Source organism: Pholcus phalangioides, unplaced genomic scaffold (assembly GCF_987345545.1).
Source record: "Pholcus phalangioides strain wild (caught in Gottingen) unplaced genomic scaffold, Ppha-v1.0 ptg000004l_1, whole genome shotgun sequence".
Classification (NCBI taxonomy): domain Eukaryota; kingdom Metazoa; phylum Arthropoda; class Arachnida; order Araneae; family Pholcidae; genus Pholcus; species Pholcus phalangioides.
Genome location: NW_028301597.1, coordinates 25192974 through 25334049, shown reverse-complemented (window position 1 = coordinate 25334049; position 141076 = coordinate 25192974). Strand labels below are relative to the sequence as shown.

The window sequence follows — 141076 nt, the reverse complement described above, 5'->3', positions numbered from 1 at the left end:
TTGTCTTTAGATAAGAGCTAGAAGTCAAATCTTCAGATTGTTTTGAGTGACGAAAAATAATAAAAATTAATTAAGGATAATTCAAAAAATAATTTGTTGTATCCAGGATTTTTGTTCGTTAAATAGAGGTTTAAGCTTTATTTTCGTCAGGATTTCAGAACAAAATTCGTCAAATCGAGGAATTTTATTGAGTCGGTGTTCGTTATATCGGGGTCCGACTGTATCATAATTTGAGTCTTGCTTTGGCGAGAATATCTTCCACTAAAAGTTTCAAAACATGCTATGAAAAAAGGGTATTGAAATTCATTAAATATACAGTATCATTACCAGTAACACAAGCTATATTCTCCAATATTCAAACCATCAGCACAAGTTTGTCGAAGAGATAACCATTTGTCAAGAACTGCCATAAGCAATGTTAGCTGAAAGTTTCGTTCTCGCAGAAGCTATTGATTGTACGATGCAATTAAGATGGTTTCGTAAACGAAGATGGCCTTTCATTAGATAGTGATTTTTTCGCTTGGTTTTAATTTGTGAATATACATTCTTAAGATATAGTGGACAATGTACCCCTATTATATGTTACGATAAATGTGATAAATCCAGTTATTATGCATAATTGGGCTGACCATTTCGGTAAGTTCGATAAATTTTTATAAATTTATCTGTTAATCCCCTGAATACTTTCAAAATTAATGAGAAAAATAGTTCCAGAAGCAATGAGAAAAGAATAGTTTCAGAACAATCAGAAAAATACATAGCTTCCGAATTAATGAGGAAAAATAGTTTCAGAGCGTTATGAATAACGCTTGGGAACATGTTCGTTGGTGAACATGATAAATTCATCACAACACATCCCCGAAATTACTCCTATTTGACGAATTCTGAAATTGGACCTCGCTATAGTGAACTTTCATTAAAAAAATTTTACGGTCGTACCCGATATAAAGGATTTGGATTCAACGAATTTTTACAAGTTTCTGTGCTCGTACAGTCAAACCTCAAACAAACTCCTATTTGCCGAATCCTACAATCGGATTTCGATATAATTAACTCATATTTGGCTAATTCTGGAATCAGACCGACCTCGACATAACGAAATCCTGTACAACAAATTTTACGATTGCGCCCCGGTTTTTAACAAACTCATATATAAAATTCTACAAATTTTTTAATCTCACGAATTTTGTTTCATTTAAGAAATTCGACACCGACAGAATTTTATTAAATCGTGAAATTGATCAAATAAGAGTTCGTTACATCGGGATCGACTGTATTTCTCAAACATACTACCGAGTCACATTTCAGATTTTTTTTTTCCTGTATTTATCGAATCCACCCACACCCATTACACTATGATATTACGCATAATCATCGGTAAAAGCGATAAATTTCAAGTGTTTATTAAATTTTCCTGGTACACATGGATATCACCGACAATTTTTTACATGTGTCCAGGACTTCTCGTCTCCACCCTGTACATTTGAATTCCAATAAAGGTCATCAGATCTTCCAGATCTGATTTATTGTCCAATACTTATTTCGATTTCAATCATGAAATAATTTCGGAATATAATCGCATTCCCGTTATTTTCCCAAGATAATATATGGAAGTATTTATACAGTACTTTGAGGGAGATCGCATCGCCATGCGTTGAGTTTCACGATCAGGAGGAGGATGAGAAAAATTCGGATTATAGAATATATTAAAATGATTTTTCCAATTAAAGGAGGCGCAATTTGACGTATCCCAAGGAAATATTAGATTCGTCGGATTCGTCTCTCTCTCGTGATGAAACTCATTTCAGTCCAGAGTGTATTCAACCTAAGCTTCTCGGCTGATGAAACGTAATGAGCTTTTCGATACTCTCGGTGCAGAACCCCGAACGAACCATCTAGTTAGTGTCAATAACCAAATTATTCGGAGCTTTAATTTCGGGGGATTTAAAGAAATTTTCCTGTGATTATAGGCAGGAATATTATCAGATGGATGATTGCTAGCGCATGCTCTAGATTCTTGGTTCAAATCCTAGTTGTGATGGGAATGTATTGTCAATTTACACAGGGTGTATTGAAAATGAGTGGGTGAAAATTAATTCTTCAGTGCTCGATCCGAGTACTGAGTGTGTACTCAGTGTTTCGAAAAAATTAACTCTAGTTATACTCATTAAAATATGCGAAAAAATATAAAAATATCCGGCGGAATTATTATGGGTCACTCAAAAAAAAATTGCAAATATTGATATTTTGAATGTCAATAGAGGCGAAAAACGAATTTTAAAATCCTGCAACCCTACAGCCTTAGAGTGACGTCATTCAAACAACACATGTTTAGGTAAAACACAGACAGTGAAAGAAAAAAAAGAAATAACTAGAGAGAGAGAGAGAGAGAGTTTTCCGGGGGGGGGGGGGGGGAACAAGAGAACTCTCCAAAGGTTTTTAACAGCTGACTGATGCGACGATATATTTTGGAAAGAGAAAATTCAACTGTTCCTGCGGGGAATCGAACCAACGCCCTAGACTACTAGACTACAGAGGCAATGAATATCTCAATCTTTCCTTGGAGAGCATTTTTATTTTTCCCCCAACGTTTCAAACTTCCTACGACGGTGAGTTGGAACGGAAAAATTTGTTTACAAGGGCTCACAATGACAGCATAAAGCGCTGTTTTCTTAGGAGAGGGTTGTTATGCGCCGCGTACAACATGAATCGCCCAGTGCGACACGCCGTCCACTCACCAATGAAAAATGCAGTGACTGTGTTCCTACAGAGCGCAACACGCCTAAACACCAGCGCTTTACGTCATCGACTGGGGGAACCACACTATTCAACATGTACATAGCAAAAGGACCACAGGAACCACCTTTTATCTGTCGCAAGGTGTATATATAGCAGAAGGGGCATGAAGACGGTTATCTATCGATAGATGAACATAGCAGAAGGACCACGGGAACCATACGCTATAAACTGCGAGATGTACATAACAGAAGGACCCCGGGTACCGTACTGTATCTACCGCGAGATGTACATAACAGAAGGACCCCGGGTACCGTACTGTATCTACCGCGAGATGTACATAGCAAAAAGAGCACGAGAACCACACACACTATCACGAGATGTACATAGCAGAAGGACCACGAAAACCACCTTCAATCTAATCTATCACAATGTAAATATAGCAGAAGGGGTATGAAGGAAAAGGTAGACAAGAGAGAGAGAGAGAGAGAGAGAGAGTGTACATAGCAAAAAGACCACGCGGACCATACACACACTTCCGCGAGGATGTACATAGCAAAAGGACCACGAGAAGGAGTCTCCGCGGGAGGATCTCTATCACGAGATGTATATAGCAGAAGAACCACGCGAACTTCTATCTAATCGTAATCTGTCGCGAGATGAACATAAAACAAACAACCACGGGAACCTTACTCTATCAAACGCAAGATATCCATAGCAGAAAGACCAAGATAACCGCACGCTATCACAAGGATGTGTATAGCAAAAGGACCACGGGAACCACCTTCTATCTATCGCAAGATTTAAATATAGCAGAACGGGCACGAAGACGGTAATCTATCGTGATATGGACACATAGCAAATGGACCACGAGAACCGTAGTCTATCGTGAGATTTGCACAGCAGCACTACGCGAACCATTCTCGATATCCATCACGAGATGTATATAGCAGAAAGACCACGTTAAGGGCGTAGCAGCCCAGGGCGATATACCTGCCTTAGTACCAAATGATGTTTAGAGGTGTGAGTTCGGCCTGATTCGTTCTTTTCAGAAACTTTCCTGGCGCTTAGATGCAACAGAAATGGTGACAACATGAACAGAAAAAGATTGCTACCGCAGGGAACACTGAACCACACCGAAGTTTTATCACAGTCCTCCTGGGGAGTATAAAAAAAGCAAAATGTTGAATTCTTCTACTGTTCGGAATCGGCAATAAATTTTGTTCCGGTCTAATTAGTCATCGTGTGTTAGTGACCGTGGTGCCACAAAAATAGTCAAATAATCGACCATGAGAACCATACTCTATCACGAGATGTACGTAGCAGAAGGACCACGGGAATCATATTCTATGTCGCGAAATTTTCACGCGATTAATTGGTATACAAATGATCATGACCTGAAAAACCTCGTAAAGTGAGATCGCGTAAAACGGAGGATACCCATAACACAAAAACTGGGCATGGGAAACAAAATTTTACTTAAGTGAAGGATCAGAATCCGTATCAAAATGAAGATCGATCGAAGTGTTTCTCGATAACTAAACAGAGGGGTGGTGGAGGAGAGACAGAGAATTCAAATAGATGATGATACGAACTTCGAAAGGAGTTATGGGGCGGTGGGGCATTAGAGAGGAGTGTAAGAACGCATGAAATAGCGCTAAGCGACTAAGTTGTTGAGAGGTTAGACGTGCACTAACAAAGTGCGTACTGAAGTAGAAGTCCACTTCTAAGGGTCGGGTAGTGTCTGCCACCTCCGCAATCTGGAATGGAAGTGGCACTCCTGTCCCCCAAATAAGAACGAAAGTAGTTGGTAGACAGGCATGAGAATGTGACTTAGCCATGTAAGTGTCCGTTTAGACCCGACACTAGAACGAAATTGCGCATAAACTGCTGTCCAAGCCCATCAGACCTGAATAAATGGGCAAACGGCTATCTAAGCCTTTCGAATGAAATCGGTAGTCGAAGACTTTCCAAGCACGTTAGGATTGGAAGCGGCTGTCCGATCCTTTTAAACAAAGGAAACGACGATTGTTCCGCTTTTAACTCATTGCCGTAGGGCTCTGTTACTTTGAAAAATTAATTCAAGAAAGTTTTGTTCTAATAGTTTCGAGAAACCCTAGATTATTAGAAAATTAGAACGTTTTGAACTTTAGCGACATTTTTTTTTCAAAGCAAAAAATGCATTGAAAAAATAAAAACTTAGACATGAATGTTTTCAGTGTTTTTTCAATGCATGTAAATATAAACAACTGAATAGTTGTTTTGGTGTCTCTGAGAGGTGCTAAAACCTTTCATAGTGGCCCCTAACACATGTACGAGGTTTTACTTTCAGCCTTTAAGTGGGGTTGGTGTGCACGCAATATTTTCCAAAAAAAACACATTTTTCTATTTTTAAATACTGTGCTATAAAATTTTCTGCGTCTTCATTCAAGATTTTTGTTCTACCTGTAATAAAAATATTTTTAAAATATTTTAATATAAAAACTGCTGGCAGGCATTGTGTGCACTTGCTAATGTTACTAAAAGTTTTTTGTTAGATAAGCAACATTTTTTCGAACACCTACTCATATAAATGTCTTGAAACTGTTTCTCAACACTGGTACTATATATACTTTAACGCGTGCTTTTAGGATTTCAATTGTTGGTTGTTTTTTCATCAACAAAATTCAACTTTTTCAAAAATCGTCAAAAAACACCCATAGATTGGAACGTGACTAAGCTCCCATAAAAAATTTTCAAATAATTTTAATAAAAAATCCTCGTGTTAAAGTAACACCATATAGTGTTGAGAGACAGTTTCAAGACATTTGAATGAGTGGTGTTCGAAAATATGTTCATCTAACAAAAAACTTAGTTTTGAGAAAAAAGCATTTTAAGTGAAAAACATTAGCATGTGTAATTAATGCCCGCCATCACAATTGTTATCGAAATATAGTAAAAGTATTTTTAGTACAAATAGAAAAAAGAAAAACTTTAACATAGTTAAACAGAAAATTTCATAGTATTCAAAATTGAGAAATTGGAAAATGTGTTTTTTGGAAAATTTGCATGCACCAACCAATCCTCTTAAATATAGCAAATCGCCAGTTAAAATTCAATTGTTTCAACTTTTCAGTGATATTTGAGAGAAATACAAAAATTAAATAATTTTACCCATACATAAATTGCAATATAAATTAGTAAAAATTTACATTTTTTCGATCGAAATTTTTGTTGAAATTGTCAGTAGGTGGAACTTTGTTCACTGCTTCCATTTGAAAATAACGACACGTACTATCAGTAAGTCTTTGGTTTTTAAGTAACCGGTAATTTTTGCACATGAAAAGTGGTAAAAGTCGAAAGTTTTAATCATCGATATCTGAATAAAATTTGCTTCAAATGTTTCGTTATAAATTTCTTTCTCGATGTTTCAAATTTAACTTTTTCATATTTTGTTTTTGAACCGTGTAAAAATTTTACTTTAAATTTTCCCAATCATTGTTAAAAAAATATAACTGAATTCAAGCTGACAATTTTCCATATGAACTTCAACTTATACGAACCTCAGAATTTTTTCACTATCTGACGTTTTTCGAGGAGCACCTTGTATATTACGGTAAAAATGTGATAACTCGTCGATTATGCATAATCACCAGGCTCGTAACATTTACCGGGACATACACACTGCAATGGCACCACCGGATAAGCGTTGTTGAAATTAGTTCTCAGAGATAACGTTTTCTTCTGAAAAGTGCTCGGTGACGTAAAAAATTTGAGAACTACTGCTATATAGGCTATTATTCTATCACTTTGATCTCCTCCAATAAATAAATTTCTGGCAACGACCCTGTACATACGCATCTTGGAAATATTCCCATCTCCCTTGCTCATAAATCGGGGAAAGTGAGGGAGAGAGAGTGAGAGTTCCGATGCTCATTACGGCTTTTGAAATTGCAGAGCTGCTGCCAATCATCTACTGGATTCCTTAATTATGGCATCTGTGGATTCCCAGCTCTTTTCACTAGCAAAATGGAATCGACGGTCGATGCTCAGTTTATTATGAATCTCTCTCTCTCACCAGTGGATTGGCTCGGAACATCATTTTCCATCACTTCTGGAGACGAGTTGTCGGATTCGGAAATGATGATCTGCTCCAGATAGAGAAAGCACCGGCCTTTCAACTGAAAGATGGAGAGAGATTTCTCTAATTATCCATCCGCCGGGTTTGGTTCGGTGTATTGGTACGACAACGCTTTTCAATTTCCAGGTATTTTCGATCGATTTACGGCTTGTCAATCAGAGAAACCTCACCCATAAGTATAGTAGAACCTCACTATAACGGACAGCTTAAAAAAATGTAAAATTTTTATCTGATGAATTTATAAAACTCGTATTAAGGACAGTCCGGTCCATGCCGCTTTATTTGATCACATCAGAATTCAGGGTTTCTGATAACAATAACCGAATGACAACTATGTCCGATAGAAATCCCGTTAGCAAGTGCGATGGCCATACATCCCGTCTGATTGAATGAGACGTATGGTTAACGGGTGTTTTTTAAAACGGGACAATTTCCTTCCCACATAATTGGTTGCAAAACGTTCAATTTTCTTTTTATTCTAAATCGGGAATTTTGTTTTTCCTTTTTCAAGCTAAAATTCTTCATTTTTGTTATTCAGCCATTGCGAGGCGTTAGAATGAACTGCATATCACAAATTACGATATCTTTTTTAATGTACCAAATACCATAGATAATGTACCATAGAATCACTTGAGAAAGTGTCTCTGAAAAAGAAATTTAATCTTGTCAACTGAAAGAAAAACTGATCAATAACTGAAAGAAAGGGGTTTTCTTTGTCATCCATTTTCCTTCACTATAGCAAGGCTATTTCAAAAGTAGCTCCACGCGTATAAGTATCACAGCGAATGCTATATACTCATTACGACATTAAGTACGGAAATGCTTGCCAGCGAAAGAGGTGGGGGTGGGGGGGGAGAGAGAAAACCCTTCTAGCCTACTACATAGTCTTGTAACCTGTTAACGATAACTTACTGGAAAAAAAATTATGGTTAAACACTAGCTTCAGAATACACAAAAAAAAAACTTTCGACCCGAATTATAGCATTATCCGTGATTCTAAATTAAAATTAAGATTAATACAGTGTATACCTACACACCCTTCTCAATTCAACCTATGTTGAAGGCTGATTTTTAGTTGATATATATAATAAACACTTTTTACACAAATAACTACTGTACTTGCGCAACAGTAGCGCATTACACCCCAAAAAATAAATTACTCGTTATATAGCGGACTTTCATTATAACGGACAACCTTCAGCCCCCCCCCCCATTAGTCCGTTATAACGAGGTTCTACTGCAAATCAAAAGGGGACCACGTAAAATTGAACCTTTAAATTTTCAAATACAGACTTTATACGAGGGAAAAAAAAGCTATTGTTCACATGAATCGAGTGTGCTGCCATCTGTGTTTTTTTTTTCAAAATAATAGTGGGTAAATCGCAATGTTAATGACTACTGAACCATATACCTCTATGAAATTTCAAGTTGCAATGTGCGTGGATGTGTTTTGGCTTCTGTGTAATGTTTGTTATAGTGCTTCCATCTGCCAACTATTTTTCGAACTATGAACGAAGTGCAATGATTTCATATTTGTACTGTTGTAGGCCTGTCGCTCTCTATAAAAGAATTTTTAACAGGGGGAGCCGGCTCGTATTCGCACCTAGATGTTGGGAACAGGGACGGACTTAAGTGTTTTGCGGCCCAGTGCGAAAACGGCTCTGCGGCCAGACGAATTAAATTTTCTTGATCTTTGTGGCGGGGGGGGGGGGGGCTGAAAGGGCCTCAGGCTTCAGGTTTCGGTGCTTATGCTAGGGACTCTGCTGTAAGATGTGTAAGTGCCATGTCTGCAATAGCTGTCAACAGTGCACCACAATGGAATTGCTGTCAGGGCTAGACGACGGGTTGTTTGCCCAGAGTTACAACTAAATATTTTTTCAGGCTGTGCTTTGACAGAGCCTGTTTCCCCACATGGGTAAATTGGACGTGCGCCCACAAATTTTCAGGCCGCCGAAATTTGCTGCCTTTTGCATTGTAGAAGGTATGGATCCCTCCCCACTGCTCTGCCTCAAAGAACACTGTGTATAAGAACCCCCCCCCCAAAAAAAAATTACTCAGGACCCGAACATATGAGAAACAGGCCCTGGGTTTGGGAGGGGGTTGTCAAAATTCTAGACCTCGAGGGTCCCCTTTCTTTGACAGAACTTTAAGCTGTTGCTTTGTTAAGAAATCAAAATATAAGTATTTTTAATCTATTTTGCGGCCCCTAACACTTAGCGGCCCGGTGCGGCTGTGCCCTTCGCACCTGCGTAAGTCCTGGCCCTGGTTGGGAACCACAGAAAACCAACTTCAGCCGACCACCGCTGTGTCGTACTGCTAACGACTGATATTTTTAATTTGTTTTTATATGTTTTATTACATGACTGACTGATATGACTTCGGTTTGCAACGTCCATATTTTAAAATAAAACAAAAAAGAAACAGAATTCAGTTTTCCCATCAATTCTGAAACTATTCCTAGCATTCATTGTTTATGAATCCATTCGCCGAAGCAGTTATTGACCATCTGAGACGGAAAGACATTCAGACGCAATAATGGATCTGGTCTGGCGGTCGGAAACGACAGTTTATATAACACGTCCTTCCTTATCGATATTTCGTCGGAAAAAGTTGTCGAAAACAGTTTCCTCGAAAACACATCCGTTTGACAGTCGGGTCCGCTATTCTCTCATGCGACTGACTGGCTATCCTTCCAGCAACGACAAACGCCGTCTAATCTCGAGCCTATGTTTCGGACAAAAAGAAAGATTCAGACTGTTTCAAGGGAAGTAGATTCAGAGGAGTGCCCGGGAACTGTTTTTGGGAAAGTTATATTTTCTGGTCATCTCGAGCTTTTTTCCCATTTTAAAAGAAATTTCCCGTTTGTCAACAACGAGCGTTACCTGAATTTAATTTTATACTGGAATCGGTATAATGAAGATTTTTATAACTTCCTAAATCATACAGGTTGTTTCATAAATTCGAAAGTAGTTTGAAGTTCTTAAAAATTGAAGGAATTCGTATATGTGAATGCGCTTTGTGGAAAAGTCATTTCACGAGTTGATTTGATACAGGGTTTGTATACATTGTTGATACATTGTTTTGGTGGAGGGGGGGGGATTTGGCACTTTTCTGTCGAGAGAGGGCGCGGCGTGAAAATAAATCACTGGAAATATGTAAATCATGAAAATCAGAATCTTGATACCGCTCCTCCGTATGTTGAGTCACTTTCTACTTTTGCGAAACAGCCCATTCTGGAGAAAAATGGTTTTTTACTTCTACTATAAATTGTAGAAATGTACCATTTTGAAAATAAACTCCTTAAAAATCTGGATTGTTTGCAACATTTTAAACCACAGCATCATATTTCTTTTCTTCTTATTTTGGCGTAGAACCTTCCTGATTGACTCACAAACACCGTATGATGATTGGATGTGGGGCATAGAAATCGCCAATTCTGAGCCCGATCATTTTTTTTCCCGCACATCGATGATACTACTACTAAACCCAGACATGCACCTGTGCGTGTACGTGTAGTGAAACCTGATGTGAAGTTTGTTTCTGTGTAATGCTTGTTATGTGTAGTGCTGCCATCTTCCACCAGTTTTTCGAACTATGAGTGAAGTGTAATGATTGAATAATTAATCGTTGTAGGCCTGTTGCTCTCTGTGGCGAGACTTTTTAATGGGGAGATCGGCTCGCATTTGCGACTCGAAGTTGGGAACCACAGGAAACACAACGATGATACTGGCAGCGGAATTTGTTTCCTTGAATATTCTGAGGGAAAATGGACTACTTGATGACGTCACGAGCAGCTTGCGGAGGCCTTCTATCTCTAAGAGGTGTGATTCAACTCCTCCCTTATTTTTCCCATATAAGCCTCTAACGCAGTACACAGTGTTAAAAGCAAGGAAGAAAAGCAGAAGAAAAAAAGAGTGCATTTCTTGCGCAATAGAGCCAGGGTTTGACCACCTAGTGAACTATATGGGTGCAATCAAGGTACTGGCGTACGCAAGGGGGGAAGAATTTGATTCCCCTCCCCCCTCCTTTTTTTATTTTCCCGAAAGAAGGTGGGGGCTTGTTTTTTACTGCTAAAGAAAACCCCAAAATCTGAGATTTTGCGTACGCCAGTGACAGTAATGTACACATTGACATTTAAACCCTACCATAAACCAGGATCACTATATACACATTGCTCAATGTGATTTAATATTTGAACTCCCGAAGCATCGGGAATTTACATCGTAAAAACATTGTATATAACAGATCAAAAATCTTTCCCATAACTTTAGCCTAGATTCACACACACAAATCTTTTTATTTCCAACGCAATGAATTTTTCAGCAAAGAGGGCAATAACGCGTGTAATCTCGTTGGCCGAGATTTCCCGAATGTAATTGATCGCGAGGAGAAATAATCTGTTCATCTCAGCAGATTACTGTCAAGGGAACAAATATCCAGATTCAAGGGAACGAAAAAATAGAGAGAGAAAAACACTTTCATATATATATTGTAGTATTTTCTTTTCTTTTCACTTTCTCCACAAAAGAAACACGTTCATATAATAAATATGTTTTGAGAAGAAATACTTCGAATCGCAGCCGATATTTTCTACCATAAAAATCTCCTTTTAACAAACGGAAAACTCGAAAAATTTTCTGTCATAATAATTAAGTGAAAGAGAAACTCTGCAATTCTTATTTTTTTTCAAGGAAAAATTCCATTCTTTGTTTGAGAAACATCGAAATGTCTGTTAACAACAGTTTCTTTCAATTTTTTGTGGTCATTTTCGTTAATGTTTCCTTGGAATTGTGGAAATGGCTTTTTTTTTATTCCCTCTAAAATTTGAATCAAATCAGTAAAAATTATTTTAACAAAAAAAAGTATAAGGTCTTGAATAATTTGGTGTGTGTGGTTGTGTATTACATCATCTAACCCCATTACAATCACGGACGAAATATTCCGTTCAAACGCCAGTGAATAAAATAAATGAGATCAATCCAGTTCTCTGTGTTTTCTTTCCTCTCTCCTCACCATCGCGAAGCTTTATTGTAATCCTATGAACCGAAGTTTTTTTTTTAACTCCTGCTCCTTCTCCACTTATAATGTATCTTTCCAGAAAATATGTTGCTGCCAAAGCCCGAATCGTTGCGACTTGAGTTAAAAAAGTTCGGCTAACCAGTGAATATATTGTTTAAATTTTGGAGCCGTAAAAATTATGGAGCCCACGGTAAATGGAAAAAAGAGCTAGTAATTTCGTATTTTTCTGTGTATTTGGCTTTTTCGTTGTTCTCCTTTAGTGACCCTCGGTATATGACCAACTTGCCTGGGCAAAAATCAGATCCTGATGACAAAAATTCACTAAAATATAGGATTTTTATAATTAGATTCAAAACTTATCAGCTATGATTTTCATCGCATTTTGACCAAGATCCAAAGATTTTTTTTCCTCCAAAATGCGATCCAAAACAGTTTTTTCTCCTTCCAGTGTGGCCCGGATCATCCAAAATTTTAGGGCACAAGGGTTAGTTATTAAAATAAAAAATTAACTTTTCATTTGTTCACCCTCTCCTTAAAATCCCAACAGCAAAGTTGTTGCCATGTTTCTTCGTAGCTCAAAAAAAACCATGTTTTTAAGTGCAATATTCGCTGAGTTATTTTTGAACTCAAAAATCGCTGAAAGTGAGGGAAAGAACAGCACATGAAGCTTGTCCGTTAGTTTAAACGATTATTTTCTTCATTTTCAGCCATCTTTGAATTCAAATAGTATCTAAATCAATGAACTTAAAAACATGTTGGGTCTTTTTTTTCTCAGAAGAAACCAGGCAACAACTTTTTCTTTATGTTTTTTAGAACAGGGTGAACAAATGAAAAGTTAGTTTTTTTATTTCGTTAACTATACAACCTCTTGCAATATGAACGATGTATCTGAGGTCTACACGTTATTTTGATACTTTTCCCAGTTAGAAGTGTTTCTAGGATCAACGTTTCGCAAGTTATTCCAGGGTAAACGACCTCCGTATGCACCGAATGTAGCGAAATGTATTGAGGCCCTGTTTCATAGCCTTCAGAAGTATTCGTTAACGGAAGGTGGCCGCTAACGGGGAGCGCCTGTTATGGAGTTTCCACTGTGAGATTATTTACCGGTGTGTAAAAATTATACTGCACTACATACAATGATTTTCCAGTGATTACGATTCTAAATTGAACGCACCGTGTAGTGAAAACTGTAATTTTGTTAATGCGGAATGTATATTGGAATATCATGTGGAAGAGATAAAGGATGCGTTTCCTATTCAAAATAACTCTAGTGACATCTTCTTGAAAACATGCATTGTCTACGATGAATAAACAATCAGCTGGAAAATCTCGACTAAGATTAATCCCAGCGTAACCATTACTTAAATCACGTGACGTCACACGGCGGTGATGATAAATACTTGTTTGATTTAGAGATGAATGGAAAACAAAACAAAATTCAAAACAATAATACAGTAATGAGAACGGAAATTTTGTCTGCAGCAATCACAGAGCAAGAATAACATTTATATCTTTAGTCTATGGCAGCAATACACACGGAGTATTTTGTAACAGAAAGAACGTTTTAATCATCCTCCCTCTTTCCGAACAGATAATTAATTTTCCTTCCCCCCCCCCTTCCCCGTTCTTGCCGGAATTTCGCGTAAATAAACATTCCTAAAAGTCAAAAGGAAAGATACATATTCGCATATCACTGAAGATTTATAAAATATTTGCTTAAGAAATCTGAGCAATCCCGTCATCTCTTCGCCTGGACCCATCCAAACAAAATACTGTACTAGAGGAATTCCATTCCGCAAAATCGTATTACTATGTGTGTGTTTCCTCTTCCCAACCTTCAAAAATCAAAGATATAACAAACAAAAATCGATTAAATTATTGAATTTTTTTTTGTTTTAGAACTTAAATATTTGAACAGGGAACGAAAATATTTCAGTGTTTAGCCATAAGACCCGCTTAATAATGCACATAGCGGAATATTAAGTTCATGTAAACTAACATAAGAGGAATAGAATTTTTTTTTTTTTCTGGACATGGTTTCCGAGAAAACTTTCAGCGCAAGTTAATTGAGTTACTGAGAAATCCTTGCTTGCACTTTAAGCTAATATTTCATGGGAATCTAAGAGAAGAGGCCGCATGAAAATTTCCCGGAATTCTTAGCTAGCGTGTGTCTTATGTATGTATAAATTCCGTGTTAAAATGACATTATTGCTTCCTAGAGATTCTTACGCTGCCGTGGATACTACATCTAAGTAAAACCACTTACATGTATAAAAATCACGTTTCCGTGTAATATTCTACATCAATATTTAAATTTTCATATTAGATTAGGGCTTGAAAAATCGCAGGCGTTAGGTCACCGTGGAGACTAAAAAAATTATATTGGCGGCTAAAATTTTCTGTGCGTGATTAATATGTAGTTCAGGCAAACGAAATACGCTTGGCTCCTAAAATATTTGGTTAGCACCTATATTTTTTCTAGCTATGTCAAGCCCTGTATTTTAGCCCCAGTGGTCATCCATACGCATCGAAATTCAATTTCACTCCCATAAATTTCGTTGAGGAGTGAAAATATACTCCAACTTTTAGGTAACTTCATTATTCAGCCATTTCATTAAAAAAAAAAAAAAAAAAAAAAAACTTTTATCAAATTAAACTTTAAAATTTTGGAGAGGAGTGAAATTGTTCTTCCAAAAAATTTTTTTACACAGCACTGATTACCCCTGTGTATATACACAGTATATATACACTGTGTATATGACACTCATCAATTAATACATTAATAATCAACTGATCGTATATTATCACGTTTTAATATCAATTCTCTGTATGTTCTTTAAGACATTCACTTACACATAATTTGCAAGTACTATTAGCACTGAGCTGAAAGGGAAACTGAACTTTTCCCTATAGCTCAGTGATTACTAGTCGGAGGGGTTTGAGGTAGGGTTACGAGATTCAAAAACTGGAAAAGGAGGACACCTCCGCCACTAGAATAAGGGAATAAGAACTAGAATATAAGCCGCCACCCCCCCCCCCCACCTTATCAAGTCGCCTTACCTCCAAGCACCCTTGATGGCGTGTTTTCGCAACAGATGGCGCCACATAGTTACCAACAATTTTTGCAAGTTTATATACTAAAAAGTAATAAATTTTGATTTTTTTCACATTTACCCGGTGATTATGTGTAGACAGAGCGGCGGGCCATGTTCTGGTTAGTAGGAGTTGATAATGCCTAATCTCCAGGTAGTAGTGGCAAATATAGTCGTCAATAAATTATTCAAATTTACTGGAAATTTTACTCAAATTTCAGCCTAGGATGATGGATTCGATCAGTGATGTTGCTTATGTTTAAAAATGTGAAGAAAATATGCACTTATTCTGAAATTCTTCAATTTTATGCGTTTGAGTGCATTAATACTGAAGGTGGTCAGAATTTGCAAATGAATTGTACAGTGTACAAACCTTGTGGTCAAATTTATTACTTGCCTGGAGCAAGGAGAGGTTTCCTTTCGATACCCTCAAAAGTTTTTTTTTTTATATTTTTTGAGTGTTGTGTTTTTGCCAGAGGAATCAGCGCATCGTGTGTTGTTTGCATCCTATTTTCTTTATTTCTGAATGGAATAGTTACCCCTCTTTTAGTACACGGTATCTGCTCATTTGATCGTTTTTGTCGCACCACGGTCATTTTCTGCACACGAGGGCTAATTAGACCGGGACCTACAATTTATTGCCGATTCCAAACGGCAGGCTTGTTTTTATACTCATCGAGAGGTTGGTGCGCTAACTCCTCGATGGGGGATTCCCTGCGGTAGCAATTTTTACTGCGTTCATGTCGCCGTTTCTGTTGTACCCGTGTCAGGAAAATTTTCTGACAAGGACGAACCGGGTATCGAACTCGCGACACCTCTAAACATCCTTTGATACTTTAGGCGAGTATACGGCATCTGCTGTTGGTGAGCAAACAATGGTAGTCTCAAAATGTATAATGCGGTTTTCTACTTCCAGAGCTGTTGTTTGGACTGTCATTTTTTATATTATCTAGGACAGCGGTTCTTAACCTTTTCTAACTCGCGGAGCCCTTTTCAGTGTATAATTTCTATGGCGGGGCCCTTTTTAGTATATTATTTATATGGCGCTACCATTTAGGCCACTTTTTTTTCTTTGTTTATCAAATTTATTGATTTATTTTATCATCCTCGAGTGGCCGCGGTGCCCCCCTGGGAAGTGCACACGGAGCCCCAAGGGCTCCGCGGAGCACCGGTTGAGAACCGCTGATCTAGGAGAAAGCTAGACCGTGGTTAGAATAGCCTTGCTGAAAGGCAACTTGGATTCGTCTGGGAATTTCAAGGGCTTTATCAAAGCATGTAAAAATGCGTGGGGAGAAAAACACACAAGCAAACACTCATGCCAATGAAGAGATATAGTATATACATATTTCAGAGTGAAAAAAAATAAATCCCCTGGGGAAAAAAAATAATTCCGGAAACGTGAACAAAAAAGGGCGAATTTTCTAAAATTTTAAAAGTACATTTTTTTTAATTATTCTAAAATTACGGTGGAGGACGCTTGAAATGGCACCAAAAAGGAGGGAGAGTGGTAACCCTAGTTTAAGGGGTCTTTTCTTTCTTTCAAACCGAGCGCAACTCCGATCTATCACCATGGGCAATTTACACTGGTGTAAGAAATTAAGAGAATTTGCAGACTTGGTCGATTATCTATAGAACTACTGTACCGATTTTAATGAAATTTGATATGTACATACATTGATACAATACAAAACAAATAACCATTCAATAATTGTAATACACACGCATAATCGTGCGTAACACTCGTTGGAGTCGGAAGGAATGAAACAGCGGTTGCAGAATAAACAAAAAAATGGATTAATAGGGGGTATGGTCCCCTCTTACAGATATACAGGTCTCGCAGCGTGATTTCATACTTGAAATAAGGCAGTTTATCATTTCCTGTGGCAATTGGTCCCACTCGTTCAGCAACGCTGTTTTCATTCCCTGGATGGTTCCCGGAGGGGGGTTGCGAGTTGCAATTGCCCTCCCCAGAGCGTCCCAGACATGCTCTATAGGGTTACGGTCTGGAGATCTGGCTGGCCAAACCATCCGGCGAATATCCTCACTCTCTAGAAAATCGTCGAGCAGAAGAGCTCTATGTGGCCTCGCGTTATCGTCCATTAAAATGAACTCGGGGCCAACTGCACCCCTGAAAAGGCGAACATAGGGCTCCAAGACCTCATCCCTATACCTCACACCAGTCACAGTGCCTCTTTCAAAGACATGGAGAGATGTGCGGTTATCCAACATGATGCCTGCCCAGACCATTAAACCTCCTCCGCCATAATGGTCGATTTCGCGGACATTGGAGGGTAGGTAGCGGGTCCCTGGTTCTCTCCATATGAACGTACGGCGAGAAGCGGTGCTTAGGCTGAACCGGGACTCATCAGTGAAGATAACGGTCGCCCATTGATCCATACTCCAATCTCTATGCTCTCTGCACCATGATAAACAGATTCTCCTGTCCGTAGCAGTGAGCGGGGCGCAAACAGCAGGTCTTCTTGCAAACAACCCTCTCTCATGAAGTCTTTTGGAAACAGTCACCCTTGATAAGGCTCCTTGATACACGGGTTCCTGTGGCTGCATATAAGTCACGAGAGAGCTGAGAAGCTGTAGCACTCCTGTTACGCCTCGCTATAATCGACAAATGGCTAACTTCTCTGGCCGTCGTGGCTCTTGGACGACCTTGCCCAGGCTTTCTCTCGATGGATCCGGTATCCTGGAACTGTTTCCATAAGTAACACACGACGCTGGGCGTTAAATTGAACTCTCTACAAATCTGGACTTGAGATTGGCCTGCTTCTAGCCTCCCCACAATTCGCCACCTCATTCTATCATCTAAACGTTGGTGGTTACTCATTTTTACTGTTACAATTTGAAATTAACCGATTGCTGCAAAATAACACCAAGAAATTCGCCGAGATGTGCTAGCAAACGAAATGCGTCTTAACTTACGAGCGCTTATAAAGCCTGTTTCTCTCCTGGCTCTGCCTACACACACGTATACGCTTACGTATTTGACGTACAAGATTTGCATTTTTGTCTAGAAGCAGTGGTTTTACATTCAGTTCAGTTCTTTTCATGAAATTCGATAAAATATGCAAATTCTCTTAATTTATTTCACCAGTGTACTAGAGAGCTATGCCGAAAGTGAGTGTATTTAACTCTCAGTGTGTGTGCAGTGCGATTTTCAGTGCTGCCTTCTATATTTCAGAAGTGAAGTGTAATGATTGAAATCTGTACCATTGTAGGTCTATTGCTCTGTGGCGAGACTTTTAACGGGGAGATCGGCTCGCATTCGCGACTCGAAGTTGGAAATTAAAGGGTTCGTCCCTAAACTGCGAACGTGCGAGTACGCGGGGGCAAATTTTCACCGGCCGCACATTTTTTATTTCCCCCCTTTATTTAGTTTTTACCGGTCCGCAGTTTATAGAAAGATTGAAGAACAACTAATATAAAGTATTGACGGTAAAGTCACTTTCGCGTATGAAAAATTTTGGGTTTCAGGTATTTTGTGTTTCGCAACAAAAGCAATAAAATTTGTATTAGAAAAATCAAAAAAAAAAATCTCCGTTAGAATCTCGCGCGATAGAAGTGAAACTTTTAGGTTTGACATGACTAGATTCATCTCAATTGAATTTAATTAAAATTGAATTTTGAAATTTTAAATTTAATTAAATGCCATAATAATCCCATATGTGGCAGATCTGTTAACAAAATTTCTGCGGAAAATCGTGCTTGGCTCTAATTCAAGTAGGGGGGCTTTTTATCGGGACTGGGATCTAGTACAGGAGTGAAGAAAAAGTAAATTGAGCTCTGGATGTACAGCGTTGACAGAGCAGTCAATTAGGAGCTAGCACTGACATCACAAAACTTGCATTCACGTGCGAAATATATTCTCGTGCGGTCACGGGAATGGTAGGTAAAGGTAATAAGCTGTCTCTGTCCGACACAAACCAACCCTCCCCCATCACTAACTTTGTTTTCTTACAGTGCCAAATGTCAATTGACAACCCCCCCCCCCCCAATTTTCATCACACAATTATTCAGTTATTCAACCGAATGGGTTTTGAGGGGAAAAGAAAGCGTTTCACTTTTTATGATAAAAATTTTCTCTTCCTCACAAACTTTTATTCTTGTGTCCCTTTCACTCTTACGTCCCTATAGAAGTTTCACTTCAAAAATTCTAGTGAGGAAAAAGCAATCCACACATTTGTGGCACCAGAAACGCGGGAAAGTCATTTTTACTCACTACTTAATTAACTGTACATGTAACTCAAACATTCCTCTGGGAAATTTCTACCAAATTGGAAACATGCAAGAACAGGTTGCATGTGTGGCTTTAATATATGTCATCAGAATTATGCTTGTTTTGTTTCATACTGATGCTACCATCTGTTAGGCACTTATTTTTAATGTACCTTACAGACCAAAAAAAGTTCAGATTCTGTTCTGCGGTTTCCAATTTTGCAGAGCAAATGTGTCCCAGTCTTCCATCTGACAGACCTTCAATATGCTGGTTACACTTCATGAAAACTCAGGCATCTGCAGTTTCCACTTCAAAATATAAAAGATAGATGGCACTACCAGGGTACATGAAACATGCATAACTCAACAGAAGTTAGTTAGTTAGCGCCACAATACACTAAGAACAGATGTTCTGGCATATACTAATTCATTAGAAATTTCCCAAAGAAATGTTTACGAGGTGCATGGACAATTGAGTAGTAGATTTTATTCCCTGATTGGTCGAAACGAAGGTTGCTGAAGCTGGCAGCTTCCCCTTTTTGCTTGCCATAAGATTTTTTTCTCACATGTATCACAGCTCCTTGCAGATTTTCACAGTTTCAAAGTTTAATCTAGCATTTCCTTTTTATTAAAAAGCCCAAACAAAGCTAATTGCATACATTGATCATACATATTATTTTGCCCATGGCCTGAGATAAATTGTTGAAAATTTCCCATATTCGTGGTAAAAGGCTGAAATCAGTTCCCATAAGAAATTTTCAAAAGAGTAAATTCTTAAACAGAATATAATTGGGAAAAATACATATTCATACTAATTTGTAATGCAATGCTTTCCTTAGAGTTAAATACTTGACTACATATTTCCACAATAGTTGGAAAAATTTACTCAAAAACAGAAAATTTTGCTGGACGAGGTTACGATCACTGGTTGTGGCAATATGCATCAGTTGTGAAGTGGATCAGAAGTTTCTGTTGTCACCATGATGTCAAAGATTTGCCTGAAGAATTGTTGATGCAGATCTCTCGCCACTGACACCATTTTTTTCCTTGTAGTGCATATATTCAAGGCTACTAAACAGTGAGATGGGAATCGCAAAGGGAAATGGGACCAAACCCACCTGGACAAAAAAAGAAACTAAGCATACTTACAGTATCTTTTATATCTACTATCTTTGGTTACATACTATTCAACAATAACAGTTTTCACAAATGCTTAAGTAAAAAGTTTAGATGTTTTAGATGTTTAATGTTCTAGACCGGGGCTTGACAAGCTTCAGGTCACCAAGGGAATTAGAAAATCAGTATTGGCACCTACAATTTTCTATACATGATTGTCAAAGTCTAAGGATGACACAAAATTTTCTAATTTCATTATAAAAAGTCTTTTAACATCGGAAGAAGTTTTGAAGTTCCAAAAAGTTTTACAAAAAATTATTAAGGACTGCTTTTCTAGGGCCAAAACCCCTAATTGACTCGTAAAGAATTTGGCTAATATTTGGTGCCTAAATATTTTTTCAATATGTCAAGCCCTGTTTTAGACTTTGTGCAAGGAATCTTTTATATATGTTTCTTTAAAAATTAATAAAACTATCTCAAATACAACAAAAAATTAATAGGGCATAGATGCGTATTCATGATTCCCATCCATTTCAATATTTTGTCTCATTCATTCAAGCATCTAAATCCATGTATTAAGTGGTGTTTTTGGAATTTTTATTCTCTCATTAATTTTACAAATGAAGGTTAACATAATCTAATGCTAGATTTTTGTTTTTCCTTGTTTCCAATACCGAGTCCAACAGTTAAATGAATCAAAAATCAACTTTAATGAAAAAATGGAAAAAAATTCCTCATATCATTAATAAAGAGCATTGTTATTTTAATAGAGAAAAAGGGTCCCATAGAATAGCTTAGACGTAAGATCACAGAAATAAAAAAAAAATGGAACTCTCTTGGCCATCTACATAGGTGAAGGTTTTTCTCTTGCTTCAGTCCAGGCCTTTGCAATCGTCCTCTTCATCTCATCATCTCCATCATCATACATCTGTTTCATCAAATTTATCAGGCTAGCACTTGGATCTTCATCCTTGTCATATTTGGGAGTCCTTTGAGGGAAAAATAAAACTTTTCAGAATAAAATAAAGCGTGAAAATGTATTGATTCTATTAGCAATCAACAACTCAAATCTTCTAAAAACATTTGTAGATCAGTTATGGCAGTACACCTGATATGAAAAGAAACAAATTAAAGCTCCACAGAGCAAATTCAGGCAACATGGTCATTAGAAACCAAGTTTGTATCTTTTTTTTTTTTGGCGTGATAAGAAATAATTTTCCATGCAGTGAAATGGCTCAAAAGTTATATACATGACTGATAGGAAAAATCACTTTTTCGTACACTGATGATTTCAAGCATAAAAACATGTATTGAATACATAGGTACAGGGTAAAAACTTATACAGCAGCTATATCATACTTACACAAAATGTTCTCAACTAGGTTTTTGCAAGCAGAATGACTTTTAAATAATAAGTGACAGTGTTTTTATAGAGAAAAATTTTAAAAAGAATCCAACTTCACAGCACACCTAAACTCTTTATGAAGCTTAATTAAATCATTAAATGAAAGAAAATTCCCTATTTCTATTAGATCAGTGATAATTTTTTTATGACAATGTCAAAAATAATTTACTGCTTTTAAACTATTATGGAAGTAATTAAATAGCGTGTCCATCTTAAAGATGGCTCATTTATTTTACTAAGGGTTGCATATATACAGAGATACAAAATATTACTTTTTATACTGTGCCCGTTTTTTAACTTCTAATTAGAAAGTTGTTTGCCCCTGTCTCTCGAGCCCAACAAAAAAAACTCAATGTTTCCAAGAGCAATATTCACTGAGATACTTGAATTCCAAAATCGATGAAAAATGAAAGAAAGACATAATATGAGGCAGCATATGATGCATAGAATGAGCCCATTCATTAGTTTATGCAGTTCTTTCCCTCATTCTCAGCAATTTTTTAAATTTAAATATCTCAGCAGTATTGCATTAAGTAATGTGGATTTTTTTTTCTTTGGCTTGGGGAGACAAGGCAACTTACTAATTAGAAGTTAGAGGACAGGGGCACCACATGAAAAAATAAAATTCTGCTTCTCAGCATATATATATACTGCCCTTAGTAAAATGAATGACACATCTCTAAGATGAGCACGTTATTGAAATACTTTTCTAATTGAAAGTATGTTTTTACAGCCAACAGTTCAAAGAGATATTTGAGATGAAACAGACTTAAGTCTTCGCCCTGTATATATCTATACAGGTATCCCTTGCTTTACACAATTAATTGGTTCCGCAAAATAATCACGTAAGACAAAATCGTGTAAAGTGAGTTGACTAAGATAGGAATGGGAGGATTCGCTAGATATATTTCAATGTTATGCACAATATGAGTACCGTTTTAAGTATCTCAGTGATTAGCTAGAGAATTTAATAATAACAGAAATCACCATTACATATATGATGTAATAAACTTTTTAAACACTTATCTGTTGTAAAAAATAGTGAAGCAGATGGTTTATATCAATGCACATATATAAGCAGTTGAAAAAACCTTGGAATGTCAAGAATCATCTTGCATCAGAGAATATCAGAGCATTCCATAGTTTTCCCTTCAGTGTTTATGCTATGCTTTATTCAAATTGTATATTTTATAAGAAAAAAAAACCATATATAATCCAAAACAATTCTGTAGAGAGTAGACAATTATTTTACATCATATTAAATATTTATTCTTTGTATAGCATAGTCACTTTAAACATTACATGCAATTAACATGTGTATTTCCAGTGGGAATTTCTATATTGAAAAGCAATATTTGATGTTTTTGACGAAGAATTTAAACCACGGATTAAACTGTCAAAAACTGTCATGTGTCAAAACCCTGCCAACCCTGATGACACAATAATTATACCCACAAGTTTTAACTTTATGAATAACCAGCAATAAATGTAAACACTGGACTTGAATATAGATCATCAAATTCGTAGCAAAAATAAAATCAAACTTACTTTCTTTCCTTTGTTTTCTTTTCAGATTCAGTAACACAATCCCACTGCTGGCTTTTTTCTTTCTTCAGGAAAAGAACGACCATATCAGTCTTCACCTGAAACCACAAAAGTTACATGGTTACAAAGACTATGAAAATATAATTTGTTATTTATTTTTTTAGTAACATCTTTAGACTTTATCCATGAAGTAAAAAAAATGCATGAGACATTAATGCATTAGTGATTATTTGAGATAGACATAAAGAAGAGTTGCTAAGATATTTATTTCAAAAATGAAGGAAAAAAATAAAAATAAAAAATAAAATGAAGGAAAAGTCTAACTATACCCGAGTAATATAAAATATGTAGGATAAGGCTGACTAAAAAAAAATATACTTGATACTGTACTGGGATTACCAGATTTATAAGAGGTAATGATCTCATAAAAACAGTCCTGTAATACAAATCATGTAACAAACATTAGGCAATTGAAATAAAAATAAAAACACTATACCCTGTGGTAAGATTCCTCTGGCTTTATTTCATGAAGCAGGTTCTTGATGACTAAAGAATGATTTTTGTTGTCCAATTCAGAAACTGAAAGGTCAACTCCCCTAGAATAAAATAGTAATAAAATTGTTTTAATTTAAGTCAATTCAAAAATTTATTTCAATAAATATCCAGTTGAAATTTTAAAGCCTTAACTTGCAATAAGAATTAAAAATGAATGCACCATATCAGAAAATTTCACCTTTATTACATTCAGACAATGACTTTTGATCAGAAGCAATACAGTGCAACCTCAGTAACTCCACTACCATGGTAAATAGACATTTATTATCTCCATAGTAAGCATAATACTAAATTAAATGGGGGAAAATCTGTCTCTGACTCGACAGATAATGACCACATCCTGTTCAAGTCAACTACAATAAATACTGGGTTATCACAACTCATTTTCAGAAATTACCCATTTGTGGATCAGTTCAAAAATTTTTACCACATTAGTTTTGTGCATTTTAAAAATTATGTTTCATTGCTTCTGCCATTTGTTTGTTGATTGATATGTGTCTAAGATTCTCCCGCCCCCCCCCCCCTTTGGATACAGTTACTTTCAGTTATTCCCCTGTTCGTTACCTCAACCAGTGGACTATGAAAGCCACAAGATGGATGTGAGTGATTTCTGAAATTTTTTTTCACAATTTGTACTGTTCATTCACAAATAACAGGTCTTCTCACAATGAAAAAATGGGTTTTCCATGTGATTGGGGATTATTGTCAAAAAACTTTTCATAGAACACTACAGATGAAAACATTTTATGAATTTGTAGATGATGGAATCTAAAATTGTTCAACAATATATAGGTGCATATACATACATAACCAAGATTTCTAAAAGCTATTAAAGGTGAAATTGAATAAAACCTTGAATAAATAAAAAAAATTGAATAAAAAGGTGCAAGTACACACCATGTGCCAGTCCTAGGTGTGGCGGGTTGTGTTCAAAGTGAACAATTATAGTTATTGGTGTGAGTTCGTACTCACCAATAACTATAACCGCACATATATTTACGCTATGAAGGCCAAGGAATGCTCTCAGAAACATTCTGTGTTAAGCCAATGTCAGTGTGTTCTCCCCTGATGAGAGCCCTAGACATTGGCTATAACTTTTTTCATTTTTGAATTCCTATTTAATTTTTCATTTCTTTTTGAATTTTCATATTTCTGCTATATCTTTCCAGTTCACATAATTTATTAATTTGCTTGCAGTATTTCATTTAAAATATAGAACTTTTACAATATATATATATACACAGTCAAACCTCGTTAATGAGTCACTCTTGGGAGAGCAAAAATATGACTTAGTAAGCGGAGTGACTCGTTAAGCAGAGTAAGCCATAGCTGTGCCAATTCCTGCCTGAGGACAATTGGCACTTACAAAAAAGTGACCCGGAAAGCGGAGTGACGTATTAACCGGGTGACGCACTAACGAGGTTTGACTGTGTGTGTGTGTGTGTGTGTATATATATATATATATATACACACATACACATGATAAAATGTTATACAATACAGGCTTATTTGTAGCTTAGCTCTGATTCCCTATATATAATGCTCGTTACCTTTTTATTTCTAAAAAGGGGTGCTGACACCAAATCCTCTTGCCTTTTTTAGAGGCAGTATCCGAGTTTAACTTTGTTGCAAGCATTTGTCTTTTAAAAGATGTTTTGAACTTGGTCGACAAACTATCTGTTGCTTTCCAAGCAGACAATCTCAGTTTTCCAAATGTTATTGGGAGGTTGAAATTTACGAAATTCTGAATAGAAAAATTTCATAACAATCCTAGAATATAATTGAAAGACTTGAAAAACAAAGAGTACTAGACAAATAAAAATTAAAAATGTTCAATTTTGAGCAAAATTCCATGAAAGCAAATAACAGTTTTAGACCATCTGGTTGAAAACTTGGGTAACAGGTTTGAAGAAAGTACAATGAAAATTTTTACTGACGTTGAACTTGGACGCAGTTTTGAGTCCAAAGATAAAAAAAAATGTACTCTATAACAGCTCAAAAACGAATTATAGTCCAAGTTCTGATGATGCAATGGACAGTTTAATTTGTCTCTATTGTAAAGGAAATTAGAATACCTTGTATAAAGATGAAAATATATTTCCTAAAGAAGCACCACTTAGGGGAGAATGGTTATTTGTAAAAGAACTATTGAATAAATAGTAAGGAATGAAAATGACAGAATTTTACAAATATATCAGTGAGTCCAGAGGTGGTGGTGATAACATGTCTTTTATGTATCCAGAATATAGAAAGTTGGGCGTAATTGTCTTAACTTCGCCTCTTTCAACAGCATCATGTGAACATGGTTTTATGACATAAAATCATATAAACTCAAAAAAGAGGGATCAACTTAAGGATGACCATCTGGAGACACCCCAATAAGATTATCATGCGAAGGCAAGGCCCTCCTTTCACTGTCACTGATGGAGTTCACTGTGATATGGATTTTGAACGGGCTGTTAAGATGTGGAACCATAAGAAAAATAGTTGAAAAAAATGCAATGAGTATATAAATATATACTGTATATACGTATGATTAAGTTTGTTCTTGTTATCTCATATTTTTTATATATTTGTATGAAATCAATATATAAGTGTTTTGATTAAATATTTTTCAAAGTTTGAAAGTTTGACGTATATTTTCATTTACTTATCATGAATCTCATATAAACTGAAGAGCCAAAAAAACTGGTACAGGCATACGTATGCAAATAAAGAGATATGGAACCAATCAGAGTACGGCGCTGCGGTCAGCAACGCCTATATAACACAACAAGTGTCTGGCATAGTTGTTAGATCGGTTACTGCTGCTACAATGGCAGGTTATCAAGATTTAAGTGAGTTTGAATGTGGTGTTATAGTCGGCGCATGAGAGATGGGACAAGAGATCTCCAAGGTAGCGATGATATTTGGATTTTCACGTACGACCATTTCACGAGTGTACCGTGAATATCGGGAATCCGGTAAAAAATTAAATCTACGACATCGCTGCGGCCGGAAAAAGATCATGCAAGAACGGGACTGACGAGAATCATTAAACATGACAGACGTGCAACCCTTCCGCAAATTGCTGCAGATTTCAATGCTGGGCCATCAACAAGTGTCAGCGTGCGAACCATTCAACAAAACATCATGGATATGGGCTTTCGGATCCAAAAGCCCACTCGTGTATCCTTGATGACTGCACGACACAAAGCTTTACGCCTCGCCTGGGCCAGACAACACCGACATTGGACTGTTGAGGACTGGAAACACGTTGCCTGGTCTGATGAGTCTCGGTTCCAATTGCTTCGAGCTGATGGACGTGTACGGGTATGGAGACAACCTCATGAATCCATGGACCCTACATGTCAACAGGGGACTGTTCAAGCTGGTGGAGGTTCTGTCATGGTATGGGGCGTATGCAGTTGGCGTGATATGGGACTCCTGATACGTCTAGATACGACTCTGACAGGTACGTAAGCATCCTGTCTGATCACCCGCACACATTCATGTCCATTGTGCATTCCGACGGACTTGGACAATTTCAGCAGGACAATGTGACACCCCACATGTCCAGAATTGCTACAAAGTGGCTCCAGGAACACTCTTCTTACTTTAGACACTTCCGCTGGCCACCAAAATCCCCAGACATGAACATTATTGAACATATCTGGGATGCCTTGCAATGTGCTGTTCAGAAGAGATCTCCACCCTCTCTTACTCCTACGCATTTATGAACAGCCCGGCAGGATTCATGGTGTCAATTACCTCCAGCACTACTTCAGACATTAGTCGAGTCCATGCCACGTCGTGTTGTGGCACTTCTGCGGGCTCGCGGGGGCCCTACACGATATTGGGCAGGTGTACCAGTTTTTTGGCTCTTCAGTGTATTATATCAGACTACGAATGTCGTAATGTTTCATATGGGTTTCACGGTGTCCTGATTTCAATTTAAAATTTGTTTTCACCACTAAAAAATTACCCCCTGATTTTTGAGAAATATCCCCCTCAAAATTTGAGACAGGAGTGAAATTACTTGTCATTAATTTTTTTTTTTTTTTTTGGATAATACTGGTTGCCACAGAGCAATTTACACTCGATCCGAGTTATTTCTCTCTACATAAAGTACTTATATGGTATAGAACTCTAGTATTAGACCTTTAATGTGGATCAACGCATTAAAATGTTTCAATGAGAATCAAGAGTAAAAAAATTTTAAAAACTTCACGGTAAATAAAGAAGAGTCAAGCACAAAATTATTTCATTATTCAGTATATTAGCCACTTATTCCATTTTATACACAAATAGCAAATGTTAAACAAAAGATATTATTTAGAAGCCCAGACCTCACTTTGCCCAGAGTCCAATGATGTTTTCACAGCAGGTGATGATCAATAGTCGATTTTCTGACTGGGCAAGTGTCACAAGTGGTGGAGTCCCTTGGGAAAGTGTCCTTGGCCCCAGACCTCTTTTTATTCATAAACTCAATCAGGGTATCAATGGGATTGTTAGCAGATGATGCAATGCTAATGTGGGTAGTCGGGAATCCAATTGACAGGGAGTTGCTCCTGATGAACTTGAATATAATTGCAGCATGGGCAAATGAATGAAGCATAGGTTTCAGCATTGACAAGTACATGGTCACTCACTCTGATCTGAACAACCCACATTTCACTTATGAGTTAAATGGTAATAATATTTCAGATGCTAAGAGGATCACCAATTTGAGAATTCTTAATGACACGCGACTTAGGTTTTTCTGAACACTGTGGAACAATGTTCTACGTTGGTCAAAAAAACAAATAGAATACTCAGTTTTATTCTTAAAAAGATATCTTCACGTTTTCCTAAAGTGATCCTTCCGCTTTTTGGCACAGGCTTTGTTTGCCCTGGACTGGGGTATGCTATAACGTTTTGAAGACCATACCTGCAAAGGAATATAAACTTGGATGAGGTGGGTGCAAAGAGCAATGCATGCTCTTGTTCTGGTACATAGGGTTTGAAACTTTACTTAATATATTCACATTGCAAGAATACAGGTGTCTGGGATATGATTGAAGTTTTTGAATTTTTCAATGGAATGAATAGAATGGACCACAACTTATTAATACACTGTCAAGGAAACACCAGTATCGATTAATAAGAGAGAAGCCCAGGTTGTGCTGTTGCAAGGAATTTTTCACCAACATGTTGTGAATAAATAGAATAGCTTGTGCCCGGGATTCCTGAATTCTACTTCACTTGAAACATTTGAAAATAAATATGATGTTTATAATGTGGGGGAGGGAGAGAGAGAGAGAGATGAATCGAGAAGTTATCCATACTTACATGTGACCATATATTTTGACGAGCATCACAATCATTAGTTTTATTTTGGTGTACATTCGTTTATTTTGGATTGCTCTATTTCAGTTATATTTGGCATCCATATACTTTTTTTTCTGGCATCTTTTTTTCAGCCACCTCAGACATTTTGCTTGATGTGGACTTTGTATTTGCATTACGTATAAGGATTATGTATTACAGATAAAACAAGAAGTAAAGCAAAAGGCATTTACTGTATATGGTTTTAAAAAACATTGTAATGAATAAAATTCATTCAATATTACCTATTATGGAATGAAGTGATGACACTATTTTGTGAAAGTGCTCCAACACCGTTCAAAGTAACATATAGTTTGACGTACTTATCAGACTGATCCCAAGCTGCATGAAAAAAAAATTTTGATAATTTGAAGGAAAAAAAATATTAAGAAAATATTATCAAAAGTCTGTAAATAATTCAAGAAAAAAGAATAGTGAGCTCTTGTTTAAGCCTGGTTGTTTCACAAAAAGATTGCTAAAACAAATTTGATCAACTACTATACACATTAAAACCCTTCTAACAGACACCCCCTCAGATGCGGTCAACCCCTCTTTTAAGTCAAATAATAATTTCCATGTATAATAAAAAGGATATTTAAAACATTGACCATGTTCAAATATAGTCGAATTCTGTATATATAGTGTGCCATGGGTGGTACATCAGGTGGCATTGTTCATTCCTGTACTATATACAGGGTGTTCTTAAACTGTTTAGAAAGAATTGGAGGGGTGATAAAACCCAAGACGAAGAATATTTACAAAGAACCGTTTTATTTTATAACAAGGGAAAAAGAAATGTTCCAGTTACCATAATTGACTATCTTCACAGACACAACATTAGACTGCCTCGTAACAGTGATTCCCGACTCAGATTTATTTTCTTCCTCTGCAGCCAGTTTCAGAAACTTCTGATATTCATTAAACAGCAACTGACGAATATTTTCCCTATCTGTCAACTGGGCCAGGCGAAAACATTCATTTGCATCAGCTTTGAACTAAAAAAAAAAAATTTGAATTAAGAAATAACATTTATAAATAATAAGAATGGCAACATAATGATCGATGAAATAGCCCATGCTAAAACCTAAAAAGTGCTTGTCAGAAATCTGCATATGTATAACACATATAAGACTATAAAAACCTGTGACTGGATAAATTGCTCAATTTTCGTTCTGCTTCCATACACTAATCAAAGAAAAATCGAATGATAGTGTGGACATAACAGCTCTAACTAAACGTCATTTCTTAGTTTAAAATCTTTAAACATGATACAAGCAATCTTCCCAGGACAAAAAAAAATTAGACAATTCTATTCCATTCGTAAAACATAAATAAAAAAGTCTTTAGGTTTAAATAATATACATCAAGTCTTTCTTGCTCAACATCTTCACATCCTATAGTGGTAGCTTCCACTACTAAGGCATAATGATGCGGTGGAAATGACTTGGAAAAATAAATTTACACCAAAACGGCACACTACTTTACCACACACTAACTCCGGTCATATTGCCGTACAGCAATTCACTACCAATTGAGTCAAAAATCTTTCTCTCTAGAGGAGTGGTTCCCAACCGGGGGTGCACGCATCCCTAGGGTTGTAGGAGAGCATTTTTAAGGGTGCAAGATGAAAAAAAAATTACATGTTGACTGATTATTCAGGAAAATTAAAATCATAAAAATTTAATTTTTCAATTCCTAAAACAATGTGAATCATACCAACAGTTTGATGCATCATCTTCTGACTTCTGCTCACAGAAATGTGTCATACAAATTTTGCGTTGTAAAAGTTTTTTTTATCGATTAGTGATCATACTTGTTTTCCATTTCAGTTAAGAAAAAATACCATTATTTACTTAAACTATTTCATAGTTTGTTTACATTGGTACCTTGTGTTAGGGCTGTACCTAAGAGTTTTGCCACCAGGGGCAAACATGATTCAGCTGCCCGAGGTGAACATTATTTTGCTGCCCCCACAACCTTAAAATTCAATAGTTTTGTAACAGTGTTCTTTGTTACCACCTAAAACTGCTGTCCGGAGCAACTGCCCCCCCCCCTCTCTAGGTCCGGCCCTGCCTCGTGCTATCAGCATGTTGTGCTTAGATTTGATATTGCCGTGAATACGTGTTTTTTTTCTGCAGGCTATTACTGTTTCCTATGGCTTCTGGTTTAACATATTTTTTTTACTGTTGGTTATTGTCTGAAGGTGATATCGTTTTCAGAAATAGTAATAGGCTTTTGTAAAAAAAACACCGCATTTGAAACTGAATCTAGTCCGTTAGCATTTTAGAGCTTATTTTTTTGTGCTTTTATACATTGTATCATATATACCATTTTCCCAGCATGCTACATTGTTTTTCTTGTTGGAACATCTCATTTCAGATTTGTTTTAACATGTTGTACATTTCATATCCATTTTCATCAATTTTTCACATATTAGCAGTCATTTTTTTTTTTTTTTTTTGTTTAGTTTTAAAAGCCATAGTATTTAGTAAGCCCTTTTTGGCAATGTGTTAGCAATTTTTCCTTTGGCATGAAAGACATCCAAAAACATGTGTGACACTGTTTTCACTATTGACATCTCATCATGCTTTCAGGCATCTTCCTCATCAAAGAAAAAAATTGCAACACATCACTAAAAAAAATTATACTATGTATAGCGCTCTTCCATTTTTTATAAGTTAGTGGTCACAAATGTTTTGACCATCACAGATAACACTAAACTTATAATATTGAATCCTGCAGAGCAGGTCTTTAAAACAATCAGGAGCATGAGAGAGAATCAAGTTGCCAGCCAAAGCAGTAACCAAACATTTCTTTCCCAAAAAACCAAGTTATACACGCAATTAATTTTTTACCAAACTAAAGACTTATTTAAACAAGTGGTTTCAATGTTAAGTTTCCAAGTACTTTAGGATTGGTGCCAACATACAGTGATGGAACCAAAGACCCTACCAACTAACCAGTGCCATTTCAACACATGGACCCAACTAGACGCCTCAAGTGCAGATGGGCCTCATTAAAATACATAGCTAAAATTTTCAAAAGTAAACATGTAAACTGGTAGGCAAAATATATATCCAGAGGGGTGGGGAACAAGTGCGGATCCAGGGAGGCGATTGCTCCTCCCAAGAGTGGAATATGGGGTAAATTTGTCAGTCCTGTAAAATACGAAATGATCCAATACACGAACACAATAAATGGCTTCTGTGACACATCTTCCTGGATCTTTTCCCTTTGCAGTTGAATATGTCTGCCTTCGTTGAATTCGAAGCTGAGGATATCTGCCTTGGCTTCATTCGCAGCTGAAGATGTCCTCCTTTGTTCAGGCATGAATCCAGCAGGGAGATGGGTACAAGCACTCCTCCCTAGAGCTGGACAATATACAGTGGAACTTTGATTAACGAGCTCAATTCTTTCCACCAACATGCTCGATATCCGAATAGCTCGTTATTCAAATCAAACTTTCCCATAGGAAATGGAAATTCGGATAATTCGTTCCACAATTTATTCATTCACATAAAAATTACTAATAAAAACGGCATTCAATCAATAATTAAACATGATAATATAATAATATATAATACAATAAAATATACATAATATAAATTACGCCATGAATAAACATACAATAACATAATGTGTTTACGAACATGATTGACTATTAACTTACTCTAAATGACGAGAGACAAAAAAGAACCTTATCTAATGACACTGCTTTTGCCTCCTTTTAGGATTTCTGGGAAATTGCTGTGTTCCTTGGACATATTCATTGCTCGCACACTGCTACAGCGTTATTTGGGTGGTTCTTTTCTAGTTTTGCACAGATTCCCACATTCTACACTTCTCTAATCTCATTTTATGTGAGAGGGGCATCTTACTTCTCTATACCTCAGATGAGATATCGTTCATAAACTCTTGTTGGTACGTGCATAAGAGATCCATCACCTCCTCTATCGTCAACTTCTAGACATTTTCCACCACTAGTTCTTGTGTGTGTGAATGCTATCCTCACACACCTACAGCCCATGGTCTTCCCCAAGCACACAATCTCTTTGACAAGTAGTGGCTCCTGTTCACGAGCTAGCCCCCTCAAAGTCGCGTCCAGTAATGCTATCAGCCCAGTTTTCTCTAAGAATTTTTTTTAAAAAAAACTTTACGCGTACAGACGCATGGCTGCAATGCTACATCTAGTTTCGTATCACAAATATTCACCCTCGCACACGTATTAATTTTCAGAGTAAGGCACGCTTACCGAAGACTGTAGGGGGAATATTATCCATAATTCTATAACACCTGTGTCAGCGAAAGCAAAAACAATCAAATCATGATAACATGAAGATAAATAAAGTGAAAATTTTTTGCTCGTAATGCGAATAATTGCTTGTTAACCGAGTTAAAATTTGTTCAAAATTGAGAAAGTTGCTCATTATGCGAATTGCTCATTAACCAAAGTTCGTATATGAAAATCTGTCCCGTAAAATATGGGATGTTTCAAGGATCTTACACAATTCGCCCCTCCATACATGTCATCCTTGATCCACACCTGGATAGGGAGTTCAGGAAAACGTAAAACTTATTTGCTCGGGGATGGGGGGGGGGGGGGGGCCTTGATGTACCTAAGACGGCCCTGCCCCCCAACTGTCTGATAATCAAAGGAATAATTTCGAAACACACACGTTTTAAGAACCCCCTCGAAAGCCCGGGGGGATGGGAGAATAGTCTGTGGATTGCTTTTTCTACTCCAGTCTACTCCGACTGTTGATTAAACGTTAATTGCCCCCACGTTCAAATTACTAAAATATAAAGGCACATATTACTAGCGGCAACTTCGAACAAAGGATTTATTAAAGAAGAAAGTGAATTTAGTGAAATAAATTAACTCACAGACGCTACGTTAGACATCTTGATCAAGAAATGCTAGAAGGAATACAGATGTTAGACGAAAGCACAGCAAGGGAAAACAACTGTAACAAACAACTGCACAGGACGTTATTAGCGGCTATAACAGTCTTTCCCAGAAAACCGAAATTTCTAGATGTTTCCAGAGCAAGGCCGATGCTACGACTTTGTCGTTATCTTCTGGTAAAAATCCTAAAAGATTTTGAAATATCTATTTTTTTTTTAAATTTCACTCTTTATTTCATATTTAAACATCATTTTTTAAAAAATAAAACCTTTTTATATGTGAAGTTACGCATTTTTATCCTTAATTATTGAGATTTTCGGTTTTCAACGCTAACTCAGCATTTGTTAGAGGCGGAAAGGCCAAGCTTGCTTATGCTGACAAAATTGCAAAAGTAAATGATTGTATGACCTCTTTGCACTTCCCCCTACTTCAAACGGAGATTGTTTTTGTGGATCATATTTTCGTTAAACGCCCTCAATCACAACAAACTTGAAGCGTTTATATTAGTATCATCGCTGCGATGGCCAGTCAAACGCAAGGTATTCAACAGCTTCTAGCCGCGGAGAAGCGGGCTGATGAGAAAGTTAAACAAGCTAGAACACGTAAGAATTTGTTTTTTTCCACAGTTAAATGGTTTTTGAGAGTTGTAGTGATGAAAAGCAAGGTCGTCCAGTGGCGTATTTACAGGGGGGGGGGGAAATGTCTTAACGTGGCTATAGCCCAGGGTGGCAAGTTGGAGGAATGAGTGGCCATGAAATTCAGTAGAAGGGGGGGGGGCGGCAAATTTCTATAGCCCACCATAAATCAACCTCTGCCCAAAAGATAAGGGCGTGCAAGCACGTAAGTGAGCGAGCATGCGAATGTTCAAATGAATGACCTACAAATCGAGGGACGTAGTCAGTGAGTGACCTAGAGATTGAGTGGCCAAGTCAGTAGGTGCAAAAAAAACAATATTCAGGCATGTGAATGACTGAAAGAGCATGGAGTGATTTGAGAGTGAGGGACGTAAGCTCACAAAAGAGTGACCTAGAGCGTGTGCAAGCATCTGAGTTGCCAAAAGAATGGCCTAAAGCATGTGCAAGCATGTAAATGAGCAAAAAGAGTGGCCTATGAAGTGAGGGACTATGTGAGTGAGTAACCGAAACAATGTGCAAGCGTCTTAATGACTGTGCGATCTAAAGAGTGTGTGCGCATGAGAGTGACCTAAAAGCGTATGTAAGCCAGGGGTGGCTTGTGAAGACGCTTGCTTCCCTGAAAATTTCAACTAATTAATTTAATTCTTTAAATATATTTGATACTAACTTATTTACCATTGAGTTTCTTTATTTTTCAAATAAATTTAATAAATTAGGAAATAAATTCATTCTTAAACAATAATTGATTAGAAGCAAAACAAAATAGAACCTCATCTAGATTGAATAACTTATATCAAGTGCCAACAACAAAACGTTATTGCAAAAGAGTTTGACACACTGCTGTAAAAATAATGAATCTACACCGTGCAATTAATCATACAAATAACATAAGATCCAATAACAATATATTCATGTATTCTACGAATATCGGTCTAGAATTTATATTACAACAATGCTTAGCAACAACAGCAATCCATCTGTATGTAAAATTTCTTAGTTTCAGAAATACAAAAATAAAATATATATATACTTTATATTAGACAATTATCAACCTACACAAACCATAATAGGCTGTTGCTAAAAAAATATCAAAAGGCAGTCCTTATAGACCTGCTGGAAGGACATTCGTGTTCCTTGAGGTCAAAAGTATGTTATATATGTTTGTATATTGTGTAGATGTTAAAATTTGTTGATGTTGATAAAAATTTTCATGGGAAGGTCTGTTTACACAGGTTAAGTAATGTGTAGCCAAACCCCTCTTTAATAGTTGTTCCTCAGATGCTGTCAGTTCCCCCCCCCCCAAAGCAGAATATGTCAAAATCTGTGACGTATGTCGCAGAGCAATCAATGCTACAATCAAGAATAGAAGAATTTTAAGAAAACTGTACTGAAGAAACACTATTATACAGAAATCGTTACTGCAGAACATTTCCAGTCAGCCGAGGGCTTGTTGGAAAACCTTCTGCTTTGAGAGGTGGCCGCCCGTTTCACTGTCAAATAAAAATTTCCCATCAAAAAACCTATTTAATGTATTCAAAACCCCTGCTTAATGGTCACCCTCAGGTACAGGCACCATTTTCATTATTCATTCCATTTTGACTGAAACCCCTGTACGACACCAATAGTTGAAATTTTGGTTCAAATTATGCTCACTAGATTGCAGTAGAAGTTCTAATACTTGATCTACTTTTTGGATACTTTTGAATGAAATTTCGGTTTGAAGTTAATGTTTGGCAACTCTGATGTCAGATTGTTACTTAAAATCATTGTGTTGCTGGTTCTGCTTGTATAGTTTAAACATAATTCCGTGGCACTTGATATTGCCAGCTCTAGTAATTGTTGCTGTTCACTCTGCCACTGGGAGAAAAAATTGTCATCCAATACAGGGATTTATGGCTGTGCCAGATTACTGTGATATGTGTTGTGTCTTTTGGTCGTCTATATTCGAAGAAAACCTTCCTAAAAAGATGCAGGATTACTGGACTGCGCACACAGCCAGATTATTAAGTATTCTGTATTTTTTTCAACCCTAGAACACTAACTCTACGTCTCGGAAACGTAGATGTATAGGCAGTTAACATTCAGTTTTTATCAATTTTTAGTTTAGTTAATATTCTAATGTTAAAGCTGAAAATATGTTTACCGTTTTTTTTTTCTTCAAAAATTTTAACTTTTCTTTGTGGAAGACTGGAGAAATCTTTCCAATTTTCACTTAATTTCATTTATTGAATCTTATCATAGTGAGGATTGCTATCAATATACGTGGAAGGCAAGAGAAAAGATGCATTAAACTCTTTATTTGATTGCTCTGCTGTTCCAGTGTTTAATGTTATTTTCCCTCCAATAGGTAAGGCAATGCGTTTGAAGAAGGCAAAAGAAGATGCCCAGATGGAAATCCATAAATTCAAAGAAGAAAGAGAGGGACAGTTCAGAGCTTATGAAACTAGGGTGAGCTTAAATTTAGTTGTGTTCAAAATTTCAAATAACAGTGCTGGTCGGTTATCAAATGACCATTGAACATGGTTTTTTTTTCAAATTTGTGTGGTTTTACACCAGCAGTTCTTTCTTCCTTTACTTCTTACTTCCTCTCACCTAGAGCCATATGTCCCCCCTTGTGCTCCTAGTGTATTCTAAGGGACCCCACGGGTGAAAATCAGGTTAAAGGGTAGCCACAGAAGTAGTTAAGGAGGTCTCAGAAAGCTGGGGGAGACATCTGCTGTGAAAAAATAAGTTTTCAAAAGAAGTGTCTAGCGGGAAAAGAATACTTTCAGAATCCAACAGAACTGCCCGTAGAACCTGGACTATCTAAACCAGAGATGTGCAATTTCTTAACCGCCAAGAGGTTCTATCCAGCCTGTGAAAGGTCCAGTAGAAAAGTATTAATAAACACGGTAAATACTTAAGCTTATTATATTTCAAGGAAACATTTTATTTTCTGGATATTATGCTGACGTGAACTCGGAAAGAAAAGTCATCTTGTCTCCGCCAGGACTCTCTCTCGAACCCAGGCCCTGTTGCAGTCCCGGCGAAGACAAGGTGACTTTTCTTTCAGAGTTCTCCTCGGCATAATATCCAGAAAATAAAATGTTTCCTTGATATCTTGGGCTGAGAAAAAGCCATCTATCTCTTATCATATTTCCTTTAATAAATTTCAAATGCAAGTAGAGTTGTCCCATTACAGCCAAGAAATTTTTCAAAAGGCATGTAAAGTTAGCAAATACAGCCTAAAAAATTGTCAAAAACAAGTGTTGCCACCAATTGCATCTATAAAAATTGTCAAAGGCAAGTGAAATTGTCAATTACAGTCAATAAATTTTTAAAAACATGTAAAATTGTCAAACCCAAATGAAGTTGCCAATTACAACAAGAAATTGTCAAAGGCATGTAAAGTTGCTAATCACAGCCAAAAAAGTATTGTCAAAAGCAAGTAAAGTTGTCAACTACAGTAAAAAAAAATTCAAATGTCACCTGCAGAATTACCACGTATCTGGCTCATGGACTGAAAAGGTTGTGTAACCCCCTGACTATATACATAGACCCATCTGGGCAGGACCCAGGGTCATGATGTCCATAATAGACTTCCATGATGAGATCTGGTGCTGTAGGATTTTCGCAAGTGAATAGGAAAATTTACTAACTGTTACTTCTTGCTAAGTGTGCCCCATCCCCAGAACACCTTTGCCCAGAGACTTTTGATGTTGAGGTGATCCTGCATAGACCCCCTCCCCATAAGGAGGTGGCTCACTGAACTGTAACTCAGGGTAGGAACGGGTCCAGGTCAACAGGGGTGATTTATTGTGTAGGATAATTGAATCATCCGGTATTTCACAGGGCAAATTTTTCTCATTTAATGCTACTCTTGGGGAGGATGATCCTGCCCTCTTTATCCTGTCCTTTTTCTTACCCAGGGATCTAGATCCACCTTATTCAAAAAAATTTTATTCATTATGACTAGTTTCAACTAAATTCAATTCAATAAGTAAAAAAAATCTTGCTCCTGGATGAGAGGGGGGGCTGGATAACGCAGAGGTAACTATAAATCGCAAAAAAATTGAGAAATTCAAAAGGGAAAAAAATCGCCCATGGCGGGTATAATCAGCATGCACTTATTATTAAGATATATTAGATCATTTGACCCCCATCATTAATGCAGGGGTATTGTCCCTCTACGACCCGCATCTTACAATTTGCTCTCGAGTTCTCTGAATATTTATTATGCAAGCTCTTTAGCTCTCATTTGATTAATCAGCACTTGAATAATAGCTGAAAGTAACCAGGCTGTTTGGACATGTTCTCTTTCTTTTATTCCCCCCAGTGTTTCATCTGCTCTTGTATGGCAATGAGTAATTCTCAAAAAGTTTATAAAGAGACGTATAAAAGAGTATAATTTCACCTCTGAAAATTATTGCCGTAGCAGTGAGTGAAACATTTGGTATAAAGAAGGAAAATCACGACCAAACAGCATGGTAAGTTCCAGCCATTGTTCAGGAAACTTTTTCTTCGATACACTTGCATTTTTTTTTATCTTGAAGTAATTATTATTATTTTACTAGTACATGGGCTCAAAAGAAGACGATACCGCAAAAATCGAAAGGGATACTCATCAGAAGATAGAGGAAATGAATTACAACGTCTCGAAGAACAAGGATAAGATCATTCAGTATCTTATATCGCAGGTCTTTAACGTAAAGCCCCAACTTCACCAGAATTTCAGAGAAAGTACAAATTAGATTCTCGTCTTGCAAATGTTTCTGCAAATGAACTTGAGTGTGTTTATATATATATTGATTTCTCTCATTGGTAATATTTCAGAGAATTATAGGATGAGGTTATTTAATCATATATAGTGTCTGGATGTTGTGATAAACATATAAACAAACATTCCCTTTTATTGTTATTCTGTTTTTTGATTAATATATGTACGGTGTATGTGGATATAATGTATTAATCATTTCAGTTCGTGGTTGGCACTTGGTTATTTATAATTTCTCTCAATAATATTTGCAACAAAAATGAGGTTTTTGTGGCTCTTGTTTTAACATCGCATATGTGTAGTAGATATTTCTCTGCTCTTATCGCTTGATTGATAACACTTCATTATCCATTTAGCATACTGAAAGCAAACAATTACTAATCATCGTAGATAACTTCTCATTTTTCGTGTTATAACTCTGGTTTAAATTCAAATACAAAGGGAAATACTCACGAATACCTATAAATACTATGGTGTTTTTTTTTCATATTTCAACTGGTTAATGATGGCAGTAGGGAACATATATTTTAAAAATGGTGAAATTCTTTATATCTGATACATTATGTGCTGAGAGATAGTTGTGAATGTTTCATCTCAGGTCAAAAAGATAGTTTGAAGGAACTTGTGTAACAATTCGGGTTAATTTTTTGTTTATTTAAAAGACTGTTTTTACTCAGATCTATGTCTTTTTTTTTTTCTTCTCAACATCATAGAGTACACATGCATAGGTGTCAATGTTTCAGATTCGTCCACGAGCCTTCCAATTTTTTTAGCCTTATTAAAATCTTCCAGTCAAAAACCAGATTCTTCTGATTTCCCTTTATATCGAAATTTGTTAAAACCCTAAATTGCGGTTTTCTTGATTAAAAAATCCTAAAGAAAATACTGTTTCAGCCCTTGCAATTCCAAACGGAATTCAGGGTGCATAAGGGAGGGCAGGGGGTGTCTGGTGTCCTGGGCGCTGGTCCAGGAAATTCACAGAGTTCACGCTTTCCTTTAAAAATTACAGGAAGGGAATGGGGCTCGTATTAAAATGATTAATTACCTTGGCAACTGAGTAAATTACTGTTTTTAGTTCCTGCCCTGCATGTTTTCTCAAAAAAATATAGAAAATTATGATTTTAAGTATGTGGGAAATCAGCAGTTGTCGCCAAATATGATGCTGAAAGTTAATAAAGTTTCTAATTATTGCCAAAATGACGAATGGCAGGGAATTAAGCACTACTGCAAATCACTAGGGATTGAAATGAATTATACAAAAAAATATTAATCATGTATGATAGTGTAGCAAGGTGCAATATTCATATTTAGTCATAATTTTCTTTTATAAGTTGGCAAAACAATTTTAATCTTTTATTTTGGAGTAGAATAAAAAAAATTTCAAGGGGGTTCATTGAAAATATGAAAAAAATGGTGCAATTTTATTTTTAGGAAATCATTACAGAGCAAAAAATATGGGAACATCCTGGGAAAATTTTGCCATGTGGTAACCCTGTGCGGTCCTAAAAAATCCCAAGTTTTCTCTTTTATTTGTATTACATGTTTTTTCGTTACAAAACATTTCGTCACATTGATGAACTACAGATTTTTCGAGTCTGGAAATTGACACCTATGTACATGTGTGAATTTGTGACACTATTAAGAAGCGACAAGCATTTTCACAAGGTGTATATAAGGTGTGCTGCCTATGCATGTACATAACTTTGAAGAGCTCTTGTTTCATATTTCTTGTGCATTCTTTCGAGATACACGTTTTTATTTTAAATGAATTCGCAATCATATTTGTAGGTCTTGGGTAGTATATGATCCATGTTACTCTCGCAAGAAATATTGTATCGTTTCTTATATGCAGGGCTTGATAAATCGAAAAAATATTTAGGACTCGGTTAAATTTCTCAGCCAAGCATGGTTTAAAAGCAAAATGGTTCTGAATAAGGTTTCGACTTTTCTTTTCCAAGTTTAAAGATGTATTTTAATGAGAAATAAAAAAAAATTGTCTCATTAGACTCCAATTTAGTAATCACATGTAAAAAAATTTATATAGACATCTATACCAATATTTTAGTTGCCATGCCGACCTGGAGCTTGTCTTGCCCTGCTTATATGAATGCGCATTGTACTGTTAATCGAACATTCGAAGAATCTAAGTTTTATATGTTCTGTCATAAAATGCAACTATACTGGATTTATTCTGGCCTAATTTCAAAGATATCAAACCAAAGAAATTTTGCATATCATTTTTTTTATTGTTTTATTATTTGTTGTTCATTATGTAAATATATAATTTCTTTTCCTTTTTCGATTTAACGACAGCTGAAGAAAAAGATGTACAGTTGTACCTCGAGTTAACAGTTCCTAGAAAAGTTACTCTTATCATGAAAAACTTTTTTTTCTCTATAAGCTAATTTTTTTATTTTTATCAATATGAAATTTTTCAGTTTGTTCCCACTAATCCCTGTATAAAAATCAGTTTGGCATGATGCAAGATACTCTACATAGAATATTCTTGTTTGCGCAGCAAATACAGTATATTTCAACAAACACAACAGCTGAAAATAAGTCTGGTTCTCAACTAAATCTTGGGCCACACTCATGTCTAGCCTGGTCCAATAGTCATTTGCAATAAAGCACTAGCGGCATAGGCTGACTACACACTGTCCCAATGTTTCCTTGATAGATATTTGCTTCCAGAACACACTGTGTTGACTTTTGGCAATTTATGTGTGGCTAGATATATCGAGAAAGGAAGGTGGCTCCTTTGACTTTTGGGGGGGGGGGGTCGAGTGAAGGTTCTGGTCGTTCTCTTCGACCAGTCTTCCAATACTTTCCAGCATGGAACATTTGACAATCAGTGCTGATGGTAGAGCAACCTCACTACTCGACTACTTGCCCATGACCGACTTTGGAGCATATTTGGTCAGGCTGGACACAAGTATGGCCTCAACTTTATAGGCGTCTAAGCTTTCATGCTTCAAATAAGATGTTTATACTTTCTAAGCTTCTTTGTCAAACATTTTTTGCTCAGAACTTGGATTATGCTCAGATAGGCTTATTGCTTTTTTTTCACCCAAATTTTGTGACCTCTCACATTCTGATTTTATATTTCTGACCAACAATTATTAAAATCTACCACCCCTGTTGTAACCTCATTGAGCCTTCTTCCCTCCGGTAAATACAAGGTGTCTCTGCACCAGGTTTACAAACTTCTAGGAGGGGTAGAATATGCCTAGACGACTCGGATTCACATTACAATGTATGGTTGGAAATGCTTTCCTGATGTGGTAGGGTACACACACAAAAAACAGAAGTGAAAGGATACCACATAAGTGAACACATATTTTATTAATAAATGCACATAGAAAAAGAGTAACAGGTCAAAGCTGTTCAAAATATCATCATGAGCTGTAATGCAGGTCTTACAGTGCAGACCACAAATTCCTCAGTGCTGTCAATAGTCGTACACCAATATCTTGATGTGGCTCCAGTCTAGGGACTCGGGAAGAAGTAATCAAGGCATGATAGATCCTGCAATCAAACAGGCCAATGCACCGCTATAATGAACTGCTTCATTACAGCGCTATCTAATGCACCAGGAAAGCATTTCCGACCCTGTATTGCATGTGATTTCAAGTCATCCAGGTACACCCCCTACCCTTCCTAGACATTAGTAAATCTGGTACAGAGACGCCCTGTATTCTTCAGATTATACTCACAGATTAGGACACTGGTGATTCAGGGTACAATTGTGCCTGCTGTTTTATTTTGAAAAACATTTGATTTTGAATTGATTAATAATTTTTAAAGGTTTATTTGAAATGTGTGCCATATTTCAAATGAGTATTCGAATACTGGTCAATCTTTTTTGGTGCAACCTTGTATGTTTTATGTGCATGTATTAAATATATTTTTCCTATATTAGTATGAGTAGAGGAAAAAAGTAGTAAATATAGTTATATTTTGTTATTTTCTATACATGATTTTTATTATTTTTGAGTTGATATCCCAGAATGTTGAAAGAAACTTCGGATTTTTCTTATACAGCAAAAATCCTATATGAAAATATTCTCTATAATGATAACCGCGTGTAACAATATTACCCTCTCGTCCCAATGTACTTTTTGCACTGTTAATATTACTATTAATTATATACTGTTAATATTACTATTAATTATATTCTGTTAATATTATATTAATTATACACTTCCCCAGTCTCTTCAGTATCGTTATATAGACGTTCCCAAGGAAGGGCCTATGTATTTTGTGACCCGGTGAAAAAGCAGCCCTTTAAAACTGGTTTTTTCCATTCCCCCGTGCATGCCATGTTTTCACTGGCACCCAAGAATAACTATCAAACTACTATTTCATGGTAATAAGAAAGCCATTTGGTAATAAATTCAGACTATAGTGCCTGTTGCCGAGTGAAAAAAAAAATTACAAGAATGCCCCCAAGGACCACTGCTATACGATATCTGTATGCATGGAACCATTGTGGAAGGGTTGTCGAGACTAGAGAACCGATCATCTAGCCAGGGTTGGATACTCTTTCAGCTGGAGTTAACGCACATTTTACCCCACACCCCCCCCCCCCATGATTTTTGATAATTGATTAAAAAAAATTCAATGCCTCTGTTGGTCCAGTGCCCTGGGCATCAGGTCCACCTGCACCCCCTGCAGCATAATATTGGGGGGGGGGCTGAATGTCTGAATATTAAGGGTTCCCTGTCTTGCACGAAGACTTAAGTTTTTATTTTTGTGTAGTTTGCTAAGTTAGTCGAAGTGTGATCAGTTTTTATCCTGTTTTGCGAGATGATGTGGCCCGGGCCATGGCCCCCACAAGGAGTGGGCTGACAAGGCTGCAGCCGTGGGGCCTGGGAAGATTTTCATCATTTTTTGTTTTTTCATGCTCTAAATTCATCATGAAGGGGCCCGTGAAAGATCCCAGCATGGGGGACCTGCTTCAGGATGTGGGGGCCATGGCCGGGCAGACACATCCTTCGCACCTGCATAAGTCCAACCCTGGATATTCCACTGTATTTATTATAAATTGAAATATTTGTGATAGAATACCAAATTCAGAAATGTAGCCAATGGTTATTATAAAAATATCCAATATTAATCAGCTTATCCCCGTAAACATACAAGAATGGAATACAGTGGAACCTCACAATGATACTCGACATAAATCCTTCTACAGCAATATTTTTCGAGATGTGTTTGGAAATGCCTGTAGCAGTGTTAAAAGGCTGCCTCTCGCGTCAGAGTATCTATCATTATATCGAAATTTTGCTGGTATTTAGTTGCATATATATTTTATTTCCTATGATAAAGCTTCCTGAATGGTAGATGTAGTTTTTATCGTGCAAATGTTTGTACATTATATGCAGCACTGCCAGCTTAGTTGTCGTGGTGGTTGTATTTTCTTGTTAAAAAATATGTGGTGGAAGGATAAATAAAGCGTAAACAAGATGCATTTTATATTTTTTTTACTATTTGTTATTTATTAGTCATCGTTTTTAGGAAGTATTTGATGGGGTTGCGTTTTTGTTTTCCTTGGAATATACCTACACTGATTTGCAAACAAAAAAATCATGCACAAAGAAAAAATGGTTGAATCGCTGTGAAAATCCACAAGCATAAGTTACATGTAGTTATGCAAATGATTAGTGTTGCAAAAAAGATTATGCAAATGTTCCTGCCACCGAAGAGCGTAAAGGTCTTTCTTCCGTTGCTCATCAAAATGGTCTGAGACTGCTTCCATGCATTACACCTCTATTTTCGTGCTTCATAAACTCTTGTTGGTTGCTGGAGATACCTCTAGATCAGTGTTTCTCAACCGCCGGGCCGCGGCCCAGTACCGGGCCCTGACCTCATTCATGCCGGGCCGCGAATGATCAGCCGTTTCATTTTCCCTCATTCATTTGCCGTTGGTCCTGTGTTTGACTGGTCCTTCCACTCACAAAAATGAATGAAATTGGGCCGTGGACTTGCCATGGTTGAGAACCACTGCTCTAGATGCATTAAAGATCTCTTACACAACTGCGATACTATAAACGTGGTCGCATCATTGGATTGAGCCATAGGTGGAGATAGACAGTTTGGCGGGGAGGGGGGGGGGGGGTAGGCACGATTATGTCAATTCATCTATACATGTATGCATTAGATCAGTCGGCTTCACCTTTGAAAAAGCTGTATTAAAGATCGAGCCGCTTTGGGCTAAGCGCAAATTAAGTCGCGGGACCCGAGTGCGATGACGTCAACACGGTCCACGCGTAGTGAGGGGATGCGCATATTGGAACGTGTTCCCAGTGCGCGAGCGTTTTCGAAATGAAACGATTTCGGCGGCCTGGAGAACCTTGGCATTTGGGAGGCTCCGCAGCCTGGATATTATATATTGGTCATTAAAGTTGACATTAATGAAGACATAACATTAATTGAAATATAAAGTACGGGAATGCGCTGAAAAATATATATTAAAATACCCAAGAGCGTAGCGGGGGGGGGGGGGGGAAGACTTGGGGGGTCTGCCGCCCCCCCCCCCCGAAATGTGAGAAAATGACCGAAAAAAGGGAAAAAGATGGCCAAATCCATTGTTTTGTCACTTTGGTGTCCCCCCCCCCCCGAACGAAATTTCTGGCTACGCCCCTGAAAATACCGTGTATAAAAACGTGAACACAAAGAAATCGTAAAAAAAATCCACTTTATTTTTTTTAATAGTCTACAAAATATTTTCCATTAAATTTCTGAATTCGGCTTTAATTCCAAATATTCATTATGACATTTTATCGATTGATGACAATTCGAAATTAGGGAACAATTAAAAAACTTAAAAATTTTCAGATGTTTCTGATGAATTAAATTGAAATCCTTAAAAAAAAAAAAACAAAGTACATAAATTAATGAAAACTTTACATAAATGAAACGAAATTGATAAAAATTAACGTAAATTTAGGAGGGATAAAGATTTTAATGAAAATTAATGAAAATATATAGAATTTAGGAAAATTCACAATGAATCACACAATAAAATTAAAGATCATATAATTAACAAATTGGAATGAATGAATATACCGAAATTAAGGGAATTGAATATTGATGGAATTTTTTCGAAATTAATCACATAATGAATGAAAATTTCGAACTTGTAAAAAAGAGGATTGATCACAATTAAAAATTAAATTCCAAAACTGCTGGAAATTCATATTTAATGGAAAACAACTAGATTAATGAAACACCAGAACTAGTGAAATTAATAATTAAATTTCAGATTTAATGAAAAATTATTCCTCTATCGATCGATAAGATCTAATTAATGAATATTTGGAATTAAAGCCGAATATAGAAATTTAATGGAAAATATTTCGTCGGCTATTAAAAAAAGTGGATTTTTTCTCTAATAATTAATGAAAATTTAGAATTAATGGCAATTTATAAAATTTGGAAACAATCACAAAATTAGTGAAAATTCGGTGTGTCAATGAAAATCCCGAAATTAATGAATCCCATACTGAATTCCGAAATCAATGAATCCTATAATGAATTCCGATATTAATGAATCCCATAACGAATTCCAGAATTAAAAATAACCATAATGAATGAAAATTTAGAGCTAATGAAAAGTTAAAACCTTGGAAAAGAACAATAAGATTTAATAAAAATTCAGAAAGAAATAAAATAATTCAGGAATTAAAGAAATAATTGATAATACCGTGGTTATGTAAATAACGTTGATAATAAACAACATTTTTCACGAGAGAATGCGAACTCTATCAAAATGACGGTCTAATTTTAAAAAAACTACCGAATACAAGGAATCGTGCGCGCGGGACACGAAAATCTGCGGGTCAACAGCAGCGCCAACTAGAACTCCTTAATACATTGATTGTATATGAAGGCGTCTCAGCGCCAACGAGTGCGCGCATGCACGCGATTAGCGTAGTGTCACCTCGTGTCTCAATTTGCGCTGTCCTTCTAATTTCAGTTGGCCGCAAAACAGTGCTGCCCTGCGTCGTGCCGGTTTAGTAGTCGATTCCCGTTTTAACCATGGGCGGAGATACGGGGGGGGGGGGCGTCAAAGGTGGAATCGACTGATCTAATGTATATATTTATATAAGAATTGACATCATCATCGTGCCCCCCCCCCCCAGACTTCCAAGTCTATCTCCGCCCATGATGATACATCAAAGAATATGCAGGCTTTCTAAATCACTCTAGTCATCACCATTACATGCATGTCGTGTCAAAAAGCTCAGGCAGTCTTCGTCCAGTGGGTGACTACTGTAAACTCAATGCTTGCACGGTCCAATGCAAGTTATTTTTCAAAACTTGACATTGTGCGGGCATGCTTTCACATTCCGACCACTTTCCAAAAATAGTTGTTTGCACACCTTTCGGCTTATTTCAATTTCCTTACCTTAATTTTGGCTTGTGTAATGTTGCCCAATCTTTCCAACTGTTTGAGATTCTTGGTGATCTGAAATTTTGTTATGTCTATTTAGATGACATTTTGATTTTCAGTGGCAGTGAAACTGAACATAAGGTTCAACTTACGCACTGTTTTGCAACGGCTCAATAACTATATGGCTTCACAATTAATGTTTCCAAATGCGTCTTCGGTTAGGCTACTCCATTTCTAAACGAGGTATCAAACGCTGACCAGAAAAAGGTGAGCCGATTCTCAATTATCCAAGATCAAAAACAATTGAGGAACTACGACGTTTCCTTGGACTACTTAACCTTTTTCGCAGATTTTTACCACACGCAGCACATACACAAACTACACTGAATGATCACTCGAAAGGGTCGAGAAAAAGAAACACAAAATTGCTTGGACTGACATATAGCAACTAAGGAATTTCAAAATTCCAAAACGTTATTGTCCAACGCAACCCTTTTAGCACATCCGAAACCTGATGCCAAACTCGTACTTCAAGTGGATGCATCCGATTTTGCCATTGGTGGTGCACTGTTTCAGGTGGTTGACAACGAGCTTCAGCCTCTTTACATTCTATTTTAGGAAATTATCTCCCACAGAATGCAACTACGCGCTGCTTTATAGAAGCATATGCTTCTCTGCATAAAGTAGTTTCGTCATATGTTAGAAGCTAGAGACTTTTCTTTACTCACGGACCATAGACACTTTCAGACAAATATTAGACAAGGCTTTAGACGCTCAGTTCCAGCCTGTTGTCAACAAGAATTACTACGCCTCCCGTTCCTCAGACAAGAAAAACACGTTCTGGAAGAACTGTCCATTTCCCAGACCGTTTCGAACTGTAAGTTCGCTTGGGGGGGGGGGGGGGTGCGTGGCTGCTCACCCAAGACTGTGGCCAACAGTCGCCAAGTGCAAAGACTGCGCGAGACGATGACTTGACTCTCGAGACCGGACCAGAATACTCAACCGACGTGTTGTGTACGATTTGAAGCTAATATGTTTTATATCATAAAACAAAATTATGTTATATATAAAAAACGTAATATGTAAATTAAATATTAAAAGATCGTGCTCTGTCTGATGCACAAGAGTCATGCCGCAGTGCCATCTATCACCAGACTGGAAAACATCATCGGAAAAATGAAATTGATTACGGAGCAGCTGCTGGCATCTTAATATTTATAAAAAAAACAGAAAAAACTCAAATGTAGTACAGTCGAATATCGTTTTAACGAATACCGTTATAGTGAAAATCTCGTTTTAACGAATACTTTTCTAACCAACAAGATAACTTTCCATAGGTAACAATGTAATGTATCTATTGCAAAAACTTGGAATTCCTTTATAACGAAATTTCGTTACGACGAAGTGGTTTCTCCGGTCTCTTGGAGTTCGTTGTATAAAGATAGGTTACCAGGCTTTCTGCTGCGCGTAAAGCGTGAAAACCGTGATTGGTCAAAAAACTTGAATTTCAGGTATTTAACCTGAAGCAGAAATTTTACTCCTAGGAAAACCTCGCTTTTAACGGGGGATTCTACTTTCTTCTTTTTTTCAAACCGAGAACAACTCAGGTCTATTACCATTTATTGGCTATTTACTACCTAGTGAGTTGTGCCGGAAGTGTGTGTACCTAACAATCTGAGTGCACATGTAGTGTTGGGTTTGATTTTTCAGTGCTGCCATCTATATTTCACAAAGGAAGTTGGTGATGTGTTATGATTGAATTACATTGTAGGTCTGTTGCTCTCCGTGGCGAGACTTTTTAAAGGGTAGATCGGCTCGCATTCGCGCCCTGAAGTTGTGAACCGCAGAGAACCAACTTCAGCCGACCACCACTATGGTGACGGTGTGGTTCGAACCCAGGTCCTCGCCCAGTGCCGTCTTAACGCATGGGCCCACCCGGGGGCTTCAAGAGTAGAGGGCCTCAGAAAAATCACTTGGCCCGGGGGCCCATGATGCTCTTAACACGGCCCTGCTATGACCACTCGCCACCATAACCGCAACGGTATTCCACCTTTGAAAGCTAAATGGTGGTTTACCTTTCATTGAGGAAATGTTTTCACAATATGGAATTGTATAAGTCAAAGCCATGGCCCCACATCCTACGCTGAGATCTTTTACAGCCCGTCCCTCCCCCCAAATCTCATAAGCACTCATAGGTGGAAATAAACTTCAAGGTCTGGGACAGGGGTGTCATCCATACACATGCTGGCAAGGTGACTGAAAAAAATACCATAATACAGTAGAATCTTAATAATCCTAGGTGAATAGGACTGAGAACAACTTGGGGTATCAAAAAACTCGAATTACCCGAAAAACAAAAAAAAAAATTCTTTATATGTTGGTTTTACTCAAAAAAAAAAGACAAAAATGTAGTACTATCATACTATACTGTACTTTAAATTTTTGAATAAGATGGCCCAATGATGAGAGAATGATTGAGAAGGGTTGAAGGATAGGATTGCTGGTGAACAACATTGAAGCCCCATTTACATGTGCAGATATTGCGGTAGCATTTTGAGTTCTACCACCCGCTTAACGACTTTTTTTCCTTCGTAAGGAAAGAAATGGAGAGCAGTCATTGGTGAATATTCTTGAAGCGGGTTTTAAACCCGCTTTTACCCGTAAAAGCGGCCCCGTTCATTCCCATATGAACAGGGCTTGAGACACTAATAGCTTTCAACTGCCTTTCCAATGACAAACAATTAGGGAACAATACCATTAGGATGATAACGGTGAACTTGCTCCTCTTTCTCAATGACCCCGATACTTAAAATGGTCTACATCCATTAAGGGTGTCTATTATTTTACTACACTAGTCACCCGCTATAGGGCTGCCTAGTCCCTAACAAACTGGAATTACTGTGTAATACGTACATAATGTGCGTGCTATTTAGTATTCCTGGAAAAAAATAAGTTGGGTTCTTGGAGGGGAAAAAAAAGAATTTGAAAATTTTCAGTGCCTTGGATTTTCGAAACTGTACTGTAGTGTTTTCCAAAATTTCCTTTAAACTCTTTCAGATTGTTTTGCAGTAACGCTAATTGTTCTGCAATGTACGTCACTGATTTCTGCATATTCTGCTTTTAATATCAAGAAAAACAGACCTAAATAATGTTTTCTTCCACTTTTCTCATGTTAAGAAAAATACGCTGTCAGGAAATCAAAAATTTTGTGCCATACATAAGACTCCGATTTAACAATCACATGACAAAAATTGTATACAAGTCAACATTGATTTCATAGTCACCATGGCAAGTTTGGTTTGTCTTACTCTGGCAACCCCAACGCATCCTCATGACCAAATAAGCTAACAAAAACACCAATTATTAGATGTTAAGTTTGGGAAACACTTTAATCCAGGGTTTGGTAAATCGTGAAAAAAATTAGGGAGCCCAAAATTATTTTTCTACTCTTCAGGGACTGACTGACGCTTTTTTATAATGGTATTCATGGCAACAAAAATCTGTGTTGTTCTGAGACTTTAATAACCATGCATAGGAAATTTTAGACACCATCAGATTTGTCAAGCCCTGGTGCATATAAAAATATATCGGAACAATGAATGACATGAAAGAAATTTATTTCGAATTTTCAATTCCGGAAAAAAAAAAATCTAATATGCTCAATACAATATTCATAAACTCATTGTATTCAATTATCATTAAATTAGTTTTTTCATTCTTTGCTTTCATATATTTTGACATGACAATCAGCACCACCAGAAGCAATGTGGTTGCTTGAAGACCATTCGGTACAGAAAATCCTATCTTCGTGTCCCGAGAGGTCGAACAGAGGGCCCTGTGGGCTGCGGACATCCCAAAACTTCAGAAGCTGGTCAAAAGATCCAGAAACGAAAAGGTATTCGTTGAGAGGAGACCATTTAACAGATGTCACCCAGCCGTCGTGGGAGCTGAACACAGCTTTGACCAGAGTTGCGCTGTTCATCCTTGTGTCCCATAACCGAACGTGCCGATCGGACGACGCGGTCACTATGTTCTTAGAGAGCGGGGAGTACGACAGATCCATGAATGACTTCGAGCCATTCAGCTGCGATTTCAAACCCCCAAGTTCGACATCCCACAGGCGCAGGGTTGAGTCGAGGGAACAGCTGCAGATCTCCTTCGAATGAATCCACTGGATGCCGGTGATGCCTTCAATGTGGCCGCTTAGTGTCAACAACGGAGTTTTTGTTTTTGACCGCCCAGTCTGTGTCTTTAGTTTCTTCTTGTCCGTGTCCTCATCCATAGGTTCGAAGATGTCTGCGGAGCTGGTTGACCAAACCTTCAACATTTGATCATACGAACCCGTAACAATCTTGTACTCCTCTTGTTCGACATCAACACAATCCACACTCCGCGAATGTCCTTTACAGATGTGCGCACACTCCACGGCGTTAGTTGTTTGATTCCACTCCCATATGATTGCCGTTTCGTCATGCGACGTGCTGACGAAACAGCATATCGGGTCCTCGATTTTCACCCACGTCACCGCCTTCACTGGGGCCATGTGTCCCGGAATGGTCAACCTGTGAGAACCATTGACGTCCCAAATGTGAACGGTGTTGTCGTAACAGCCTGTGAGGACCCAGTTCTTGTTGCCGCCAGAAATCTTGACGCTGCTCACCCAGTCGTCGTGGACCAGTGACGTTTCCGGCGTCGGCGCCTGGCACTTAAGAACGTACTCGATTTCGACGAGAGCTTCCGCCGATACATTCTTCTCTTCCAGATGAGTTGTGATCGACGACCGCAGCAAGTCCCCGTTGATGAAGAAACTGAACTGGATTTCTTCGGTTTCTCCCTCGAGCCTCAGAACGGACTTGATGAGACCGTTGAGTTTCTTGACATCTGACGTCCCGGGTATAACGTAGGGGACATCGGGAATCGCATAAATCTCGTTCTTGGTCACGAACTTGACTTGAATCTCACTCATCTTGACACGTGATGACTATAAACAACAAATGCAATGCCTGCATGGAGGAGATGTCCAGCCGGCTTTGACTCACAAATTCTTCAACACAGATTTGATTACACAGGACTTTATAAACTTGGGCCATTTTTAGTTTTTATGTCCATGAAATGAGACAAAACTAAAATGACCATATTTCCTAGAGAGAAATACGGGAAATTGGGATTCCAAATACGGGAAAATACGAGACATCGCCAATTATTGCCAAAACCGAACAAAGTCCCCAAATATTGTTGAAATAACGGAAAAATCCCAATTGCGAGAAATGCAGCATTACTGCTAATTGCAGTGGATTAAAATGAGTTCCACGAAAAAAATTTCACCAAGGCAAATGTGGGAGATTAATATTCTCATTTATAGTTGTAATTATCATAATATAATTTATAAGTTGGAAAATAATTTCAATCTTTGACTTAAACAATAAAAATTCAAGTAGGCTTCGTGAAAAACCGGGACACTTTCGCCAAAAAGTTGGGACAGCCAAAAAAAAACAGAAAATACCGGGACTGTCCCAGGAAATACGGGACGTATGTTCACCCGGGACAAAACATGTTTTGTGTGTTCACCGACAAAATATCGGTAAAGTAACAAAGGAAAATCAATGCATTTTAGTGAGTGAGGCAAAAAGTTTTCACACATACGTGAAAATACAAGAGAAAGTCCAAATGAGTTTAAATTTTTTTGTTGAAAATGTTAAAAAAAAATTCATTAAAAATGCTAAACTTAAAAAAAAGAACTCTTAAAACTTTTTTTTGGAAAAATAATAATCATTAATGAGACAATTTAAGGGGAAGAAATCATGTAGTATACAGCAGATATAAATAAACACGTTCAATATTACATCAATGTCAGTAGTGTTTTTCGTCAAAAAAAATGCCGAAAATTGATTTTTTATCAATAATTTGATCTAAAAAACTCACTTAAATTATTTTTTGAGTCTTATTTTAGGAAGAAGGAAAAAAAGTCTCTTTAGTGAATTTTCTCTGGTCAGAGGCAACCGGACCATGAAAATTCCAGCCACCACAACATCCCAAAAAAAAATTATCCGATGTTGGACATCCTGTCATAATAATGTTAATTGATTATTTGTACGATCGCATAGTCAGTTGAAAAAAAACAATAATAATCAACGAGCGTGTCAACTAATTAAAGACCATGTCGAACGAAGGAATGGAAAACCTGATCCCCATCGTGAATAAGCTGCACGACGCCTTCACGCAACTGGGGATCAGCGATCCCATCGACTTGCCCCAAATAGCCGTGGTCGGTGGTCAGAGCGCTGGGAAAAGCAGTGTCTTGGAAAACTTCGTTGGGAGGTAAAGCTATCTTCTTTGTGTTATTCGGGACTTTTAATAACCCACGGGCATAGGCGGAAATAGACTTGGAAATCTGGAGGAGGGCCACAATGATGGTGATGTCATAATAATGACATCACATATGTACATATATACATTAGATCAGTCGACTCCACCTTTGACGATGTGGGGGACAATGCCCAATGCCCCCTTCATATCTCCACCCACGGGCCACATACGGCCCAGATCAGACATATATACAAAGCACAACTAGCACTTTTAAACTTAACATAAACGAATAAATTCACCCAGGACCGTCTTAAGATTATCATGGGTCCTCGGGGCAAAGTGGTTTTTCCTGTGGACCTACCTGGTAAATTCTAGAAAGTTTCACTTGGATCTAATTTTTGTTAGGCCCCCCCTTCTCCAGGCGATGTGTTAAGATGGCACTGCATTCACCACTTTTAACCCTGAGAGAAATCGCTATGTTTGCTAGTGCACAAGAACTCGTTGGCAGTATGTGACAAGCTAATCCTTACTTTATTTTTTTTTTCTTTCAAAACATTTTACATTGATTCCTTTCTTTCTTTATCGAGCACAACTCCGGTCTATCGCGATCAATGGGCAATTTACTACCTAGTGAATTGTGCTGGAACTGTAAGTGTGTGTATCTAGCAGTCTGAGCGCATATCTAGTGTCGTGTATGAGTTTTCAATGCTGCCATCTATATATTTCAGAAGTGAGTGAAGTGTAATGACTGAATATTTGTACTGTTTATAGGCCTATTGCTCTCTGTGGTGAGACTTTTTTACTAGGAGATTGACTCGAATTTACGCCTCAAAGTTGGGAACCACAGAAAACCGACTTCAGCCGACCACCACTGTGGCAACGGTGGGGCTCAAACCTTGATTCCTTTCTTTCCTTACAAAACGAGCACAACGAAGGTCTATTACCATCTATGGGCGATTTACTACCACGAAAGTTGTGCGGGAAGTGTAACTGTGTGTGTACCTAACAGTCTAAGTGCATATGTAGTGTTGTGTTTGGTTTTTCAGTGCTGCCATCTATATTTCTGAAGTGAAGTGAGTGATGTGTTATGATTGAATTACATTTATACTGTTTGTAGGTCTGTTGCTCTCTGTGGGGAGACTTAAGCTGATCCTTTCTGTCACTTAAAGCACACATTATCAAGATCAGAGCATAAACTCTGATTTTTCTTCGTTTTGAGTGGGAAGCGAAGTATTTCATGGCTTGAGAGAAAAATCTCATGCAGCAGCAAGTTCTCCTGTGTTAGTGGACAAGTGTCTAGCCGTTTAATGACGATAGCCCCCAGATAGCAACATACAGAGAGAAACACATTGTCACTGTCATACATGCTGTTCATACAATGTATGAATGACTGGATACCAAATGAAGATAAGTTCTGGAAAGAACTATAATTGCCTCTCTAAAGCAGAGGTGCACAACCTTTTTCAGTCTGCGGGCCAAATATGCAGTATTCTGCCGCTCACGAACCATAAACATGTATATATGCATGACCATATGATCTGTATTTTATGGGAATTTTACGTAACTTTGGATATTCCAACTTTTTTTATAAAATGGTTTTTTTTTTAATTACCCTGTACCAGTTTTGAGAGTGAAAATACAGTTTGTCATAAAATAAAAAAATTAAATTTTTATATGACCCCCTTGTCCTCTAACTTAGAACCAATTAGAACGTTGTTGCCCTGTCTTTTCTGAGTCTAACAAAAGAGATCCTATGTGTTTAACTGCAATATTTGCCTAGATATTTTAATTCAAAAAGCAAAGAAAAGTTGGGCAAGGACAGCATAAATGAGGAAAGGGAACCAGGGCCATAGTGTGCCCTCTTGGGGCAGACTTTTGCTTGGAGGGACCCCTTGAAAGGATTATTATTATGTGAAATAAGTGTTTTTCTGTGAGCCCTGGTTGCCTCAGCCTACTTACAGCCCTGGAAGGAGCGTTGTTCATTAGTTTTTGCTGTTATTTTTTTCCTAACTTTTCTCTGATTTTCTAAATTAAAATATCTCAGTGAATATTGTGCAGTTAAAAAACACAGGATCTCTCGTTCGGCTCAGAAAAGATGGCAACAATGTTCTAATTGGAGATTAGGGAATAAGGGGACCATATCAAAATTTAGATTTTTTATTGTGTGACGCACTGTATTCTCACTCTTAAAACTGGTGCAGGGTAATGTTTTAATGCTTTTGAGAATTTTTAGATTGAAATGATGCTTCTACGATCTATGGTCGATGAGATAAAAGGTTGCATTTGCACTTACATGACACCCTGTATAGCAGCGAAATGGAATAATTTTTTTTCATATTTATCGCTTTATTGATTTTTTAAAAGAAAACATGAATTGAAATGCTCAAAAAAAAGTATATTAATCCTTTGAATACGGAAACTTGAAGAGACATACGAAACCCTGATCCGAAATCACCTGCGTCCTGAGCAGTCTGGATTAGAAAGGTTCTACGGAACTTGGGAGATGTGCTGAAAAACATACACAAGAAAACTTTTCTAATTTACTTTTTTTTATACATTTGATCAATGTTGAAAAACAGAATTTTATTAGGATAAAAACAATTTAAATAATTGCATTTAAATATTTTCCAGAGACTTTCTTCCTCGTGGATCTGGCATTGTTACAAGAAGGCCTTTAATTCTTCAATTGATTCAGTCTAGACGTGGTAAGCATGTATCATACATACATACATATAAGTGAATTTTTCCTTTTATTTTTGTGACATATTTCCTTTGCTAGCAAAATATTTCGTCACATGACAAACTACGGATTTTTTGGAGTCTGAGAATTGGCACCTATGTGGCAGGGTATGTAACTATGTCCAGCAAGGCCATTTACATTCAAATTTCTTCACTGAAGAGTATTACGTTGGGTTTACAAGAATTTGCTTCATTGGTGAAATTATTTTACAAATACCGAGATTCCACACCAAAAAATGTATAGAAATTTTTGGTCTTTTGTTAACCCCTAGAATACTAACTCTATACGTCTCTCAGAAACAGTTGGTAATATGGGTAACATGCAGTTTTTATTTTATTAGTATTCTAGAGATAGGCAATTTTTTGTTTTCTCTTGCATCCTTTCATTAAGACATTTCCAAAGTTTCATAATTTTCTGATTGGTACCAAAGACTAAACAAACCATCTTCGATTATAGAAACCTTGTAATTTCAAGTATGACAAATACATTTGTTATGGTAGGACACTTTTATCAGTTTCTATGTTTTCTGTAATACAGTGAAACTGAAACCTTGGCGCATCGTTCGTGACAAAGGTTGGTGGCGCACAGTTAAAAAATTATATCTGCTTTAAATCATTCCGTATGTTTCGATATTTAATTTTTGTTATCTTTTTTCAGAATATGGGGAGTTTCTTCATAGCAGAGGTAAGCAATATGCAGATTTCGATGCTATCCGCAAAGAAATCGAGGATGAGACAGATCGTACAACTGGTCAAAATAAAGGAATTTCACCGCTACCAATAAATTTAAGAGTCTATTCACCGCATGGTAAGCTCTTTCTGTTTAGTTTCATTTTGAAATTACTTTCATGTTTTGTTGCATTTCCATTAGAATTTCCTTGAATCCATACCTTAATCCCTCATTTTATCTATCCCCCCCCCCCCCCCCCGTTTTGTTTGGAAGTTGGAAACAACGTTTCATCATTTATTGATTCAAAATTAATCTTGAATTTCTTGTATGTTCAGCAGGGAAAATTTGAATTAATTTAAGTGTTCTGTATGGTCTCTAAAGCTCTCCAGGTCATAAGGGCCTCCTCACATGGGGATACTAAAGCAACTGATAGGAAACTCCATATCCAGAGTATTGTCACATATATTTCTATAGAGCTCCTCACACGAAGATATTGGTGTATTTGCAACAAACTATCAAATAGTCAAAATAAATATTTGTTGCACGACTCCATGGTATTTCTTTGTGTTTTCGTCGGTCTAGTTTATACGATGGGGTGGCCGCACATTGGATTTAGCTTGTATTTTTAAAAGAAATGCTCCTGATGCAATCCCCCCCCCCCCCCATAATCTTCCTCGACTGGAATGGGTGTAATATAAATATAGGTCACAAGTGTGTGTGTGCGAGGATGTATAGCAAGAACTCCATTCCCGTCCAAGATAAACACTTATATTTTTTTTCTCTCAGTATGGTAACAATATGTTCTGCTGCTCTTATCGCAATAAAGCTCCTTCAATACCACTCGCTCAAAATAATGGATATTTACAACGTGTGTGCGTGAATTTGACTACAGATTATTAGCAGTCACTCATCAGGGCTCATCAGTAATCTGCTGATTTATTAATTTTTGGTCTTTTTTCTAATTCCATAGAATGCATGGAATCCGATTCCTTTTGGCTGTAATGAATAGCATACAATGAATGTTACTTTCAATGTATGGATGTATGCATGGGCCCCCCCACAAGGGTGGGGCCAGCCCTGGGGCCCAGGGTCCTGTGCCTATATAAAATGATATTGACAACATACTATCATTTTTTGTTTTTTCATGCTATAAATTCACTATACAAGGGCCTGTGAAAAGTTTAGTTTGAGAGAGGCCCCTTCTCAAGGATGGGGGGAGAAGGCATGGGTGTACCCATCATTTTCTTTAGTTTTCTCTTTTTTCTGGAAATAATGGCATAGGATGATAATTATTTATAATTATAATTATATATCAACTTCATTGCTAGAATCACTAAAATTTAATTTTTTTCCTACCCAGGTTAATAGTGCACAGAGAGAGAGATAAGGAAGTGAAACTGTATGGAGGAACAACACTGTTGTTTTTGCTCATTTACCTGGGCATTAAGATTATTTTTAGTAGAACCATGTGTGGAAAAAATGGCAATTCTCTCTCTCTCTCTCTACTCTCCAGCTGAGGCTACTCAGTTTGATTTGAGTATTCCCCCATGTGAGGGGGTCCTAAGTCTTCCATCCAATGTACCAAAAAATGTTTAAGATTTTATTTTATGAGTTTCAAGCCTGTTGAGTCCTTGTCTTTTATCCTAAGAAAGGGTACTTTCACATGCAGGGAGAGGTAGTATCTAGTTCAGTGTTCAACCTCTGGTCTGTGAAACATTTTGCTCGATTCATGTAACCATTACATAATTTTATATGTAATATATAAAATACCATCTCTATGAATGTGTTTTTATTTGCCATAGCCGTTAACAGGTCTATAAATTATTTATCCTATTTCTGCCAGTCCGTTGAATTGCCCAACTATTTTTACTGGTCAGTGGGTGAAAAGGTTGAAGAATCTAATTTAGTTGACTGCACAATCATATTGTTTCTTCAGAAAGTCCCTATGCTAAGTGTTTAATTCAGCAACCTCAGGTGAAAGATAAGAATAAAACAACAAAGCCATTTTTGGAGGAGTTGGCTATAAAATTATAGGTCCCATTTAATTTGCCCTCCTGTGGATAAAATTCAAATTTTTTTTTTATGGCTCAAAACAGAATTTCTACCCATGCATCACCCCTGCTCAACCCATCTCAGTTTTCCCCTTCCTAACAATGCCTTTAAAAAAACCTTTTATTTTTAATTGCTTTGTTTTGATGCGGGCGAAGGAAGATTCAGATTTTATGCCACAACATATGGTGGATATTGTTCGAGAAAATGAAATTCAGTGAGCTTTTTCATAATGGATACCTGTGGGACCAAAACATTTGCTACACTAATGAGGAGTGTCAGTTAATAGATAATGAAATGCATTTAAGCCCTCATCCCGCAAGATTAAAAAAAGTTTCTGATATTGGACGTTTCTCCTAAACATGGTGAAAATTTTTGGAGGTTCTACTATACATACAGGTACCCAATATAAATGCTATTGCTAGGGCCGTAACTAGGATTTTTGTGACGGATGACAAACTATTTTGCCGACCCCCACTACTACTAAAATACACATGCATCTCGCCCACGTTCCTCTGCGAAACTTCTAATGAATTGGTTCATATTGGAATGTGTGTGTATGTGTAGTGAACCTGACGGGAAGTTTATTTTTTTGTGATGCTTGTTATGTGTAGTGCCGCCATCTGCCATCAGTTTTTCTAACTAAAAATTTGATGGTTTTTATAACAGTATTCTTGTTGTTTCCTAAAATTTGCAGCCCTCTATAGTTTGCAACCCAGGGCAGTTGCTTCTTTTGGTCCCCCTGCCCCCTAGTTCTAGCCCTGGTAATAGCTTCTGTTTTTTCACAGAAATTATTCTCCCCAATTTCTTTTGATCAATAAAAACTTTTTCCCATTCACTTTAAATTTGGTACCCGGTGTGACTGCACTGGTCGCACAGCCCAAACTCCCCCCCCCCCCCCAACCATCAATTATGAGTGTAATTCCAGAAATATTTTGATTCATGTACCATAAATGTTTCTAGTTTATAAATTTTTTTTTATTAATCCAATCCTTTTCTATGCAGTATTAAATTTAACTCTGATTGACTTGCCCGGCATGACCAGAGTACCAGTTGGAGATCAGCCTGTGGACATCGAACAGCAAATCAAAGATATGATATTGACATTTGTCAAGAATGAGAACTGCTTAATTTTAGCAGTTACTGCTGCTAACCAGGATATAGCAACATCAGATGCCCTGAAACTAGCAAAAGAAGTGGATCCAGAAGGTAGTGATTGTGTTCATCACAGTCTTAAATTTTTCTTTTTGTCCTTTTATTTCTAGTATTGAACATGACGTTGATTGACCTCCCGGGATTGACTAGAGTACCTGTTGGTGACCAACCGTTAGACATTGAAAGAAGGCTTTATGATATGATCGTCAGTTATATAAGTCAGGAGAACTGTTTGATTCTTGCTGTTCACCCAGCTAATTCTGACTTGTCTACCTCAGATGCTTTGAAACTATCAAGGGAAGTGGATCCAGCAGGTCAGGTTCGCACTGAAGATTTCTGTGTGCAACATAATTCACGCAGCATGTTGTGCGAGTTTCAATTAACAGCATGGATTGAGGTCAAACAATCCAGTTTTTGAGATGAAAAACATGTTAGCTGTTTATGTTCTTAATTGTTTGCTGGATAATTTGAGTTGATTTTGTTTTCGTTAAAGTTACTTCTATATGTATGTTAATACATATCAAAGTCTTGATTCAGAAAATTTAAAAATTGGGAATAATATCGAGAAGGGATCTCGGTTTTTCATAAAACAGCATAATGAGATAAAATGGATAATTAGGCAAGTAATTGAAGTCCCTGTTTGTCTTTAGGATGTTAACCAGAGATCCAAAGGCTGAAATACTTTGACGGTTTGGTTTAAATTTCATTGTATAATATTTTATATTGAAATACAGTGAAACCCAGATTTAACAAACTCTTATTCAACGAATTCTTCGATTTAATGATTTTTTTTTTCTGAAATTCTGGTGAAAATAGAGGTTGAACCCCTATTTAACAAATAAAAAACCCTGATAGAATGAATATTTTTTGAACTGTCCAAAAACATATTTCTTATTTCTCATCAGATCATCCAAAACCACAATCCGAAGATATGACTTCCCAGGAATTGACCTTCAGCTCTTCTTTGGAAACAAACAGAAAAAGGGAAAGCAGGAATCTGTTTCTTTTTTGAGTATAAGAGTGACAATAAAGCCATTCAGAATGTACCTGGGAAGATTTCAGCAATCAGTGTAACACCAATAGCATAAAACATTGTGCTGTTTAAATTCCAGTAAAGAAATAAAGTTACTTCTCAAGTTTGTGCTCTGTCTTGACAAACAAAGAATGGTGGGTCATCTGGAGAGAAAACGTTTTTCTATTAGCAAAAAAATTACAATTTTGGCAGAATTTGATAAAAATGTTGGGCATGTCAAACAAACTTCCATAAAGCAATTTTTTCATGCATCCTGACTTTAATGTTAAGTTTATGTTGTTTTTTCAATTGTTGTCAGAAATAAGTTGTAACAGCAACCCCCAAAGAAAGTGGCTTTTAAAATTTGATGTTTTGAGTCTGCTTATGCTCCTGATCAATTTGACCTGATTTGATGATTTCCTCAATTTAACGAATAAAATTGTCAATTTTTTTTCTTCTGATTTGTTAAATCACGCTTGAACTATAGATTGTCAGATAATTATGTTGCAAACAAGTTTAACATAAAATCAGACTCTGGGTTAAAAGCATTCATATCAACTGAGTTTCCTTTGAAGAGACATTGCTAAAAGTATCTTTTTACAGTCATAACCTAACTTGCATCTCTTCAACTTATGTCACCCGCATTTATATTGTCTCATCATATATATATAATGGTTTTTCCCTCAGTTAGACACATTGTGAACAAAGCTTGAAGGCTTTTCATATTGTGTAAGGGAGAAATGTTTCCCTGAAAGAATCGCATAAAGAAAATACAGATAAGTAAGAAAGAATAAAGAAAATCTGCAAATTTAACTTAATTTTCCTTCTCAGGAGGTCAAGGAGCATTACCATTGAAAATGATCACCAACTTTTTTGAATTACTGACACAACTCAGGGTATCACTATTGGTAGGATTTGGATTAACACTTGTATAATATCAGGAAAATGGTGCTCCATCACCAAACGGGAAGAGAGGGATGTGTATGTTGTTTAAGATGGGGAAGGTGGCATCAGCCACATGGTATTTGTTCTGCCTGTGTGTGTGTTTTGTAATGTTGTGTTTATTGTGTTGCTGTGTGTTTGTTCAAAATAAAATCAATTAAAATTTTGTGTCTCTTTGGAAGGTTTAACATCCAACCAAAAAAGACCCCCCCCCCCACCTTCCTCAGCCAAACCCCCACGTATGTATATTAGATTTTACATGATGCAATGTTAGAGATGATCAAAGTATTTGCATCTGTGTTGCTGAAACTAGATATGAATCAGGCTTTCTTGAAGGGCCTGTCATGATTGCCTGTGATTAGTGTTAAATTCATGTAATGACTTTATTACAATCTCTGAAATTGTGATTAGTAGTATTAACATTCTTGTAATTTTTATTAAAAACGTGTATTTTTTAATGTTTTAGTCATTAACTGCATGGTTAAATTGCTTTTAAAAAATTTGTTTGTTGCATTGTTACATTATTTTTTGCTCAGTTAAACACATGCCTGATTCATAAATTTTTGGTCAAGCAAAGAAAGTTTTTGAAAAAATAGCAAAAGTGACAATGGGGGTTAGAATTACGTGAGTTTTTTTCTCTCCTGTGCTGTTTTTGTCAAAACTTTGTCATGTCTGTTTGGAAGTTCACTTCTGTGAATCAACTATGTTAGGAACTGCTCTCTCAAATGCAATATAAGGAAATGATAACGTTATCTGCTGGGGGACTAAGAAGCATCACCCTAGGTATTTTAATTGTTTATTAGCAAAGAAACTTGACTGATATTTTTGTGGTGTGTTTAAAACGTAAATAATATATAGAGTATTAAACGTAGGGCTGTAAAATGGATTAAGAAAATTTTAATCAAATATTTTTAAATTCTAACCATTTATAATAAACTTGGTGTTGGTACTTATATAATATTAATTGATGCCGTAAACATATTTATTAATTCCATGCACCTATTTGCAAGATGTAAATCACTATAAGAAGTAGGAGTAAGATAGTGATGGACAAATTACAGCCCACTTAGAATTTCTATCTGGCCTGTCACAGATTTCAAAACAATAGTATATAAATTTTCAATTTCAGTGTTTTAAAATAATGTATTTAAGGGAGTTGTACTTTTTTTTAAATATGCAAAACATAGTTGTGAGAATTCAATCAGAAATTGATTTAGAAACTTTTGCATGATATGCAAAAAATGGAACACCTATGCAATAAATATGCATAAAGTTATTAAAATATACTTATTTATTTTTTTTACAGTTATGAGAGATAAACTAATGTCTCGCATTTGCAATTAAACCATGGCAGTCTTTGCAAAGACTTTCTTTTCATTTATAAGCATAAAAATTTTATCCTGCTCCTAAAAAACTTGCTCATCACTGGATTAAGACATTTAGGTTGTTTACTTTATTTTTTTCAGCACTTTAGTATACTTGGCATATTTGTGGAATCCTGGAATTTCTCCACTTACATCTTGTCGTTTCTTTGTTTTTTTTTGTAGGAAATCAGTTGATTGAGATTGGTCGCTGATTTCAAAACTACTCTCAATCTTCAAATCTGCTCTCAAATGGTATTGAGAGAGCTGACACTTCTCAAATGCAAAAACTGCTGTTCTCACAGTGGAGACAATAAGATTTGATCTTGTATTGTAAAATTCCTGTTGAACTTAATTTGGAACTGAAATTGCTGGTTTTTGTTGAATTGTATTTGGCTGAAATTTTTTTTATCAAAATATTGTTTCATATGTTTTTAAATATGGTCTCTTATCTAAAATGTCGTGTATAGGAAAATAATTTAAGGTCTCTAATCAGTTTCATCAGATAAATCAAGTGAATTTCCAAACTTTTAATAAAAATTTTGATAAAATTTTAATTGAATAATTCAAATTGATTAACTCAACCAAATTTGTCAATGATTGATCTCAACAGCAATTAACAATTGATCAATTAACCAACCCAATTAATAGATTAATCAGACCAGACCTAATAACTTTCTTTGCTGTGAAATACAGTGAAGCATTTGCAGACTCTCCATGTATTCGATGTAGGTATTTCATACTGATTCTAACAAGCACCCAAATGAACAGGACACACTAAGGTTATTTAAATTTTTTTTTAAAGAAAAGGCGTCCCAGATTATCAAGTGGCTGCAGTATTATCTAAATTGCTGTTTTCATATTTTAAAAACTAAGCCTCAAATTTTTCATAATTCCAATTTTGTTTTTGATACTTTAACTACAATACTACTTTTACTACTACTTTACGATACTTTTACTACTACTTTCTGTAATCATCAAACTTCTGCCAAACTTGCAGGTTTAAGAACCATAGGTGTGATAACAAAGCTGGACTTGATGGATGAAGGAACTGATGCTCGAGATATACTTGAAAACCGGTTGTTGCCCTTACGTAGAGGTATGTTATAACAGAATGTTTGGGTCACATGTAAAGCACATACTAGTTTCTAAGAAATTTTTTATTTAAATTCAGTATGACAAATTCTCCCATTCTATAATTTATTGATATCTGTATTTTTTTATTCAGTTTTTGTGCTATTTATGTCTTTCAGTACGTTGTTATTTCATATTTAGTATTTTTTTCCTTTAGGCTATATTGGGGTTGTTAATCGTAGTCAAAAAGACATTGAAGGCAAAAAAGATATCAGAGCTGCTATGGAAGCAGAGAGAAGGTTTTTTCTTAGTCATCCATCATATAGGTAAGATGTGTGATAGGTTTGCATCGAATACCATTATTCATTTTCCATTTATGTTTTGAGAATCGGAAATTGGTAATAGAAAATTTCATGCTGAAAATACTTTAATATTTTGCTCATTTTCTCAAAGTAATACGAGTTTGAAGTTAATTCAGTAATTTGGGATTTAACCTGCTCTCTTGCTTATCACTGATTGGCTTGTTAGGCTACATCAATTGCTTATTAATAATTTTTGATATTGAAAAAAAGGGGAAATTTGTCTCTGGCCATTTGTGCTGTTAAAGATAACTGAATTGAAGTTTGCTATTAAAATTTTGCAAAGTTTTAACGCTAAAGAAAGTGTAATTAGGGTTACACATGTCTAAATAATTTTTGTTTACATTTTTAGAATGTCAGATCTTTTGGTCCTAAAATGACATCATATTGAATGAATAAAAAGATAAATAAACATGATAGAACTGGTAATACAGTGAAAATCATATGTAATAATACCCCTCCAGAACGATAATCGCTTATAACCTCTTTGCTTCAGAGGCACGCATATGTGTGCCTCATTTTTAACTGGTTCAAATGGTTTTTAATTATTCTTTTTTGAAGTTAAGACCTAAGGTACATGTGTGTATCTACCATATTTTAACATGTATAATGAATGCCCAGATTTTTTGGGTTTTAAATTCGGAAAAAAGTTTTCATCAAAGATATATTTTTTTTTATATTTAAAAATAAAAAATATTTTTTATTCATCATAGAAACCCACATTAAATTCCTCATTCTCATTTGATACATCACATCAACTAGTAACTAGTTCATTATCATAATCAGAGTTACTCTCATCGTTTGAGTTTCGAGGAATTGGGTAATTTTACAATATCTATAATACTATCCATGTATAAGAAATCCCCTCCCCATTTTTATGTTCCAATTTTTGACAAAAAGGGGTTTCTTGCACACGTTAAAATACGGTAACTCAAATGATTCTAGTAGAAATATTGACCCAAATTAATTTATCAATATATTTTTTTTTTCTTTCTTTAAAGGGCATTTTAGTATACGATAAATACAAATCACAAATTTTTTTTTGTGGTTTTGGCTCAGGCAGGAAGGGTATATAATGATATTGCTCTCTGGTTCAGATAACCTTTTATATTATTAATATATTCCATCTATAACGATAGCTCTATTATAACGATACATTTCTCTAATCCCTTGAGTATCATTATATAGGTCTTTCACTGTATCAAATCGTGCTATTTCCTTTACAGTTATTATAGAATTTTTGATTTTTATTTGTTTTAAAAATGACCAAAAGCATTCCACTGCACAGCAATAAATCTTAATTGATTTCCACTTTTAACTTGTGTTTTCAAGAGTTAAAGGACTTTTTTCTGTGGGAAACATCTTGAAATATTTAGAATGATTGTGAATTAGAGTAGAACCTCTTGATAACGGTCACCCATGGAACCGAAAAATTTTATTTGCTAGCGGATAGTGTCCATTAATAGGTAAGAAAATACATTGAAGCCCATTGACATAACTTGAAAAATGTCTAATTAACAGGTGTTCATTGAGAGAGAAGCGTTTGTTATGGTAACAAATTTATGTGTAAGTAAATTTCTTTCCAATGCTACGGTTTTATATTAGGGATGTGAATTGATGTTCTTCCTAAGAACTTCTCTTTGATTATAGTTGTTAGAACTACATTTTGTATTTTCGTAATAGACATATGGCTGATCGAATGGGCACTCCATATTTGCAGCGAGTTTTAAATCAACAGTTAACAAATCACATTAGAGACACACTTCCTACAGTTCGAGACAAACTGCAAAGACAAATGTTATCTATGGAGAAAGAAGTAGCTGAATACAAGAATTTCCATCCAGATGATCCGTCCAGAAAAACCAAAGCGATGGTTCAGTGAGTCATTTCAGTTTTGTCTTTCAATTGTTAAGTTATGATTATGAAAAACTTTTTAACTCAAACTTTTATAGTTTTGTGATGGCTCCATCGATAATTTATGTAATGGCCTTATTCATTACAGAATGATACAACAGTTACAGACTGATTTTGAAAGAAGTATAGAAGGCTCAGGTTCTGCATCCATCAACACCAGTGAACTATCTGGAGGAGCTCGGATTAACCGCCTCTTTCACGAAAGGTTTCCATTTGAAATTGTTAAGGTTAGAGAGAGTTTGTGTCAATTTTTTTAAAAAGTATACAAAGACATTTGTATTATCCTTCATATAATTGAAATTCTCCTGCTATCTTTTATTGAATTTATTTTCTTTTTCTCAACTATGTGACAAAAAATTAGTAATTTTATTATTTTATGCAGTGTAATTTATGTATGTTGATTTGATAAAGTTTTAGTTGATTTAAAAAAATGTGAAAACTTTTATTTATTTTTCAAAAGATGGAATTCGATGAAAAAGAACTTAGAAAAGAGATCGCATTTGCTATAAGGAACATTCATGGCATCAGGTATTCATTATTAAATCATTTTTAATTTAACGTGATATCTTTTCTAAAGAAGATAATTTGTACTGGAATCACATTCATTAGCTGAAATCTTTGGTACCCGAAACATGATTTCCCATAGGGTTTCTATGGAAAGTCATTTAATTTGTTCCGGAAACGGCCAAAAAGTTAGTTTTTTTTAAAACAACAAGGACAGGTATACAAAAGACAAACTGATTGAAGGCTAAAACTAACAACTTCAAAATTGGATAAATTAGAATTGGCAGGATGAGATACTGAGGATCTTTTTATTTTATACTGTGTACTCAACCAACCAATACCAGCTTTAGTCTTTTAAAGCTGGTGGTGTGTTGGCACAACCAAGTCAAGTTCCCTATACATTTGTTATTCAGTCAGCTCATTTCGGTGTCTGATATGTACATGTATATGGAAAAGATAAGCTCCTAGAATGTCCAGACTGTTCAGTTTGATGCTAAGTGTCTCACTCTGAAAACAATGTTTTTTTGTTTTTTTTCAATTTGATTCCATTAGCCAAATCTTTTATTTTACATGAAATGGTTCAAAAACTTTCTCAAAAATAAGTGATGGTACATCTGAAAAAAGATTCCGAGTTGGACATAAATTAATTAGGCTGACAGTAATTCTGATTTTGATTGGTGCTAAAATTCAAAGTTCACAATTCTACTGTTTTATGTTTGCTCATTCATCCACATTGTAAAAAATTTTTGTTAGCCGAATCCGTATTTATTAGCTAAGGCAGAAAAGTCACAAAAAATATCCTTGTTATCCAAAACATTTGTAAGCTGAGGCATTCATTAGCCGAAGTATTACTGTATTTCCTTAAAATAAATTCTATGAGTATGCTTAAAACAAAACCAAGCTAACAGTTGAACTTGGATCACTTTCAAAGATGTTACCTTGCTTTGTGAAACAGCTATTGTGTATGACAACTTCTTTTCTTGAATTGACTTGTTCTTGAATTGACAACAAATGGTCTTTGAAATAATTTTTTATAATTTTTTTTATTTTCAGGGTAGGCTTGTTTGTGCCTGATATGGCTTTTGAAGCTATTGTGAAGAAGCAGATAGCAAAACTTAAAGCTCCTTCTCTTAAATGCTGTGACCTGGTTGTCAGTGAAATTGCTGATGTTGTTAGAAAGTGTTCTGAAAAGGTAATTTTTGTTTTGTAATTGAAAGTTGTAGAATGTTTACAGCTAATTTGTTTATTTCATTTCTTGTCAATATCAATCACTATTTTTCTGAATAACTCAATCTTGTACATGAAATAAAATGTTTTGTTTTCCAATGATTTATACTGTTCATTCATGCTTTTATAAATGTTTTTCTTCATAGATGTTAAGGTATCCAAGGCTACGTGATGAAACAGAAAGGATTATCAATACCCATATTCGAGAATGTGAGCAAACAACCAAGAACCACATTAGCCTGCTAATAGATTTTGAACTTTCATACATGAATACTAATCATGAAGATTTTATTGGATTCACCAAGTATGTTTTTAAGATCCATATTTATATATTCTTTATAATTTCTTGTTTATACGAGCTGTAGAAAAAAAGAATTTTATGTGAATGGTGTTTTTGTCATATCATATTTAACGCTATTCATACAATCTGAAATTACTGTTCTGTCGTATAATGATATATTTGTAATATTATTATATTGTAATATATTTGAATTTTCAAATTCTTTTCTCTGTTACTATGCCCATATGGCATCACTACAACTTAATTATGATAAATTTCAATCTTTGATTATTATTTGAATTTTATGAGAATTTTGTTTATGAAAATTAATCTAACGAGTAAAAAGATCATTTCCTGTTCAAAAACATCAGTGCATTAGTAACTTCTTTCATAGCTCTATTGCAAAGAGTGGTTGTGTTTGATTCTTATTCCAAAGAATAGAATGTTCTTTTGTAAAGAATTGAAACTCGGAAAAATCACAAATTCTCTATCAATGGAATTTTTTCTGTTAAAGTGATTAAAAAATTACTAATGGAAGATAGATTTACTGTGATTCATTTAACCATTTGACCAATAGATTATTTAATCTATGCATTTAATACACTATGCAACCACTATGCCACACTATGCAACTATCTAGATATTGTGATGGGCCCATGATGTGAAAGCCTCGGTTCTATCCCTGGTATGGCACAGTTTTTGTCAGATGAGGTCCGTTTTTTTGTGTTCTAGAACAGTGGTGCTCAAACTTTTTGAAGCGCGACCCCCTTTTGATCAAAAAACTTTTTGTCGACCGTACATGGGCTGACCATATGCCCCAGTTTTCCAGGACATCCCAATTTTGTGCCAGTAAATATGCTGTCACGGAAGCTCTTTTCAAAACGCTTGTTTCAATTTTATTAGGTGATATTGACTTCCAAAGATATTCAATTCTTATTTAATGTCATATAAATATTTACTTTGTTTTTTTGATGTACTTGGTGTCCCTTATGCAACTATGCAACATGGAAGTGTAGCAAGGTGTATGGTCCTTGATTTTCATATACAGGGTGATTAAGAAAGAATCATTTGATTTCAAAATGATTATACCCTTGAAATCGACCATTAAAAAAAAATCATAAAATGTAGCCTTATTTACCCCCATATATTCACATATCACTTATCATTCTAATCTGTGTTTTTAATTTTTAAGAAATAAACAATTTTGAAATCGGTGATTCTCTCCAAATCACTCTGTAAAAGTACTAACTTTATCGGCCGCTGCATGTGTGCCAGAAGTACGAATATACAAATTTTCCTTTTTTTAATCAGCTGTTTGGATACCTTGTTTTGCTATCTAAGTTGTACCTGAAACGTGAATGAAACACACGTGTGTTTCAATAATGCCCTGTGGAAACACCATTACAAAACATTTTAGTAAAATAACTTCTATAGAGTAACCATTCGAACATCATTTCCCACGTTCTTTTTTTTGCAAGGACATTTCACATTCCTGATTCTGGCATGACGGGGCCGATATATTGATTATTGTACAAGTAGAATTTGATAAAATTGCATTGTATGATACATGGTAAATAGCTCTGCTGAACAAAGGCATTCTTTAGTTTTGATGTATTTTTAAATAAAAATGAATTTCTTATTTGGAAATTTTTATTTTGGAGAATCTCTCGCGACCTTCCAGTTCACTGACGCAACCCCCAGTTTGCGTTCCACTGTTCTAGAACTTCAAGGAGAAAATGTTGACCTAGTTTTTTCTGGAAAAAAAGTCTTTCCGCTGAGAGCAGTAGACTTAGAAAATAATAATAATACATTCATCAAAACATCCACTCATTTGTTATAATTTTTCACTTCTAATTTGGAAAATGAATTTTTATCGCATCCTGATCACGTTCAGTTTCCTAACACAAGAGGCACCTACTATGCTGTTAGGTTTCTAAATTTAATAAGTTGTGTACTAAGTTTTATGGTGCTCCTTAGTTAAAATGAATCAATCTCACAATTATCACCTCTATTGCAATTACTGTTTATAGTTCATATAAAATTATTAATAACTCGCACAATACTGTTTTTAATATTGATCAAAGCTTCTATGGAATAAACTATATAGAGTTTAGGTCATGATTCCAGTCTTACATTAAAAAAGAAAAAATTATCTTGTTGATTTCTATGTCATTTGATTTTAACAATGTACAGGGTGATTATAAAAAAACTATCCCGACATATGGGCCCCTCACTATCATACCATTCACAGAAACTGAATGAAATTTTGGCATAAGATATTTTGATGTATGCGCTCGAGAATGATATGGAAAACAACAGTGTCACTCTAACAGTTACGGTTACAGTGAGAAAATTTCGAAAATATCAAATGGCAACACCAAGTTTTTTGTATTGGAATGTGATCTCCATTATGAAAAACCCTAAATAGCGTTCGAACGGCAACTGTAGCATGAAAATCACCGGCAGTAGATAGGCTAAAAGTGAGGACAACCAATAAGGACAGAGAAGCAGCATAAAATAAAGCATTTTATTGTGTTTCACAAATTTTCCACATGACCTTGTGGAGGACTAATCAGGCTGGGATCTCAGCCGAAGAAATGGTGTGACGAATGAAACGAACATTAATGCTCTGGTACACTGCAAAGTCCTTTTTACTTTTTCCTTGCCTAGCTCCGGGGATTTTCGTGCTACAGGTGCCATTCCAACGCTATTTAGTGTTTTTCAGTATGGAGATCGCATTCCAATACAAAAAACTTGGTGTTGCCATTTGATATTTTCGAAATTTTCTCACTGTAACCCTAACTGTTTGAGTGACACTGTTGTTTTCCATATCATTCTTGAGCACATACCTCAAAATACCTTATGCCAAAATTTCATTCAGTTTCTGTGAATGGTATGATAGTTAGCGGCCCATATGTCGGGATAGTTTTTTTATAATCACCCTGTATCGGGGGTTGTTTAGGTAATACAGTTGTATATGCTACCTGTGAAATACAGTAATTCGGAGTTATTATTATTTTTATTTCTGGTTTTGTATTTGTATTGTCTTTTTGTTTTCCCCCAGCAGTGTTTAACCTACTAATTACTGTTCCCATAGCTTCGTGTTTTTTTCTTAAGCTAATTCCAATCTATCTCTTTCAGTTACGAGTTTTTTGTTGGAGGGTGAGTTCTGCTTTGTTTTTGTTTTCTTTCGTATTGCAGTCAGTCTGTGTGTGTGTGTACAATGTTCATTCTCTCCCTCCAGCTGGTTAATTCTTCCTAATTTGCATTAATTTTTCTTGTTTTAGAACTTTGCTTCTATTGCATGTTGCTTTGCTATTTTATTCCTTCAAGTTTGGTTTCTATTAAAGATTTTTATATTGTCTCCCTTTTTTTGGTGTGAATCATATTTTATTTTCATTATCATGGTATGTTTTGCTGCTTTGTAGTGCAAACTACTGGATTTTAATCATCTAAACCGTTAGTTATTATTTCTCTTTGGTTTATTGCATGGGTTTTCAGCTTTAATTTGTACTAACTCTTTCACAGGTTTCTTCTTCGGATTTCCTTGTGTGCTGATGCATGTTTTTTATGTTATGTAAATATTTTTTTTTCCTTGCATTAACATTTGCTTAGTGGTAAAAAACAGTAATAATTTGTGGAGTGATATAAATACTGTATCATAATATACTGTTCTGGTCTCTAATATTACTCTATATTATCATAGTTGATGTATTTATACTTCATTTGAATATGTTTACCTGTCTTTTTGTCTTACAGTTGAAAGTCATGGTGTTAAACTGGGGAAACGAAATGGTCTTTCAAGTTGACTTGGCAGAACTCTTTTTACCAATTCAACTTCTGATGATTTTATATATGCAGGGTGCATAGGGGAACCATTGGTCTTAGAAGCATACTTCTAATTGGGAAAAATATCCAAATAACATGTAAAGCTCAGATACATGATTCATATTTTTATATAGGAATTAAAATAAAAAAAACTAACTTTTCATTTAGTCCTCTAAAAAAAATTTATTAGAAAGCTGTTTGCCTGTCTCTCGTGATCCCAACAAAAGTGCTGAGATATTTTAATTTGAGAATCGCTGAAAATGTGATGAAGAATAACATGAAGCATAGGATGAGCTTGTCTGTTATTTTATGCAGTTCTTTCCTTCATTTTCAGCAATTTACATATTTGAATAACTTAATAAATATTACATTTGAAAGTATGGAATTGTTTTTGTTAGGCTCAGGAAAGACATGGCAACAACTTTCTAATTGCGTTTTCTAGGGTGACCAAATAAGAAGTTTTTATTTTATTTTAATAACTATGCAACCCTCTGCAATAAGAATGATGTATCTGAGGTCTATACGATACTTGTAGAAACCTTTTCCAAATAGTAGTATTCTTCTAGAATCTACTGTTTATAAGCTTTCCATTATAAATGGACTTCCCTGTGCACCTTGTATATAAGCGCTAATTACAGTGTTCTACAAATGAAAATAATTTATCTAGGATGTAAATGAACATGCTGATATATACGGAGAATGCAAGTTTTCAAATAATAATATAAAAACGTTTATTTAGACATGAGCCGAGGTACAATTTTGACTCGAGCCGATACAAACGAACTTCCCCAAAAAGCAGGAAAAAATAACAGATAATAATTGTGTTAGCGGTGTCATCTAGTGGCGAGACAGTGAAAAAGAATTTAGCATAAAATGCTAGAGTTATATACATACTCAAACATAGGAGTAACTGTCATAATTGAAGAATTGGTGATATTGGTGTAAATAACTGGTGTATATTGTTTTTAATACTGATTAAATAAATTCTAAAGTACTTAAATGTCTTCATGATAATAATTTTAATGTTTGACTGAATTATCAATAATTGTTTAATTATTTTTAATCTTAGTTCCCTTAAATCAGGTACCATATTCAGTATCTCAGAGTCAGGCAATAATAGTGATGTTAATAATTTTTTACATAACTTTTTTGTTTTGTCTTTAATCCCTAATGATGAGCTTGGTTTTACTCCAAATGAAGAAAAGAAAAGAAAAAAAATTTACTCCAAAAGAAACTTTTTTATTTTATTTAACTTCCTTTGTTATTGATAGTGTTGATGTTTTGATGAAAGCCCCTTCTAGTCTTTCTAGGCATCAAAAAAAAAAATTGTAGCTCTAAATTTGTTATTATTAATTGTAGTTTGTATTGAATATGATTTCACATGTTTTATGCATATCAAATATGTTTGTATGTTTTATTTCAGTACACAAACTCATCCAGAAGCCACTGCAGGCAAGAGGAAGCTTGGAAACCAGGTTACCTCATTTTTTAAAGATTTATTACAATATCAGAACAGCTAAGTGTTTTGTGACCAATAATATATCAACTATTGAAAACAATTGCAGTAAATTCATATCGTGTTCAGATTATATCCTATTCTCTCGCATTTGCTGGCATGCGAAGAAATTCAAATCAAAGATTCTGGAAAATTCTTGAATATTTGGACTCAAAGAATTAATTGAGTTGACTGATTTGAACCTCCTCTGTTCCTGCATTTTAGGGTCCTATGTGTTTTATGAACTGTGTTAAGATAGTTCCAGCTTTATGTTTGCTTTTACCATAAATCTTGGTTTATTGCGAAAGACATATTTGTTCTCGTAAATTAGATAAGCTGCATGGGAAAATTAGTACGTTAGGTAGTAATTTTACAGCTTTTGATTATATATTTAAGATTTAAGTAAACAGAGTAAAAACTCTAAGAATTTGCAAAACATGAAAATTGCATTATAATACAAAAATGACAGCATATTTTTCCAATATCTGAACATGTGCAAAAAAAATGTGCAAAGCGCAGTATCTGTAAGGCTGATAATAATTAGGTGGTAGCAATAAGTAAATGCTGAATTAACAATGGTTAAAATGGTTAATAACAATAATTCGTTATTGAATTCTTAGACAAAACACATTTGCTGCAGTGAAAAATATTTTATTCTGATTTGCGTATTTATTCAGTATTTAATATTGATTGATATCATCTTCTGATTGTGTAATTTTATTTTTATTGAACATTGCTCTCCCTGGCATGCCGGAATGGACCAGATTTTTCGATATTCCAAAAACTGCATCCATGCTAGCTAATATGGGGGAATGTGTATCAAAATGATCAAATATTTTACCAATATAAATTCCTATGACTAATTGACTATACCTAGTAGAATTTTTTGATGTACGTCTTTTTGTTTTTTCTTTTATCTTGAAGGTCATTAGGAAGGGATGGATGTGCATACATAACTTAGGCATTATGAAAGGTGGATCTCGAGATTACTGGTTTGTGCTCACTGCAGAATCCTTATCGTGGTTCCGTGAAGAAGAGGCATGTAACTCATTTTACTCTCATATAACATTTTTCCCCCACTAATGAAATTTATGAGCTTTTTCCCTTGAATTCCTTTCGTGCAATACATCTAAGAGTTAATGTATGGATGCATACCTTTATATGCACTAATGATGGGAAAACTAATGTGAAATTTGTTCATTTTTTTCAATAGAAATAGCTCTACAGCACAGTTCTCCTATTTTGTTCATCACATCTTTCTAAGAAAAAAAAATTTATAGTCCCTCTTGCTTTCCCTCTTACAAAAAAATATGTGGAATTTTTTATTCTATCTGTAGCTTCTATTACCCACTTTGGAAAACACTTCATGCACTACATCTCAGTGGTTCCCAATCGTCCTTACTCCATGCCCCACCAAAGCATCACTGATCCTGATGTTCCCAACACCAATCAGGGCAGTAGCTAGAACTTTTGACTTTTGTCAGGAGGGTGCTTCCCTTCCCCCACCCTTTTCCCCAAGGGTCATTAAGATATTTTTAAAAAAGTATAATAGAAAAAGTGTCGGAGTTGGGAAAAGTTGTAAGCCTTAAAAAAAACTCATTCTCAAATCGAAAATTCCCCTTGAAAATCAAATTGGCCCCACATTGGGAATCACTGTACTAAATGCCCTATAACTTGAAATACAGTAGAACCTTGATTATCTGAATGCGGATTAACCGTGCTACTAAAATTTCATGTTCAGTTTTCCTTATCCATGTTATTGTTGTTGGTTTTTTTCATTGGTTGTGTAAGATTTTGTGTGGGTTTGTGATAAAAACAAACATTTCCATTTCATAGAACCTCCATAGCAGAATGTTTTGTTTTGTTCTGCAACAAGCCCTTGGCTGACTGGAGATGTTCTGCAGTAAACATTCTCCTAATAGTGTCTTCTACAATTTTCTTAAAATTTCTCTAATCAATTGCACTGATTGTTCTGCAATGTACATCACAGATTTAGGCATATTCTGCTTTGGGGCATGGAACATTATTTCTTCATTCTTTTACAGAACCCCCCCCCCCTCATTTTCAGAGTTGAACTCCATGTCATAGCATTGAAGTAGCAGCCCCCCCCCCCCCCCCCATATGATTTTCTTAGGGTGATCACCAATTGAAGATTTACAGCCAATTACAGGAAATGCCACAAAGTTAGACAAAGTGTATTGCTTTTTCTGCAACTGAAAGATAAGGTACAAGAATGGTGCAACTTTGGATGCAGTCATATGTGACCGCATCGCTCATCGGCTGGAGCAGCACTATTCCTTGTTTGTGGTATTTTCTCATAGTACATTTTGTAACTAAGCCGAATGGCTGGCAGGAAAAGTATAACCATGTTTTTCGGTTATCCGTGATCACCTTCCTAACATTAGTCCAGATAACAGCGGTTTCACTATATTTCTGCCATCAATGAACCCAATATATTAGTAGTGCAGCTCTCCTTCAATAAGTGTAATTTTTTATTAGATTTTTCCGCATGAATAATATGAATATATATATATAGTGAATAGTTATTTTAAACAGATAAAATATATAAATAGTTTGTTTTTATTTTAAATAATTTTTTTACTCCCTTCAGTTTAACTGTGTTTTTTGGTTATCTTGTTCACCTTCCTCCACCATCAGCCCGGATAATCAAGGTTCTACTGTTGTCCAAATTTGTGGAAGCAATTTGAGATATAGATTAAACTGTACGAGATGTGTTCAAAAAGTATTGACCATAATTTTTTGGATGTAACGTAATGAAGCTAGGAAAGTGTGGTTTGGTGCACATATGTAACCGATCCTAATGCACATGCTTAATTTTCTTTCTGTGTGCAAAAGCTGCCAGTTGCAGGCACTGATGAGTGAGGAAATTTAAGTGAGTGTTGTGTGTTGGATTTTAGCTTTTGACTACAACAAGGAAAAACTTGCTACAATGCTACTGCATTAAATTTTGTATAAAGCTTGGTGATTCATGAATGAAAACAATCCACAAGATTCAACAGACCTTCGTGGATGAAGCAATGAGCACTACACAGCTAAAGTAGTGGTACGATCTCTTCAAAGATGGCCACACATCAGTGGAGAGACCACAGTTGTGCTGACCATTTTCTTTGACTTCAATGGTGTGGTTCATTATGAGTTCACACCACAATGCATGACCATGCAGTACTAACAAGAGATTCTGAGTCGCCTTCGTGATGCTGTGAAATTCAAATGGCCAGACAGGGCTGCAAGCAATTTGTAGCTCCATCAGGATAACACACCCTTCAAACCAACCATGGCCCCCGCTCTGTCCCCCTAGGGGATATAAGCTGGTTCGTCTCAGGGATAACACACCCGGCCATTCTTCACATTTAGTTCAGTTTTACTTGGCAAAACACAATACACCTATGCTTCATCAGGCTCCCTACTCTCCCAACATGGCTCCATGTGGTTTTGGGGGCTCTTTCTCAAGTTGAAAATGCCCCTGAAAGGAACCAGATTTCATTTTAAAATCAGACAGCATTCTTCACTTGCACTTTAAAAAAAAAACTTCACAAAAAAATTATGGTGGGATACTTTTTGAATTAACCTCATATGAACTTTTTCCAACTTCAACTCACAGATGGCGAAGGAAGGAATTGTAGAATATGCCCTAAATCAGTAGGTGGCAAGGCATTCATCATGAGCCCAATTTCAATTGCTTATAGAGACCTTTTTTCCAATATTTTCTCATTTCATTAGTTAGCTTGAAATAAGAAAAATGCAAATTATCAGTGTATTTGCTGTAGATTATTCCTTGTGAAGGTCACTATCTCATAGAAGACTTCAGAGTGTAGAGTAAATTTTGTGTATTTTAATGTGAATACGAAACCTTGTTCTAACATGTATTGATATTTTGCTTATTTTCTAATAAAAATATAGCCTTGGTAAAAATACCCTTGGTTTACTAACTTAATTCGTTTCTGAAGTCCGTTTGTAAACCAAATTTTTTGCAAACTAAAATAAGTTTTCCTATAGTAATCAGTGTAGTGTAGAGTCCCACCGTCGCCACAGTGGTGGTCGGCTGAAGTTGGTTTTCCTCAGTTCCCAAATTTGAGTCGATCTCCTAGTTAAAAAGTCTCGCCACAGAGAGCAACAGGCCTACAAATAGTACAAATATTCAGTCATTACACTTCACTCACTTCTGAAATATAAATGGCAGCACTGAAAATTCATACACGACTCTAGATATGCGCTCAGACTGTTAGATACACACACTTACACTTCCAGCACAACTCACTAGGTAGTAAATTACCCATAGATGGTGATAGACCGGAGTTGTGCTCGATTTAGAAAGAAAGAAAGAAAGGAATCAGAGTAAAATGAATTAATTCATTCCTTGAACCCAAAGATTTCTAGTGTCGATTTTTACGATCCTGCTTTATGCTCAAGTGCATAATGTAAAACCAATTGAAGTGAAATCTACTTACACTGAAAACACATCCTCCCTAGAGAGAAACAATCCCAATGAGATAGCAGGCTTATATCCTGTACCACAGCAGAGCCAGTCCCATGTCTAATTTCATTAATTTCATCTATTAATTACAGTGTAGAGGCCTCGGAATTTCTGCCTGTAAAGCAGTCTGGCCAATAATGCCTTCCAAACAGAATTCATGAATCTGTAAGTAACTTGCTGCCAAGCTTTATCTACAAGCACTATGAGAAATATAGGATATTAAAATGATTTTTTCAGAAATCAGTGAGAGTTGATTCTGTGTCAAAGATTATTGCAAAACATCTGTGAAAATTTTCTTTGATGTGAACCTTCTCAAAGTTTGGAATGACACGCTGATCCATAAACTGGATTAGAGGAGTCGTACTGAAAAGAAATCACCATGTGGCCGTAAACTTTTCATTTCTCTATTGTTCCTGTAGAATGTTTAATTTTTTCCGGCTTGTATGTTTGTAAAAACAAAACAAGTTCATAAACCAAGTTCAATTATACACAAATTGAGATGTTTGTAAACCAAGGGTTGACTGTGTGTACAAAACCTGAGAAAATTATATATACACATAATATGGTTAAATACCAACCTCTGATCTGAATCAGAAGGTTCATCAACTATATTGGTTTGGGGGGACCCGTTCTTGTGGGGGTTAAAGTATAAAGTCTTGAAATTATATGCTTGAAATTTTCATTTATTTTCCATCTGACTAGGAGAAAGATAAGAAATATATGCTACCTCTGGATGGTTTAAAACTGAGAGACTTGGAATCAGGTTTCATGTCCCGACGTCATACATTCGCATTATTTAATCCTGATCAAAGGTAAAATTTGAATGAGAAATTTGTTTTCCAATTCATAAAATTTTGTTTTTCAATTCATAGAATTTTAGTAAGAAAAAACATTTTTATTTCGTTTTATTTATGTATGAATTTGATTGTTTTTGCTTGTTTCTCTTAGAAATGTTTATAAAGACTCAAAACAATTAGAACTGTCTTGTGGGACGCAAGAGGAAGTGGACAGCTGGAAAGCATCCTTTCTTCGTGCCGGAGTTTATCCCGAAAGGTCATCATCAGATTTAGCTAATGGGGATGAGGAAGCACCTGAAGGTTCAACATCTATTGATCCTCAGCTTGAGCGACAAGTGGAAACTATAAGGAACCTTGTAGAGTCATACATGAAGATTGTGACGAAAACACTCAAAGACCTTGTGCCAAAAATAATTATGCATCTCACTATCAGCGAAGTAACTCATCTTTGGTTTTGATGGATATCTAATAATATTTTTATCGTGCATATTTTGTTACTTTTCAGTGAAATTATCTACACAGAACTAACTTTTTTTTGAAAAATTGTTATTTGATAACACGTAAATGAAGTACACAATGTCAAAAAATATTGTCTGAATGCAGTTTTTGCACAGAAGAAAAAAAAATATCAACAGGAAAGCAAACGGATGAAAAATGTTAGGAAAATATCTAAGGTTCATACATATGTGGTGCAAAATATATGGTCACACACAAGGCCAACCCATGAAACATCGCGAAAACCGGAATAGTCTATGTGCTTGAAAAAACCCTTAAAATGGCATAAGGTGTCTTTTAAGGTAAACTTTGATTCCAAATCATCTGCAGCATCTCACTACAAGGATTTTCAGTCAATTCCAAATGCTATGCTGTCATCTTCATGAACTCTTATCGTGAGGAATCAGGTTCTAACCCTTTTAGTAACACGGTGGTGGTTGGTTGAAGTTGATTTTCTATGGTTTTCCAACTTTGAGGCTTTAAGCCGGTCTTCCATGTGAAAAGTCTCTCCGCAGAGAGCAGGCAGACTTTCAGCACGATATTTACAGAACATGAAAATTCAGGTATTAAAATATGGGAGACAGATGACAGCATCAATATAACATGAAACAAGCATAGCTCTGATGATATTTACCGTAAAACCTGTCTATAACGATACTGTAGGGACCTAGAAAAAAATATTGTTATTGACAGGTTATCATTGTTGACAGTTTGAGCATTTGCGCTATTTCCTGTCGAATAGGAATTCTGTAAGTACCAAAGAAAATATTGTTACAGCCAGGTTTATCATTATAGGTGGTATCATTATACACAGGTTTCAATGTGTATATGTTAGGGCCACACACACACTGTCGAAACACATGTACCGGCACGTACCGATTCACCAGAAATTCTCCAGAGGAATGCTTACAAGGTGCATGTGCAGTTAAATAGTAAATTCCCAAAGTTCCAGCATAGTTATTGATGCTGGATGAAGCAAGGACAAATCTTTCTCATGAAAATTTGCTTTTAATTATGCTAATTTTTTAAAGTTACTTATAACTCATGTGTGCCAAATATATTTTTGTGCGTAGTAAAATCAAACCATGATCTTCAAACCAGATATGTATAGCCTAAGTTGATATAAATGCTGCAGCGAATTAGCTGAAAAATACAGTAATAAAATGTAAAATACACTTGGGTTCTGTTGAATGTAATTAATATTTTTGTTTAAAAACCTAGAGCTCATATTCTAATCTGGAAATCAAATGTGTTTATCACTTCCGAAATTTCCTGAACATCTGCTTCAAAATGAGTAAAATATTGCTCATACAGTGATCTCTCACTTATGCATTGGTGCAAAGGAACAAGAAAAATAGACGCATAAGTGACAGGGGCGTATAAGTGATATAGCATTGCTACCTAAATCTCTGTCTGGAGTGCAGAAAATCATCTTATAACTGAGTGGAATGTACTAAGTGAGAGATGACTGTACTATAAATTATTTATGAACCTTTTCATTGAACTTCTTTAACGTGTGCACTATTTCTATTTTTCAGACAAAAGGTTTTATATGTTCAGACTTGCTTGCAAGTTTATATGCTGCTTGTGATCAAGTGAGTTGATTTTATTTTATTATTTGCTTCCTGCACTTTTTGAAAAATTAAGCTTTCCTTCTTTGCAGTGGAGAGTTTAATGGATGTTTTCTTTTTCATATTATGCATTATATTCTTTTGTTGTGCTACGTCATTTATTTCTTTTTTTCACACATTGAAAATTTTCTTTTTTGACAAAATTTATTGATTGATGTTTGGTGGGTTTTGAACAGCTCTTGTCTACAGAAGTCCTTCTATCACAAAAAATTAAATTTTCCCTTGCTTCTTCTAAGCATTGTTGCCTTTTTCCCCCCCCTTTTAAATGCAGCAGATTTGTGTCCCTTTGACATTCCATTGTGTTTTTCAATGCAGGGGCGTAGCCAGAAATTTCGTTCGGGGGGGGGGGGACCAAAGTGACAGAACAATGGATTTGGCCATCTTTTTCCCTTTTTTCGGTCATTTTCTCACATTTCGGGGGGGGGGGGGGGAGAGACCAGACCCCCAAGTCCCCCCCCCCACCCCCACCTGGCTACGCCCTTGTTTCAATGTATTTAATTTGTCAATTTCTCCTTCTAAAGATTGACAGTGGTTATAGCTTTGCCACACTTAAAAGCTTGTGATCTTCTAAGTAGAGGAAGCTTCTGCAGCTCTATTCCGGGAGCCTGAGATGAATATTATTTTATTTTTTTAATACTGCAAATGAGCCAAAGAAAAATTCTGGTCCAAAGAGAGCAAAGACCCTTCGAAAAATTATATGACCATATGAACTAAATTACCTCAACTGCGCTTGGCATGTGAATTAAACTTAAATTCCATTCTTCTTTCTCACCTTATTTTTTAGTGAAAAATTTAACATCTCCGTTAAGTGACTTCAAGAAGGGACCCTTTTTTGCTTCTATCAAATTGGATCTTAGTATATCTCTTATTGCATCTTTTCTTTATCTTATCTTCTTATTTTAAGCATAATGGCTGGGAAAAAAAAAGACCATCTGCGGGGCAATATTATTAGAGGAGTGTCCCTGTATTTCTAATTTCCAAGAAAATAACAAAAAGTTTCCACATCCCTGCTCCAATGCACTTTTTGGAAAATTAAGCTCTCCTTTGCAGTAGAGGGTTTAATGGAGGTTTTCTTTTTTATATTATGCATTATATTCTTTTGTTGCGCTATGTCGCTTCTATCTTTTACAGTTGAATCCCGTTATAACGAATACGAAGAGACCGGAGGAATCGCTTCCTTATAACGAAATTTTGTTACAAAGGAATTCCATTGTTCCTATGTAAACTTATTTGGGGGATTAGAAAAGTGTTCGTTAAAACAAGATTTTTGCTATAACAGTATTCGTTAAAACGGGATTCAACTGTACTTGTCTGTGTGAATCTCTTGTTCAGTTGAAGGTAATTTAAAATAAATAAAGTTATCTTTGCTTCAAATAATAGTGAGATTTTATCAAATATTTGCAGAGTACATTGATGGAAGAATCGGCTGAAGAAGCAAGAAAAAGGGAAGAGATATTGAAGTTGTACCATGCTTGCAAAGAAGCATTGCGTATCATAGGTGATGTGTCTATGAAAACTACTTACCAACCACTTCCACCACCTGTGAAAGATGATTGGGTTCCACCTGAATCTCCAACGTAAGTTACACAATTTTCAGTCATTGGTTCTCTCTTCATTCAAGGAAAGTTCTTTGAAAAGAGCTTCTCTTGGATTCTATTGAAATTTCTTCTCTTTCACTGTATATGTGTGTGGATGTCATAAAAAGATGTATCTGAATCTCATTCCATTCAGTCTGGTATTTTATGAATAGAATGATTTGAATTTTTAAATGCTTTTATCTGACTTGAATAATATTTTCATTGAAACGGAAATTCTTCTTTGAGGTTACAAAAAAATGTTTTTGTGTGTCTGTTAGTTTAAGTAAATTGGTTGAATTTGTTTTCATCCATTTGTATCCTTTCTATAAATTCACCACAACCCCCTATTTTTTCCCACAACTATAAAGAACATGTTTGTACATATTGTTTAAGTGTATTATTCTGCACTCTGTGATATGGAAGACACCATTCACAATTTTCCTTGAGGATGTGAATAGGCTCACACAGCATAAATTTTTATTTAGTCTTCTATGATTGTCACCCTTAAATGCTTAGCTTTGTATATGTGCAAAGGGTTTTTCAAACGTTCATTACTGCATCCAAGTTGAATATAAAAATTCAGAATCACCTTTGCACGTAAGGTGAAATTATATTCTTTCTATTTAGTTTTTTGAATTTGCTGGCAGATGTCCCAATCAACAACAACACTTTGTTTGTTTGTTGCACAGCATATGTGGCTGTGATTTTGTTAACGTAACTTGCTAAAATGTTTTGTTTGCATTCCGTATTTTTTTACCTTGAACTTGGTAATCTGAATTTTTTTTTTCTTCCTATAGTTTTAATCACAAAGAAGATAGTTATATATTTGGAAAGTACTGTTACTTCAATGCATTTGTTTTATGTGTGATTTTTGAGGCTTTGCACGTATTCAATAAGGCACTGTATAAGTAGCACAATTCAAAATAGATTTTTCAACAATTTTTACAGCTTTTAATACATGCCATTAACTATGAAGAAAATTATCAGCTCGAAAAGAAAAAAAAACTTGAACATTTAAGAGTTTACTGTTGTTTCTTGTCTTATATGAAGTCGAACCTCTATAAATAGATACTGTTGAGGTTGAAAGCATTATATCTCTTGTTGAGAAGTTAATTCACTTATCCAGAAATGTGAAATTTCACTGTATTCACCGACATGGTTTAAACTATAGTCACAATTTTTTGATAAGAGATAGACACGGATTGGTTAAGTTCAGGATTTTAACCCATCTATGTTGATCTCTTATCCAAAAATTGTGACTACAGTTTAAAACGTGACGGTGAATGCGGCCCTAAGAAAGTTAATTCAAAAAACTCTGTAAGTGTTTAGGAGGTGTTATTCACATTGCATTTGAGGATTTCAGATTGAGGATAGGCATTTTATTGAGCAATTCACTAAAATGATGTACACATATTGGTTTTTTCCTGTATTAATGTATGTGAAGGTGGGGAAACAGAAATGCACAGCACTGCCAGTGCTCTCTCCGTATTTATAGCAGTGAAAAAATACCAAACCATCATAAGGGAATATTCTGAGAAATACTTTGTTCACAAATCACAGAGAACATTCTATAACAACATTTTTTGTTGAAGTTACAGAAACATTGTTTTTGCCGGAGAGTTTTTCAATCATTTTAGACAAACTTTTGAAGTAGCCTATTTTAATGTTGGGCTCAATATTTAGTGTGTATATATGTAAAATTTTGAGGAGATTGATCCAAAAATTTTAGATTTGTATTGAGAATGTGCACACAAACAGGCGAAGGATTATTTAAATAAAATCCAGTACAAATTTTTCTTAAAATTACTTTAAAGATAGAATTAACTTATATGAATCTTCCAATGTATAAACATGCCTTTATATTTTACTACGGATCATCAATAAATCATTATTAATTTTGCAAATACAGTAATAACAGGCGAAATGTGCAAGGAACATCCAGAGCTCCACCACCTCCTCCAGTTGCGTCACGACCTGCTCCTTATGTGCCGTCTAGGCCAGAACAGAATGCTGGAACCAATAGACCTCCTCCAGCTGCTCCACCCAGACCTGTACCATCTGGGCTCCCGCCACCACTCATTCCTTCGTAAGTGTTTCTTATTTCATTTGAAAATAGGATAATTATGTGTTCTATGCTAGATCTTTTTTTTTCTCGAATGTGTTGATATTCAAAACAGAAATTCCCTCTAAGCTAGGGGTCGCAAGATTGAATGCAGCTAGAGGTCAGTCAATTAGATGTTCAAACATAGGTTTTATTCTATAATATTCTGCTCATATGTGGATGGCATTCTGTGAACCAGTACATGAACTGGGAAAGAAAGACAGACAGACTAACAGAGCGCTTCTGTTCCAGGGGCTATGTTAATAGTTGTAACATCGTTTGAAGTGTCTATTTAAAATCCTGAAATATAACAGGTTTAGAAGCTAAAAGTTCAACTGCCTCTACGGGCGGGACAGCAATATATATGATTGATTGATTGCCCTACAAGACTCAGGCCAGATGCAAAGCTGTAGCGGTAAAATATTATGTGAATCCTTGTCTCAAATTCATGTGAAACTGCAGTACTTTCATCATTCCTCTCCTGTCTCTCTCTCCCCCCCCCCCCACCACCACAACATATCTAATTCATTACAGACTTTGAACAAATTAAATTTGAATAGAAAATCTGTTTAAAAGTTAATCTTTTCTCTCCTCTCCAATAAATTACATCTTTAGGCGAACTATACAAATCAAAGTGGAAAAAAAAATCAAGAAAGTTTATTCTATAGTTCAATAATTTTGTCTATGATAATATAGTGAGGGCATATTTTTTTTTATTAAAGTATATAAAAAAGTCTCTGTGCAATCATAAAAAATCAGTAACCTTTGCTCAACTTCCGTTACTTTTTCGCACATTTTTTGATATTTTTTCGTGGCCTTTTTTCTCATTCTGTGACTTTTCCGTGATGGTAGACTTCCCCCTCTATTTTATATATAGGGTGATTCCATAATTGCACTTATCACATTTTACTGGTGAACCATTGATCCTAAAAAAATATTTCCAATTAGAAAAATATTCAAATATCGTGTAGAATTCAGATATGCCATTCATGTTGCAAAGGAATGTATTGTTATTAAAATATTTTTTTATTAGGACACCATGTCTCTTTTGAGGCCAACAAAAAAAGTTCCACGTTTGTAAGCGCAATATTCTCCAAGATATTCGAATTAAAAAATTGGGGAAATATAGTTGTCCATTAGTTTTTGCTATTCTTTCCCAATTTTCCCCAATTTTTTTAATTCAAATATCTCAGTGTGAATATTGCACTTAGAGATGTAGACATTTTCTGTTGGCATCAGAAGAGACAGGGCAACAATTTTCTAATTGGGTTTTTGAGAAAAGGGTGTCCAAATAAAAAGTTAGGTTTTATATTTTAATAATTATACAACCCTTTGCAACATGAATGGCGTATCTGAGTTCTACACATTATTCTGATAATTTTTCTCATTGGAAATATGCCTCTAGGAACAACGGTTCACCACTAAAATGTAGCAAGGGGAATTATGGAATCACCTCAATCACCTTAAAATTTTCAATTTTCAGTTCTAGGAAATTGTTAAATCAAGCTTTGATTGTACATACAGCTCAGGTTATAAGTGCTTTGCCTTTTTTGACCCCGAAAGTAGAATATGCATAAATCTGTGACATATGTTGCAGAACAATCAGTGCTACTGCAGGACAATTGCAGGAAGAATTTTAAGAAAAGGGTTTTTCTTGCGAGGAAAACATTATAAATGAATTGCTACCGCAGAACATTTCCATTCAGCTGAGGGCTCGTTGCAGAACAATCAAAAACATTCCGCTTTGGGGATTTTGACATGGGGTGGGTTTAACCAGCCTGGTCAAAATCAGTTTTGGCAAGTTTCAACCACTTGAAGTGGTTGGAACAGGTTTTATGAACAAAAATATTCTGATGCTTGTTAAAAGCAAAAACTGGTTTTAATTTAAAATTCAATACGAAAAATAGAGAAACACATTACATCAAACAAAATTAAATCAAACTAAACAAATCACTACGCCAGTTTTGAGACCATTTCAATGTATTTTAATAATTTTAACCAGTTCTGACTGATTAAAACCACTTTTAGCCAGTGGCCTGAACAAAATTGCAACCCTGTTCGAGGTAAGAAATCCATGTCATTAGCAAAAGATCAGCCCCTAAAGCAGAATATGCTGAAATCTAACCAAACAAATCATTACATCAATTTTGAGACCATTTCAATGAATTTCAATAGTTTTAATCAGTTCAACTGCAGAACAATCTGGGAGAATTTCAGGGAAAATATAGAAAATACTGTCTTGGGAATAACACTGTTTTTACTGCAGAACACTTCCAATTAGATGAGAGCTCGTTGCAGAGCAATGCAAGACATTCTGCTTTAGGGAGGGTATTAGCTAAAAATGCTTAAATTTACCAGCTAGAAACACGTATTAAAAAAAATTTGAGCATGCGTTGAACAAGTTGAAGCGAATGGCAATTAAACTGCGGTTTTATTTATTTTATGAGCAGAACTGCTTTGATTTCACATGAAAATACACTATATGAATTCATTTTTTATGAAGATGATTTCCTTAGATGCTAATTTTTTTACAAATATGTAAAACATTTAGGAATGCATTGAACTTGTGATTTCTGCACGTGCAATAACATTGGATTTTTTTAATAGTTAAATTGTATTTTCAGATATATATATATATGTATATTTAAATGAACACTTATTGATGAACTACAAATAGAATTAGATTGTAAACCTTTTACTTGATAGACACCGCCTGTTAGCAAACTTTTCTTAGGCAAAGTTTAAGAAAACAATTTATTTACATTGTATATGTACAGGGTGTTTGTAAACTGTTGATAAAAAATTGAAGGGATGATAGAGTACACATAAAAATGAGCAATATTTGCAATGGAGCCTATGATCGCAATCCACTCAGAGTGTCAGAAAAGAATAAAGTAAGTTGTCCAAGTTTCAACAATGAAAAAAGACATAACTATATCTTTTTTCGCAATCCCATCAGAAAAAGTCTCAAAGGAAATTTTCAAATTATTTCCAAGAGTGTCAATGCAAAGTTCATAACGGCGAATGAAAGACTGGGGGCACCCTCTTGTAGAATCCTGGTGTTGTATCGATCAGCCAATCAGCTGCAACTGTGGGTGTTGCTTCTTCTCACTAGAAATTTGCATTGAACAATGGCAAATGATTGACAGTTATGTTCTGCAGAAGTGCTGCTTCTTCGGCAAAGGAAAAACTATATCAGAAGTGAGGACTTTTACTTGTTGGATGTGTTTCTAATTTTTGTTTTTCTGACACACTGAGTGGATCGCAATCATAGGTTCCATCGTAAATATTGTTCGTCTTGATGGGTACTATCAGCCTTCCAGTTTTCTCTGAACAGTTTAAGAACACCCTGTATACTTTGCATCTTCGTATGTTTCAAAAATTGGAAGAAAAAAATTGCTTTAATTTTTCTTATTGCTTCTGTTCTTTCTTTAATTGTGACACTTAATTGTATCTTTTTCCATTGCATGCAGGCGTGGAAACGCTGGGAATGCTCCCTCAATTCCTCCCCGACCCTGAAGCTGCCTCACTCACACCACCAACATTGTTGCCTTTGCCTAATTCGCTCCTAGGCTTTTTTTTTTTCAAGTAACCACTAATTTCATCTGAACTAACCAACCAGATCTGAGTATACACCTGCTGTCATTTCTCATCCTGGCATTTATGTGCATATAGTACAAACATGTCTTTTTTTAGAAGTATTTCATTTATATTATTTAAAAACTTTTAACAGTGTATAATAGAATTTGTAAGTATGAACTTTGTTGTTGGTTTGCATTTGCTCGCATCATAATTGCTCTCTTTGTTCACTGTAGAAATAGCAATCGTGAATTATTCTTTTTGTATATATATTATAGTTAGTTTTGTCTTTATCTTCATATGATATATATATATGTACACACATATTTGTGTTTTATATTATGTATTTACTAGTTCTTAGTGAAATTGAAACATCTTTTGAGAACCGTTATCAATATTGTTGTGGCAAAGGATGGGGGGGGGGATAAAATAACCCTAAAAACTAAAAATAACCCCAGTGGATAAAATTCTTATTCATTTTATTACAGTATTTAAAAAGAAAACCAAAGTATTCCGTAAAAACCAGTCATTATAAAGTGGAGATTTGTGTGTTCCAAATTATGACCTCAAAAGGTAAAAAAAAAATTGAATCCACGACCTTCCATAAGAGCTTAAGTTATACTGAAAAAAAGAGCTTGTTAAAGTCGTAAATTGTACTTTTTTACATTTTGACCTCTTCTGGTCACAGTTTTAGTCCAGATAATTTTCAAAAAGTCTTGAATCCATGTCCACTGGATGTGGTCCACAGCAATCTTTGAGACTGTTTTTATTATTTTAACCCTTTAAGCAGCATTGATGAAATATCTCTCACCTCTTTAAAAAAATTCATCATCCTATTAATTTCTATAAATTTAGACCATCCTATTCCAGCATTGACAAGCCCAAATATTTTATAAAGTTGATTTCCAAAGTCCTGATAATTATAAACGATTTTTTTTTGTGATATTAGTCAGTTCCGTTCATTACAAAAAGGGTAGCAATACCCAAATGATAACATTATCCATGATTCCAATAAGTGCTGTCTAATATAGTGGTATTAAAAATTGTCGAGTTCGGTTTAGTTTCTGGAAGATAGTATTCAAATGCCTGTGTGTCAACATGTATCATTTTTCATTCCTGCTGGGCTTGCAAAAATTTTTTAGCTCTTTGAGATTGCCTTACAGTTTTAGTTTTCGCTTAATTCTTCTTTCAGATGTATGAAATGACTGTTCATACTGCAATTAAATAGATCCACACTTTAGGCTGGAGAAATTGGCTCGAATGATTATTTTTTACATCAGAAATCGATCAAAATATATCCATTCAAAATGGCTATTAATCACAATTAGAGATACAAATAATAAATTATATATATAAGATCGAAAAAGACTTTGTTTCGTAATTGAATTTGCCTTTTGGCAAAATTTATGTATAATTATGATAAACCATGTAAATTGTGTGAAATACGTCTCCATGGTAAATTTTTAGCGCAAGGAAGGTGAAAACGATGACTGCGTTTCTCATTAACTTGTGCTCTGTGAAATAATATGAGGTGTGATTGATATCTTGTATAAGTGTACATTTGTGAATACTTGTTCTTTGTGCATATTTTTTTCTTACGAATATACATTGGAACTACATCTTGAATAATAATTATAATATATTTGTATACATACACATGCATGGAAAATATGAAAAGCAATAACTTATACATATTTATGTATATACAACATCAACAAAGTGCAATTCTGGGTGCAAATAACTATGAAAGTTATCAAATAAGAAAATGCCTGCTTCATAAAGTTATAGTGATAACAAAATTGCTGATTTCAACATAGCCTGCATGTAAATCATATTTTTACCTTTTTTATTTTAATGCGTCATATGTGTTTTGGTATTTATTTGATTCTCTAATAACATGGTAACCATTTTGAAATAAGGAGGTTCTTAATTCAGAACACTTACTATAGGGTATAGTTCCCAAACTTTTTGTTCCATCGCCCCCTTCTTCAGAAATTTTTTTCTCTCATCACCCCATAACTAACGCATGTGAACCCATAGGATCCAATGTTAAACCAGCAGCTTTTATCCCCCGTACCATTCCATCGCCCACTTTGGGAAACACTGCTGTAGGGCTATGGCCAGTTTTCTTCAAACCTGTTGTTAAAATGGTTATACCCATAAACACATTGGGTGATTCCAGGCATTTACCTCTGACAGAACACTGATTATATAGCGGGTGTCATTTTGACAATTTGTTTTTCAAACTCACCATAAAATTAGTTGTCATACTACTGCATTCTACTGAACTGAAACCCGCTGAATCCGGTCATTTACAATAAGCCATTTTACAATAGTTGAACAGAATTTTCAAGAAATGCATTAACGAAAATCAAAAAATGCAAAACAGCCTGTCTCAAAAGTATAGAGACATAATATTTATAGTTTCAGAGTTGCGCCGTTTCAGCGGATGCTTTGAATTACTTGATCAGGCATGTTGGAAAATTATTTGCGATATCAGAGTTTCTGGTAGAAACTTGACATTTTTGGCCTTTTCTGGACGTTTAAGAACAGAATCCAGAGTAAACCAACTTCGTATAATTCATTACCTCAATGCTTGAAAACTGACAACATTGAAAATAAGTATGATGTGATAATATACCATCCAAAGGTTTTCTATTAGATTTAGGTCTGGGCTCATAGCTGATCATTCCACCTTGCATCACTTATTATCAGTCAATCTTGCACACGTGAATGTAGATGTGGGAATTATATGTTGTTGTAAGCCTGTTGTTGCACTCTGTGGGTGAGACTTTTTAACGGGGAGATTGGCTTGCATTCACGCCTCGAAGTTTTCTGTGGTTCCCAACTTCGAGGTGCAAAGGCGAGCCAATATCCCCATTAAAAAGTGTTGCCACTGAGAACAACAGGCCTACAACAAAATACAATTATTCAATCATTACACTTCACTCATAGTTAGAAAAACTGATATCAGATGGAAGCACTATACACAACAAGCATTACATAGAAACAAACTTCATGTCAGGTTCGCTACATATACAAACATCACATGTACCAATTCGTTAGAAATTCCGCAGAGGAATGTGGATGAGGTGCATGTGTGATTCAGTAGTAGTTGATGTGGGAATAGGGAGCATTGAGTTGTTGAAACAATTAATAATGATCCTGTATTGGGCTCCTGATAGAAAATAGAGAAGTTCCAATAGTCTTTGGACTTCTGCCAACCTCACAAAAAACCAATACTAATCATTAGGACAATAAACATTAAAAAAAATCAAATTATCAAAAGGAAATATCCTTCTGTGTTGTTACTATAAATTTCTGTTAATTTCAATTCTACTTAAAGGCAATTCAAAATTTCTATTTCAGAAATTCATTGTGCCTCAATTCCCCCCCCCCCCCAAGCTTTTCACTCCAGAGGTCAATCCGGCAATCCTAATCAGTTCTGTCCTACACTGCTGTAGTGAATTTTGCTATGCATGCACAGGGATAATTTTTCACATGATTCACACTCTTACTTAACCATACATGCACCTTGTCTTCATTCTTCAGCAGAACTTCTAATGAATTGGTACCTGTTGGAATGTCAGTGTATATGTTGTGAACCTATGTGAATTTTGTTTATGTGTAGTGCCACCATCTGCCATCAGTTTTTCTAACTATGACTGAAGTGTAATGATTGAATAATTGCATAGTTGTAGGCCCGTTGCTCTTTGTAGCAAGACTTTTTAATGGAAAGATCAGCGTTCATGCATGCCTTGAAGTTGGAATCACAGAAAATTAACTTCAGTCGATCATCACTTTGGCGTCAGTGGGGGTTAGAATAGAACCCTAGGTTCTCGTGATACATGTTCGTCACTATGACCATTCGATCACCACAGCGGCCATGATTATAAACTACTACTACTTACCTGAACATGCACCTCGTACACATTCCTTTATGGAATTTCTAACGAATCGGCACATGCTGGAGAGAGAGAATGTGTGTTCTGAATGTATGCTTGGCCCTAACGTATTTATGTTGTCTAGTTGCGCTTGCTTCATGTTCATGCTGCCATCTGGCTTCCATTTTTTGAAGTAAAGATGGAAATGCTTGAATTTTCATGTTTTGTAAGTATCGTGTTGTAGGCCTGCCTGCTCTCTATGCAGAGACTTTTTCAAATGGTAGACTGGCTCATTGTTTTTGTGCCTCGAAGCTGGAAAACTGTAGAAAACCAGCTTCAGCTGACCACCACTGTGCCATCATAAAAGTTTGAACCTGAATCCTCAGGACGAAAGTCCAGCACGATGCTCACATGACTGCACAACTGGTCATGATTATATACTGATCACAATGCATTTTTAGCTTGTGTTTAGGTTTGTGGAATAGATTCTACCATTGCTCGTTGGTGCAAAATGCCGAGCATTGAGCTCTCGTGTTCATCATGGTTTCTCTAAATTCCAGAGATGTTGATCAGTCAATGGCAAGATTGCTGCTTAACCCTAGATAACTAACTTAGATAAATAACTTAGATAAATTAGATTAAATAACTAGATAACTAAACTTAAATCAGTGTTACTCAGTAATTAATAGGGGTCGGTAGTCTATTAGACGAATGCTTGGTTATGCATTAAGCCAATGATCAGACATTTTTTTCGGGTGTAATGTTGGCCGCACACCACACATTGTCAAGTTTTCCATGAAAATAACACCAGACTTTTGCTTCATTTTTACATCCCACCTTCGCACAAACTAGCTGCAACCAAAGCCTCTCACCATACAAGAAAATCATTTCCACAAGTAGTAGGTTAGTTTCTTGTCTTATAAATCATTGCAGCCTGACATCATACAGGAGCATAGGCGATTCAGAGAAAGGGGAGAGGGTGGCATTTTTTCATCCTGTTTACGAAAAATTTTATTGGCATAGGTTGAAGTGGGGAAATAGACAATCCTCCCTCAATTGGGGGGGGGGCGGGGGGATCGTACTACACTAACACCCTTAACTCACCCCTCACTGTTCAAAGAGCATATTATATCCGTTTACATATGGGAGTCCCGTAAATCACTCCTGGAGTAAAGATGCCATTAAGAATGTTTCATACAGGGGTAGTTGATGATGTAATCACCATTCAACCCCCCCCCCCCCCCGGTCATCAAGTCAAGTCAGAAAATCCAACTTCCCCCCCCCCCCCCCCTCGACATAAACAGAAGGGAAGGAGGGTCCCATTCAAGTATTAATAATCCTTGGGACCTTGATGAACCATTGTTCTGCAGTAATCGTGTTTGTCACTATAACTTTATCTCGTAAGACCATAAGCTTAAATTTTGATGGTGGGAGTTGAAATAAATTACGACATTTTTTTGTTTCAGTGTATCGTGTCTGCAGATTTTTACACATTAGGCACTGTCCATTTTACAGTAGAGATAAATATATACATGATGTGTCAGATTATCATTTTTACACAGCACTTGTTGAGATTGGGGAAACTAATTGTCCAGAAGACACCTAAGCAGTGTGGACAGTCGGTAGAGCCGCTCTTAAGAGTGTGTGACAGCTGCGGTTTCACAAGGCTCCGCACTTACAATTATAGAAGTTAAAAAAATTTACATATATATCTAAATATATTTTCAATTCTAGGATTTTTTCTCTGATTAATTCGGAATTTTTATTGATAAGTAGATATTTTTCAGAATTCTTGTATATTGATTGCGCATGAATCTTTAGATGTTGACCCCCCCCCCCCCCCCACCCGAAAAAAATATATAAAATTGGGGCTAAGGAGCTCCAAAATTATTTTCACACCAGGCTCCACATCTGATAAGGCCAGCCCTAGCATTGGGTAACCCCCCCGTGTGGGTGTTTCCTAATGGTAAACAGCGGCAGACAACCAGTGCTTGTTCATATTGTTACGATGGATTATTACTAAATTGTAAATGCACCTCCTAAAAATTCATCTGGGGAGTTTCTAATGAATTGGTGCATGCCAGAAAGTGTTGTGTGTGGATTTATTTGTTGGCCTAACATTGAGCCATTTGTGTTTCGTGTTTGAGAAGTGTTATGTTTTTCTGCATCCCAAGTCAGCGGACGCCTGAATTTTCGTATGGAGCATTGGGTTTAAGGTCTGTCTTATCCTAATCTGCGCGGCATGGTCCATCAATGTTCTCGACAACGTCATTTCTATATAATTTCAGTCATTCAAAACTGCTGATTGTTTTTACCAAGATGACAATACATCACTAGTCATTTAAATAATTTAGAATAGTGCCCGAGTCACTTAAGTGGTCTGGAAATGTGCTGCTTAGTTAATTTTATACAAAATTAAATTGTATCGTGGTTGCAGATCACATTTTGCCCTCGGGTCATAGGTGGAGCATGCATGTTAGGGGGGGGGGGATATCCTTATTTATGATTTTCACTAATTATGAAGCCTGAAAAAGTTGTAATACTCAGCAAAACTTATTTTTCAGGCTTGCCTTTTAGTAAATTTCATACGAATTTGATTGCAATATTCGTTTGCTCATATTTAGGGGTCGCTTCGCTTGCTCAACGTGAATTTTTTTTTCTTTTTAAATAGCTGCTCCTGTGCAGCCCTCGCACATATATTCCTCGAAGTTGCATGTATTATCTCTAAGTTCGCTACAATCGATAATTCTGTAACCATAATTAGATCATTCAAATGCAAAATCGCTCATTCCGTATCATAAGGAGCTTGTAAAATTATGAGGTTACAACTGTGATATGCCAAAAATTAATACAGAACATGAAAAACAAAAATTGGTAATTCATTTTGTAATAACTTTGAAGACAATGTATAGCAAGTGCTGTGTAACCATGGGTCGAATATTCAAATGTCCATTTTTGCTGCTTTTTTTGTAAATGTATATTTTCAAAAACTATATATATATACCGTATTATATATACAAAATTATATGAACAATTTAAACAATGTTTTACACGTGTTGTTTGCGAGCGTTATTGCCAGTGTATTTTGCTATCCTCCTATTTAATGTGTTTTCCTCATCCAAAGAAACAAAAAAAATGGATTTCCGATGAATCTTCCTGGATTTTTTTTCCCCCCAGTTTAATTATATTACCATGTAGAAATGATTTTTTTTAGATAATATCGCAAGTTTATTAGTTGTGCTTTTTTTCCCTTATCGTATGAATAAAAAAAATTAAATTTTCCCTCTTATTTCTTTGAATGTTGTGCTCTGTCTATTCATTTGGTCATTTTTGTCGCACCATGGTCATTTTCTGCACACAAGGGCTAATTAGACCGACACCTACAATTTATTGCCAACTCCGAATGGCAGGCTTGTTTTTTATACTCATCTAAAGGTTGGTGCGCTAACCCCTCGATGGGGGACTCCCTGCGGTAGCAATTTTTTGCTGCGGTCAAGAAGCAGTTTTTTGTTGTACCCCTGTGTCAGGAAAGTTTTCTGACAATGACGAACTGGGTATCAAACTCGCGACACCTCTAAACATCCTTTGGTACTTTAGGCGAGTATCTTATCGACCGGGCTACCACGCCCTGTCTATTCATTATTTCTTCTTTAATATATGGGGTGATTCTCGCGAAATTGTGTCCCCAACAGTTTACATTAAATATATTTCGAAAAACAAAGGGTCTGTCTGGACTTTTTTTTATAAGGTCTTGTTTTTGTGAAAAGGGGGGTGACTAATTTTGTAAAAAAAAAAATAATTTTATGGAAGCAAAATAATCTTGTTAATTAATTACAAATGAAATGCCATATTGATGGTTTCATTAATTTGAATTTCGTGAAGGGTTAGTTTTTCAGATCCGAAATTTTGTGACGGGTCTGGAAAACAGACCCGAATTTCGGCTGAACAGACACCTGAAAAAGTTGCCATTGTGTTTTTAAGTTTTTTGAATTCATTCGAACAAATTTTCATTCCTTAAGGAAACGTCCATCGAGTCCCCCAGCCCATTTTTCAAATTTTATATATTTTTAGGACAGTATACTTTCATCTTTTTCATGATTTTAAATATTTTTTTATCAATATTTCATAGCGAAATGAAAGTTTTCCTCAGTTTCTGCCCCCCCCCCCCCCCATTTGTGACATTTGGAAAGCAGTGGTTCAAGTCCTTAAATGCTAAAGGACTGGACACACCCTGCTTCCCATCTCAAGGATATATCAAAACGCTCCCGAAAGATGGGTATATCCAGAATGGTTCAAGTCCTACAAGTTTTTGATCAGTGTTGCAAAGCATGCAAAAATGTCTTTCTCCTCCAGTAGGCAAAAATCCTGTAACTTTCTAATGAAAATCCGGCAATTTACTTCAAAAACTGGCAAGCGTACCTTTGAACGTTTAAAATTTTTTTTATGGGCGTAATAAGAATTAAAATAAGTAGTAATACATAAGGGGGACCATATTTTACAAAACATAGCAGTAATTGTCATTTGGTGTCTGACTGTCGTAAAGAATTTCCAGTTTTTCAATGAGACATGCATTTCAATATTTACTGGATATTTCCGCTATGATGTCTTTCGTGAAATCATTATAATTAACAAAGATTTGTAGAAGTTCTTAATTTCTTGCCCATAGACAGTTTTTAGCAATAAATTAAGAACTTTGCTCATAACTTGCGCTGTCCCATATTTTCCAGTATGAAGATCTCGATTTTTTTATTTTAATTTTCTCTATGAAGTATGGTCAGTATAGTAATATAGAGAAAATGAGTTTTTTTTAAAAATCATCTACCAGCCAATTTACAATTAAAAACATATATAAAAAACATGTTTTTTACACCTTCTACATACAGGCTACTGGAGCCTAGGTAGTGTGATGCCACAAAGAGCTTTTTCATGTAATGGGGACGAGCATTGCTTTCTAAAAATTGGCAGCAAAAAAAACACGAACTCAATATTTCTTTTCTCAAGTTTTTGTCATTTTTAAGGAGATTGCAATAATTAAAAACCGGCAATTTCAATTCATAATCCAGAAGCCCTGAGAATGTCCGGAAAATTGGCAAGTCTGCATCAGGTAACCAGAAGAAAGGTTTGATCATAAGTTAGGGAGGGGGGGGGGGGGAAGGGGAGTGTAAAAAAAATCCAAATTTTTTGGTTGCAACATTTCAAACTGCAGTATTGCAGTATTGTTTCATCTAAACACTTTGTTCTGAGAATCCAGCGCGTGCTCTAGCAGAACAAAGCCCGGATATAAGTGCCTTCATAGAAGTCTAAATCAGCCGTGGATTTTGTGTGCCTACTAAAAGCTTTTGTTTCAAACCCCCTAAAGATGCTATACCACAGAATAAACAATGGGGCATTTATATATTATATTCCATGTGGTGATTGCCCGCTTGGCTACATAGGACAAACACGGAGACCCATAAAAACTAGATTAAATGAACATGTTTCCTGTGTTAAAAATAAAGAATGTGAAAAATCGACCATCGTTGTTCACTGCTGGCAAGAGGGCCATTGATTCAAATTTAAAGAAGCCAGTTTTTCACAAAGTGAAATCTATGGCGATTTAGACTTTTACAAAGGCACATACATCCGGGCCTTCAAAAATAAATTAGTAAACGACAGTAAATCAACACCACCCATTGCATCGCCATGGCTTAAATTCATTGACAGGGAATTTAAAGAAAATTCGAATAGACCAATCGGATAGCTTCATTTCACAAGTGGCCAATCAGGTTGTTGCAAAAGACTTACATGCAGGCACTTTACTTCATTCTTGCCACGACGTTTGACTTGAACAGACTTATTGTTTTTTAGCTGAGCAACCAAGATTGAAGATTTGATACTCAATCCAAGTGGGAAACTCGGTCAGCGTGATACTCATCCTCTGAAGACGACACCCATAGTGTGTCGAAATGCATTAGGAATTTTTTAGTATTCCCTGGTATGCGTCTTATTCGTTGACGATTTTTTGAGTATATTTAATTTATTAGCAGGTGAAGAAGTGTCCTTAAGAATTTTTTGGTTGATTCTTTTTTTTCCATTTTTTTGTCCTATTTCGTAAGAATGACCCATATGTGTATGCTGGAGATAAAAAGCACTGTCCCTTTTTTTAAATATCGGAATAAGGTGTAGGACACCAAGTCCCATATCCAATAAATAACAGCTATATTCACTTTATAAAACGAGAGCTCCATAGGAAGGCATACTAAAGAATCTTTAGATGACTCTCTCATAAAATTCCATTTTTTGCAACATGTTGCCCATTTCCCTTCGGCATACAGATGCACTATATACCCATGAGTTTGTGTCCTCTTTGGAATTTAGACATTTCTTTTGAATTTCTAGAAAAAAATACTAGACTAATCATTCTGAAATATTCAACTAAATGCTCAATTACATTGGGCAAGTTTACTAGCTACTCACGGTTTTGCTCGTTGCTCAGAGTTATAGTGTGCCTTCTCGTCCTGGGGGTAGGGGAGAAGGTGGCTAATGCTCAGAAAAAGGAAGGGTTTATTCTAGGGATGCAGCGAATAGCATAGCTGCCAACTTTTAAAAATTAAGATTTTATAAAATATGGGTGTTAACCACTCCCTAATAAATACAGAAGCAAAAGGGATTTTTTCCAAATAAAAATAGGGATTTTCCACTCATAAAAGTTAAAGTGTGAGGAATAAAATTCCTAGTCAAAAATTGAAGTCAAATAAAATAGGGAGGTTAAACCCTTGGGAATAAAACCCCTATGCAAAAAACAAGTGGAATTGGAGCCAAAACTTCAAAATGGTGATTTAAAAAAAAATATTGTGTTCAATCAGAAACGATGTGAACAAACATTCTGTGTGAATGACCCCAAAATCATCGGAAGATGAAGGATAAAAAGCATCAATTTTTGAAGAACACTGACTTTTTGTGACACGCCTGATTTTTTTTTTGATTTCGCATGGGTCATGACATGGGTTTTGTACAACTTGTACAAAAAGAAAAAGTCTGCTCTTTTCTGGAACATTTGATGAAAGGAAATTCATCGGGGAATGAGTATCTTTAAAATTGATTAAATATTTTTTTGTTTATCAGTATTCATGTTTTGTTATCGCACGCAACTTCAACAAAAGAGGAAGTTTTGACCGTATGCGCACTACAATCTGCAATTATTATCCAGGACTACTGGCTGCTACGCTATATCCCTGCATGACAAGACAAACAACTTTTCTTGGGTTTGTAAAACTTCCTTAAAAACGGAATTTCCCACTACCCCCATTTACAACGTGTGACGTCATTCCAAAAGGGGGAAAAAAAACAGAGGCAAAAGACTTTTTGCCCCACAAGAAATTCCTTAGGGATTGTTTTCAGAAGTGGGGATTCTTTTTAAATGAAGTAAGGAATGTTTCGAGACAATTAATGATTTTTTGTGATTTTAGAAAAAATTCGGGAGATTTAAGAACTTTTAGGGAGGTCGAGAGATGAAGCTAAAATTCGGGAGACTAGGCAACTATTCAATAGTGATTTGATCAAATACTGAATATTCAGTTAATATTTTGGCGGAATATCAATTTTCTTAAAAATTTAAATTATAAATAAAATTGGTAAATTTTTAATTGAAAATGATTGAAATTCAATTTTAATTGTACAATTTTCTATTTGAATACTAAAAAAACTGGTAATTGAAAGATTTTTATTTCCATGATATTGAAAATAAAATTTAACGATGATATCAAATAATATAATAATACATGTAACAATTGATTTTAAAGAATCAATTTTTTTTCAACACTTGCTATAATTTTGCATTCAATTAAGAAAAATTCAACCATATTAATATTTACTCCACCTGTAAATCATAAAATTTGCATCTCATTTTCCTCTTTAAATGTTCATAGCCCATATACTCAGAAAATAAAATTTACAAATTAAAATGTTTACTATATTTTCACAAGCACCAAAATTAGTCTTATTCTAGGTCGGGAACACAGTATTTGCAAACAACACCATGACATGCTGATCACACAGATCTTATGTGCAATTCACTAACACACTATTCTCACACTAACCTCGGATATCCGATGTTTCACGGTTAATTTGAAACAGTTTTTGAAAAAACGGGCATTCTCCCAATATGCCATTTCTATCTGAACACTCTGGCCGTCAGACAAAAAAAGACGCAAATGGGGTGTAGTGGGGGTCATTTTGACCCATGGAAACTTTGATCAATCATATAAGGAAAAAAAGAATATAAGTTTTTCAAACACGTGTAAACAACTAGCTTGAAAGGTTGTACTGAAAATAAGATGGTCCAGATGCATTTCTTTCTCAAGGGGTGACAAGATGAAGAATACGTGAGATCAAAATGACCCCACCATGCCAGTTAAGAGGTGATATAATTTTTTTAAGATTAGTTTGGAGGGGGGGGGGGGGGATATGATTGAATATTTGGTCAAACTGAATATTTGGCAAAAAGGCCTAATAGTAACTAAATATTCATCCCATCTCTTTAGTTTGTTTTCCTCCCTCTCCTCCTCTTATTTTGCAGATTATTTCAAACAAGAAACTGTCAAAATAAAATAAGTGGAAATTTTTTTGTGCCCCCCCCCACTCCTACCTATTTAGCTCGAGACCTTAGGGCATTGCCCCAATTGTCCCAGCCTAGTTACTGGATTGTCGCTGCTACTAAAATGAGTAATAACGTTATCTCGTAAATCCACAGTGCTCACTCTGCTAGTGGGAGTAAAATAGAAGAGTGGGCTACTTGTCAGCGTTTTTGTTATCTCCCTGGAGCAATATGGGTGTGGCTACTTTTTATCCCTATCGCTTCGGCTCGCAACGAAAGAAAGAGGGGCAACAAGAAAAAAAGGGGAAAATGAATTGTGCTTCCTCTTCAAGTGAGCGATTTTACTAGTCGTAAGTGAAACTCACTGGGCTAGTTTGAAACTGATTCGCTCACCAGATACTTTACTCACCCAACGTAAATTGAGCCTTAACCAAGATTTTGCTACAAAAAAGGCCGGGGTTAAAAAAATCTATTGATATATTCAACATTTTAAGAACTTCGATTTCTTCCAACATGAGTGGCCTATAAAATGTTAAATATATACTGTGCCTAAAGTTACGAATAGGATGGTTAACGCCAGAAGTGGTCTAAATTATTGTTTTTCAACTACTACCCATAGGTTTCCGCAAGAGTGTCAAAAAAAGTGTTGTCGAATGTTTCTTTGGTTTTGTAGTAAATAATATATCAAGGAAATATTTATGCTTATTTGGGTTCAACAGTTGGGTCAAAATTGCATAAGTGATATGATACTGAATGTATCTGGTTCTTCAGGTTCAGTTGGGTAGCAATGGTCTTGTAACCATCAAAGGATGCTGCATGAACTAAAACTTTGGAAACATCTGGTCTGGATTCTTGGTGTATTTCAGAGGGAAAAATGTGAAGTGGCCAGACTTCTAAAATCGGCTACGAGATATGTGTGAATGTTACTCTTAATCTTATTTTTTGAGAGACAGTATCATAGTCCAGTGATCTTCAACCTTTTTACAAGTATCTGAAAGAAGTTGAACAATTTCATGGACTGCCGAAAATAGGAAAATTTGTGGACTGGCAAAAAAAACAATAAATGAGATAAATATTTTAAGGAAAAAATAAGCAAATTAGAGAACTAATTTGCGGAACCAGCAAAAAATAAAATAAATAGAAACAGAGGCATGAAACGAAAAAACACTGAATGGGGGGGGGGGGGTGCCAGTTGTCCTGTATATACAATGGCTAAAGCTCTTGTGCAGGAGGAAGGGAAGCGTGTTGCATGGCATTGTATATTCATTAATTATCGGAGGTAGGGCACTCAAACAACCCATTTCCCTGGTTCTGGTGCCTATGGGGGAGAAGTAACTTGTGAACTCACAAAAATAAATGGGAGAAATAATTTACGGATTGGCAGAAAATAAATGCATGGGAGAAACAATTTTTAGACAGGCAAAAAAAAAGTAAATTTGAGGAATGATTTGTGAGCCACTTAAAGATAAATTAATAGGAAAAGTAATTTACGGACTGGCATAAAGTAAATTAGAGGTGCAGTTTGCGGACCGGGAAAAAAGGGAGAAACAATTTATACTGTCTTGCTAGACAGAAATAAAGACGAATATAAAGACAGTAAGATGTTTATCAAATCTAAAATTATTCAGCAACTTTATTAATCAGGCAAAATGTTTCATGTACCAGTAGTTGAAGAACACTACAGTAGTTTATTATGATTTCTGCAGACAAGATCGTTCATGAGCAACAAGCAGCAGCAAAGAAAAATCAACAAAAAGAAAAGTTGATACACTCATGGGAAAAATTAACCCTTACAGCGCCAAGATATCTAGCCTAATTTGATGCCTTGCTTGTTTTTTCCAAAATTATGAGATATCTTGCTTTCTTTACCCTTTATTTAGCAGTGTTGCTGTCAAGCACACACAACATGAGTGTCTTTTATATTTTTCAAATAAAGGGATTGTATATTTTGAGCTCATTTCAACATTGATGCTCCTAAGCAACTTCTAAAGCATATGATTTCTACTTGTGAGTTGTTAATGAAATTTCTACAATTACCAGGAGAATGGCTCAAAGGTACACACGTCTCCTGTTTCTTGACCCCCAAAGCAGAATGTTTCTCATTGTTCTGCAACGAGCCCTTCGGCTGACTGGAATTGTTTCTCTGCAATGAAAATTTCCACATAATACTCTTCTCAAAATTCTTCCCAAGATTGTTCTGCAGCATACATTCCAATTTTAATATAAATTCTGTTTTAGGGTTCCTGACAAGTCAAGCAAGAACAATTTTTTACTCTTCTATTTTAAAGGGAAACACCCACATGTAAAGGAGATATATTGCTGTGCATTCTTTTAATAATGATAGTTGAAAGTAAATTGCCAAACAGTAAATGATATTTTTATACTATTCAAAATCAATGTAAACCAAATATGGTGTGTACAACATCCCATATATATTTTTTTAAATATTCACAATTTTTTTGTCATGTAATAGTATTCAGGGTACCTCATTTACTTAATATTTAACCCCTCAAAATTTTTCTCTTCTGGATATTTCAATACTTGCCAATTAAAGGGTTAAAACCCTCAAATGTAACTTGGCTTTACCTAATATAGTCGACTCTCGTTTTTACGGATGAGAGAAATAGTTTGTTAATTGGAGATTTGTAAAATCAACTATCAACTGTAACATGTTTTCCATCCTCTCCAACCTGTCAGATGAACTGCCAGTGCGTGGAGTCAACTTTTGTTCTAATTTTTATAACAGAAAGACAGTGTTTTTTCCTACCCTCCAGGAGATTGTAGGAATATAAATGCAGGGTGTTCTGTTAATGGATCGACAAACTCAGAGGGTTGTTAGTAGGCATCAAGAGGAACAAAAATTGCGATGGAACATGGTGTCACAAACCACGTTGAGAAGGTGAAAATCGCAAAAAAAACATGCAGGTTTTGGCATCACGCTGGAATGACAAGCAATCATTTGGCATCCACCTTTTGCCTCCTCTGGAGTCAGAGCCTGTATCATGCGTTTTTTGCGATTTTCATCCTCTTAGCATGGTTTGCGACACCATGTTCCATTGTATTTTTTGTTCCACTTGATGCCTACTCACAACCCTCTGAGTTTGTCGGCCCATTAACAGAACACCCTGCATATAAAAATACTGAGTATCTCCCTTCCTCTTGGTCTTTTTTTCAAATATTATTCTTACAGTTGGGGGAAAAGCATTATCACCTACATGATATCGGAAGAAAATATTTCTTGGAAAAAAGATGTAACATCTTACAGAGGGTTTGCTGATTTCCACTGTGGCAGTTATAATGTGGGTCAGGGAAATTTTAAAAGCTGCAGAAAGGGTTAAAATTGTCCATTACTATGATCATAAAAAAATAAATTTTGTACAAGTATTACATTGCGAATCTTCATATTTGAATTGCAAGTAATGCATAACTTTTAAAAGTAGCACTGCTGATAACTTCTATCATCTTCATAATCAGATATATGTTAGACAACTATAATAGTGCATATTGCTATGCCTGACGAGAATGAAGTTCCCATGCTTTTCCTGAAAGTAACAAAGCATAGTTTTGCAGAGGGCCCCATCACAGCTATGCTCATTTCCATTATTTTCCTTTAAAATTAATTTATCCTGGGGAATAAGGCTCGGTAGAAACCAGAAAATTTTCTTTTTACATGTGATTGTTTTCTATTTCAGATAATAAATTAACATATTCTTTTTGTTCTATAATATACCTACAGAATTTTATTTCCCATATTTTTCAGACGAGCAACGCCTACAATACCACCTAGACTACCAGACAGGCCTCAAAATGGTAAACTATTTTAGCAGGGGTAGAAAAAAAATTATGGTTCTTTGTGCAATGTTCCAAGTGTCAAAAAGTGAGTGTTAATCGAGCACAATGGAAAGAAAATTTATGATGAGCTAAAATCTAGCATTTATGTATGTTGTGAATGTCCGAGTACTCGTTTCATGACAAAATTTTCTCTCGCTCTTATAGCATAAAATAAGTCATGCCATCTTCTTCATTTTCTATGAAAATTCCAGTTTTTTTTCTCGAAAATTCATATTTTCAAATGCTGGCTAAGTTTTATTTATGTAAATATAGATATGCATGTAAAGAAAGTTGTTAAGTTTTTTTAAATGTGAATTTGATGAAAATTTTTCTGTCAAACAAATGGTTGAAATAAATTTCCTTAGAGTTTTTAACACTTTTTATGTACTTTTAAATAAACTTTCGATATTTATTAGAATAAAAAAAAAATTTTTTCATGATAAATTTCTTTTTTTTTGACAGATTCTTTTATACCTTGATATGAAGCATTTTTATTACACTGGACAACAATGAAATTGTCTTGTATAAAAATATATAATTCCGAAAGGTTTTGACCAACTGTACAATAATATCACCATGGAAAAGGTTTTGTTGGCCATGAGATATTACTATGTTAAATGGTAAAAAGTTTTTTAAGAGCGTTACCATGAAAATGTGGTAGCCATTGGGAATAGTGATTTTATTTCTGAAAAAATACTAAAATTTGTGATCTGTATAACATGTGAATTGATAATCCGTTCTGTAATTCATTGCAATAATTATATCATTCATTCAGGTACCAGACGGGAACCCAAATTTCACTCTTTAAACTCTTCCACATTACAAAAGGGGTGTCCTCACCCTGGCTGACCAAGCATCTAGTTCTAATTGCTCTGTTAATCGATTTTTCACCAGACCAGATGGGAGAGGGGGCCCAAATTTCACTCTTTAAACTCTTCTTCCACATTAAAAGGGTAGCCTACCCTGTCTGACCAAGCATTTAGTTCTAACTGCTCTGTTAATCTATCTTTCTATAAGCACTATTTTAAGTGCTATTTTGATATCCTAAAATTTAGGCTAGTGTTGCTGAGCTAGAACACAATAGAAACGACTTGGTGAGAAAAAATGTGACCAAGATGGTGTACCAGCAACCCCAAATAAGTCTTTTATTCCCACCCACAATCAACTAGACCAGCGATTCTCAACTGGTGCTCCACGGAGCCCTTAGGGATCCTTGTGCACTCTCCAAGGACTCTGTGGAAGCACGAGGAAAATATAAAAAAACGACAGTACAATTTAAAGAAAAATATTTTTAAATAGTAAAAATAAATCACTAACTTCGATGAATAATTTAAAAATTGGCCTGCGAGCTCCGCCATAGAATTTTTTTACTTGTAAGGGGTCCGCAAGTCAAAAAAAGTTGAGAACCACTGAACTAGACCATACATGCTCAACCCATGATGCGTTGTCCAAATGTGACCTTCGGAGTCATCTGATATGTGCACATGATCTCAAACCTGATTCAGTAAGAATGAACTAAGCTGCACATTCTCAGATCACTTAAGTGACCTGCTGCACATTCCCACTAACAGATCAATTAAATGGCCCGTGGGCATTCAAAGATCATTTACTTTCGCCTGTGGCACAACTATAGATCACTTAAGACCCTCTATTGCCTTTAATGTACCCATCTAGTGTTTATACCCAAAAAGAAAACATACATATTTTTTTCCTCAATAGAGTTTAAGGGTGAAAAAAAATTCCCTTGAAAATAAGCTTGAAAATTATTTTTCTAATAGTGATATGTGTATTTTTTAAAGTGGCTGTTGTTCGGAGGTTACTTGTAATGCTAGGTCAATGGGATGCATTCCATTCCAACAAAATTTGTCCATTGTTTGAAGGTGGCCATTAGAGGAAATTTTAGTATATTTTAATTTTAAATATATAATTTTTAATTAATTATAATTCTAATCTTAATTAATTATAATTCTAATCTTGATTAATTATAATTCTAATCTTGATTAATTATAATTCTAACCTTAATTAAATATAATTTTAAATATTTTAGTATATTAACTTGTGCTTCTATATATTGGTGAAATTTCTATATACAGTAAAACCTCGATAAGTCGTCACCTCAAGTTACTGAAAAATTATGACGACTTAAGTGGAGTGCCGTCAGTTTCAATGTGCAATGTTGTGAAAGTCGTATAAATTTAAATTAATATGAAATTTATTAAAGTATGAATCAAAATAACAATATTAATAAAATTTATAGATCGCGAAATAAATAAATATTAGCAATTTTTTACCTTTTTTTTATCTCTTATTACTTAAATTATAGTGATAAAATGTACTGTACACTTTGATTTATACTAGTAATTTTTAATTTAACAGAGCAACTGTTAGTCTAAAGCTATATAAGTAGCTTTTCTTCATAATAGAACTCTCTATTGGACATTAATTTTACATAGACATCAAAAAAATTTAATTTTAGTATTTTAATTCTGCATCAGTAGTTCATGATACAACTACAAAGTAATTCCAACGTGGAGGGGCCCTGGGTAGGGAAAAGTAAACATAAAACCTCAACTTGGGAAAGGACGTCTAATTTTTTCAACAAAGATATTTTGTTTAAATTTCAAGCCCTAAATTAGTAGAGCCGATGCTTTCTATGATTATTTATTATCCGTGGCCATTGCACTTTGACTTAATTTGATTCTTCGATTTAAATAATTTTTGATTTCCTTGCACTATGTGTAATCTTTGACGTATCAATAAATTTTGGTTTTGCCGGAGATGCCCGGGGGGGGGGGGGGGGAAGAGTGCTTACGTTGCTTCTTGCGACAGAGCCTGGGTGTCTCGTGGTTTCTCCAGTAGAGCCCATGCAGAAATGAGATCTAGCTTGAACAGTCTTCAACGTTCCAAAAACCTTAGTCGGCAAATGAACTTCCCAGCGTAACTTTCATTACTTAAACTGTTCCATTTGGGTATATAGGATTTTATGGTGACTTTTAAGCATATGGCAATGCTGTTAACAAGCTCTTTTTTTAATGGGAGCCATAAAAATAGTCTGTTCCACTTTCTCAAATTTTTTCATAGTGACGAGTTAATCGAAATTAGCGACGAGTAAACAAGGGTTTAATAACATTGTTGTCTATGAGAGGTGGAAGGGCCTGAAGAAAAATGACGACTTAACTAGAGTGATGACTTAACTAGGTTTTACTGTATTTGAGTAGTTTCGATGTAGTATATTGTTGTTATATGTGCAATTTCAGAGGAATCTATGGCCAATCCATCTTTTCTATGGTCATGTTTAGCACACCGAATAACATAAATTACTATTTTTATTCAGGAACAGAAGTTTTGTCAAAATTTGTTGTCTAGTGTAATCAATACATTTGTGCATGTTAAAGCCTAAGTTTGTCAAGACTTAGTCTTATGTCTAAGTCTCGTCAGTTCAAAAATCAGCCTAGAGACACAAGATATATAACATTTGATACACAAGAAGCTAGACTGCTTTGGCTTTTCAGACATTGGCTTGACACATATGCAAGTACAATACAAAATAAATAATTGGGAAATATTTCTGAGTTACCATCACCTTTCACTCAAAAGACAGCAATACATAAGCAACAGAAATTGAGACGGTCTTATTTGTAATTTATTTACAAATAACCAAGTCAAAGACTTGCAGAGTTACAGATTTACAAAATAAAACACGTGAGTTTAGTTGGACAATGAAGTAATGTGGGATAAGATTTCGAAAGTATAGTCGAAAGTCAGGCAAAATCGCACATATGTACACATATACATACACAGCAACTGAGTATTCTATTAGGAAAGGGAATCGTACACTAAAAAAAACGACAAAAATATCGTCCAAGCAGAATTTTCACATAAAATATTACCTATCATATTCATCTGAATACACGTTGGTAGTTTCCTGTTTCTCTTCCCCCTCCATTCTTTTCACAGAATCATCAGTTGAAAATCTCAAAATCAGTCACAGAAATTCCTTTCCAGAAGACATTAGAAACGAAGGTTCGGCTTGTGTTTCACCATGTAACTGAGGAAAAAAGAGAAAATTATTCTGAATCTTATCTAAGTTCATTATTTTTGAAAAACTGGTTTTCGAGAGGAATCATGAAGAGCAGATTTATTATTTTTTTATCAAGCCATTTCTATTAGATGCATAATTGCTAGAATGTCTTTGATTTTGACAAATGATAAAATCGTGATCCATGATGATTAGAAAAGAAAAAACCATGGCAGTGACTAGTGATTATCACTGGGGTCTTCAACCTTTCAGACACGGCGGGCCAAATTGAAATTCCCATGGAGCCCGCAGGCCACCAATTCATGTAATTTAGTGACATCTTGATGGAAGGGGCCCAACGGGATCCCCCGAGTTAAACAGGGCCAAAAAAAATTCAATTTAAAAAAATTATTTCAGAACAAAAAAAAATTTTCAATTATTTTTGTTCTGAAATATTTTTTTTCACCAATTCTGAATTTTTTTTTGCATAATTACTGATTCAATTAATTCTGGAGATTAATTTTAATCTGAAATCACTTGAAATGATTACTTTGGTAATTTCAGAATTATTTTCCTTCTCAATATACCTCAAAATCATTTCTTTCAGTAATAATACAATTACTTTTTTATTGATCACTTTTTTATTGATCGTGAAATAATTTCTATCAGAAATTATATACACTGAAGAGCCAAAAAAACTGGTACACCTGCCTAATATCGTGTAGGGTCCCCGCGAGCCTGTAGAAGTGACGCAACACGACGTAGCATGGACTCGACTAATGTCTGAAGTAGTGCTGGAGGTAATTGACACCATGAATCATGCAGAGCTGTCCATAAATCCGTAGGAGTAAGAGGGGGTGGAGATCTCTTATGAACAGCACGTTGCAAGGCATCCCTGATATGTTCAATAATGTTCATGTCTGGGGATTTAAGTGGCCAGAGGAAGTGTCTATAGTCAGAAGAGTGTTCCTGGAGCCACTCTGTAGCAATTCTGGACGTGTGGGGTGTCGCATTGTCCTGCTGAAATTGTCCAAGTCCGTCGGAATGCACAATGGACATGAATGGGTGCAGGTGATCAGACAGGATGCTTACGTACCTGTCACCTGTCAGAGTCGTATCTAGACATATCAGGGGTCCCATATCATGCCAACTGCACACGCCCCATACCATCACAGAGCCTCCACCAGCTTGAACAGTCCCCTGTTTAAATGTAGGGTCCATGGATTCATGAGGTTGTCTCCATACCCGTACACGTCCATCAGCTCGAAGCAATTGGAACCGAGACTCGTCAGACCAGGCAACGTGTTTCCAGTCCTCAACAGTCCAATGTCGGTGTTGTCGGGTCCAGGCGAGGCGTAAAGCTTTGTGTCGTGCAGTCATCAAGGGTACACGAGTGGGCCTTCGGCTCCAAAAGCCCATATCGATGATGTTTCGTTGAATGGTTCGCACGCTGACACTTGTTGATGGCCCAGCATTGAAATCTGCAGCAATTTGGGGAAGGGTTGCACGTCTGTCACGTTTAATGATTCTCGTCAATCGTCGTTGGTCCTGTTCTTTCATGATCTTTTTCCGGCCGCAGCGATGTTGTATATTTAATTTTTTACCAGATTCCAGATATTCACGGTACACTCGTGAAATGGTCGTACGTGAAAATCCAAATTTCATCGCTACCTCGGAGATACTATGTCCCATCTCTCGTGCGCAGACTATAACACCACGTTCAAACTCACTTAAATCTCGATAACCTGCCATTGTAGCAGCAGTAACCGATCTAACAACTATGTCAGACACTTGTTGTGTTATATAGGCGTTGCCGACCGCAGCGCCGTACTCTGATTGGTTCCATATCTCTTTATTTGCATATGCATGCCTGTACCAGTTTTTTTGGCTCTTCAGTTTACATCAATGAGAAAAATAGATAATTTTGTAAGTTATTTTTTTTTCACTAATTTTGAAATCAGTTTATTTCTAAAATTCAAAAGTTATTTCTCTCAGTAATTATGAATTTTCACCAATTCTGGAATTATTTCATTTATTTTAGAATAATTTTTCATCAATTCCGAAACTATTCGATGTTCAAGGAAAAATTAGAGTTAATTATCAAGTTCTTTTATTGATTGTTTATAGCAGGGATGCTCTACTTCAATAGTCGCAGGTTACTTGAATTGTTTGGTAAGTGCTGCAGATCACAATGCAATGAAATTGTTCGAAATTTTCAAATTGTTTTCGCAATTTTAAATGACATGGTAACAATTTTAAAATAGCAATCATGGTTATTTTCTCATTGAACTTCTCTGCAGTATTCATCAAAAGCCTGTTGGCATCCACAATTTGAAACAAAAAATTTGAGGTCTCAATTGTAATACCCACTGTCTGATCACAAAAAGTGAATGATATTGGAAGTGTCGTTTATTTGTCAAAAACCCTAGAACCTCACCCAGCTGATCAGGAGCCACACTGTCACACAAACTTTATAAATTTCTCCGCCTATCCAGTCAGTTATCCAAGGTGGTCACATGGTCTCTATGAATACCATCTTCTACACTGAGGATATCTACCACAGTGGCAGACAAAACATATGTCATTAAAATGACTATCACTGCATGAAAAGTTGTAATAATTTTATAATCTTCGGCCATGAAATACTACCATTTCTCAACAACTCAAATAAATCAAGAATTAATTTCATAGATTGTGATTCCATGTTCACACAACTGTATTCAAGTCTGCCTTAATCATCAGACTCAAGGGGTGAATTCATGATGCAACGCGGAAGTGCACAACCTCCACCCAAGTGTGGCCTGCAAAAAGGTTCCATCTCATACCTTAGAGGTGTTTAATAATATCTAAATACACATAACACGATAAGTAAACCATTTTGTGTCTGCAAGTGGTAGCAATCTCTCACATGCAGTGTTATGCTCTCTGATGCAGTGTTAATGTACCATATATAAATACCTTCTCACACGAATTATATCGTTGAATACCAGCAAACTAAATAATGATTAAATATGGATTCTCACCTTTTCAAAATTATTCGAAGAGTCACATTGTCAAACCATTTTTTATTTTTGGAAGAAATTTTATTATAAGCAAATTGATGGAAGGTGTGCATTCGTGTTAGCTACATGAAATAGAATTTCTTCTTTGTCATAAATTGATTCTCATCATCATGAACTGATGATGAGAATCATCATCAGTTCTGATAACGTCAATCAATCTGATAACGTCAGTAAGCTGCTGAATCACTCATTGACGATTTACAATACAGGAAAAAAAAGAGAAAAAATTTTCATTTCACAAATACAGAAAGTAAGCATCCAACTATTTTATATACAGGGTGTTCTGTTAGTGGACCAACAAACTCAGATGTGTTCTCTGACATGTCAGTACACAACAAAAGGAACAAAAATTGAAATGAGGGAAAAATTGCAAATGGACCACGTTGAGAGGGTGTAAATTACAAATAACACATACAGGTTTTGAGGTCATGCTGAACACAACTGCTCGTGTACTTGTCAACGGGAAATTGGCAAACTGTTGCACAGCACGGTTTCTTCCATTTGAGGAGTGCATACATTGCACTCCCTGCACCACCCCATGCTGGGTGGAAGGTTCCCCCTCTCCCATAGTAGTTGATCGATCGTGGCGAAGGTAGTGTGGTGTGGACAATGCCTCATTGGATATTGCTGTTGGTACATTCATTGTGCTAAGCACCCATTGCCATCTGCTCGACCATAAATCAGATGCACATCAGCGTATTCCTCATTCGTGTGGTCAGCCATCACGATACTCATTGAAACAAACAACTAACTGCTACACATGCTTACTACTGCAATAGCGCTAATTTACACTGTCCGCAGTGCATGATCCTACCCCAGCGCATGCGTTTTGCAATGCTGCTTACATCAGATATGGTGAGCGGACTCACTAACGCATTTAGCGATCAACTGACATCCAACTTTTGTCTCAGAGCCTGCATGCAATTTTCACGATTTTCACCCTCTCAACGTGGTTGGACACCACATTCCATTGCAATTTTTGTTCCTCTTGATGCCTACTAACACCTCTTGCCAACCCTCTGAGTTTGTTGTTCCAATAACAGAACACCTTGTATTTCAGATTACAGTAGGATCCCGATTATCCAAGCTAAATGTGGATTGGACCTAACTTTGAAACCTCAGTTATTCCAGACCTTTTTAGAATTTTGGCAATAAATTAAATGAATACTGTATTCACTGCATTAGCTGGCATGCCTCCAAACTCAAGGGACACCAGATTTTTGAATGCTGGGGACTGCTCTGTTCCTGGCATGCCAAGAAAAGCAAGGTTTAATAAGGATCATAGTCATTATGCATTCAATCAATTTCGATAGATTTTTATAATAAAGATATTCAAGAATTTTTTTCTCTGAACAAGTTTGCCGCGATTCTAGATGTTTAGCACATCGTTTTACTTTGCACCTAATTTTCAAAATGAATTTATGAAAAGTACCTAAGATAACCCAAAACTTTGTTAACTAAGGTAAGGATAATCAGAATCCTATTGTATTTGTGCAGTTTATCAAACAACTGGACTGATGCAGTTATCAGTGATGCAAATTCATGATACAAAGCAGCCCCAACCATTCAATAATCATTTACACAACAAAAATTTCCAAAAAAAAAATTTAACTCTGTCATACCTGTCAAGGATTTCCCAGAATCGAAGCAAATTTGCTCTATCAAGATGTCGCTTATTCCTGCTCAGTTGGATTACATGGACAGCCCATTTGCCAACATTTGCATCCAGTTTCATTTCGTCCCACTTCAGATGGAATGCTTTAACTACAATTAAAAGGCATAAAATATAAACGTGCGTCTGATGAAAAGACAGAATAATATAAATAAAAATACAGCATTGTGATTACTTCCACTTGAAATCCACCAATATGGAAAAAAATGACAGTAGTCTGAAAACGTTGAGGTGCTAGGATTATTCAAAATTCCTTTTCAAAGCCTCTCTGTTTACTACCAATAACAAGTTTTCTTTCATTTTGTCCTACCACAATACGAGTAATTTCAATCTTAATTTGATCATTTTTGTCGTGGTGCGACAAAGCATCACAGTGATTTTCTGCACACTTAGACCGGGACCTACTATTTATTGCCGATTCCGAACAGCAGGTTTTTTTTTTTAATACTCATCGAGAGGTTGGTGCGCCACTCCCTCGATGGGGGACTCCCTGCGATAGCAATTTTTTCTGTGGTCATGTCGCCTTTTTTGTTGTGCCCCTGTGTCAGGAAAGTTTTCTGACAAGGACGAACTGGGTATCGAACTCGCAACACCTCTAAACATCCTTTGGCACTTTAGGCCAGTATCTTATCGACCTGGGCTACAGTGTCCAATTTCAGTCTTAAGAACTGGGGGGGGGGGGGGGTGTCTTGATCCATAAGGCACTCCTCTCTATATTAAATTATAGTTCATATTCATAGTTCAAAAAAGAAAAGAAACCATTCATATTGAGCTCTCGGGTCCTCAAGCTTGTCATTTTGACTTATAAAGAGGCCATGGATCTTGGCACTTGTGTAATGAATGCACTAAGGACATAACAGGTAAGAGTAGGTGCCCCCCCCCCTTATAAACAGTAATTTTTCCATCACTTTTTGGATAATCTGAGTTTTCATTTATCCGAGGTGGTGTCTGTCCCAATTCACCTCAGATTATCGGGACTCTACCATAGACGCCAATTTTGCAGAATGAGAATTCGGCCCGGATATACATTTTTGCACAGATCCAAATTCTGAACAAAAAATAAATTTAAAAAAGGATTTTTAGAAAGCAATAGTGACTTTTTATTAACAAAAGAAATTTCCCCGTTTGCAAAAGAGTGACATCGTGCAAGCCCTCAGAGATTAGCACCAAGTGTAGAAGGAATGAGATGGTTTATGATGGCAAACACTTCCTCCGCAATTTAAGGATAATTAAGCATTTATAGATAATAAAAATTACAGAACCTACAAGAACGGGACAATACAAGCAGACTGCGTTGCTTGAACGGCAAAAACGTAAGCCGAGTTCCCCCATCACGCAGGCAGCACCATCGAGACGTGTGGTGACAGTAGTATCCAGTGGTGGATGCTGTCACCACACAAGTTACTAATCATTGCCATTTAGTAGGTTAAATTACCTGTCACTATTATTTTCAAATCACATCACACCAACAAAAAAATTGCCATCAGGCCTGAAACGGGACACAGACTTGGTGGGGCATATGGTCAAATTATATACAAGTCATCTCGCCAATTTCAGATGGAGAAAGGACAAATTTATGCTTGCGCTGTTTAGTGAATTTTTTCTCCTGCACCCCCCCCCCCCCCACTTTGCAATTTTTACATCATGCTTACGGCATATCATTTTGGGGATTGAAAACGAAAAAACATATTTTTTCTTGGTAAATTCTTTAAGAATAATTCCTCCTTCCCAAAAGTAGGGACTTTTTACAATTGCGGTCGAAATTTAGAAGGCATAAGTATTTTTGGGGGATCCAGGAGATGGAGTAGAAATTAGACTTGACTGCTATGCTCTATACAGAAAAAAAAAAGTTCAATAGAGTTTTCCTTTAAATAATAAAAACCTGATTGCCAGACTAAGTTCTTCTTCATTCTCATAATCAAAAAAAGGGAACATCAAATTTCATAATGAGAGCTATCAGCCCAACAATCAAAGATATATGAAAAGAAAATACACATTAAAACTCACTTCGTGAGAATATTTCCACAGGATTACCATGCCATGGCCAACCCTTGAACTGCCATGCAGGTCCTTGGACAAAAACTGCAACTACTCTTTCCCTGGAAAACATAAAACAATCAAAATACTCTATTGTGTTGTTGTTCATGTAGCAATGTGATCCTTTTCTTATAAAATTGATGCTAGCCTAGTTTTTAACTGTGAATAAATGTGTGTTCCATTCAGAGTTACAAAAAAAGGTACTTTCTGTTACAACCATTTTTCGACACCAAATTGCCACATTTTGGCATGATTCTTTCCACACAATTTCGAAGCAATACTATGCTTTTTGCTACAATTTTCTTTCTGCACACCTTTGGCATGATACTAGGCTTGTTGATACAATATTTAGGCTTCATGGCATGATATTGAGTGAGAACATTGCGATATAAAATGTTTAACAGAATTCATCGGAATATCCTCGAATGTAAACCAGCACCACTGAAATGAAAGCTATATCAAAGATACTGCACGTTTGATACTTCATCTTCACATCAATAATAGAGTTCTGTTGGATCAAGCAACACCTTCAATGTTGCAACAGAAATATGTTACGTTGCTAGGGGAAAAATGTACGACATTAACTGAAGAGTAATGAAAAATGTGGTTGCATGAGAGAGCCCAACCAAGTCTGAGGAAACTTGCCAGGAAAGAAGTTGAGCCAAATTGGCAATGTAAATTTGCCAAAACGAAAAAGGTGCCAATTGGTCAGAGAAGTGGTCACCAAGACAAAAAAAGCACTAAGTGGATGGTTATAATGGAGAAGTGCTGAAAAAAGTAATCTCAACAAATTTTAGACATGGTTAAGTCTTAAGTTAACTTAGTCTTAACTTCAAGGCTTTAATGCAAAAAAGCAGAAAATTAATGAAGAATGAACCACGGGTGGAAGGAGAGTTTTATTATAGTATTTAGTATTTCTATCATTCATGTTGTGCAGCCATGAAAAGTCACAAATTAATGAGTGTTTACCATACTTCAAATTAAACACATATTACGATTCTTGAAAAATATACTGTTTAGCAACTTACATACCTATTGATAAAGCAATAAAAAAAAATATACTGAATTATTCAAATATCAGTTTTATGTATTTACAGGGTTTGTGTGATACTTTTATCTATCAATTCTATGCACCATGTCATCAAAGATGTATTTTAAGCATTACATGTAATAAAAAACAAGACTAAACTCACCATTCATCATCCATTAGTTTCAAAGGATTCTCGATAACACGGTACGGCACAGACAAGCCACCTTCTTTCCGTCGTTGAATAAGCACTTCATTTTCTCTTTTGCAACCTTGATTTTTCTTACCCTCCGTATCCACATAACTGGTAACAAACAAAGGGGAAAAAATTGCTTCCTATACTGAGCAATTGAAATCATTTTTCAAAGAAAACAAAATATTTTTACCATGAATTTTGGCTCAAGTATAATAGAACCTCGATTTTGTTGGAAAGAGTGTGGGTCCAGAGTCACTTGAGATATCAAGAACCTTAGCTAATAGAGTTATGATAGTTCAAAATGTAAGAGGAGTTCAGTCCTAACTTCAAGGATTATGTGTGTGTTATGGTTGAGCTCCCTGAGCAGGGTATGAAAATATCACGATTTAAAAAAAATGTTCATCAATTTTTTATTTAAATCAGATTTTTTGATTAAAATTAACTGGATGCTTATCAACTGAAACAAATCTTGTTAATCATTAGGAATGCATATTTTGATATCACCTACCTATTTTTTTCACCTTTAAATCTCTCAAATTCAATGCAGCATTAATGAATAAACTGCAAACGAACAATAAACAAACTACAAGCAAGAAAATATGAACACCAAAATTCTGTGTTTATGTAACATGAAAGGTCATTGAGCCTATATGAACTTAATGGATTAACATTTCTCTTATAGAGAAAAGTGCTTTGATTCATGAGGGCTTCCCGCCTTCAAGTGAATGTCTGGTGTCAACTCGGTATCGGGGGGCAGTATGCAGGGCCAGACTTCAGGTGTGAAGGGTGCAGCCACGCCAGGCTGCTAAATTTTAGAGGGCGCAAAATGGAATAAAAATGCTTTGATTAAATTACTTCTTAGCAAAGCAATAGCTCAGAATTATGTCGAGACAGGGAACCCATAAGTCGAGGGTTTCGACAGAACCTTCTCCCAGCCAGGTTCTTGAGTTTGGGCTCCGGGAAAATATTAAATTTTAGGGGCCCCTTATGTGAAAGAGTTCTTTGAGGCAGAGGCATGAAGAGGGACCTCTGCCTGTAATAGAAAAAAAACTGCCAATTCCATAGCCTTGAAAATATGTGAACCCTAAGCAACCTGTTTGGCCGTGCAAGAAATAGGCCCTGCTCTAAGCCAAGAAGAAAAATAGTGGGGTTGATCCCCTGGATGCTGGACTGGAATGAGCACGAAATTCTTCCTTTAACAGCATGTTTAAAACTACATATGGGGTAGGGGGGGGACAAAATACATGCTTGCCCCAGCTGAAAGAGTATTTAATTGCAGCTCTGGGATAGATAATCCACCATCTAGCCCTAACAGTCCTTCCATTTTGGTGCGCTGAGTACAGATATTGTAGACATGCCTCCCCATTTTGCAGCAGAGAGAGGGTCCTCAGCAGGGTTTAAGCTGGATAAAAAAAATCCTTTCGCAAAAAGGCAAAAATGAAGGGAAAAGCTTTAGCAAAATGCTACAATGCTAATGTAATGATTGATGGATGGAAGTCTACTCGTTTCATACATCCTATACGCATTTTTGCGGAAATGGCTACTACTTCTTTCACATTCTACGATTTTCTTTCGCCTTTTGCGAAAAATGCGACCGTAGCTTAAACCCTGGTCCCCAGGACAAATATTTTTCATTGTCCCCTTTATAGTGAATTCATAAGGTGAAGAAACAAAATTAATACGAATTGTTGCTTAAACCAGGCTGGAACCCTGTCAGCCCAACACTCTTGGGGGGGCAGGGGGGGGGTGAGCGTGATTATAAAGTAGCAGTTTGCAACCTTGAATTGCCTGGGCACACAATCACAATTTTACTTGCAGGGCGATAGCCCCAACTTTATTGCCAAGTGGTTTTTTTTACCATAAATATAGTGTAAAAAAAAAACCATAACTACACAGTTTGATAGTCGTTCTCGGGTGTTAATGCAAACCTGGTGTATGCCAGAGTGCTGAAGACACTGGAGGATTAAGAAAAATCATTTCAGAAGACTGCAAAGCTGTTTTCACACCGCGACGCAAAATACTTACGCCCGTTCCTGCATATAAGGTACAAGGTTTCTTGATTCATTTGATTTACAGCCAAAGGATCATTCAGTATCAATTAAATGAAAAACATTCCAGGGGTTGTCACCTTTCTGTTGGTGGGTCAACATGATGGTCAGCTGCAGCGTTGCAGACTGCACTAGTGGTGCCACTTCGGCATATAAGCAACACATTATGTCCAACAGTATTTATGTTGGCACAAAATCTATTATTATTTTAAATATTATTATTATGCAACTGGGGCATAAAATTCAAGGCTTTAACTCTAATTTCTGTTGTTTGTTTATTGGGGTAACACTAGTGCCCCATAATGCATATGCAATGCATTGGGGCATTAAGTATATATACATACTTATTGCAGTTATGCCCAAGTTTAGCTTCCCATATTTTCTGCATTTTTTTCCATGCACAAAATTAGAAATAATAGAACAGCTATCTTTCTGCACTGTAGCTAAAGATTAGGTTCAAGTATATATTTACCAGACCTATATTTTGAGTTATATTAGTTTTTTGCATTTAAGAATTTTTTTTACGGCTATAATAAGAACTAATGTGCAAATACATAAGGCGACCATGACTCACTTCATTAATCATTTCTGTACTTTTCTTATTTGCTGCCTGACTACTTAATTTCTAATGTTCAAAGGATATGTTGAAAATTTTTTTTTCCACGAAATCATTCACAGAGGGAGTTCATTTCTCACTCATTGGCAATTTTTAACAATTGAAAAATTTCTCCCAGAATAAACACTTTTTTTGTCAACAATTAGTGATTCCCCATATTTTCCCATTTATGGATCCTCATTTTCAGTATTTTTTGCTATAAAATATGGTCAACATATCCATATGGGGAGCAATAAAAAAAAATACTGTAAATAAATTACCTACCAGCTGTTGAACGATCAAATATATGTAAAAAACAATCTGCTTTCAACATGAACCATGCTTGTTTATGTTTAGATTAACAGACTGTAGCCACCATCCTTACAAAGTTTTCTTCTTATCATGCTGATGACAATAATTGAAAAGCAGACAATATTAATTTATAATACATCTGCCTTGAAAATTTTGTGAAATCCAGCATCACCGGCCTAAATACAGAAGTTCGCGGCTCTGAGAATCTGGCTTCTTTTTTATTTTTAAATTTTTTTTGGTTGGGGTGCAGCAAGATATTTTACAGACAAACTATATTGAGTGTTACCAATAAATTTGGTGGTACTAATCAGTTATCTGGATGACAGTTAATTGGCATTTGAAAAACCAGCCAATTGTCCTAAGTAGAAATGTTATATGGTCAAAGCAGGATACAGGTAAAAAAAAAGATGGCAGCTAGTGAGATGAGTTCACAACCAAGCCTGATCAAAGGCTATTGACGATGTTGCTGATGTATCAATCCCCTGAACTTTTAATGATATAAAACAGTTACATTTTAAATTTAAAAAAAAATTAAATGGTTTCATAAGTAAAAGAGGTTTCTATTTAAATTGCAACCATTAATAGAAATGTCAAGCTTCAATCAATGTAACATACTATAAATCTAAATCACGCTAATTGGAAAAAGCATTCAAATGGTCGTCCAGATAACCGACTAGCAGGGCTGGACAAATACCAGGTGGCCATGGCAACTAAAAAATTGATATTGAACCTAAAATTTCTTTTATGTGGTTACTAAATTGCAGTCTGAGAGCAGCACAAAATGTTTGGAATTTATAGTAGCCAACATGAAAAGGGGGTCACTATGCTATGGAAAAAGTAAAAAAAAAAACATTTTATTTTGGATCTTTTTTCCTATGGGTAAAAATTTTTTTGTGCCTAGATTTTTTTGTGATTTGTCCAGCCCTGACAAAATTTCATTTAGTCGTAATTTGGAGTCATTTCGAATCTCCTGATTCCATAGTAATCTGGCAAAAATTTATGATGTTGCCGAAATGCCTTGTATCAGGTACAGGTGGCGGAAAAAGTTTGGGAATTCAGTTTGAATAGTTAATACGTATTCTCACCGAAAATCTTGTAAGATATCTTTAGCATTATACATCGTGATAAGCGAAGTTGTGGCAGCAGGAATGATGATTATAGGTGTTTTTGAAACTGAAATAAAAGAAAACAATTAACAATGCTACGTGGATAAATATATGCAGGTAACTAAGGAAAAAACACAAGAAATACATTTTTTTATATTATTTGTAAAGTTGTGTCATAGATATTATTTTTATAATTGTAGCTTTCTTAATCCTAATAATGTAAAACTAAAGTGCTGTGAAACTTAATAGAATAAGACTTAGAAAAAATATATTTGAAGATATATCATGCTATGTTAAAGATCAAAGTTTTATGTTAAAGGATTTAACATGTTAAAGATCAATCGGTACCAAATGCATTCATAAAGAAATATGCAATAGTTTTCAGATGCTAAAGACGTGGAACATAACTATCTGTTTGGTAGATGTATTCATAAAATTTGTGTAAAACTACTAAGAGAAGTGGTTTGGGCAATAACGCATGTAACTAATCAGTCAAAATGGCTGCGTCTGCAGTGAAGAAGGCATTTTGTATTCTTGAATTGAGAAAATCAAAATCGATAACTGTTGTGAAACAATATGTTTAATAATAGAACAATAAAGTTTTCGCTATCGTCCTGGACGGTATCTCATCCGAGGAGAGAAATGAGAAGGAATCACTCACTTTAAATGAGATAAAAAAGATGTTTAAAATGTGAGAAACAATATTTGGGTGGTTCGTTTTTATAAAATTTTTCATTGTTGATTCATTGCACTACTTCAGTTTTATTTGGGTGGTTCTTTTCTATAAAATTTTTCAAAGCTGAAGTAGTGCAATGAATCTGTGCAACGACAATGCAATTTCCCATTTCCCCCGGAAATCCTAAAAAGGAGGCAAAAGCAAGAGCCATTGGATAGGTTAATTTTTAAGTCACAAACACACAAAAGATTGTGGTGAGCCACCAGATAACAATGAATCCATAAGTAGGCTTAACTTTGTGGTGTTATAGTATTACTTATTATATTGTTATTGTACCTATTATTGTGTTGTATTACTGATTAAATGCTGTTTTTATGCCATTCTCATGGGAATGAATAAATGTGGAACGAATCTCATACAAATTTCCTATGGAAAAATTTGTTTTGACATACGAGTGATTTGAATCACGAAAATGTTCGCAGAGCAAAAATTATGCTCGTAAACTAAAGTTCCAGTGCACCCACACACTTTAATATATAAAATATTAAAAAGCATCATTTAATTAACAAATCACAAGAAATGTCAAGTGGATCAAAATAGGTGATTACCTGAAGCTAAAATAAATGTTTTAAATGTTATCAATAATCAATTATTGAAGCTTTTTTAAAAACTCATGATTCATTTTTCTTTAACACTTCACAATCTCAATTTTCTTTGGGGGAGGACATAGTATAGCATGTATGATTATAAAGACATCTCATATACACACAAACACTTTTTAATATAGTAATTAATCAAACATACCTGCACGAGCTATAAAAATATTTTTGAAAGTATTTTTATTGCAAGTAATAATAAACTTAAATTTTGCAGTTAAAAAATAATTGAAAATTACAGTCAACTGACTTATATTACATCCATGTTATGATAAAAATGTTTTCATTTAATAATCCAGTGTGATTTTGACAAACTGTCAAATATCCTAATTTACTTCTGGGTAAAAGATGTGTATAAAAAAACATTACACTATAAGCAACTGTGTGTATTTATTGAGGAAGGGAATGTTCCAAAAAAATTTAAATAGTGTTTATGTACGAATTTTCAAAGACACGTGAGAGAGATGAGGAAGTATACGCCACAGTCATCTTAACAACATCACTGAGTCCTCGGCTTAGCAATGTGTGGGGGCCCACTAAACGATTGATAGCAATTTCAAGAGCCTGCAAGTTTTTTTTTTAGGCAAAATGCCCTAAATGCTCATTTTTAAAGTTTCTTTTGTAAAAAAAACCCTTTTTGAATTTTTCCTCTGCAGTAAATATGCCTATTTTAGCATGGTTTTAAGTTTGTTCATGAATTTCAGAGGCCATATTCTGTAGAACTTTGATATTTTGAGAATGGAGAACTTACAAGACTTGATCTTTTAAAAATCTCTAACTATAAGCAATAATTATTATTTTGAAAATAATGCAGTTATTATAAGCTATAATTGAAACGGTAGACATAGTAAGTGCAACCAATTTGTTTTCAAACACTTAATATCTAGGATTTTCATTATTTAATTATTTTTACTTTCTTCCATTAATTATAAATGTCTTTTTTTAGTACCTATTTAAGGCATTTTTAGCACTGAAACATCCAGGCTCTAATAAATACTATATAAGACCATCTGATACCCTGGGGTGAGTCTACGTATCAAGACAGCCCTGATATAAGATAGGTCAGTGACCAAAGAAATAGTGTGAAGAACTCAGGAGCTGATTTTGCTAGATGTATGAAGAAATGCTCAGATGAAACAAAAATACTTCTACAATGCTCAACCACCTTCAATATATCCAAAGTCCTTCCTCTTACAGAGAGATATTTACTCATAATAAAAAGTATTTCTAATCTGAAATGAATTCAGTCCTTTAAACTGAGAAAGTGAATTTTCTGGATGTTAATGCCGAAACTGATATTTGGAAGTGATTTGCCTCCTCTGGAATCGAACCTGGGTCCCCTTGCATAACGGGCAAGTGCGCTAACCAATACACCAGAGAGACACTTTTTAATTCCTTTTAACACGCATTAGTAGTGTGAAATGCTGAGTGGAGTGTCATAGCAGCCTTCCTTAACTACAGCAATTTTTGCCCCAGTTGGTGTTTTGTATGAAGACATCTCTCTCTTCTCTTCTTCACCATTTCTTCAGTCCTTTAATGTTGTATAAGAGAGGTTCTTTTACACTGAATTACAAAAGTTTTTCATTCTTAGAAACTATGGGTTATTTTTCTGAAATATTTCAGACTAATTGTAATTTCAGCAAAAATATTGACTCAAATTGAAATCAAAAGCTGCAATAATGGGTATAAAAAAAAAACTCACCTCTTTTCGTATTCTGCCTCATGGGTGAAACAGTGGCAACCGGTTTCTCTTGTTGAGGCAATGGAGTAATAGGTCTTTTAGGTTGTGTTCCTTCAGTCACTGACTTTAAAGTCATTCCATGATAAGTGCCCATAGTATCAATTTTGAAGCCCTCAGTTTCTGCGAGAGAATTTAAAAAAATAATAATGTTACTACAAAGCAGAAAATATATAGTGCAAAAATCACCAGGTTATTTTAGAGAACCACATAAAATTTCAATGTCTATTTCTAAGGTTAAAAATTTGAATTTGCAAATGATAGATTCATGCATCTCAATTGAAATAATTTTGTTTCTTTCTCAAATGGAAGAAATGAGATTCTAAATAACAAATGCAAATATGTAGAAAAATATTAATAAATTAAAACTTCAATACAACTCTACAAAGTTTGAGATTAAACTTGATATTTTTGTTATTCACTTGCAAAAAGAACATAAATTCTACACATACAGGTATAATGCAGTTATAATCATTGGCATAGACAAAGGTGGGGGTTTATAATCTCCCTTGAGCAGATTATAGTGTTACTTTGCAGGAAAAAACGTAACCCCGCAGTCCCCCCCCCCCCATTTGAGAAAATCTTACATAGCCTATGGTTAATCGTATAAAAATCTGCACCTACACATCACTACAGTGAAACCTCTCTTTTGCAGACACCAGTGGAACAAAAAAAAGTTTGTCCAACCAAAAAAAAAAAAAAATCAGGAGTTTGAAATGCATACTTTTATTATATGGGGGAAATAACTATTTTGCCATTTTTAAAAGAGGAGTGACTGTATCCGAGGGATGTTGTTAAGGAGGGTTTTACAGTATTTTTTATTATATTCTTTCTTGTATGGAAATCTATAAATTTTTACTAGGAGTCATGGGCAAAAAGTTTTAAATAGTTACCTTCTTTACTACGAAATCTTTCCTGATCGTATCTGTTGTAGACTGTCTGCTGTGCCACTGGACGCACTGCTGTGGTCTGAAAAGTAAAAAAAAGTTATTTATTTTCATGGAACTGAAAATCAATTGTAAAACAGTAGATGCAGCTTATTGAAATCCTGATATTATCATTCAGTATTGTTATCAATTTTGCATGAGAAAAACTTTGTTCATAGTTATGAGGATTTTCAGGTTTATATTATTCTCTTCTTTTTTTTTCTTTTTTTTTTTTTGCACATTTTGAAGCTAAGGTTAAACCAGACCTGTTTGCCCCTTACATGCTATTATTATCAACCTGCAAGACTATGTAAGACATTAGAAGGTTCACCCAGGGCCGTCTTAAGAGCATCATGGGCGCCAGAGCCAAGTGGTTTTTCTGAGGCCCTAGCTGGTAACTTCTCGAAACATTCAACTTCTCGTTATTCTGAGACCCCTCTTCTCTTGAGGCCCATGTGTTAAGACGAAACTGGGTTTACCCCTCCCTTGTTGACAAATAGTTCCATACTCAATTCACATTGCCCTAATCAGACCATAGTAGCCACTATGATTCGGGTACATGTGGTACTGTTTTTACAATGTATTTCTACTATTCCAGATAATTTCTCACAAGTCCTTAAAATAATCAGAGGATGAAAGAATTTTCAGGAAATTTATTCACTGAAAACAGCTATTTACAATTACTCACTATCTCCCATTGAGGATAAAGTCTAAACAACACTGACTCCTCTTTCTATGCCTCGCAGCGTTTTTAAAGTTGCATCAAATTTTACAGAAATTCTGCTGTAGTACCAGTCTGGCGGTGCCACCGTTTGGAGATCATACGAGACATTCCAGATCAATCTAAAAGATTTGAGTGTTTATTTTTACACTTCCAGTTTGGTAACGGAAGATTACTGTCCCGAGGGGGTTGTCCAGAAATTGTGCAACTGATATTTTGGTAACACTACAATGGAGACAAGCTAATGTAAAAAACTTTCAATGTTTCTTCAACTGACCAGATTCAGTTTCTGGGCTAACAATTTTTTCAAGCAAACTGGATCATAAAAGTACTGTAATCCACATAAAAAAGTTATATTCAAACTTCTCAATAGGGTTGAATGAAAATAAAGGCAAGATCTTGGATTGAAAGGCAAATTTTCTATTTTAAGGCAGTATGATACAAAAAATAAACACGAAAATGAGCCAGTGGAATGCAATGGCATGATCAAACATTTGCAACTAATTTTGTGGAGGAGAGGATGGAGCTGTTCTGTTTTTGAAATGTGAAATGGGACATATGGTAATCATATTTGCTTGGTTTTATTTTAGATATTGTTACTAATTGGTTGTTGCTATCAGAAACCCTAAGTTCCAATGGGATCACATTACGCGGAGTGCATTGCATAAGGAATCAAACAAAATTAATAGATGCACTTTTCATAATGGGGAAAAAATAGGCTTTACACAACTTTTGGAACTGAAACTGTCACTTAGATCAGTTTGAGTACTAAAAATTCAAGATACAGTTGACGCTCATTTTTACGAACTCCAATAGACTTGGCAATTAGTTTGTGGAATCAAAAGTTTACAAATAGAAAAATGATAAAAGAAATTACATGTTTTCAAAACCAGAAGATAAAAATTGTAAAATCCAGAGGCAACTGTAGTATTGAAGATATTTAACATACTAACAGAACACTTACACTCAATTACACTGTTCTACAAGAAAAATTTTCTTATATGGAAATGTATCTGTTTATAAAGGTTTTTACTGTAAAGGTACAATTTTTTAGTTATCCAACAATGATTTTTTAAATTATCTAATAATTTTACTGATATACAGTAGTTATGTATTTATATATAAGTTATTACAGCCGGACACAAAATAACTGAGTATAGGTATAGGGAACAAATTTATCTTCCTTATTTTGGAAATGACAACATGACAATGTTCCGCAATGATGTTTGGCTTAATGAATGCTTAAAAAATTCAAATATGAGCTACATGAAAAAATGAAGACACTTTATAGATGCCTCAAAATGTAGTCTAAAAGAGTTCTCCAAATTGGGAACGTGATGCCTTCTGTTCCAGTTGCCTATGTGAATGACTAGTCATATGATATTTTGAAATATATACTTGAATTAGTGAAATACAATGAGCACAAATGGAAAATATGCAGGATTTGAAAATAGTTTCCATGATATTAGGTATGTAACAAGACGTGGCTATTTTCTGCACGAGTTGAATAGCTGCGACTGAAATTCCCATTAAAAAAGAAAGATTTGGCCTCAACTTGAATGGAAAGTGGAAGAAAAAAATACACAAAAAGAGAAATTAATAGCCAGTAATGATGTCCTGTGTGTGTGCTGCTACCTCTTCACATCAAACTAGGTCTTATAAAAGAGTTTGTCAAATACATGAATCCATCTGGAAAGGGGTTTATATACCTTTCAAAAAGTTTCCTTGTCTAGAAAGAGACAGATTTTGAACAATGTTTGGAACCAAAAGAGAAAAGTTCATGATTTTTTTCTCAAGAATTCATTTTCAAAAGTTGGCAGCTATTGGAAATTCAGGAGATTTTTGCGTGAACTTGTATTTTATGCTAAAACCACTCCCTAATAAATATGAAAGGGATTTTTCCAAATAAAATGGGGATTTTCCACATAAAAGTTAAAGCATTGTGGAATAAAATCCCTACTCAAAACCTGAAGTCAAATTAAAATAGGGATTTTACACACATGGAAGTTGAACCCTTGGGAATAAAATCCCTACACAAAAAACAAGTGAAGTTGGAGGCCAAAACTTCAAAATGGTGATCTAAAAAAATAAATAAATATTGTGTTCAATCAAAAACGCTGTGAACAAACATTCTGCGCGAATGACCCCAAAATCATCGGAAGATGAAGGGGAAAAAAGTATCAATTTTTGAAGAACACTGACTTTTTGTGACACTTGCTTGATGTTTTTTTTTTTTTCATTTCACATGAGTGATGATGGCAGTCTTTCCATGACCGATGTTTATGTCCGTAACACAACTTGTACAAAAAGTAAAAGTCACCCTTTTCTGGAACGTTTGATGAAAGGAAATTCATCGGAATAAGTATCTTTAAAATTGATTAAATATGTTATTGCTTATCAGCATTCATGTTTTGTTATATCGCACGTACATAACTTCAACAAAAGAAATTTTGACCATATGCGCGTCACCATAATCTTCAATTATTATCCAGGACTATTGACTGCTAAACTATTTCCCTGCACGATAAGACAAACAACTTTCTTGTTACTATCAGAGGGTTTGTAAAATGGGGAATTTCCCCATTTACGACATTTGACGTCATTTCGAAAGGAAAAAAAAAAGAGGCTTCCTCCCCACAAGAAATTCCTTAGGGATTGTTTTCATAAGTGAGGATTTTTTAAATGAAGTAGAGAATTTTTAGGTGCAATTAGGAATTTTTTGTGATTTCCGTAAAAATTTGGGAGGTTGAGGGATGAAGCTAAAATTTGGGAGATTTGGCAGCTATGAGAATGTAATGCAAAACTTTCTAAGAAAGAAAAGAGCTAACAGCTATGGAGCATTGATTCAACAGCTGATAATGCCTGCCTACATGAATTTAAGATACAACATGTCCCTAAAAGTATTTCCTGTATATTCACACCACCATTGTTTTCCCTAGGACTGCAGTGATGTTTCGGACAAAAATGGTGAAAGGCTTCATAATGACTGTCAGAAAATGATATAAAAGGCAAATACATCCCTGCAATGCTTGTTGGCTGTTGTTGGAACACTTTGCTTTCAAGAGAGCAAAAACAATCCCAAAAGGAAAAAATAAGCCTTAATTCTTTTAGGGAAAACATAAATTAGCATTTTTTTTCCTATCAGTAAATTCATAGGCCTGTATTTACTTTTCGTTTTACTGTTTGGATGGTCTGATACAATTTTAAAAGTGGCCAGAATAGTGATTATATTTATTTTACCTATATAGATACATAGTGAGGAAAAAAAAGCAAAAAATCTGAAATTGCCTATAACTTGAAAACTATGCCTAACAATGAGAAACAAATTACAAATTTGAATTTGGGAAGCAGATTTCCTTAAGAATCACGACTTATCTTTAGAAAAATGATTTTAATTTTTATTTGTAGAACAGCATTATTTTTTCTTTCATAGGATTAATAGCTAACATATAAACATATAATTAAAATAGTATAAATGCTAAATGTGAAACTTACTTTTGGGGTCTGCACTGGCACTTGTTGCTCTACAGCTCTGCTGCTACCACCTTCCTCGCGAACTTTAATGCTTTGAAGCACAGGAAATAGACTTTTGGCAAAGTTCTAGATAAAAAAAAATTATATATACATATATAGCATCGATTTTCATTCTCTGTGCATTCCATTTGGAAAAACTACCAAATAATTACCAAATGTTCATATTTTGACATGATAAACACAATTCTAGTTTTTTCATTTCCTAATACGTTTTAAATTGAAAAATTGTCAATCACAGTGAAACCTGTCTAAAAAAAAGACATTTTGTGAAACAGAAACCTATCTTGAACAAATCAAATGATATACTCCTGTTGATAATTAGCACTTTGATGGATACTTTTATAAAAAAATAATTTTATTTGTGTCCCTTGACATTCTGATTCATACAGATTTTACTGTACCATCAAAGTAAAACATGGCAAACCAAAGCAGAATATGTTGAAATCTGCAACATACATTGCAGAACAATCTGGAAGAATTTTAAGTTTAGAAAACACAATCATGGGAATTTTTATTGTGGAACATTTCCACTCAACTGAGGGCTCATTGCAGAACAATGCAAAACATTCTGCTTTGGGGATATCAAATGATATAAAAGTATATCATTTGTAAATAAGTATACAAGAATATCACTTTCAAATAAGTAGAAATTGTTTGTCACCAATTTTCTTGCATGAAATTAAATGGAAAAATTACTGTTGAAGTACAAAATCACATGTCATTACAGAGATTTAAGGCTTTCCCCCCCCCCCCCCATCTATACCCTTTTCATTATGATTGTGCTTACGGTGTATCATTATTTAGCAACAAAATTAGTTGAAAGACATGACAGCCCTATCCCTAATTTATGTTCTAAAACTCAAGAAATGCAGTAAAAAAAGATAAGTTCATCTGGAAAACAACAAAATATTTTAACAATATACGGATCAATTCTATACATTGAATATATGTTTATGTTAAAGTTTTCATGCAGCCCCAGAACCTTATACATTATAGGGTAGGCTGATGAATCCAACCAACAGTAACTCAAGTTTTTCGTCTGCTGATGCGCACTCAAATAATCGAGATCTGCTATATTAAATCAACAACTATTTTACTATACTTGTCGCTAGACATGTCTAGACTAAAATCTAGCATTTTCACAAAGTAGCCTAGCCAGCACCTTTGCAAAGATGCTAGACTTAGAGCTCAGACCATAACATATATACACCCACATACTTTTCCAGCACTCTGAAGAATAGTGGTTCTTGTCCTCCACTGCCGTTCTCTGCTAATGATATCTCGTGTTACATCAACATCGTAATCAATGATTCTCTGAATATCTGTGTAATTTGTGGCAACATCATCATCACCTTTGATGGTAGATCTTTTTTTGGCAAGACGTTTAGCTTTGATGGCTGCAATCATTTCTACAGACATAGCATCTGACAAAGACCTGTAAGAAAAAACCAAGTTGTAAGCATCATGATCAGTTTCAAAATTTCAAAACTCTACAAAAAAAAAATCAACTGATCAAAACTATTCCGCTGAGAATATTAAGTCTTCACCGGAAAGTTTAAAATCAAATTCCAAGACGTGCTTCTAATATGGATTATCAATTTTATTCCCAACTGTCAGAAAGTTTGTTTAAAGTTGAGAATATATATACACACAGTCAATTTGTGATGAGTCGAACTCTAATAACTCAGTTTTCTTCCTTTAAGTTGACGTTTTGGGAGTAAGAGAAATTTAAAAAAGAATGTAGCATTTAGCAACACTGAATTTAACATTTAGCAACAGAATTTAACATTTAGCAACAGAATTTAACATTTAGCAATACAATTTGAAAGATTCATTTGTCTGCTCGAAGAAAGTTAGACTTTCTCAAGAAAGGACAAAAAAAAATCAAAAATCACTGCAATTTTTGACATAAAATCTTGTATACACTTTATTTATAGTTCGTTTCATTTGTATGAGTATCATGTATGTGTTCATTTCCATAACACAGTACATAGCATACATGTGGTTTATTTCTCAATATCTTCATTCAAATAATTAAACATGAAGTTAGAATAAGTTGTCTTTTCAAATTTCTTCATCTTCAGTAGTTTGAAATTTTTTTCCTAGTATGATATTTGTCAATAGTACTGTTATGTTAATAAATCTTTTTCTCACTCTGAAATCAGAATTCCAATAAGTCAAACTAACAATAGCTCAAAGTCTTTTGTCGGCCATTGATAATTCGGCTTATCGAGATTTGAGTGCATATGTGCCATATTCCTTGGTGGAAGCGACATTAGAAAAATAAATTGTTCAATTTAAGTTTTGTATAAGGATCTTCCAAAGATAAAATTCAACTCTCGTGCACAATTACTGTTTTCTTGTATTATACAAACATACTTGTTTGAAAGAAATTCTCACTGAATTACTTGAACTGATTATGAATATGCTGAAATGCAAAATTCAACTAGTTGATATGTGAAGGTTATATGATAATAATCATAGTCAATATTAAGGAAACTGAACCTTTCTGAATGAGAAATTAATCTAGGCATTATAAACTTTCAAAATAGTTTCAGGGCAGATAGGAAGAGAAATATGATCTATATGTATTTGTATTTTCTATTTTTGTTTTTTACGTAAAAGATGGAAATAATAGTAGTACCGAAATCAGATGTTAGGAGAAAAAATCAGGAAAAATAGATCTCAGAACAAATTCACTGACATTCATCACTGAATATGCTTTTTTTTAAATGGTTCTTTTGTTTGTAAGTTTTTTTCTTAAATTTACACAAGCAAGAAGATAATGTTTCTGAATGAATTTTTCAATTATTTCGTTACCTTGCAGAGAATCAAATTTTCATTAAGAATAAATTTCTACTGTTACTTCAAAAAACTCCAGTAATGATTTTCATGACATAAAATAGATAAAAATATATTATACCTGATATTATCGGTGGTGACAGATGACTCTTTCGGAGCATCCAATCTTGCTGCTAACTGGTCTTTAGCTCTTTGAACCTCACCTTCCTAGAAATTGAAAAAAAAAAGTGGTTCCCCTATTACTCAAACAAAAATATTTAATCTTGGAAATTACACTTGAGGCAAAAAGTCTGATTTCGGTCATGGCAATTTATTCATGTCATGAAGGTAGAACAAATTAAATATAAAAAAGTTTAGATTCAAATTAATATCAGTTGGTACATTTAAAATATGGGTTACTTTTGGTACTTGCTAACCTAGATTCAAATGGTACTACATCAATGCCTTTTGCAAATTATTTAATTTATAGTTAGAATAAAAAGTCCCTTATGAAATGGATACACAACTGAAGTTGCAGTCAAACTTCATTAAGATGCATTCCCTTACCACAAATTAAATACTTCTCGAATTGATTTTTTTTGTTTTGTTTATTAATGCAAAATTATATTCAAAAAGCACAAAATATTTGTGTTTTCCCGACTTTGTCTAAATATGGCTCAACTATATATCTCTGCCTGTTACACTATTTTGTCGTTTTAATATCTCAATGTTTTATAAGTACGCATACAGATGATTTTGTATGAAATGCAACTTGAGCCAATAATTTTTTTCTTTTAATTATTTAACTCCATAAACATAAGAAAACAATTTTTGGATATGTTTACCTCCAGTCTAGGCTTCTTGAATACATCTTGCTGCTGCTGCTCCTCATAAACACGTTTGACTGCAAAAAAAATATTTGAAATCAAATTACAGATAATCAATAGTTGCATAATAACAAGCACACATTTAAAAAAAATGAAAAGTGCTACATTCACCTAAAATCCCACTCACTGAAAGGAAAATGATTAGGAGACTTACAGTCACTATTACAATTAGAATAGGAGATAGAAGCAAAGCAGACCTGTTGTAGGTATCTCGATGGGAGCACTTTTGTCAATACTTGAAGATGTTGCAGTTTCTCCATTAAGATACGCCAGAAGTTCCTTTGACAAATAAAAATTAATTTCGGAATGGAGTACTAACAACATATATAAAATTAACCAAAAAAAAATTTGGTGTAATGTTAAGTAATTGCTGCAGGAAGAACTAGGATAAAATCCTTGCAAAACGTGTTGAAAAGAAAGTTTTGTTTTATCACATATAACTGACCAATTTGGTGAATTTCAAATATAAAATAGATGGGAAAAATGAGAGTAGAAAAAATTTCAGTGTGCTATTTCATGACAGAAAATTATAACAATAGAAAGAGAAAAATATAAATGATGAGAAACAAATTTAATTAAGTATTTTCACTGTATTTTGTGGTACTCTGGCATGGTATTTCATAAGTTCATTAACTACTGAATTGGATATATGGGCCCTAATATTTGTTCAACAGTGTACAGGGTGTTTCAAAAAGAATCACCCGATTTAAAGAAATCATAACTATTCAGCTTTTAATCCGTTTTGATCAAATAATGTAAATGTAGAAAGGGGGAAATCTCGAGTTTTGCACAGTTGTCGACAGGTAGCGCTAACTCTTCCTTCGACCGCCACTTCAATGTTTGTCAAGATTGGCTTTTCCCCCAGTTAGAAACCGATTCGGATGACTTCATTTTCCAGCAGGACAGGGCACCACCACACTGGAGCTTGGATGTTCAAGAATTTTTGAACAATGGCATTCTCCTAGACTGGCCTCCAAGATTGCTGGACCTCACAGTGTGAGATTTTTTCTTGTGGGGGTTTATAAAAGACTACATTTATGTGCCTCCCCTTTCAGCTACATTAGCCGAACTGAAGATATTCATAACAGCAGCTGTGGAAGCAGTGGATGCAAACATGCTCGCAAAAGTTTGGGACAAATTTGATTATCCTATAGACATATGCCGTGCATCCCAAGGTGGACATATTGAGCACCTTTATTTTGGTTTGTAAAAAAACTTTGATTAGCCATGTAATATAAAATTAATCTTAAGTGTCTATGTTCAATATTTTTTTGTAATATATGCAATTCCAATCGGGTAATTCTTTTTGAAACACCCTGTATATTTTTAAATAAGTTAGGAATTTTAGAGAGTTTGAAATAGAACAGAATGTTGAAGAAGCTGCATATTTCATGCTGATCATAAGGAACTTCAGCTTTTTAATTCAAGCAAATTTATCATGAAGGGAAAAAACATGTTTTTTTCAGGTTGATAATATAATGCTGAATTCTATATACTGTATTTCTGCTGCATTACCAGGCATGCCCCATAACTCAAGGAACACTGGCTTTTCAACTGTTGGGGTCTGGTCGATTTCTGGCATGCCAGGAAAAGTGAGGTTCAGTGAAGATCACAGAATACCCCAAAGCAGAATGTTACCCATTGTTCAGCAACAAGCCCTCGGCTGATTAGAAATGTCCTGCGATAAAATTTTCACAATAGTGTTAAAAATCCTTCCAGATTATTCTGTGACGTACATCACAGATTTCGGTATATTCTTCTCTTTGGAGACAATATATTCAAAATACTGATATCAATTTACAAAAAATTAAGCACTGAATATATAAGAGAATCAGAATAAAATTATTTATTACAGTAACAAATATTATTTGCCCAGAAGTTTGTTGATAAGGATAATCAAGCGTTTACTTATTGCTCTAATTCAAGTATTATCAACTTAATATGGAATACTAATACTGTATTTTGCACTTTTCACTGCTAGTTCAGAGCATAAAGAAATACGCCGCTGTTGCTTTTATATTACCATCCTGTTTTGCCTTGGAATTCCTAATTTTTAGCTGTGCTTATTCAAATTTTACATGATCATGATTACAAAAATACTTTTGCAGTCTTCATATGTATGTTGTCATCTAACAACCATCTGATCTACCTAAACATTTTTTTAAAAACAAAGATTTGTGATACCAAAAGCAAACATAAAGCTTGAACTAACTGAAAGCAGTTTATAAAAACAGAAGAAATTCTAAAATGAAGGAGATGGACAAGGTTCAAATCAGCTAGTTTAATCAATTCTTACTGTCCAGATACATAAGAATTATCAAGAAGCTGCAACTCAAATTTTCTGGCATGCAGGAAACCACAAATATTCCCCGCATGGCAGCTAATGCAGTGGAACACGGCGAATGTAATTATATTATAATACATAAACGAACTCACCTTTCTATCAGGCCGTCTCACAACAGGTATGCTTTCCGCCTAATCGTAGTGGAGAAAAAACATAAAACTGAATGAATTTCTATACTCTTTCTTTTTAACATCAAAATATAATACAAAATACAGTAAAACTCCATCTTTCGCAGACACCAGTGTGCCAAAAAAAAAAAAAAATTTGCCCATATAAGAAGGGTGGTTAATCGGAATGTTAAGAGGGGTTTTACTGTATTAGCAATGCATACTTTTATTATTTGGCTGCAAAAGAGAAATGTATTAGTAATAATGATAAGTACATAAACAAATTTTCTGCAACACATCAGATTTCTAAAAAAGTAGTTTTTGATTCGTTTCTACACACAGTGAAACCTTACTACAACGATAGTCGATATAGCAGTAAATAATTATTAACCATCTACAATATTTTCTGCAAGTCTTGTTTGGAAATGCCTAGTCTAATGTTAAGCATTTGTCTTTCAATATACCGATAATCTCCTCTACAACGATACTTTTTTCTTGATCTGCAGGCTATCCTTTTATTGAGATTTCACTATAGATCCTATATGAAGATTTGCCATTACATATTTCATTTCCATGTTCAGTTTCAGAAATGGTAAGTTACGCCCAGGATTTGGACACGTCATCTTTTAAACTTATTTTATCTCGCTATTTCAAAGAAAATGAGACATAGCAAGCATTATGTTCAGCAATATATAAGGAAATAATGCAGTAATTTCATTATTTTCCTGTTTCTAGTTTCTACTGCTTTTTTTTTTCTTTCTGAACTGTCTTGTAGGAAGAAGTTTCAGAAAGATATCCAAAAAGAAAACCAACCTTGATTTTTACTAAAATTAATTTATGGGGGAAGGGGAACTCTAGGAATATTAACATCGTAAAATTGAAAATCCAATTTATAATTGATTCAAGAGGTACGATATTACCTCTCAAATTTTATATATACACCTTTAGAATTCTTATAACAATGAATACAAATGAAATTATAGCTGAGCCTCTTTATAATGAAATAATTTTAAACCTAGAATAAAAGCTTTACTGCAAAATGTGTATAAATGCTGGATTTCTGATAAAAAAAAATTATAGGCATATAGGGAATACAGTAGAATCTCGATAATCAGGTTTTCAGGATAATCCGGCGATTTTTAGGTGGGTTTTCTTCAAGCATAGAAGAGAAAAGCATGTCATTGCACAGAAGTAGTTCATATTATTTAAATGGGCTTTTTTTTAATTGATTTTCAGTAATCCCGTGATTTCGGTAATCCAGCTCATTCTAGGTCTGATATGTGCTGGATTAGCCGTACTGTAATTTTTGAAATCTTAATTGAGCCATACTTACAGCAGCTTGTCTGACGTATACAGGATGAGATAGAGACACATTCCTCAACAGGAAAAGAAGACACTCCAGGGTATAATACTCTTTGGTTGTGCCATCTTTACCAGAACTAGGAAACAAAAACAGATGTTATTCTGAAATAAATGCAATTACAATCAGAAGTGCTGAGTAGTATTCATGATTACAGGCCTCAACAAATCTCAGGTGCCGGGCTTACCATGACAACTACAAAACTGGTATTAATGCCTATAATTTTCTATGCATTATTGCCAGGGCTTGACAAATCCCAGGTTGCCATGGTGATTGAAAAATTAGTATTGGCGCCTAAAATCTTCTTTGTCATATCCATAGGCGGAGATTGACTTGGAAGTCTGGGGGGGCAAGGTCATTATTGCTGGGGGGGCATGATGATGATGATGTCAGCTCATATATACATTAGATCAGTCGACTCCACCTGTGACACTGGGGGGGGGGCAATGCCTCCCCCACGCACTCCCCCCCCCCCCATCTCCGCCCATGGTCATATCAAAAAGAAATACACCTAGTTCCTAAAATATCTGGTTGTCGCCTAGATTTTTGCTCGATTTGTTAAGCCCTCATTATTACTGTATTGGAGTCAGAGGACAAAACACAAAATTTTCATGAATTACGTCTATGTCCCCAGAATAGGCTCATTAAATCTCTGAAAAGTAAACAATAAAATAATTATTTTGACCATTTCCCACTAAAATAAATAATTACTAGCTGCAAAGCTGAAACTTAAAAATCCTCCCACCCCAAAAAACAGCATCAAATTACAGAATTGTAAAACAGCTGATATGGCACACTTTCACTCAATGAAAGAACCACACTTTCTAACAACCTGGGAATCACCACTTTGGTGGCAACCCGCAGTTTTGGAATCTTGGTTAATCTCTAGGATATACAATAATCTACCTCTCTTTTGCAACACCGGTGGACAAAAAAAATTCATCCGTAAAAGAGGGGGGGGGGGAACCATTAATCAAGGGGTTTGAAATGCATACTTTTATTAAACAAGGGAGGAAATAATTATTTGGCTGGAAAAAGAGTGACAAGACCGCATATGAGGGGTATCCATTAAAAGGATTTTACTGTAGTTAGAGAGAGAATTTGGCTTATTCATTCGGAAAACCTGATAAATAAGCCAAATCGGTATTATCAAAAAAAAGTTTTCTTTAGTTGTAGTAATAGTTGTTTGCATGAGTAATCATTGGCGAATTTGGAGGGAATAATTATTGGAAAGAGTGATATTAGCTTTTTTTGTGAGCATTTCTTTCCTTTTTAAAAGAATATCAAAAAATCATAAAATGACTTCTCTCTCGAAAGCTCATTACATTTAGATAAAAGACTCCATCACATCTACTGTACGTGCATTTGAACTAGATGCTAAAGATATGTGTATAATATTCTAATGAAATTTTTACACAGCACTCTTAATAATACAGTAGTGCCCTAGTCTGGCCCATCCAATAATCGGGCATTTTTAGGTAGGTTCTCTTTAAGCCATAGAAGAGGAAAAACATGCTACTGCATGTCTGGGTGCAGTAGTTTTATACTATTTAAATGTGCTTTTTAAATTAAACTCTAGTACACACCGAGTCTGATCTGATATGTCTCAGATTAGCAAGAGTCTACTGTCGTTATAAACATGTACGTTTAGTATTGGTATAGACCACGGATGCTCAACCTTTGAGTGTAGGCCACTTCATAGGTTTGGAAATGTGTCATGGGCCATTTTTGTTAAACTGAACAGCATAGCTGGTCACCTCAGTGATCTGTGAGTTGCAACAGATCAGTGGAGTGATCTGCAAATGTGACGCTGGCCATTTAAGTGATATGGAAATGTGCCGATCCCTTAAGTGATCTGGACATATGCAGCAGGTTATTCAAGTGATCAGGAACTGCACTGCGGGTCATATGATGATCTGTAAATATGTGGTAGAGTTCATTTTTACAAAATTTGGTTTGAGCTCACAGGCCACATCAGATTACTCAGTCATGGGTTGGTCGAGCCAGTAATGCCATTTCAACTTTTACCAGGAGTGGGAGGGGGCCAAAAAACCTATACTCAATAAATGTGTATATATAGGCCTAACTCACTGCTTATCCATCTCTATTGTATGTTTAAAAGGCAGGGGAGGGAGACTCCCAAATGACGGGCCTGGGTCATGGGTTAGAGATACAGATGCCCCCCCCCCCACGCATCAAAGGAGAAGTCCACTGATCTGCTGCATATATGTATAGATGAATTGACATCATCATCGTGCCTCCCAGACTTCCAAGTCATCTCCACCTATGGCCTGGATTGAGCGTGTACGACTGAAATGATCTGCAAATGTGCTGCAGACGGGTTGAGTGATCTGCAAATGTGGCGCAATGTGTCGTGGGCCACTTAAGTGGTGTGAAACTACACCGTGGGTCCATTGATTCGGAAATGTACAACAAAACTTTCATTTACGAGCGATTCGCTAAATGTACTACTACTAAAGTGATCTGTAAATATGGCCCCGGGGTAGTGATCTACACATGCGCTGTTCATTACATAAAAGGAAAGTTAGATTTGGTCTCGCGGGCCACATCAGATGACTTCGAGGGCCAAACCTGGAGAGCGTATATGGCATGGAGAGACCTTGATTGCTCATGTTACCATGACGCAACGCTATTATTGAAAGGATAAAAAATGTCTACTCACCCCCAGACCAGGTAATTAGTCTTGACTGATTTCGGCCACGAATACTCGCCGAATATGATCTGTCCATTCCTCTCGGTGATGGGTTTCTTGTTGACGTTGTACTGTCGCAACAAGCTCAGGGGATCCGCCATCGCTCATATGCAGGATCCGCAACACAGAAAAGCAATCCGGTAACAAAACCAAAACCACACAACGACGGTGAGTTTACAATCAGACGACTTTACGCGCTAGTCAATATTTGAAATCCACTCTCCATATATAACACGCTTGTTATTCATTTACTGTCTGCAAGATGCTTTGCTTAATTAACATCAAAATACACATACCAGTCGCTACTGCGCATGCGCAGCAAACAGAATGAAAAGGATATTTCTGTTACATGGCCGTATCGCCTGTCAGTCCGGACGGGGGCAAGGCTGTATTAAAGAGCCACTTTGGGCAGGGCCACGACCACCTAGATAACCTAGGCTATATAGGAGGTCGTGGCAGGGCCGCCCTTATCCGACACTTTGGCATCGTACGAAATCACTGAACTATAAGTATACTTATAACCAAGCGCGTAGCGAGGGGGGGGGACTTGGGGGTCTGCCCCCCCCCCCCGAAATGTGAGAAAATTACCGAAAAAAGGGAAAAAGATGGCCAAATCCATTGTTCTGTCACTTTGGTCCTCCTCCGAAATGAAAGTGGTCCCCCCCCCCCCCCCCGAACGAAATTTCTGGCTACGCCCGTGCTTATAACTCAGTGTGCGAAATGAATTTTGGGTACCTCAGCCCCGATTTTATATATTTTGAGGGAGGAGAAGAATCGACATCCCCAAAGATTCGTGCATTATCACAGTATTATACTGGATGCTGAAAATT

The 141076-nt window shown here is 35.6% G+C and overlaps 5 protein-coding genes across 8 annotated transcripts; 2 read left to right on the top strand and 3 right to left on the bottom strand.

Annotated features, from left to right (window-relative positions):
- Positions 1–20996: 20996 nt before the first annotated feature.
- On the bottom strand, positions 20997–34252 carry LOC149086979 (calcyclin-binding protein). The gene is made up of 6 exons (XM_089231190.1): positions 34046–34252; positions 29970–30156; positions 29407–29503; positions 23757–23856; positions 23264–23358; positions 20997–21299 (listed from the first exon to the last, which is right to left on the bottom strand). Exons 1-6 carry the CDS (start codon positions 34061–34063, stop codon positions 21155–21157), a joined length of 642 nt encoding a protein of 213 aa, XP_089087316.1. The 5' UTR covers positions 34064–34252; the 3' UTR covers positions 20997–21154.
- Positions 34253–34458: 206 nt separating this feature from the next.
- Vha13 (V-type proton ATPase subunit Vha13) lies at positions 34459–40002 on the top strand. Its single transcript, XM_089231192.1, has 3 exons — positions 34459–34669; positions 37050–37150; positions 39256–40002. Exons 1-3 carry the CDS (start codon positions 34588–34590, stop codon positions 39430–39432), a joined length of 360 nt encoding a protein of 119 aa, XP_089087318.1. The 5' UTR covers positions 34459–34587; the 3' UTR covers positions 39433–40002.
- Positions 40003–51450: 11448 nt separating this feature from the next.
- On the bottom strand, positions 51451–52889 carry LOC149086977 (ribosome biogenesis protein WDR12 homolog). The gene has a single exon (XM_089231188.1). The coding sequence runs from the start codon at positions 52814–52816 to the stop codon at positions 51563–51565; it is 1254 nt and encodes a 417-aa protein (XP_089087314.1). The 5' UTR covers positions 52817–52889; the 3' UTR covers positions 51451–51562.
- A 962-nt stretch (positions 52890–53851) lies between these two features.
- On the top strand, positions 53852–106104 carry LOC149086976 (dynamin-like). Of its 4 annotated transcripts, none has more exons than XM_089231184.1 (20): positions 53852–54168; positions 56788–56861; positions 57554–57703; positions 60620–60823; positions 65085–65183; positions 65376–65484; positions 67201–67395; positions 67520–67658; positions 67892–67959; positions 68989–69127; positions 69309–69466; positions 72584–72604; positions 74694–74745; positions 75690–75803; positions 79963–80072; positions 80209–80494; positions 82091–82147; positions 83588–83760; positions 85670–85846; positions 105660–106104. In XM_089231184.1, exons 1-20 carry the CDS (start codon positions 54008–54010, stop codon positions 105721–105723), a joined length of 2550 nt encoding a protein of 849 aa, XP_089087310.1. In that variant the 5' UTR covers positions 53852–54007; the 3' UTR covers positions 105724–106104. The 4 variants fall into 4 exon arrangements, with proteins under 4 accessions (XP_089087310.1, XP_089087313.1, XP_089087311.1 ...); XM_089231185.1 differs by lacking the exon at positions 60620–60823 and adding an exon at positions 60880–61083 and having other exon boundaries at positions 53896–54168; positions 105660–105861; XM_089231186.1 differs by lacking the exon at positions 105660–106104 and adding an exon at positions 89335–89462 and having other exon boundaries at positions 53896–54168.
- Positions 106105–109351: 3247 nt separating this feature from the next.
- hyx (cell division cycle 73 hyrax) lies at positions 109352–140715 on the bottom strand. The gene is made up of 15 exons (XM_089231183.1): positions 140217–140715; positions 137507–137612; positions 136159–136197; positions 133920–134001; positions 133681–133739; positions 132978–133063; positions 131273–131489; positions 130016–130120; positions 125767–125842; positions 124838–124996; positions 121783–121870; positions 117713–117850; positions 116490–116581; positions 114433–114574; positions 109352–109778 (listed from the first exon to the last, which is right to left on the bottom strand). The coding sequence occupies exons 1-15, from the start codon at positions 140345–140347 to the stop codon at positions 109742–109744; spliced, it is 1557 nt and encodes a 518-aa protein (XP_089087309.1). The 5' UTR covers positions 140348–140715; the 3' UTR covers positions 109352–109741.
- Positions 140716–141076: the final 361 nt, after the last annotated feature.

What these genes read in the sequence shown, in the direction of transcription:
- LOC149086979 (XM_089231190.1), bottom strand. An exon ending in ATCACTTCATTCCATAATAG is followed by an intron (nt 23,857 to 29,406) that starts GTAATATTGAAT and finishes ATTTTATTCTAG; the next exon opens with GGGAGTTGACCTTTCAGTTT. An exon ending in AAGAAAACAAAGGAAAGAAA is followed by an intron (nt 21,300 to 23,263) that starts GTAAGTTTGATT and finishes TTTCCCTCAAAG; the next exon opens with GACTCCCAAATATGACAAGG.
- Vha13 (XM_089231192.1), top strand. Translation starts at nt 34,588, where the DNA reads ATGGCCAGTCAAACGCAAGGTATTCAACAGCTTCTAGCCGCGGAGAAG. An exon ending in AGTTAAACAAGCTAGAACAC is followed by an intron (nt 34,670 to 37,049) that starts GTAAGAATTTGT and finishes TCCCTCCAATAG; the next exon opens with GTAAGGCAATGCGTTTGAAG. An exon ending in TCAGAGCTTATGAAACTAGG is followed by an intron (nt 37,151 to 39,255) that starts GTGAGCTTAAAT and finishes TTATTTTACTAG; the next exon opens with TACATGGGCTCAAAAGAAGA.
- LOC149086977 (XM_089231188.1), bottom strand. Translation starts at nt 52,816, where the DNA reads ATGAGTGAGATTCAAGTCAAGTTCGTGACCAAGAACGAGATTTATGCG.
- LOC149086976 (XM_089231184.1), top strand. Translation starts at nt 54,008, where the DNA reads ATGTCGAACGAAGGAATGGAAAACCTGATCCCCATCGTGAATAAGCTG. An exon ending in GTTGTTGCCCTTACGTAGAG is followed by an intron (nt 65,184 to 65,375) that starts GTATGTTATAAC and finishes TTTTTCCTTTAG; the next exon opens with GCTATATTGGGGTTGTTAAT. An exon ending in AAAACCAAAGCGATGGTTCA is followed by an intron (nt 67,396 to 67,519) that starts GTGAGTCATTTC and finishes TATTCATTACAG; the next exon opens with AATGATACAACAGTTACAGA.
- hyx (XM_089231183.1), bottom strand. Translation starts at nt 140,347, where the DNA reads ATGGCGGATCCCCTGAGCTTGTTGCGACAGTACAACGTCAACAAGAAA. An exon ending in AAGATTTCGTAGTAAAGAAG is followed by an intron (nt 124,997 to 125,766) that starts GTAACTATTTAA and finishes ATTCTCTCGCAG; the next exon opens with AAACTGAGGGCTTCAAAATT. An exon ending in TTCTGGGAAATCCTTGACAG is followed by an intron (nt 109,779 to 114,432) that starts GTATGACAGAGT and finishes TTTTTTCCTCAG; the next exon opens with TTACATGGTGAAACACAAGC.